This window comes from Falco cherrug, chromosome 2 (genome assembly GCF_023634085.1).
Source record: "Falco cherrug isolate bFalChe1 chromosome 2, bFalChe1.pri, whole genome shotgun sequence".
Taxonomy (NCBI): Eukaryota; Metazoa; Chordata; class Aves; order Falconiformes; family Falconidae; genus Falco; species Falco cherrug.
The window spans coordinates 3,538,710-3,682,480 of record NC_073698.1 but is presented as its reverse complement, the minus strand read 5'-3'; the positions used below and the strand labels follow the sequence as shown (position 1 = coordinate 3,682,480).

Below are 143,771 nucleotides of genomic sequence, written 5' to 3'. Positions count from 1 at the left end.
AAAGTCCTAGAACAGGCTTCCAGGGGCTGTGAAAACAGAGCTTGCTCAGATGACAAATGGGTTTAGCGGCGGTGGTGGCTGTGAGAACAGAGAGCTCTGCTTGGTGAGCCAGGAGGCTCATACCCTGTGCACCCATGTTTCTAGGGAGGTAGAGGTCCATAGACCCCAAAGAACGATCTTTCAACCAACGGATTGGTAGTGCTTGGACCATAGCAGCAAGGTAGAGCTGTAGGGCACCAGGAGACAATTCCCACCATGGGGAACGGTTCAGTCATCTTTCTTATAAGTTTGCAAGATCTCTCTGCTGCTTTAAAAATATGATTTATGCCTAATCTGGCTAGGTGTGGCCCAACTGCCTCATCTGTCCTTTCATACCTGCTCAGCCTGCCAGCCAGGTGAGATACTTGTCTTCTGGGAAGGAGACCAAGACCAGGGAAATCATCACACTGGACTGCTAAACTCCTGCTATGATAAACTGATTTTCTGTTCCATGTGACTTGGACCTGCAAAGTTAACCTGGAGGGTCATTTCAGAGTCTAGTGACAATGTTGGCACAGGTGTAAATGTTCCTGTGTCCTTACCTATTCCAGAATTACCAAGATTAGAGGGAAACATGATCTGAACTTTGACTTCAGCTGCTCCACATTTTGCTGGGGACTAGGCAAATGAAAGGTTTTGCTTCAAGCCCATCTCCTCTGTATGCCTCACTGCCCAAGTAGTCCCCCTTTAAACCAGCTTGATGTGATTGCCTGCATGACAAAGTCCCAGAAGCCAAGGAAATGGAAGCAGGAGCCCTAGATGCGTGTTGAGAAAGGTCTTTGATTTGCATCTTTTTGATGCCGCTGGCACCTCTCAGATGAACTTCTGTAAGGCTCTCCTTTCACCATAGCCCAGGGCACACGACTCACCATTGGAGGGGCAGCCAAGTGACCTTGCCAGATGCTTGGAGGAATGTCAGGCTGAAGTGTTCTCCCTTGTTCCCTCTTAAGGGGACTGAAGTGTTTTTGTGGTAACCACGAACCAATAGATAGGAAGGACAGGTTGGGAGCTGCTTTGTTCCCAGGTCCTCTGACTGTGCTGGGAGTCAGAGGCAGGAAATACCTCTGTGTGACACCATGAAGAAGCACCAAGCTGTCCAGTGACATCTCAGCCATCATCCTGCTGTGCTCACCACTGAGTGCACACACGCCCCAGGAACCTCGGCACATGGGTGGTGTGTAGCCCCAGGACAGGGGCTGGGGCATGGGAGGGAAAGTAGTCCTCGGCCCAGCTTGGTCGCCTCCCTTGGAAGTCTTCAGCGAACACAATTGAGTCTATGAAAACATGCTCTGCTAGAGATTCCCACTCATCTTTTCTCAGGAGGGAAACACCAGAAAAGAACCCAGATGACACTTTTCCATTATCAGGAAGAAAAAAATCTAACACTCTGGGCAAAAGCTGTAACAAAAGCTAACACCAGCATAAATACAAGAAGGATCCATTTGCCTTTCTCTAAGAAATATTGAGATGTATTTTGCAGAAGAGCCTATGCGTTTTAGGTGCCTGTATCACACAGAAGCTGATGGGATCTAGCCCTACAGCTCACTGGAGCAGTGCAGTTTGTTCTCCTGTGAAGACACCACAGGCAGATTATTCTCCTGACAGGCTGTTGGTTTATTATGACATTAACTCCATCCCTGCACCTCCCCCACCCCCAGCTTTTCATTGCAGCCAACAAATCCAAATTCCTCAGTGAAGTTTGGTCCAGGGTGCTATTTGCAAGAGGTAAAAAGGTGTCATAAATAATTTCCAGGAGTGTAGGGGATGGAAGATGAGTTGAACAGAAGCAGAAATGCTGTTGTAACACCAAATCTCAAGGTATCACTGTCCAATCCCTACAGTCACCATTCAAGCCACCCTTTCCTTTGCAGGACCTGAGTGAGATCATCTGAGCTGGACACCGATCTCAGCATCCTGCCTCATCTCCCCCAGCTCGGTGGGTTTGAATACCACCAGAGCTGTTGAGCAAGGAAGATTTGCCTCTGATTTATCCAGACTTCATACAGAATAGACATGAGAAGGATTCTGGTTTTTAGTGACTCTGTTGCCTTGTCTCTGTCTTTGATGTAACTCGATCTTAGTGTGCTTCTTTCGCCAGCGTCTGACCTAGAGGGCTACAAACCTGTTTCCAGAGTTTCCCCCCATTTATCCTGTGCAGTCTGGAGTGGTGAGTCCCTGGAAAAGCTATTGGAAAATAAACCTGCTCTGGTGCCTACTATAAAATTTGGTTCTGTCCAGATTAACTCTGAATTCTAGACATCCAAAACCAACACGAATCATTTAAAAACCATTTATCTGCACGGCGATGAAAGGACAAAATTCTTTGGCAAGGTTGGAGGCTCCCTTTCATATCTCGTATACTTTAACTACCACATTTACAATGCCTGTAGTACCTTATTTTTTACATTCTGTACTTGTTATTTTCCACTTCTTCTCCAGCAGCTATAGCACAGAAACCAACTCTTACCAGCGCAGTCACCAGAGAGGTGAGACATCAGTACTGATTTAGAGATCTGTGCTTTGAATGAATGAGCATTTCTTCGCCCCCCCCCCGCTACTACACACACTCACATGCTGGCTACACCTTCATTGCAGCTCTTATTCAGCCAGAGCTGGGTTTTACTAGGGAGCCACTGATCAGATATATACCTAATGCAATGCAATTGGCTTTTAAAAAAATATTGCTTTAATACTGGCTGGGCTGCTGTTACCACATAAGACATGAAACTAAAGGCAACCCCTGCACTGAAGAGCTTTCTCAGTTATAGACTGGCGGCTCTCTGAATGAAAGTCTTGTGATACAGAATAGTCTTTGCATTGAACACTAAGGATTCATATGTTTGTTTCTGGATGTTTGTTTCTTCTGGACCCTGAATAAAAGAAAAAGGAAATGCAGAGGAAATAGATGTTGAATGGGAGAGCTGAATAGCAGGAATGAAATTATTTTATCTCCAGATCATCCAATAAATGGAGCCAGAAATGACTAGGTATTTTATTTTTCATCACCTTTTCCAGAATTGTGTGTGCTAACAGGCAGCAGCCACCCACGTGTGAGCCAAGAAACTGTTGATCACAGGCCAGTGGATTACACTCTGATCAGTGTGCTGGAAATCCTCCTATCCAAGGTGTGAATAAAACATACAGGAAAACTTCTTCCAGGTTGGAGAACATCCCATTGCAAACCCCTCTCTCCCACTCTTCCAGGAGGAGAATAGTTAATCTATAATTTACATGCTCTCACGGCTTTTGCTGTTCAATTTCTAAGCCTCAGTTTCCCCACCTATAAAATTGGCTGTTTAGGGAACTTCTGTAGGGTTGTAGGGTTTTGGTGGACTTTGGGTAATGCACCTGAAAATTGCCGTCTCTTAGTGAAAGGAGTGGGAGCATCATTTTCAGGCATCAAACAGCAGAGGAGGGCAACAAAAGAAAACAAGTCATTTGAGTGGGAAACTAGTGAACAACATTAACTGGAGGGCTTCCCAGTGTGGATCCTCTAGTGGCTAATAAAGTTCTTGCTCTCACACAGCCAGCCAACTGTCCACTTGGGAGAGTCCTAATTTGGGTTTTTCCTCTGCACCCAGTGTTCTGGAGAGGAGATTCTGATTCTTGCGGAGATTTATCTTCATACTGAAATTTATAAGAAATCCTGACAGCACAGCTTTTGCTCAACCTGACCACATTAGGTATTTTGCAGTAGAGAACAAGATGTCCCTGCATAAATATTTCCCTCAGGAAATAAGATGATCAGAATCTGTGACCACAGAGAGTCAATTATTCCTCAAAGCTGTGTGCTTATTTTATTTGTGGATTTAAAAACAATCGCAAGAGTTTACAAGCTTCACACTAGTCTCTGCAGAACTGCCCAAGCCTACTGTCCCCAAACATAAGGTACAGGACAAAGCTGGAGGCCTTTAAAAATAAAGGGCCACTCCTGAAAACTTAATCCTGTGCCCAAGAACTGCATTTAGTGTCAAATACCACCGCTCTTCAATCTCTGTGCAAAAGGTTCTCCAAAGGAACCACACCTATGTCCCAAGAAGTAAATCAAGATAAATTGAGTTTTGATCCTTTTTTGGGCACGGCACTTGGCACTGAATCAAAGTCCTTGCAAACAAAGTCTCCTGGAAAGACAAGGAACCTGCCTGGGTGAGCAGAGTCCTGTCTGCTCCAAATTAGAGGGACCGCAGTTCAAAGCAGAGGCGAGATGGTTGCTGGTACTACAGCTGATTTTAACCATCTTGCTTGGCAGGAGCACGTTGTGGCTTGGTGAACCACACCAATCTCTTTAGACGTTGCATGCACCCTTGTGCAAATGGGAGCAAATGAGTTTGCTCACTGGTTTCCACATCTGTTGTGGGCTCACTCCAGATAGCAGGCAGAAAGTCGGCAACATGGCTCTAGCACAGAGTGCTGCCAGGTTCGACTCCTGGATCGATGTCTCCTGGGTGAAACACACTTTTTTTTCAGGTAGATCCACAGCACTCATGCATGGGGAGAAGCTGAGGTTGAAAGGGATCTCACAGGGGTAAAACAGCTGCCTGTCACAAGGGACATACAGGTAAAGCACTGGGAAGGGAGCACCATTCTTGCCTTCCAAATGCACCTGGGACATGAATCTGCTGCAGCAGCAAATGTCCTGGCTTGGTTCATCAGGTAGGAGAAGGGTGACAGGGAACAGCCTGCACCTGTCAGGATCACCTCCAGGTCCTTCCCTGCTCCTGCACCCTGGAGTAAAGCAGTAACGCCACTCACTGCTGCCAGCCCCAAAGGAGATGTTAACATTGACCCTGGAGAGGTGCACAGTGCATTTGTGGCTGCTTCCTGAAATGCGTGGGTTAAAAAATGCCAAATGCACTGGAAGATGGTTTTAGGTTTGTTTTTGATTGCTACAGGGTACTTCACAGAAATATATTGGGGTTTTTTTTTTATTAATTTTACTGGTACATCAAATAAAACTGCCTTAAAACACATCCCTCACAAGTTCTCAATGTGATGAGATGTCACATTGAAATTTCCAGTGTGGGTTTTTAGGACAGTTTTTAAGAATTAAAGGTAAACTTCCAAGAAAACTTATGTGTAAAAATAGTTCAGATAAACCTCAGAACATTTGACAAATATAGAATGACCAGGGCAGTAAAATGAATACATGTGAGTGAACATAAAGGGGGTTTATTTTCCTTAATTCCAGTTGAACAGCCCATTATGTCTTTTCCTGGAGCCTGCAGACTTGAAAACCAGTCGCAAGCTGAACTGAAGTGGTTGGGATATGTGATCTATAAACATTAGGGTAGCTGAAGCATGAAAGCAGACGATGTGAGGTTGGGTTTATGATACTGATGCTATCTCCTTTTCTTTCAGAATCGCCTGGAGTTATGGGATGGAGCCTGCTGGATTGTATAAATGTTACATAGTTTAGTGAGTGTATGAAAGAGAAGTCAGTCTCGAGAGCACATGGGCATCGGCTGCTGTTCCTCCTGAGTGCCTGGGACTGCAGATCTGTAAAATGCACAAAAAAGGGAGCTTTTTTTTTTTTTGAAAATTCCAGCCATTCAAATTATATTTGCCAGGTGTGGATTTAAAGCCCTAATTAAGCTCTCACTGTGGTCAATAGGAGCTTTATCACAGACTGCAGTGAAAGTCAGACCCTAACTCATCAGCTCCTTTTAACTAGGGACACGCAGACCGTTTTCCTATCACTGCTTTAGTGCTCAGCTGATGGTCCTCCAGATATCAAGGGATACACGATCCATCTACCCACAAAGAGCAGCAGCAAGTGCCATTATGGAGACCCCCAAGGAGCCTCCAGCTGGCGGAACCAGATGATGGTCCCATGTCAATCAGCAGGTCAGCAGAGTCATGCCAATTTCCAGCAGCTCTGGATCTGGCTCTGAAGGCAGCTGAACTTCTTTGTCTCCAGGTAATTGAGTGTTGTCACCATTCCTGAAGGCTCAGATCTGAATCTTATTCTGCTGAGTCCAGCCCAAGCGCTGAAGGCATCCTGTGACCCAGCATTTGCTGTTGTCTCCATCTGCACCGTCATTAAATTTCAATGGTGCCATTACAATATTGCTGGAGGGAATTGCTGCTGTCTTGGGCAGAGAAGATAAGTCAGACAGAGAGCTAAACAGGAGGCAAGCACTCAAGAAAATGATTGAGGGGTAAGCCTGTCATTGCATGGGCATGCACATGTGTGCGCTTTCTTAATTTGCTCTGAGAACCATGTCCAATCACTCCTCTATGGCCACCGTCCTTAAATGACCTTCTCCTTTCTCACAGCTTCGCCTCTGTGCTCCTCTCTTGTAATTGCTGATCCACACCTTGAGTCCAGCCTTACATGGGCTTTTCCATCACTGAGTCCAAGGCTACCCCTGCTGTCCTCCCTGTCTCTGAGACGTGTTGGCCTGGAGCCCTGTGAGAGTAATTTCCTCCATATCTTCCGCTGTTCATGCAGTGATCTCCCCCTCCCCATGTTCCAGGTCCTCCCACCTAATTCAACTCCCTTCTGCAAATTAAGCTTCCTCCAGAAGACCCAGCAACGCTAACCCCTCATCAGTTAAATGCCCTCTCTGTCCCAGCAACGTGCAAGTGTGGAAGGATAGATTAGAATCATGCTAAATGAATACCTGATGTGGGTTTCCCAGAGTGCCTCTTCTTGTAAAACCAGAGAACTTGGCTGCTGAACTCTTTGGGGCAGGATCTGTCTTGTATTTATATCCTGTAAATTTTCAAACCCATTGCTGGTGCTAACAAACAAATAGTAATGATTAATCGCTGGTCATTTTGGGCCTGATCCAGCTTTGATTACATCAGTGGGAACCTTTCCATTTGCTGTGTGGGAGTTGGATCAGACTCACAATCCACCCTCTCCTTAGCTCAGTGCCGTCCTCAAGTGGATTTTATCTTCTCTGGCTTAAGGTGTTTGCATTTGAGCAGCTTTCCCCTACTTTTGTGAAGGTAACATAAAAGTGGCATACCAAATCTGGAGATGTGCCTACCAGGGACCTCCAGAAACCAGTGTTTGGGATCTGAGGGATTGTCATATTTCATCTTTATCCACTCCAAGAATTTTGGCAATGTGGGGCTGGTGAAATGCTGTAGCCTATGAAGCAAAACCTCCCCATGACAAGGATGAAAAACTCAAAAAACTTAACACCAGCCTGGGTGATGCTCTCATAAGATGGCACTGCAGCTCGGAGAAGTTGGCAGAAGGCAAGATGCCAATAGGTCCTGTCAGTGTGGCTTTTCTACCCTCTAATCACATGAGGGTTGCCACTAAGGGAGCTGAGATGGAGCCCTGAGAAGGTGATTTGTTTTAAGTAGCATCAAAATTGCAACTCTTACCCTTTTATGTACAGCCGAAAACAAAGGAAAACCAACTCCAGGCACTAATGGCTCTTAGCTGATGCAGCTCAAGCAACTAAAAAATTACTAAATACATGGTCAGGTGGCAGGGTTTACATCCATGCCCCCTGAGCATGTCAGACCTTCTGCCATTTGGTTCAAGGAGAGCATCGTTGTTTCTTAAAAGGAAAATATAATAAGGAATCCAGCAGGCAACTGAAAAATAAATCATGGGTTTACGTGCATGGAGGAGATCCAGAACATCATCCAATCCTCTGAGGCACCTCTGTCCCTCTGGTAACACGGCAAAAGGGTTCCCTCTGTAACAAGATACACTCTCCATCACCACCCCAGCAATGAAGCAACATCTCACGTTCTGCCAGACACCTGGCCAACTCCTTCCACCTCTGACCCCTTGATGAACACCCCTATCTTCAGCGAGAAATGCTTTCTGAGATTTTCACATGGGGCAGAGCTATTCCTCATTGAGTATTAATCCTGCTGCTGCAGGAAATGCCTGTAAATTATATCCTTTCCTAAAAGGGATCAACTGCCTGGGAAAGCGCAGGCACAGCTCATGAGCAAGCCTCAAATGTTTATACGTAAGAGATAGTAGGTGAAATACTATCTCCACCAGTGTTAGGAAGGATCTATCTGAATATATTTGTATGCCTTGTGTTGTCATCTAAACACTCCTTTAGCATTAAAGAACTCAGCAGATCACCCATGTGAAGTAGGGTGCAAGGTATTATCATCGGCACGTGGAGAAGGAGCTGATGAATAGAGATTATACTGTCAAAAATATCTCTGCTTGTCCAGTTCACAGGTTCGCCCATGCCCAGAGGTTCTGGCCCCTCCACTGGAGTAGGTGTCCTAGGAGTAGCAGGTATTGCTGTTGTTAAACCAGCTTTGACAAGGGCTGCCTTCATCCCTGCACCATGAAGAGCGAATGCAGAGCACTGATGGTGCCAACTGCCAAACTTGGAAACATTTTTCTGATTGACACCTAAGCCTGGAGTGATAGAGGTACTCCCACCTTGGCTGTTTGGAGCACGAAGTCCAGTGTGCAAATCTGTAGGGCTCCAGGAACAGACATTCTCATGTGCCACAACTTCTGGGCCATGTCAGAAAGGCTTCCCAAAATAGATTTTGTTCCTGTTAAGAACGCCTCAAAGAATTTGTCAGTTCCTGCTTACCAAAATCATGTAAACAGCAAGGCTTAACCACATAAACAAACTGGTATCTTTTTTCATGAGTAGTCCTCTTAAGTGGTAGTACGGTAAACTTGCAATTTGGATTCCAGGGAGTCAGAAACCAGGAAAGCAGAGATAGCTCCCCGACATGAATGGGAGCAGCTCCCAGCCTTAATGGCAGAAATCTGACTGCCCTCTGTGTTGTTTCAGTGCCAGCAGTCTGCAAGCAGCACTGGGAAACACTGTGCTGCTTTACCTCCCGGGTTCAGCTTTGGCTTTCTGCAAAATCATAGAATCAGAGAAAAGTTTGTGTTGGAAGGGACCTCTTGGAGGTCATCCAGTCCAGCCCCCTCCTCAGAGCAAGTTTAATTAGACCTGGTTTCTCAGGGACTTGACCAGTCAGGTCTTGAAGACTTTGAGGAATGGTAATTCAGTTGGGAGCAACCTGTCTTCTAGATGAGTCCCCTCATGGGGAACATATTTGGATCTGTTCAGGCAGTTCAAGGAAAAGAAAAGAAGTTTTGTAGGCAGATGCGGTGTTACCTGGGCCTGAAACTCCTGGAGGTGTGTGTCACTGAGATCAGATCTAGTTCCAGCAGTGACTACACTGGTTCTCACCAAGACGAGAAAATGTTCCCCTTCCCCAGGTTTGTTAGCACATGCAGCTATGGCAGAAGGTTTTTAATGGCATTATAACCACATTTTGATGGTAAATTAATGAGATTCTAGATCCTCCCAGATTTGTATTGTTCCTTCAAGATTCCCAGACATACTGGAGCATGTTGGTTGGCAAGTCAGATGAGGGATAAGCTGTTTCTAGGATGCTCATTTCCCTTGGTTCTTCTCTGGTACCGTGAAACCATCCTGTGGTGCTTGCAGAATGATTGAACCAGCCACAGACCTGAAGGGTATCAATCAAACCTCTTCACTCAGCCTCAAGGTGAATTTTCATAGAGAAAGCAGAAACAGAGTTTATTAGGGCGTTTCTCCTATAAACACTTCACAGTTGTAGGCACTGAATAACCCTTTGCTGTTGCTCATCACCCTGAGCGATAAAGGGTATCACCGTATGGATTTCTTTCTCTCTCCTCTCTTCTGAAGACAAGAGCAATATATCCTAGCACTTTTTCTTGTCTTCTGAGCAACTGAAAAGCAGTTCTGCACCACAATGCATATTGAAAAAAGGAATCTCTTCATGTCATCCTTGTCCTCAGGAGAAATCAGTGTCATTAGCCCAGCAGCTGAGCTGGGTGTTTGGGAAGGAGATTAGGTCCGCAGAGAATGCCAGATGATATTTTACACTGAAATAAAGGAGTGCCAATGCATTTCCCTATGTATTTTCTTTTTGCTCTGAAACTGTGCAGTCCAGACCATGGAAAACATTTTTTGCTGCTTCTAACATCTGCCAGAGAGGCTGTTTGCACAGATTTTTCATTGCTTTGTTTTCATTTCCTCTGAAATGATACACGCTAAAGCTTCGGGATCAACCGCGTGTTTTGCTTGAGGCTCAACATGCTCATTAACTAATTGTGCTGGCATGGAGAACCTTGAAGATAACAAAAGGCAGCCTGGATCCTGTTTGGATGGAAACAGGAAATATTATCACACAGAAAGGGAATTTTCAGGACAGCCCTGCTCCTCTCCCCTCTGCATGGCTCGGTGTCAGAGCAGGCACTCAGAAATGATCGCTGTGCTCTTGCCAGGCTGTGATGTGTCTTTAGATCAGGCAAGCTCTTGGCAGCCTGCAATAGGCACAGGGGTTTGAATGTTGTCAATCACTGTGAAGAGGAGGAAGAGGGTCTGCAAACCAAGTCCCAGGATGAAAAAGAGAGGAAGGCAGGCGTGATTCAGAGGGAATAGGCTTTGTGGAGTTGGGAAGAGTTTGTGTCTCACTGCTTGTTTTCAACATAGCTGGTGCCTGCAGTGGGAACACAATCTTAGGGGTAGGGGAAGAAAAGGGTCTTCATGGAGGTGTGAAATCACTTGGCTTCTCACCATGTTTTGGTAAAAGACAGCAGCATCTGCCCCTTGTCAAACTGGGTCTTGCGTCATGCTGTTGGTCTGCTTGGATGATCAAGACCTGGCCAAAATCGCTAAGGAAACGAACTGATGGAAACTGTTCAGACTAGAGAAAATTGAGTTAGTTTTGATGGTCTGGCTTTCTTGCTTCCTTTCTCCATCAGACGCTCTCATCTCCCTTTCTCCATGGGATTGCTGTGCGGACCCTCTGCAGGCCATGAGAGCTAAGCAGAGAATGATTACTTCACTCTTGTGGCAGATTTTTTTATTCCAGAATTGGGTATTACTCCTTTGAAAGGAAACAAAAGTTTTAGAACTTTGCTCCAAAACCCAGGTCAGGAACCACACCCAGCTCTACCCTGGAGCCAGCGACTTTGTGCCAGCCCATCTTCAAGGCCTCAGAGCTGTTGGCTTGGGAAGCAGTAGGCAACCCTCAAAGTGAGGCAGTCCAGAGACCAGATCTGAAGCCTTTCTGAGGTGTGCATTCCCCAGAAGCCCACATGGCCCACAAGGTAGGAAACCTAGCAGGAAACCTAGCAGGAAACCAGGCTAAATCAGGAGAATTCCAGCCAAGCTGAATGTCTATCCACAAAATGCTTTGATTTCAGCAATTTCTAACCAGACTGGGATGTGCTGATATGCTCCAGCTCTCTCTATGCTGTGTCACAGTTTCCTTTGTTCATTGCAAATACACATACGCGCTCCTGGGATGCTGGGGACCCTCACAAAACTTTTGGGTTGGAAGAGATGAGAGAGAAGATGAGATGAACTTGGCTAAAGGGGGAATGCTGTATGTGATCTTGATGTCATCTTGTACTTTCCTTGCTGGACACACAGTCTCACTACTGAAAACACAAAGGTTTCCCCTCCCCTAGCCAATGGTCCAATGCAGAAGTTTCCTCCTCAGTGGTCTCCTTTAAACATACCCTCTGCACATCACCAGGCTGTGGCAGAAACCATCAGTTTACAAGGAAACACATGCTGAGATGAGTTTTTCCCAGGAAATTCAGGGCCACTACGTAGACCTTTACAGAAACTAAAAGTGCTGCAGGGAAAAAAACCCAAAGCAAACCTTGAAAATTAAAAAACTTCTCTCAAGCTTCTTCATCTGCAGGCAATGGACTTCACAATAGGACATTATCTGGGGCTGTCTGCTTGGAGAAACAAATTAAGGACTGTTTTGAAAGATCTGGAACCTGTTATTGAGGTGTAAGAAATTAAATCTTTGTAATCAGGACAAAAATAGAAAGAAATACCAGACATTAAACAAACCAAGTGCTTAAATCACCCTGTGAGAAAAATGTGAGTCCTAAGAGGGGCAGAAAGATTTCAGGGAAACTGAGGGTTGATTTTCAAATAATTCTGGAGAAAAAACAGGAACAGGCAAGAATGAACAAAGCTGAGTCTTAGCTGAAGATCTGCAAGAACTCGGGGTCAGATCTAGGGGAATCCAGGCTGATGGATGAGGGAGAAACCATGCCAGACAATGAGTCTGATGTAGTCTGATGTGCCAGACAGTGAGTTTTGTGTGTCTTCAAGGTGCATTTGGGAGAATGGTCATATGGATACCCCTCCCAGCAGCCAGGACAGCTCTTGCTCTAGTTTATAGCTACGTGTCCTGCTGCCAGTGCCAGTTTCTGGAGCTGGATGGTGAAACAGAGCTAATGTGGGTTCATCTGAGGGTATATCTGGACTTGGGCTTCTTTAGGCTTTAAACAGTGGGTGCACAACTGCACACAATGACAGTGGTGCCATCAGCTCCATCGGTGATGGTTCAGTCAGTCTGTGGTTCACTATAGGTAGGTCTTGTTGAGGCTGAGATGTAAAATACCTCATTACCAAGTGAACAAGGAACAAACTGCACAGATTCACAGCCTCTTTGGCTTGAACTGAACTTGAAGAGGAGCCAAAATATACCTCTGAAAATTCTTCATTTAATGCACAAGTGTTTCTAGAGTAAATGGATCTGTCTCTCAATTAGTCTCTCTCTTCAATTTTTGTTAACCAAGGATAAATGGAAACGAGATCTCAGACTCTGCAAGAACCCCTGTGCTCCTGATGCTACATCCCTAACACTGTTCTGGTGGACATCATCATTATTTCCATAGCAACCACCTGCAATGGCACAGCGGTTTATGACTTCAGAATGAGAATTAACATAGCAGAGAAAATCCCGAAGGAACCATTTTATTTTCTTGGTCCATAAAAGACCCAGTTTCAAGAAGAATAAGAAGAAAGGGCAACAGAAAATATAGCACAAATGCAGGCTAACTTTGAAAACAAATATCTTTTTTGTTCTGACAGGATATGAAATTCTTAATATCCTGCCTTGAAGTGTTTGTGGAGTATTGGTGATCACAAATGAATTACTAAGACCAGCCTGTGACACATAGGATGAAATGGGACCTCTTGGGTTAAAAAGTCCAGTTCCCTGCTATCATACTTAATCATATTACTTAAATCCATTCAGAAAATGATCAACTCCACCTGAAAACATACTCATTTCTCACACAGCACTTATTTCTCTGGAAAGTTGTTCTGGATCCTCCCACTTCTGAACATGAGAAATATTCTACTTTCTAATCTCACTTCATTTGTCAACAGGTTATGGCCATCTGTGCTTGTACCAAGGTTTCTTCTAGTTTCTCCTTGCCTGCTGCTTACTCTACTGATGTTTTTGTTTTTTTGAAGACTTATTGAAGCCAAATTTCTCACACTCTTCTTTCACAAGGTGCCTAGAATAAAATCAGCAAAGCAAGAAAGGCAATGTAACATAAAATTAAATCAGATTAATGATGTTCCATTGCTATTATTAAATGAATATCTGACCAAAACCTCCACATCTGAACAGTCTTGAATTTTAAGACAAATTGGATCTATCTCTGAATTCAATGCCTGGCCTTTCCTGCCTAAACCCCTCACATGTTGACAAAATCCGCGTGCCAAAACCCGAGAAATAATCAACAATGGGTTCCTGCAGGAAATGTGAAATACAGTGGGATTTGGGGAAAAGATTAACACTACAGTTCCACTAGCACTTTGTCTGAAGCCAACTCCACCATGAAAAATGTCTAACACTTTTCCAGCCCTGGCTGTAAGTTCCCACCCTCCATTCCCTCCTTGGACCAGCATGGACATTTTGTGCAGTGAATCAGTGTGGGAGACTGATCCAGGTCCAACCGGTGCAGATTAGCTGGGGAGAGAAGTAGGAGATGCTTCTGATATACTTACATACTCTAGGATGGGGTGAATCATATATTCTGAAGTGTCTATTTTCATTAACTAGGGATTGGTCCAAAGATGGTTCAAACATCTACTCTTTAGACCTCTCAGCTGGGGAGAGGGGCACTCTTCCACCTCTCTGGGTTCTTTTTGGGGTCCAGACGAAGTTGTTTCATGGTTTGCCTCCCAGCTGAAGTCACCTATTGAATGATCCCTGAGCCATGTAGAAGTCTGTTAATGCCACTTTCCATGATCTAAACAACACAAAATAAACAATGCCAAATATGTACTGAAATGAGCTATGGCAGAAGAGGCATAATTTAATAATGTGAAGCATGGGGAGCTCCTGTCAACTGTCTCCAACACCTCTGAAAATCAGGCACCATATGCCCCAAAAGTGAGGCACATCAACTCAGCTGTCATTTATGAATGCATTGGCCTACAGCCCAACATCTACGCACTTTGGATTGACCAATACAGCCAAAATCATGGAGCAAATCAGGGAATGGCATCATAAATGTATATTCATGGTATATTGCAACAGCAGAGAGAACAGATTAGTAAGAAACAAGAGAGCTTCACAAAGCAAGACAATACAGCCAGGAGCTGTCTAACAAACAGAGAGTGACGTGTAGTTATTAGAGTTGGAGTTCTTCCTTGGGCTAGTGAGATTTCTTACCATCTGGGAGAGCTTTGAAAGAGAGCAGGAAGAGGCTTGATGAATGTTACGTGGCGGAGTGTTGCATGAAAGAGCATTAGACATCATGTGCAAGCCAAACAAAAAAGAGAGCAGTCAAAAGAGAGACAGAGGGGAGCTAAAGGGAAGAGACTGTGTGGGAGATGAGGGGAAGAGGCCCAGCTTCAGCATGAAAGAGGTCCCTAAACCCATCGCCATCCACATCACTCTCCATGCGGGAGGCAAAGAGACCCTCACACTCCTTGCACTTCTGTGAAGACCACAGTGCTGCAAAGCATTGGGCTGCCACCACAAAACACCCATCTACCTCTCACCAATCCTCATTGTGTCCCCTCCAGTTTTCAGACAGGGATGTATCCATGGGGAAGGGTACACAAAGCCTGCTCTACTAGAAGGAGAGCTGCTGGTTTGGATCTACCATCATTTCAGCAGAGCAAGAGAAGGGCTTAGGGAAGTACATAGGATCACAGAATGGTTTGGGTTAGAAAGTACCTTCAAGACCACCCAGTCCCACCCCCCGCCAGGGGCAGGGCCCCCTCCCCCCAGCCCAGGCTGCTCCCAGCCCCGTCCAGCCTGGCCTTGAGCCCTGCCAGGGATGGGGCACCCACAGCTGCTCTGGGCAGCCTGGGCCAGCGCCTCGCCGCCCTCACGGGGAAGGGTTTCTTCCTCATGTCCAACCTAAATCTCCCCTCTCTCAGCTTCAAGCCATTCCCCCCTGTCCCACCACTCCCTGCCCTTGCCCAAAGCCCCTCCCCAGCTTTCCTGTCGGCCCCTCCAGGCACTGGCAGCTGCTCTAAGGTCTCCCCGCAGCCTTCTCCTCCCCAGGCTGCACAGCCCCAGCTCTCCCAGCCTGTCCCCACAGCAGAGGGGCTCCAGCCCTCTGACCAGCTCCGTGGCCTCCTCTGGGCCCGCTCCGACAGGTCCGTGTCCTTCTGATGCTGAGGACCCCCGAGCTGGACGCAGCGCTGTGGGGGGGTCTCAGCAGAGGGGAGCAGAGGGGCAGAGCCCCCTCCCCCGCCCTGCCGGCCACGCTGCTGGGGATGCAGCCCAGGGCACGGGTGGCTTTCTGGGTGTGAGCACACATTGCTGGGTCATGTTACCCTTTTCAGGAGTTTTTTGAGGGAGAGGTTCAAGTTATCACTGGCAAAATGGTTTCCTTGCTGAGACAGACTGCACAGCTGCCAGGAGCAGCTGCACATAAGGTTGTAAACACCACTGTGGGCACGGTTTGGCTGGCTGGTCTGTGTGGCCTGACTGCTGGGGGAGAAAGGAAGATTCATTTGCAAAGCTCAGCCTACTGTGAAATAACAGAAAAAAGCAATCCCTGATTTTTACCCTTATTTCATCCCTGTGAAGAGCTGCAATGTACTAACAGAGTAATTTTCACACCGTGTCTTGCAAGGGATTCCCAACTTTCTGCAAATGCCCTTAACTTGATGTTACCTTCTTCTGTCTTTCTCCCTCTGTGAGCATTTCCTTCCACTCATCCCTTTTCTCTCTGCTGCGGGATCCCTCACCATCCTCTGGGCTGTACACCTCCTTATCACTGTGCTGCCTAATCTGACAGGATCAGCACAGATCCCAAGCTGAGGAGTCTGCTGCTTTGGGATGCTGGTCCATGGCACAGTGAGCCCTGGGAGCTGCAGCTCTTCAACAGGATGGTTCTCAGTCTTTTTGGATCCTTGGGCCAAAACATGTCTTATGGGCTGTCAGGTAGCATGAACCACCAAATTCCAAACTGAAATAATTCTTCAGTGCAATTCTGCAGACCAGATATTATGGCCTTGTAAACCTGAGTTTGAGTGAGCTCACTGCTAAATCACCGTTCTGTGATTTCACCCTTGGATTCATCCCCTCAGCCACTTTTGTTGCTTTCTATGAAAGCTCTCCCCACTTCCTCAGAAGTATTTTGCATATTAGGCTCTGGCTATACTAGGGTGTCCTAGAGGTGCTGCAAATTACTCTGACATAACCAGGGATAGGTAGAATATGGAAATGCACACCTTAAAGCCTTTAAGGCTGTGATATTTGTTCCGTCACTATCACAGCTACAAAGCAAGTACTCTGGTTGGGTTGTATTTTGCCCTCCTGTTGTCCAGGTTTTGTCCCAATGCACCTAAGAAGACTGATGGGGGACCTGTAGGAATAGTTCCTTGGTGATGATGGGAGCTGGGTTGATGAGTCTGGTTCCTGGTGGGTCAGTGAGAGGGTGGATGTTAAAGACAACAGGCTGGCAAACCAGGCAACTGCTGCAAAACTGCATAGTGGGGTAAATATTTCAATATTTCCTTGTTTATAATTTTTGCTCTAGATGTTCTTTATTAAGTATTAACAGAAAGAGGCCTGCAGGCAACAGGGACTGTGGCCTGATCCAGTGCTGCAGATCTGAGCCTCTTAGATGATCTTCTTCAACAGCACCTTGTTTCCAGGGATGCGCGATGGGCTGTGTAATTTGTTAGCCCTCTGTGTGTACACCCATGCACAGAAGTGCATGCATGTGCCAATATAAAAAACTCACAGCTGTGAAAAGGATCTAGGCAGAACTCAGATCTCAGCATCCAAAACGAGAGTAACTCATGCCGCTGTTGAATTCTATCACAGGCTCTCGAAGCATTTTAAAAGTGATCATTAATATTTTCAATCCCTTCTAAAATGATAGCTTCAAAAAGGCTGTACCGAGTCCAGCCTACCTCTGTGTGACTTGATTAGAAAAAAACCACATTTTTCTCTCTCCTGCCAGATGCTTTCAAACCCTGTGCTTGTATATTGCTCTATCTGTTGGCCAGTCATGGACAGAAAGATTTTGCTCCAGTTTTGCACTGTGCAGTCCCAGATCTAATCCCCATGCCCTCCCTTCTGTGATTTATAAGAGCAGGCCAGCCCCATGACCTTCTCCTTTTAATGCTGCACCTGCACATCATGGCTAACAGCTTTAGGTGCTTTCCTGCAATAACTCATAAGATCTTTTTCCCAGGCAGCCACGCCTTTCCGTTAGCAGATATTTCCCCTTCTGGTCCTAGGCTTTCTGACTCATTTTTTGACTGTCCTCAGCCTTTCCCCAGATGCTGAAATGATCTAAGTCCTGCAGTAATAGACTGAGATGTGTTTGTGGTGTGCTCAGCTGCCCAGTGCAGCATCACACTTGGCTCCACTGCTTTCCTTCCCATTTAGTTGCAACATTGCTGTTATGGAAAATAATCCCACAGCTGAATTGCAATGTACATACCCCGGGAAACTCGACTGGCAGCTTCTTTCTCATCATCAGCAGTTTTGCTCTTCTTTAGCTTCTGGCCTCCTTTTGCCCAGATTTCTTTACATTAGGGCATTTTTGTGCCCCTGATCTGTGCTCAAGCCCCGAATTACATGCTCTTTAAATGACCTCAGAGAAGAAAGGAGATACGTATCTGTATCTGTATATGCCTATATATCTCAGGTATACCAAGGGCCCTGCATGGCTGTTGAATTATGCATCTGAGTTAAGAGTTTGGATTCACAATCTGCTACAATAGTGCACATCCCAGCACCTCCTTAACTGAAGCAGCCTATGACCCAGGGAGAATCTGGCCCTGAAATGCATGCCATGCTATTTCCAAGGTGGTCTTATTCCCAGGTGGATGCTCTGATTTTCTTTTATATCTGAAGGCTGGAGCAGTAGGGAGTCATTTGTACCTAAGTATCTCAGACCCAGGAAAGGGCCCTGGTGTGAAGAACAGCTTTATTTTATAACAGGAAAAAGAAAGAGAAGAGCTGAGCACAGTTCTCCACCAGCACCCATCCCAACTACACAGTATCTTCTTACCAAGATGGCCACTGAGGTAGGGGACCTTCAAAGAAAAGTGACTGTATGCAGCCACAACACCATTGGACACAGCCAGCCCCCCACATGCTCTTTTTGCTCTCTGGAGAGAAGCAAGTAGTATGGGATTTGGCCATGGGATTAAGTGTTCAGTAAAAAAACCCCAACAACCATTGCTTCTGCACCAAAAAAACCCAACAACCATTGCTTCATAGCCACTGTGTGACCTAGAGAATTAGGCAGCTGACTGCTGTCTCCCACAGCTTGCTATAACATCCTTTACCTTCTGGTGGAACCATGCTTCAGATCTGAGCTTTGCATACTTTCGTATGGAGTCAGACAGGTCTTGATCCCTCACTGGGGGAAATTCTGTAGAGATTGCCTTACACGACAGATATTAAAAGAGAGGCACCAGTTTACACTGGCAGAGGATTTATCTCACACTGGCTAACCTGAAGCAAGGTTGTAGAAGGCAAAAAGTTCAACATAAAGAAATAATAGTGATTAAAAACAGTTTTATAGCTAAAGCGTGTTTTTTCTCACCCAAGACAAATTGTGGAAGCACTATTCAAGACACCCAACATGCAATTAAAAGGGATCTAAAATAAGCGATGTATCTGCATTGCAATCTTTTATTATTGATAATAGACTTTATTTTTTATCCAAAGTAAATAATGCAGTGCTCATGTGTGACACAATTGTTGTATTTTTCTGCTTTGTGGTCATTGCAGTAAAAGATATTGTTTGAGAAAGGCAATTGGATGCCATAAATTCTGGATTTGTCATTTCTGAAATAAGATGTAGACATTAGGAAGCCCCAGCTGGCCTTCTGCGTGATGTAGGCTACTGATTTTCACCCAGGCATGTCATCCAGGTATGTTTCCATGGTCTGATCTTTAAGACACCGATTGGTGGCATGTCTGTGCTCTCTTTAGGTGGCTTGTACTGGTGGGAGTTATTCTCTCCTGTTGAGCTCTTTGAAGCACGCACTGCACCTTGAGCATAGCCCATTGGCATCAGAGGGTGTTTGGACGTTAGGAGGTGAAGTGTTGATAAAGCTCGCTGGCATATGAAAAAAGGCACACATACACACCATGAACTCCCCAAGTGACAACTATTGCTTCTCCCACCCTGAGTTTCATCTGAGGTTAAATCAGAAAGGGATTTCATTCAATGCTGGTTTGCTTATTCAAGCCCTCTGGCTTGTCTAATTCTTTCTCCAACAGATACTCACCAGACTTCATGACTTTCTGGAGAAGTCCTTCTCAAGTTGCTGCTGACCCCAAAAGCTCCACATCCCTGGGCACCAGCTCCATTTCCTCTTCTGAGAGACAGTTGAGCCCAAATCTTCCCCTGGATGCTTTTTAGCAGGTGTCACCCTAACTGGAAGCCGGAATCATTCAGACTGTGGTACCATAACTCCTTCACGGTCAGACTGGGCACTGCTGACTTACACCAAGCCAAGGCAGGTCAGAGACCATCCTGCAGACTCACGCTGCACCCTGGCTGGTCCCAGACCATGCTCTTCACGATGTGGATCACTTCAGATTGACGGTAGCAGCAGCAGCTGGCTCTTTTCTTTCTGAACCTCGAAAAGAAAGACAGCCCAGCATTTCACCATTAAACCTGCTTGGCATCAGGTCAGATTGACACTTGTGGTCAGAGTGTGCTAATGAAACCTCCCAAAACTCAGCTGTAGTGATCCCTTCATCACTCTCCTGTGGGCTGCACCACCTGTAGATCCAAAAAAATGAAATACAGCCCCACTCAAGCCCTAGGGTGAGGCAGCCCATGGGGTTTATTCCTCCTTTAGGTGTGATTCAGAACCCACTGAGGCTAGCCAGGGACTTTCCACCAAATCAGGCTCTCTGCCTGATTCACTATAAGCAATTCACTGCCCACAAGGATTGAGTAAACCAGTCCAAGGAAGCTGGATTCAGTTACTAGTTCTGCCACTTGCTGCTTAGTAGATTTCTGGCCTCTATTTCTCCTTTTAACTCTTGTCTCTTTAACGTGAAGAAGCATCTGGCTTATCCTTGTGGGACCAAAGCAACATCAGCCTCCACTGGGGTACTGAGATGCTGCTGCCCTGCAGATACATTCCAAAGCAACATACATATAACTCAGCTGTGGGAATCTCACAGTTCTCCTTGGTTGCTCACAGTGAAACAGCTTCACCACTTCATTCAGGAGGAGATAGGGTGGACATGCTGACCTGTAGCAAGTGACCATACAACCCGATATCTTCAATGGACATGAGAACAGTATGAATACATTTGACACTACCCTTGTGTACTCTCCCAGCCTCTGACTGTTTTCTGCATAGGGCATTTTTCGGCTCAAGTATGACTACTTAGGAATCTCCAAGGGATGTCTCTTCCAAGAATTCCTTCTCTCAAGCCCATAGTCATGCTGTGTCTATCACATCATCTGACGAGGAGTTCCATGGGTTAACAGCTCACTTCAAGGGCTTCTGCTGGTCTCCTGCTGTTCTCGGGTCCACTCACAGCTGCTGAAATTCACTGGTGAAGTTGCTGTGTCAGCCCATCCAGTGTTGTAGACTTTGCAAAAATCACCCCAGGTAAGCATCTCAGCCAAGTGAGCATGCTGCGTGGAGTTCAAACTTGGCGTATCTCAATATGCAACACCTGGGTCTTCAAACACTTCTATAAGCTGGTGCCACACTCTCCTTTCCCTGTAAAATGTCAGCCAGGTCCATGGCTGCAGCCTGGCTCTGGCTTGAGGCAATGTAGATCATAGCCTGGAAGCTGAAAAGCACCTCAGAATAAAAGGTTCTCAGATTGTCTGCCAGTGCCTCGTGCAATGAAATACAGTTCAGCTCATAAAAAGTCAAAGGTATGTCAGTGTGAAGAGAAAAAAAAAGGAGAAAAGTTGGAAAAGAGGTTTTGATAGCAGCCAGGAAAATGTAACTCCTTCTACTTAATCTTTCTTTTCTCCTTCTGAGCTTGAAGCTTTCTTCCAGTGGAGGAAAAAATGGGAAGAAGGGTTAAAACTGAGCGGGAGCCAGTAAGTGTTGGCTCTGTATCAAGGAATCATACACATCAAGTGCTGAAGTCCTTGCAACTCTTTAACACTCTTCCCCACATGCTATCTCCGAAATTCCATCACCTCTCCTCTCGCAGCAGCCAGGACAGCAGCTGCCTGCTGTGCCTAGCTGTCTCTCAGGTATGATCATGTTTGCTCCGGGCTACGCGGCTGCAGGAGATGGTAGTCATTTTGAGTTTCACGGCACTTCTCTCAGAACTGGGCAGGTTTCAAGGGACCCCAGACTTTGAAGGGTTACAGGGCAGGAGAGGTAAAGGTAAGGGAAAGATGAGTTTCCCAAGTGAACATAGTCAAACGATTGCTAGGAAGCTGGAACAGAAACGACCACAGCATGTCCTTCTGCCTTGCTCCTCAGAGCACCAGGCAAAGACTAGACACACTGAGTTGTTTCTGACCCCTGAAAGGGTCTCCCATGGAGTTTCCCAGACCAACACATCTCAGCATTGCCCTTCTCTTCCCTTGCCTTCCAAATCATGCTCAATGCCCAGCCCTTAGCAACATTCCATCAAGGGTGTCATTCCCTGCTCCCCCATCCACCACTCGAAGAACTCAGCTCAGCCTGCAAGGGGCCAGCAAAGAGTTTTTTCTTCCTTTCTGCCACCTGAAAGCAAGGCACAGCTGCTCGGCATGGGACCAGCAAGGCTTCTCCCAGCACTGCATCCCAATCGGTTGCTCATCCTCCCAGGGCCTCTGCCTGGCTCTGCTCCACTAATGTTCTCTGTGTCATACTGAAACAATCAGCCAGCACCAGTGTGTATGTCTATCGAGACCAGCGAGCACTGGGTCAAGAGTGCACCCTAGGCGAACATGGTGTAAATAACTGACTCCATCTGCTTCGGGTCAGAACAGCTCCAACTCATCAGAGGGAACCAAAGAGCCTCCACGGGCAGCGAAGGGGCTTTCTGCGTCCATCCAAGGAGCTGGCACTGGTAGAAGCCAAACAGGCTCTGAGTGTTTATGCTGTCAGGCTCCGAGGTATTCATCTTCATCCTGAAACACATTCCTCACAGAACACTTCTGTGCTTCAAACTGTATCATCGGGAGAGCTAAGGAAATAAAAATTGGGAGGATGGTGGGGACCCATCCTGCCCTGCACACAGCAGCAACCTCTCCCATGCCTGGGATGTCTCCCGAGAGGCAGCAGGACACTGCACAGCGCTGGTTTATTTTCATCCTGCCATGAGCATCTGAAATGAAAGATTATACCCCTGTCCACTGCCAGCTCTCTGCCATGTGGGGAAGGTGCAGGGAAGCAAAGTGTTTGTTGCAAATCCAAGCTGGAAATTTTCCTCCCTGGGTCCCCTCCAGGGGGCTCAAAATCTTGGAGAAATAATTGGTCAGCAGAGAAAGGGATGGTCAGCATTGCTGGTGTTCAGGACTTGTAGGTACCAGGTAGAGGCCTAAGCAGGACCATCCCCCGAGTGTCAGCTCCTCTCCCCTCCAAATACTAGGCACAAGAGATATCAGAGCTCTGACAGCCTTTTGGGAATGTGTGTCCACCTCCTCACCCTCAGTGGCTCCTCAGTTAATGGATCAAAATTTAGACCTCCAAGTGGACTTCTTCAACTTTGAAATCCAGGCTTGGTTTTGTCTGCTCAGTGTCTACACAAACATTTTCAATTTTGGCATTTTGGATGCCTCCACTCTTGGAGGTTTGTCCAAGTAGGGATTCCAGTAGAGCACTGCAACAATGCTGAGCTCAATCAACACATCATGCCCCTATGATTTGTCTCAAGTTAAGTCCCTTCCAAAATTCAGGTACCACAAAATAGAAGCAAATTCTACAAATTTGGCCACAGACACTGAATTTATTCTCATGCAGTACTGCCTTGGTCCCATGCACAGTATTTCTTTCAGCCCTCAGGCTAGCCAGACTCTATTCTCAGCATTTTCAACTCTTGTAATATGTTTGTTGCTTTCATTGTAGTCTCTGAGAACTATTACTTGCAACAGTGATGTTTACAGCTCCTTCTGCCCAGAACCACCCCATCATTTTAACTGCTGTCAGTGTGGCGAAGGAAACAAAATTTTGGTTATGCAAAGACACTAGTATGAAAAAATACAAGCGAAATCCCACACAGAATGCTGTTTGTTCTGGGCCCTCTTCACTTTTGCAGTATGGCTGGGGCCCTAGGGAGCTGATGGAACAGCCAGTGGACCTACAGCCCTATCAACTGCTGAACCAGAGGGGAATCATAAGCATCTCCCAGCTGTGATCATACATGGCATTCCTTTCCCTGAAAGATATTCCACTGCCTGGGAGAAGGAAAAGCACTTGCAAGCCTTGATGGTAACTTAAGCCCCTTGTTGGTCCTCCTCTCACAGAGAACTGAAGCTTGTGATTGCTTATTCTTTGTTGTTGGGTGGTTGCCTCCGTGGTCACCTAGCATTTTTCTGCACTGTGCCAAAATGCTTGAAACTTCTGGTTGTTGGAACTGGATTGGCTGCTCCAGGTGATAGAGAAGGCGCACAGAATGAACCCAAAATAAACTCCCAGGGCTAAATAAAGGGACTACTTCTTGCATATCCCTTGGTGTGTAACTCAGCAAAGGGGATTTGGTAGCAGTGATGGGAGCTGTAATTTACCATCTCAAACAGGGAGAGAAGAAACACGCCCTTCTGCGTGTGATGTCAAGAAACCTACACCAATTTAGTAGTAGCATATGGTCCAAACTTCTGGGGCAGCTTTGAGTCCTGGTCTTGAGTTGTCCCACACAGTAGAATGAAAAAACTGTGGAAGAGATGTCCAACCTGCTCTGCTGAGGAGAACAGATTAAAGCAGAACAAGATGAAATCTGAAGGCAGTTTTCTTTGCCTTCTTGTTCCTGTGGCTGCCCTTGCTTCCTTTGCTCGAAAGTTTCTCTGAAATTTGGAAGGCAACAAAACTGAGAACCTCACAAAACCACCTGGGTTTGAGGGTTTGAGAAGACACCAGATATCAGGAATTTTTTAGAAAAAATAAGGAGGCAATGGAGGCTATCCCGTGTGTGGGGATGAAGATTTAGGGAGTTAGTGTTTCCTTCTTGTGCCTCCAGGAGAGTGTGAGCCAGAGGGAGACGATGACACTGCTCTCTACTCACCTACCTGGGGTGCTGGCTGCTACCAGCTCCTGCAGAGGGGGATGGAAAAGAAACGATATAAGATGCGGACTTTGCTGGAGTTATAACTCTGGCAGCAATTACTTTTCTTGGAGCTGCTCATTCAGTCTACAGCCCAAATGCTGGCTGATTCAGCAGGAAAATTCCAATGAAACTCAGAGCCCTGACAGACCTTGTCTCTGATGGTGTGACAGGGCTGCATCAAGAGGGCACTTTTAATGGAAGGACTTGGAAAGATGCTCCAGCAGGTGCCACACCACCTCTTCTTTAGAGCTACAGGTTTCAATGTCTTTGGTCATGCATAAGGGACCCCATCAACGTCCGGGTGGCCAGCTCCGAGCCTGGTGCTGCAGGGTGGGGAAGCCAGGCTGAGGCACTGAGCTGACATATGGGATTATGAGGTGGGCAAAATAGAGGGCAGACAGGCCAAGTGTGTAAAGCTCGTACTTGGCATATGAGAACAGGGAGACACTGGGGAAGTGATAGCTGGTGGTGTCTCCTCCAGATCCACTTGCACAGCAAAAGATGTTTTCACAAGACTGAAGGAATCCAAGCTAAAACACAAGTCATACATCAGCTTCAGCAAGGTTGACTCTAGCTAGCTGGGTTAGCAATGACAGAAAAATCCCACGGTCAGAGATTTAGTCTGGGCTGCCATCAGTGGTGTTATCCCAAACCTCCCTATGGCTTTTAGATTTGGGGAGGGGTGCTTCCTTCCTTCCTTCCCCTTTTTGGTTCCACACTTTTCCCACTCAGACAAGGTCAGCAGGACCTGGTAGCGTTGTGCCTACAGGGCTGTAAGTGCAGCTTCCCAACTGTTTATGCTGCAGATGTCAGAGATTGACTGCTTTGCAGTGTGCACCATGATTTGTCTTGCACAAAGCTGAGGAGAGCTGGGATTTGTGTGTCCCTTGGGACCCAGGACTTGCATTTTGGTCTTGATGGAGCACTAACTGGGCAACATTCTGAGCAGGCCTATATATATATTATTGCCTGCTGAGCTTCTCCTCTTAAAAGTGCAAGCAAACCATAAGCCAAGTTTTCATCTTGTTTGCTCTCATGCCCAAAAAATAAGCAGGACAGTATGACCCATGGAGGTGGCAGCTCCTGAAACACATAAATCTCCACCTCATTTCAAACAATGTTTTTAGTGGGGTATTGCTTCTACTTCATGACTTTGCCACTATTTTGTCCCCTCCCACCTGCCAGCTATAATATATCTATATATCTATATATCTATATATATTTGATCTTTCTTATCCTGCTGCTGATCTCCTGAGACTCTGCAGCCTTTAAAGGTTTTTTGATGGAAATAAAGCACTGGGAGTTTGAGGGACGAGCCTACACCTGGTCTGCAAATAGCCCGAGTGGTGAGCATCACTGCCCCTCCCTTCTCTTCCCCTGGCCAGCTTCTCTTTATGCCTCTCTGCCAAAAGCCCACTGGAGATGAGATGTGTTAGCTACGGATGCTCTGATTCCTCCTGTGCACCCAGCCAGGCTGCGGGCTACCACCAGGATCCAAGCAGATGGACTTTATGTGGGAGCAGAGTGGGGGTGCCCACCTCATTTAACATGACTCACCCTGGCAAGGGGCTTCTCAACATCAGGGAGGTCCATAAGAGCCTGTTGGCTTTGGCCTGTGTTGAAAGAGCTATGCCTCACCACTTTTCTCCTGGTGTTTGGTTGAGAGATTGAGATTGTGCTTTTCTCATGCTCTAAGAGAAACAGCAGAAGATGATTTACCTCCTTAGACATTTTTTGATGCCAAGACAGTCCCTCTGTTTGCACTCTAGTTCCCTGCAGACATCATCTCCAGATGACTTAAAGTAGATCTCCCTTTTTCCCTGCTGCCCAGGGCCCACCATTCTCTTGGTGAGATGTAGAAGAGAAGTGGTGTCTTCTGCCCCTCTTGCATCCTCTCTGTATGAAGTTGTGAGCACAGCTGGAAATAATGCAGGCAAGCGGGTGAACTCACAAGACGTTTCCATGGAAGCTATGGCATTAAAACCCTCCAGCCTTTGATGGCGATACCATCCCCAAGCCCTCACAGCTTTGCTGGGAGTGTAATGAAATCGGAATGGAGTGGCAGCCTGTACATGGAGAAGGAATTTGAGACACTAAGCCAAGGGTGAATTAAGGTTAAATGGGTCCCAGATCTGCCCAAATATTGCCCCACCAGAAAGAAAACTTCCTGGCCTCCCAGGACTTTCTCTTTCCCCAGAAGAGAAGTGGAATCACCAAAACTGTACTGCGAGGAGCTTTTGATACATGAATGACAGGGTAAAATTATGGTCTTGCCTAGAGGGTTGGTTTAGATCATTTGATGGTCAGATTGTCCAGGTCTGCTCCACCTCCATGGCCCCCACTGCCTACAGGGGTAGTCTACATGGATGATCCCAAAAGGTGGTAAGGATGTGGCTGCCCATGCCTGGGGGAAGAAGATATGTTAAATTAGTGAATTAGTAGGTCATGCCCCAAAGGAAAATGCTGTTGGCTTTTTTTTCTTCTTTCTCTTCCTCTTTCAATCTGGTCCCTATACAGCCCGAGTTTACTCTCCAGGTAAAACCTACTATTGCTCGATGCTTTCACAGAGCATTTTCTCTTCTCCACCAGTGATTTCCAGTTGTCATTCCAGGATATGGGCTTCGTTCCTGGCAGCACTCTACCTGCAGGGTTATAGCTTTGGATGCCTTTGAGCAATGGAGCACACGGATGACCCACACCTGCAGGAAAAGGACAGGATAAAAGTCATGCCACTTGTCACCTGCAGACTTGTGATCCATACATCATAAAGCCCTGGGAAAGTTTGGATCAGGCTTCTTTGCATCTGTCAGCTGCCTCCATAATTGCCCATACCTACGGCTTCACTCTGAATAGCCTGGCGTGCTGGGGAAATCCTGAGCTGCATCTGAGCATCCTGGATCGGGCTCGAGTCACGCCGCAAATTCTGGTCATGCTTGGCAGCTTAGCCATTTGGTTACAGGCAGGTCATTAGTAAACTTTCTGGTGCACTGTGTTGTAACATAATCGCCCTCCCTTTCTTCTCTTATTTTGGGGGTAGAAGTAAGAGATTCCAGGGCTTTTCTTTTTTGCAGCCACAAAACTAATCTTCTATGTTAAAAAAAAAAGAAGAAAAAAAGACTCAGCGGCTCCTTCTGGGGGAAGGCTCAGAGTTGGTAATGACTTACAGAGCCATGAACCAGCAGAACAGAACAATAGGTCCCAGGCAGAGGAGTTTAAAACAAATGAAGTCCAGCCTACAATAGCCCAGGGGTTTGGAAATAAATGATAGAGTCAATCCAAGAAAGAGATCTCATGACTAAAAAGTAACATCTGATGCTGGCTGCATGAAGAGTTCCCAGGGAGAAAAAATTTGCCATCCTTGCAAAACTGGGAGCTCTGGTGGTTGCACCTCCCAGGATCCCATCCCTGGTCCAGGGTGGCCTGGAGTGAGGTTGTGTGCAGGGGGGCTCATGCTGCTCCCATGCCAGCTGCTGCAGTCCCCACAGCATCAGTCCCTGCATCCGTGGGGCTTTGCGAGTCACAGTGGTCCCTCAACCCCTGCAGATGGCTGAGCCACATTACCACCAAGAGGCATCACTGAAGCTGGCCTGTCCCTCTCATAGGTTTTAATATTTAGTCTTATGTCATGGCAGCATGTGGTTCTGTTTTCAGCTGTTTATTATGGTGTTGTGTGCTTTGTTATGAAAAGGAGCTGGGTCTAGAGCTGATGGATGTGGTCCCACAATGCAAGAGAAATCTTGCCATTTTATTTTAATTTTTTTAAAGAGAGATCTGATTACTTTCAAACTTCATTTTGACGTTATGCAATCTTCCCATTGGCATCATTAAAGACACAGCCTCAAGCAGCTTTTAGCTGTGTCTTAAACACAACTTTTTCTTGGGATAGCAAAGATGAGCTGGTTCCATGAGAAACCTCAACGACACACCAGCTCTAGTGATATTAAAGGGGGCAAATATCAATCATAAAGAACAAGAATCTCTTGCTCTTCACTAGTGCCTTCCACCTGGAGACAGCCTCATTACAAACAGATCCAAACCCCCAATGGAATTTGCAAAGCAGCCTTGTTCCCCTTTTAAAATGCAACAACAGAGGAGAGGGAAGTCAATATTGCTTGAATTTCTTGTGTCGTATAGCTGTGAGTGGCAAAGGTTGCACAGGCTGGGGCAGTGCATGGTCAAAGCCACAGAGCGTGCAGGAGGCCAGAGCACTGGTCCTTTGCATTTTCTTCATTCACTGCTCTGGTCTGTCTCAGTGTCTTTCATCCCATGAGGCTGTGTGTCCTCAGACCCCAAACTGCCACTGCAATACATGTATTTTTTGTTATCTTTGTTTGTCACAGTATTTCTGTCCCAGCGCAGAAGCAGCGTGAATAGCAGGGTGTGTTCAGCAGGGTCCTGCCCTCACTAGATGTGGCTTCACATCACACCCTGAGATTATCCAGAAGAGCGATGTTTCATCCACCAAAATAAAAGTAAAATTAATGACTCCCACTCACATTAATTTGTGAAAGAAATTCATGTGCACCCAAACCCTCTGAGAATGCTCTGTTTTCCATCTAGCTCCTCATCCAGTCATAACTGACTGCACTGCTTTATATGCCCTTGGATTCTGGCCCAGAAAATGTGTGGTTTCTTAAAATATATATGTATACACTACTTTAATACCAGCCAATACCTTCTGAAATGTAGGTGGCCAGCAAGGCATTGGCTGATCTTTTCCTATTACATATTTTAAAAATGAGTTGACATTCGTATATAAATTCTGCGTAAGCTTCATGGAGTTTTAGTAGGAATATTGAAAGGGAATGTCAACAACTGCTTAGCTGCTAATATGGGCTGGAGATAATAACTAAGGTAGCTGGGCAAATTGTATTTCCAGGAAATTTTGTCAGTCATGCAAAAATGGAACAGCTTAGGAAAAAAATAATCTTGATTTCTTTTCATGAAAGAAGTAGGTACTGTGAGGTCGAAAGGAAATTTGAAAATGGATGTAGAGGGTCCTAATTTACTTTAATATTTCCTGTGTAAAGTCTTAAAGTTAAAGATTGATTTTTCCAATAAACATTAAAAGCATAATGACCTGGAGGTATGATCACAGATCACGTACCAGATGGAGAACGATGGAAAAAGAGCTACTGCTGTTAGAATACATTTTGTCTTCTTTTTTTCTCAGGGAAACTTGCAGTAGTTTGAAGGAAAGGATCAGACTCTGAAGCATGCAGTAAGAAAGACTCCACTTACTAAGGTATAAATAAAGATGGAAGAATTTGGCCCAGAAACAAACTCTCTTAGCTAAGGAAAGCACATATATCAAATTTAATTGAAATTTCAAGGAGATTTCCAATACACAGATTGCATTTATAATTTGGTCCCAACATTGTAAATAGAGTAATCATAAAGTTATGGTCAAAATTTTTATTTTCCCAACCAAAGGAAGTGTAGTTTTCACTGAAATGAAAACTTTCAGAGTCCTGACTTCAGAAAAACACTGTGTTAAAACTGAGCAGGCCCATTCAGACGATGCCCAGGGTCCATGTGTCTGCACCTTCACAGAATGGAATGATTTGACCTTGGTTTTGCACCACTTTTTATGGTGCAAGAGCTGTTTTCATACAAGAAAACATTAAGGACTTGTAAAAAGTTGGATTTCAAATGAAACTGGGTGATTTTCTTGAACTCAGTCTTTTATGGTGGTTCAGGTTTTTTTTTTTTTTGATGCATTTTTTCTGTGTGTTTGCATGTTCAGATGTTGTGGGGTGGAAGCTACCAAAATCAAAGACTCCTTCCAGAGCAGAACAGCAAGTTCTCAGTCACTTCTAATTTCCACCATAAACACACTGATAAATGCATTGGAGAGAAAACCTGGTTTCTGGCTGCTTTCTTCCTTTAGGAGCAAGCAGCTTGGGATGAAGCAACAAAACCAAGGGCAGCAAATGGGCAGGCAGCTGGGGCAGAACCATCACTCAACAGATCAGAGACTTTGTATAAGTCAGCACTCTCTGGGTCACTACAGAGAACCAGGGATCAGTGTCTGTCCTTGATTTCAGTCTGTTAGCTGATAGTGTTTGCAGATACATCCCTGTTTCCGTGTTTATTTTGTGCTGGCTTCTGCCATAATGTGCCTTCCCTGCAGGAATGATTACTCGTGCTCCTGGGTGCATGTGGCAGGATGTGTTCTTGCATCTGCCGTCCTCTGAGCCCCCGATTCCACCCTCCCTCCTTACAGCTGCTGCCTGTGACTTTAACATCTTCTCTTTGGGGTTTGGAGAAGGATGTCTTGGTCCCCAGACTCATCCAGCTTGGTGAGGAGACCTGACCATTTCTGGTGAAGGCTGGCGCATCCACGCATTTGTGCTTGCTGCTCCTTCAACCACTTCATCAGCTGTGCCAAGGACACTGAGCCATCCCAGGGATGCCACATGTGTTGTCATCCCAACTGTGTCCTCTAGGCAAAAGGGACCCTTCGCCCAGGAAGTTTCATGGTCCATCTGACAGACGGCCCTCCCTAAAATAGCTGAGGTGCATGCAGAGAGGGCTGCAAAAGCACAAAGCACCTGTTCTCCTGCCTGTTGTGTTCATACTGCTCCTAGGACATCTCTCTACATCTCTTTTGTCTTTTGCTGGGATAAGTGCATAAAATAACATCTCAACCTCATCTCCTCACACCCCTTCCAACATGGAATAAAGATCAATGGCAGTTGTTGGACAACCAAAGAGTGTGAACCTCATCATGAGAGGGAAGGACACAGAGGGGAAAGCGGTGAAAATGTATATTGTTCCCAGTGAGCTTAGAGTACATTTAAAACGCAACAATGGAACCTGACTCCTTCTGGAAACCTCCAAAGCACTTAAAAATGGGAATCCGGTCTCTCACCCCCTCTCCGCCCCACATACTCTGAAGCGTATAACAATAGAAACTCTGTTCCTACGGGTTCCCCTACAAATGACCCCTGGAAAGCATCGACTGCTTCCTGTAGGCTCCTGCCATCATCCCTTCCCCAGTAATATCTGCATCTGCTTCCAGATCCGTAATCACATTTCCTTAATTGAGCTGTGAAGGAGGATTTACATGACTCCATTTAGATTTCGTCGCTTGCCAATAAGGAGATAGTTATTTCAAATTAGACATGAGGAACATGAGATTCTGATCTAAGGGAGAATCTAATATCTAATAATATGTGCCTGGCTATAGGTGATAATTTAAGATGAGTTTACGGAGCCCCTGTAATTACATTTTCTGTGTGTGCTTTGTTGTGGTTACCAGGTAACTGCAAGCTGATTACATGAATATTTATGCTTGGCAGGTTAGACACTGCTGATACACAGGATTAGCATCGTTTTTTCCCCCTTGTAATTCTTTGTGCTAATATCTGGGACTCATATCAGGATAAAGGCGCCTTACCAGCAAAAAAAAAAAATCCCATTAATGCCATGCTTCCTATCTAAGGCATCAATTTGATTTTTCCCTGAAGCACAGCACTTGCATTTTGAAATACCGATCGGTCTTTCCTTCCCCATCCAGAATAGTTTAAGTCAGGTTGGAAATCTCTGATCTTGCCTTTTGTAGAGGTTGTGCAACATGCCGCGTAGGATCATTTCTGCCAAACCTATAAAACTTGGTGTATGTGCATCTGTGTGTGTGCGTATGTATGGACATAGCAGTGGTTTAGCCAGCTTCTGTTGGGGAATATAAATACAAAAAGCTACAGACACAGGAGCAAGTCACTGAGGCAAGGGTGTGAAGTTGCAGTGTGTCATTCTGCCCACATCCATGCTCTTACCCTGTGGTAAGTGTGAGGTAATGGGAGGTGAAATCATGCCACTTAATTAGAGAGAGCAGAGCTGGCTCACGTTCGCCATGGTATGGGAGGGTGTGCACCGTGCTGTCCTGCAGACCAGCTTGTGCCCTCACTGAATCCATCACAACCACTCTGCAGGCCCCCAATCAACATCAATGTTGAGCCACATCCTTGGATAACTGCACGAATTTGTTACATGGACGTTTGGGGTGTCCAGCTGGTTTGTTCCTCACCCTGCATGTGCTAAAGGCACAGAAAGGACAGTTTGAAGAAGGGAGGTGTTGGGCAGCCCTTCAGCCTGGCTCCCACCGATCAAACGAGCATCAAGTGGCAGCTGAGATGTAGATCTTGAGACAAAGGACATGATAACCCAGGGCTGTCATATCCCTCCCATCTATTCTTATCAGGCAGTGAGACCCAAACCAGACATCCTGCCCCAGTGCTTGGGGTGTTTCCTCCACAGACCCCCTCTTTTGGGACCATGTGAGTCAGCCCTGCAGAAAAGACTGCCTGTAAAGCTACTCAACTGTTGTCCTACCCTATGCCTCCCAGGCCCATCACTACTCAGTATCTACTAACAGTCACAGCAGGCAGGAGAGGACAGGCTTTTTAGTAGGGCCTGTAGCGACAGGACAAGGGGAATGGTTTTAAACTAAAAGAGGGGAGGTTCAAGACTTCAGATATAAGGAAGAAATGTTTTACGCTGAGGGTGGTGAGGCACTGGCACAGGTTGCCCAGAGAGGCGGTAGATGCCCCATCCCTGGAAACATTAGAGGTCAGGTTGGATGGGGCTCTGAGCAAACTGATCTGGCTGAAGATGTCCCTGCCCATGGCAGGGGGACTGGACTAGATGACCTTTAAAGGCCATATCCAACCCAAACCACTCTACAATTCTATGGCTCTACAGAAGCAACCTACCTGCAAAAGTCCAGTTGATGATAAACTGGCCTTTTGCTTTTGCCCCCGATGGCTACATCTGTAAGGGTCGATGCAATAATGTATACGCCTAAAGAGCCCTAAAATGGAGCAGCTACTTCCAAACTGTCTACTGGGAAAGATCTTGGTTGCAGAAGAGCCCTTGCTTTCTGCAGACAAAGGAAAGTTGAAGAGAGCAATGATGAAAGGGGACCATCGGGCTGAGTGCTCGTGGTATAAATAGCTCATCCACCAGGTAATCTGGTCTCCTCTCTGCGGTAAGTGTTGCCCAAGTACTATGTGAGCTCAGTGAGCATTACTATTAGTCATACACCTAATTTTCTTCTCAGCACCCTTTTACTGAATCTGATCAAGCTCCCTTAAGTCAAGAACAACAACCCAATTGTGTTCCCAGGTTAGGAGACAGGGAACGGTGATCAAAACAAGCCTGGGCAGCAATTACCTTCAAATCTGACACTGTTGTGGCAGAACCTGTAAAGATATTACACAGGGCATCATGAACCTTCATGTTGTTATGATAACCCATGTTTAATTACTCCAAGCTTAGGCAGGGATTTGGTGGCCAGTGATTTCAGAAATGACTTTTATTTTGCTAACGTTTGTGAGCAGGCAGCTGTTTGCACATGAAAACAGTCTGCTTGCAAAACACAGATCTGCAAAACGAGCAACGGGGCTGAACGCTTGGGATCTGATTTATTTCTGAGGGCTCTGCATGGAGCCTTCATAGTGCAGAAACCTGCACCAAAGAAGGAGGACATTATTTGAAGGGAGTCTGCTTTTAAGTAGAAAAGAAATCATTTGATGAATGTTTTAGATACTGTTGATGTTCTCAAATTTAAGGCATGAAAAGAAACCATTTCCAGTAGCGAGGCTGTGAGCAGGAGCCATCTCTTTGATCTGTATCTGCACACAGTGGGGTGGGGTCCATGAATTACAAGTAAATGTAATGCACTGCCATTCTTAAATAAAAACACACTAGCTAATTAAATTGAGGCCCAATAATCAAGCGACTGGTCTGCAGGTTTGGAAATGTCGATCCTGCACAGCTCTGCAGCTTGGGGTATGTCACTTAACCTCTGTGTTTCCCAGTCCCCCTCCCTGTAGCCTCCCTGTCTACTATTGAAAAATGAAGTATGATTTAAACAGCACTGTATGAATATATTTTCCTTATCCTTCAGGATTTGGACTCTGACATTAATCAGACCTGCACGCCCTGACATAGCATATGGTTGGCCTCCACATGTCCTCAGTGAGCCAGGCTGCTGTCTAGGCTGGCTGCTCCTAGGGTCTCTGCTGGTCATCACAGAGTCAAAGGTTTGGAGACCTAAATGTTGGAGGATGTGGGTCAAGCAGGGAGTGTGGTCCCACGAGACCATGGGAAACGCTTAATCTCTCATTCTTCAACTCCCACACTGTGATGGGCCAGCCAGACCTCCAAACAGTGTCTTGACTTGGCTAGGATCTTTATATAAGAAATATTTGCACGACTGAGCATTAGCCTAACTCATCCTGGATATATCAGATTGACAGCACATGCATATCTGGCCATCTAATGGCCAACAGTCCTCTGGAAGCCATGGCTTTAGGTGGGCTGCTGAATGTCTGGAAATGCAGCAGATCATTTATAAAAGTGGTAGATCATCATTAAAAAAAACAGGAAGAGCAATAAAGAAGAGCAATATCTTGTTTATGAAATTAGCAAACTACCTCAGCAAGCAATAGAATATGAGATTATCCTCAAAGCAGTAAAACGACAGATTACCAGTGGGACAACACATGTCAAGTGAAACAGAGCAAGCAGTAGATCAGGTTAAAAGTAGTAGCTGGCCATGCAATTCATGAAAGGGGGTTGTCCAATGCTGGTTTTTGCTGTTGTAGTAGTACCAGCCTGGGTGGTAAAAGGTGAATACACACAAGAACTTACCCAGTTTCCTGGCATTGGAAATGCCTTTTTTCCCATGGAACAGTTTCCTTGTTGGATGGAGAACTAGAGTTTCACCATGGAAGTAGCTGCCCTCAAGCTTTTCTGGAAGGCAAAGCCAGGTTTCAATGCCAGCCCAAGAGGCATCTGTAACATGCTTTCAGTCAATGTTCAGATCATAGGTTTTCAGGGCTGGTATTTTTCTCTTGTTTCCAGCAGCATCTGGGAAGGCCAAGACACTAAGCTGATAAATAACTTTCAATAACACAAAGTCAGATCAGTTTGTAGGAGCCTTGGGGCCAACAAGGAGGACCTGACCCTCTTATTTAGTAGTCACAGCAAAAGAACGCCAGGCCTGGATTTGTCACCTCTGAACAAGATGTGACTTCCTTGGTTACGGCTGTAGCTGCTCCAGGATCTCTCTGTGGCCACTGGAGAAATCTTCAACAAGTGATTCAGAATTCACTGCAGATGTCTTTTCCCGTGGGTTAGGGAGAAGCTCCAGCGCAGCTACTATTCAAAATTAGGTACCTCATTCAGGTTGGATGCTCCTCTATGTCAGAGAAAACGGAGTGCCAATCTCCAACATGCTCCTTAGCCTTACTGGGGGCTTGGGGAAACTGCAATGTCAAATGCTCATTAGAAATAAATGTGATAGCGGTACCTCAGAAAAGTTCATTCCTCAGGAGTCTGGGATGACCTATTACAATTTCCCATGTTACATCTTGTCCCATCACTGAGTACCTCCGAGGACAGCCCATCTCTGTCTCCTCTGCAACATCCCAGCAGGGAGCTGCAGAGAGACAAACCCCCCTTTGCCTTTTCTCCCACTGCACCCACCCAGCTCTCAGCCTCTCCTTGCATGTCCTGAGCTCCAGCCCCAACCAGGATTTGCTTCTTCAGGTGCATTGCCTGCCAGCCCCAGGTGTCTGCAGGTTTGCATCACCCTCTTTCAGAAGAATCTGCCTCTGTGTCCAGGCAGCTGGGGATCTTGGCCACACAGTTCCCCTTGGGCCATCCAGTGGTGCTGATACCTGCTGTGCCACCAGCTCGTGTGACATCCAGGTGCTTGACATCCCCAGAGCTGAAGATGCAACCGTGGTGCTGGGCAGTACCTGGACAAAGTGTCCTTCGCACATTTGAGGTTCTCCTACCTGGTCACCACCCCACAACAGAGCTTTATGATCTGACCCCGTGGCCATTTCTACAAAACCTGCATCTTTCCTTTCCACATCCCACTCAAATCACAAGTGTGAAGACAACGCGCTCTGTAATTTTGAACTCTGAGACAGCAGCAGGGGCTATTCCAGGTTTCTTTTCTCCATCCAGTGGTGCAAAACCAGAGACACCCTGGGAGAGCCAATGGCTCCCCATGTAAATGAGACTGGGGTCTGGCATGCAGTGAAGGGACCTCGTCTGCATTATCCAGTTTCCTTGCACATAGCCTGATTTATTAATTTTTGGAGCAATCTGTGCGAGACTATACTCACTGAGCTAATTTTAAGTGGCTTTTTAAAGCAAACAAACACAGGATTTCAACTATTCCTCCTCTGCTGTCTCATCTCTAGCTGACAGCATGCTCCAACAGGAAAACAGGACCCCACAAGGACTGCGTTTCACCGCTGTGTATCAAAACAAACACACACACACACAAAAAGGGACCCGACCGCTAACCTCAAGCAGCTTTATTTATTACACACAGTGCTGTCTTTTTAAAGGGAACTGCCTGCCCTGCTGTGGCTGGCTCTTTCTTCCCCATCACAACATTTCATGAGCAAAACCAAGGACCTTCTGAGCAGCCAGGCTCAGCTTGGCTCGCATCCCCTGCACAAGGCGACTTTTGTTCTACGTGCAAGCGTGCTGGCTGCCAGCCCCACATGCTCACCGCAGAGCATCAGGCACCCCATGGCACCCCTTGGGGCATTGCTACAGGCTGCAGAAGTCCCCTTTGCCACGGAAATCTGAAGGCTGCTGAGAAGCCACCAAGAAGAATCACCATGGTCAGCCAGTACAGTTGACACAGGGGTCTCTAACCACCAGGTCTTGATGGAAAGCACCCAACAAAGCCCAAATGGTGCAAGCTGCTCCAAATTTGAGTTAGTAACAACTATCTTCAGTCCTAATAGCTTAGGGGCACATTGTGGAGGAGCATTGCTGTTGGCAGAGCCATACCTCTGCCACCAAGGACTTTGCAGCCATCTCCCACTGAGGACCGCAGCACAGCGAGACCCTCTGTGAGCCCAAGGATAGAGTTAGATGCTTGGGCAGTGAGCAGGCAGAGCATCCTCTGGAGGTCCATGAGATGGTTAGTTAGTGCAGCACAGGATCCATGTTAGGAAATGAAGCATTCACTGTTTCCCCATGTTAGGAGAAGACTGAAAAACAAAACAAAAAAGCCAGATTGTTGATTTATATCCTAAATACCAAATTATATGACCCAACAAGCCCCATTGCAATGGGGCTGCTTCTAGCACACAAGTGTAACACACGGGCAAGTCCTTGCAGAAGCAGAGCCTGACTTTATGGCACCAAATAGATGTCTAATTGATATCTGCCAGGATGTGTGCGTTTTCTTATAACAAAACTTAAAATCCCTTTTATCTGATTTGCTGCTGGCCCTGTGTGAATAGCAGCAGGTGCAGGCGGGTGGCAGCTCTGTTGGGCCCCGTGACAATGCAGGATTGTTTCCTGCAGCGTGCTGGGAAACAAGGGAAACAGTTCAGGGGAATTTGACATCTGCAAAATTTCATTTTCAGGAAAGTGATGCCTATTCCAGAACAGCTTCAGAAGCAGAGCCTTGGCAGATAAAAAAATCTATGTTGTTTTCCAATGTGAAACTGTATTAAACTAGCTCTCGGGGAACTGTCGTCCCTCCTTTTCCTCCTGAAATGAAAAGGAAAAACAGTTCTGGTCTTTTCCAATCCCATGCAAACATGATGTGGCCAGCAGGGCGGGGGAGGGGGTTCTACCCCTCTGCTCCCCTCTGCTGAGACCCCCCCACAGCGCTGCGTCCAGCTCGGGGGTCCTCAGCATCAGAAGGACACGGACCTGTTGGAGCGGGCCCGTCGGAGGCCACGGAGCTGGTCAGAGGGCTGGAGCCCCTCTGCTGTGGGGACAGGCTGGGAGAGCTGGGGCTGTGCAGCCTGGGGAGGAGAAGGCTGCGGGGAGACCTTAGAGCAGCTGCCAGTGCCTGGAGGGGCCGACAGGAAAGCTGGGGAGGGGCTTTGGGCAAGGGCAGGGAGTGGTGGGACAGGGGGGAATGGCTTGAAGCTGAGAGAGGGGAGATTTAGGTTGGACATGAGGAAGAAACCCTTCCCCGTGAGGGCGGCGAGGCGCTGGCCCAGGCTGCCCAGAGCAGCTGTGGGTGCCCCATCCCTGGCAGGGCTCAAGGCCAGGCTGGATGGGGCTGGGAGCAGCCTGGGCTGGGGGGAGGGGGCCCTGCCCGGGTCAGGGGGTTGGACTGGCTGGTCTTTAGCGTCCCTTCCAACCCAAACCACTCTGATTCGGTAATTTTACATGCAGGAGACGCAGACCTGCAGGTCGCTATCCGGCAACAGTGCCGGTGGGACTCCCCTGATAGGGTAATTCTAGGAAACCATTATGCAGGCGGCTCGTTGGTCTAGGGGTATGATTCTCGGTTTGGGTCCGAGAGGTCCCGGGTTCAAATCCCGGACGAGCCCTATTTCTACTTTTCTCCCTGTCTTCTTGTTCCCTTCCCACGCACGTTCTGGTGGTGGGTGGCTTTTCCTTTATGATGACGGGGTGGGCGCGTGTGTGACTCGTCCAAACAGGGTCGAGGTGCTAAAAAAAAACCACCCAAGACGCAAGCCTCCCCCACTGACTGTGTGCGCGGGCGTAAAAACAAGGGCTCGTCCGGGATTTGAACCCGGGACCTCTCGCACCCTAAGCGAGAATCATACCCCTAGACCAACGAGCCGACACGATAAACCGCTGCCCCGACTGTGTTGTACCAACAGCCTCCTGACGTCACGCCCCCGCGCCACTCCGCCGGCAGCACCGCTGTATTCCCCACGCGGCCAAGCGCTCCCCTCGCCCCTCCCCCTCCCCCGCTTTCCCCCCGTGCACCCGCCCGCACCCGGCAGCTACCTGAACCCCCTGCAGCCGCCCCTGCACTCCGCCTACAGCCACTCGATCCCGCTGCACTCCCCCCGCACCCACTGCTGCTGCTGGCACCCGCTTCTGCAGGCACTTGCTCCCCGTGCACCCACCCCTGCAACCACGTCACCCCTTTGCACGCGCCCCTGTAGGGATGAGCCCCTTGCACTCGCCCCCCCACCCCCCCGACTTGCTCCCCTGGTACCCACCTCTGCAGGCACCTTTTCCCCTGGCACCCAGCCCTGAGCCACTCGCTCCTGCAGTGGGCACTGCCTGTGCTGTTGCAGCGGGGGGGGGCGTGGGGGGGTGGGGGGGCAGCCCGGACACAAGGAGGCTCAGGGGGACCTTCTCAGTCCCTACAACTGCCTGGAAGGAGGCTGCAGGGATGGTGGTGGGAGGGTCGGTCGGTCTCTTTTCCCAGAAAACAAGTGACAGGACAAGAGGAAACGGCCTCAAGTTGCACCAGGGGAGGTTTAGATTGGAGATTGGGAAAAACTTCTTCCCCCAAAGGGTTGTGAAGCACTGGAACAGGCTGCCCAGGGACGTGGTGGAGCCACCATCCCTGGGAGTGTTTGAAAGACACATAGATACGGCACTGAGGGACATGGTCTACTGATGGACATGGCAGTGCTGCGTTAACGGTTGGACCTCGTGATCTCAAAGGTCTTTTCCAACCTAAATGATTCTGTAATTCTATGATTCCTTGGGCCCTGCTGACCACAGGCAGGTCATCCCCAAAAGGCAAATTTCAGTGCTCTGTTCCGAGTGGCCTTGAGCCTCTGGGGCCACCCAGAGCAATTGCAATTTCCCACGTTTTTTCAAGGTCTTTGCTTCATGGAAAGCATGCAAACTGGAATGGCACCGACTGCCTGTGCCAGACCCATAGCACAAGTTGTAGGGATGCATGGAAAATGAATGCTTGATATTGCCCCCTCCAGGGGAGTTTTGCCACACTGCGAAATATTTACAGCTTGCATATTAACCCTGGGTTTGAGTGTTTTATGACTGATGGCTAGAGGAGTAGGATGAAACCCCAGTAAATGCAAAATTGAAGCCCTTTAGACACTCACTGAAAATTTCAGCAGACCTGTAGGGTGCGAGCTGAAAGAGAGATTCATGCCAAGGCATTTTTTTTGGAGGCAGCAGTCTGGGTGAAGACGTGCATGGGTGCAATGAACGCATGCATGGTGTAATATAACATAAAATGACAGACTCATAGAGTGCTTTGGGTTGGAAGGGACCTTTAAAGGTCACCTAGTCCAACCCTCCTGCAATGAGCAGGCCCCCCTCCCCCCAGCCCAGGCTGCTCCCAGCCCCGTCCAGCCTGGCCTTGAGCCCTGCCAGGGATGGGGCACCCACAGCTGCTCTGGGCAGCCTGGGCCAGCGCCTCGCCGCCCTCACGGGGAAGGGTTTCTTCCTCATGTCCAACCTAAATCTCCCCTCTCTCAGCTTCAAGCCATTCCCCCCTGTCCCACCACTCCCTGCCCTTGCCCAAAGCCCCTCCCCAGCTTTCCTGTCGGCCCCTCCAGGCACTGGCAGCTGCTCTAAGGTCTCCCCGCAGCCTTCTCCTCCCCAGGCTGCACAGCCCCAGCTCTCCCAGCCTGTCCCCACAGCAGAGGGGCTCCAGCCCTCTGACCAGCTCCGTGGCCTCCGACGGGCCCGCTCCAACAGGTCCGTGTCCTTCTGATGCTGAGGACCCCCGAGCTGGACGCAGCGCTGTGGGGGGGTCTCAGCAGAGGGGAGCAGAGGGGCAGAGCCCCCTCCCCCGCCCTGCCGGCCACGCTGCTGGGGATGCAGCCCAGGGCACGGGTGGCTTTCTGGGTGTGAGCGCACATTGCCGGGTCATGTCCAGCTTTTCATCCACCAGCACCCCCACACCTCCTTGGCAGGGCTGCGCTCCATCCCATCCTCCCCCTGGCTGTACGGATAGCAGGGGTTGTCCACATGTTGCTGTGCCATGCACATTCACTCCTAATTTTGCAGAAAAGAGAGGAAACGTTACAGGGAGCACAGTGAGGCCTTCTCACTTCAGATAAATTAATTGTGCCCATACTGCCTGGGTAAACAGTGTCATGTAAATATTGATGCCTCATATGTGGTCTTGTAACTGGGGTGATACATATAGCCCTGACCCACAGAGAATGGCTTGTTTGATGCGATCAGTGTGATACAGTTTGGGGAAGATGGGAAGGATTCAGCCACATGAAAAAGAAGCTAAAAGCGACTTTGGGTTTGAGGTTGGTGACTCTTTTAAAAAAAAAAAAAAACAAAACAAAACACCACAACACAAAGCAAAACTAATCAGCAACTTAATGCCAGAAAAATTAAACCTCTAGCTCAGAAGCAATATTTTAAAACTCAAATACACTTCAAAGTCATCTGGGTATGGGGTTCCAGTGCAGCTCCCAGCATTTTGTCCTTTTCTCAAGCACAATCAAACCTTTGTGTTGTGTTTGGAGGGAAAAAAAGTGACAAACCATGCTGTTTGGAGAGTACTGGATTTCACTGTGCTCCTGTTTGTGGGGATGCTTTTCGAAGGGTACAAACTTGCCTGTGTCCTGTCTGTATGTGCATGCATGACAAAAGAGAAACACAATCAATTCGCACACTGATTTTAATAATTACCCTTTTTATAAACAGTCCTCTGAGGCTTTTATCTCTTGGAAGTGGAGGAGTTCCCTGGAGTGCATCAGCTGCCAGGGGAAGAGGCATTTCAACTGTCAGCAGCAGCCCACTTTGGGGAGGATGCGCCTCGTGTTTCTTGGGTACCAGCCCCTTCCCTCGCCCTACATCCATGTGTCTTTCCTGGCGAAAACCAACCGCTCCAGCATCCACTCTCATTTTGGGGTGAATCCAGGAGATTGAGTTATTATTGCAATGATCAGCTTCACTCCCCATTAAAAATCTCACTCCGTTTAGTAACTACCACTGGGCAAATGCTGTTATATCCCGTTGGCTGCTAGAACTGCTCTGTGCAAGCTCAGATGGATATGTACCTGGCAGCAGCGCAGAGTTATACCTTTCTTTACATAAACTAAAAGTCAATTTTCCCCTGGGGCAGAGGATTTTCCAGCACTTCAAATCACATCCGCCTTGTTTAGTCTCTCCTGCCTTTATCATTTGTTCAACAAAACATCCGTCTGTCCATCCCCACCGCACTGCTGTACACCTCGGCGGGTATCCAGTGAGCTGGGGGAAATAATCCCGCGGTGGCAACCCCTGTGAAATGAAGTCATGGGCTCTCTGGCCATGGGTCCCCCTTCCCCACCTCCCCCCAATAATACGTTTTGTGATGTGGATTTCTGTCGACAGAGCGAGACGCCCGGCTCTCTCCTCCTGATGAACATGTCCCGCGAGGACAATGATGGAGTTCCTGCGAAATTTTTACCACTGACCTTTTCTCCGCTGTGGAGCGGGAATGCGTCTCCCAGTGAAGGCTGGGGACAGTGGAGAGCATGTTATAATGCTGGAAAATGTGACTCGGTCTTTGTGGAATGCCATTCCTCCCCCCCCCCCCCCTTTCTTTCCCTTTCCTTCTCCCCCCCCCCCCCCTTTAGAAAAACGCAGTGCTGAAAACTTGAAAATTTAATGCAAAAAATTGCTGTCTGCTGCCCTCCTCCCCTTCCCAGCTCCGTCTGAACAAGCAGCCAAGCTGTTAAATGCTTTTACCTGCTGTGTCCAAGTCAAAAGTTAAATAATGTGTGAATGAATGTGGAAGGAAAACAAGAGGCAGAGAGGGAGCGCGGGAGAGAGCCCCTCTTACAACAAGATAATTGTTACATTATGAGAAACAAATAACACGCTGCTCCTCTCTGGGTCTGTGTCCGTGACATCTTGACAGGTACATCTGAAGTTAATTACGTGCCTTTCGCTGTGTTTTGCTCCACCGCTGGGGCTGGATCCTGCAAACACGTGCCCCAGAGCATCACACCCTGGCAGCCAACGCTTGCTTTTCAGAGGTCAGTGAGTTTGCAAGCGGGGTTGATTTGCTTTCCTGGGCCATCACTGCTGCAAAAATGCCATTGGCAAGAGGCTGGGATATCCCAACTGGCCGTGCATGGTGGGTTGCATGCTGGTGTCACGGGACCTGCCTTTCACCCATGCCCACAAAGAGAGGTTTATGGCTCCTGCTGACAGGAGAGGGCTATGTTATTCTTCCTAACTAAATAGTGCAGTTGCCACATCTTTTCTTCCTGGGGCTTGTTTGTGGCTCCCAGATGCTGGAAATGTTTTGCTGTCTAATCCAATGCATTCCTCTTTGCATAGAGATGCTGGTTTAACCCTGCATGTTTCCACTGTTGCTGAATCTCCTTCACCACATCTCAGGTCCAACACTCCCTTCTTCTGCAAACCCTCCACCAGATCACCCATCCCACCTTCATCCCCATGGGGGGTGTCCTGAGCATCTGAATTATTTTTAAGTGCTAGTACTTGCATCAATGTGACAAATGAAAGGGCTCTTGGTCCCTTCTGGACATGGATTCATCTCACTTGCATCAGCCACCAGATGTCTTTTGGTACCCTGAGCTGCCTCTGTGTTTGATGGAGAGTTTCTTGGAGAGCAGTTCATCTGTCTTCTTCCATGGCTGCATTTAGGAGAAGAGGTTGTTCAAAGTGTCCCCCTTTCTATGCTGACTATGAGAGAAGCTGGACATGACTACCTCAGATCGAGGGGACATGCTGATGAACATGTTTGGTCAGATGTTTCCTGCCCAATGCATAGAAATGTGTGATGCACTCACTAAAGACACTGATTTGGTCTCCTCTTTGTTTTAATATTGCTTTTATTGCGGTTCACTTTCAAAGAAATGAGGACTTTGATGAGTGGAGGGGTGATATGGGATTTCCTTCAAACTCTTCCCCCAGACATGCATTTGTCATGCTGGATCTGAATTTCTTACGGTGCAAAGAAAGGAGATTGTACATGCATGGTACAAAAGGGCGACGTCTCTTCTCCAGCCCATGTTCGGTGGGATGAGCCCAGGGTCACCAAGGCTGACCCAGCAAAATGGGTTTGTCTGCATTGCTGACCAGGAGGACATCAGAAGTTGAGCTTGAGACCTGATGGTCTACATGGCTCGCCCCCCTTGAGCTTACTCAAAAGTCCTTGTGGGGAAGGAGTGTGAGTCTGAACCTGTTTTGGCCCCTTCTGTCCCATGCATAGACCTATAGCACTATCCCAGCAGGCTTCACACCCTCAAGCATCAGTTTCATGCTAGAAAACAACCACTCCGGTGGTCTGCAGCACAGCCCGCATATTATTTCAGACAGATTAACTTGGCCAAAACACACAAAACTGTTGTTATGTCTTGGGGCTGGAGGGGCAACATGGGAGCTGGGGGAAAGCCGGCACTGTGTGCGGTGTAGGGGGGATGTGCTCCAGACAGGGGCAGCCCTGAGTGGTGTGGACACCCACTGGCCCATACACCTTGGCCTCTGGGCCAGGGACACTCGCTAGGCCTCTGTTATTTGGCAGCATAGACATGATTTACTAATCCCACTGCTAGGAGCTTCTGTGGCTCTTTGTATTGTCTTCATCCATACCCCAACATTAGCCACAGCTCCCTGGGTGAAGACATCTGGCTATGTCCACACCACCTGGCTACACAGAGTGCAAAAGTGCTGAAGATTTTCCATCCACAGTTCAAAGAGGCATTTTTTTGGACTATAGCCTGGTCCTGTGGACCTGCTCTTGGTCAGCGTGTGGTGGGTGCTCCCCTGGAGCGGGTCTTTGGTTTGGGTTTGTTAGGAACTGAAACATCAATGCAGATGCAGACCCTCCCCTTGGAGAAATGTGATGGTGAGGAAGACCATGAAAAGCTCTCCCCTCCCAAGTCCCACCCCAAGCTTCAACTCTGAAGTTCAAATAAAACTAGCAACTTGAAAGAAAACCTCATCCCAAAGCTTCCCAGGGGCAGCTTCACCCTTGCAGCCGTAGTGAGACCACAGGCTGTTTGCTCTTGCTCGGGGCAGCGTACCTTGCCCTACTCTTTCACCGATGCTCAGCAGAGTCTCACTTCCATTTCAGACACCAAATCCAGATGATCTTCATCTGCCCAGAGTTTTTCTTTTTATTTGCACCCCTCTAACAATGATGTTACTATTCCCCTGGCCATCTTCATCAACACAAATGAATGTCTTCTGTGTCTTTTTCTCGGAGGATGAATTTTGATGAGTCCCTTCAGCTATTACTTTGAGGTACATTATGGATTTGCTATGATCAGTGCTTTCTGACTTTCTAACTAGGTTGAAAATCTCCCACAAAGAAAATAATCTTTTGCGAGTAAATAAGCATTGCCACACACTCCACAACAAATTTACGATCTGGATACCCTCAAGACTTCTAAGTAAAGACCACATGTATTTTTTTTTCAAACATTTTATTTGGCAGGTGTTCCTGGAAGACCAGGGCTCAGCGGTGGGGTTGCAAACTGACTGAACAGCACCCGTAACTGTGCTTATGAGATGGCAAGCATTTTTAAGGCTCTTGGAGAAAACACCAAAGAAAATAGTTTGAAATTAAGTTGACGGTGCTTTCTCAAGATTTCTTTTCCCCCAGAGGCAAACTATATCACACAAGACTCTTGTCTTTCTATCGCTTACAGACAGAAAGGAAGGTAACTCATTTGATGTTCACTCCCCTGAGTAGACCTGCCTCTAGCCTACCATGTATTTTTAATATTAGTCCTAAAAACATTCCAGGTACAGTTCTAGATGTTGGAGGGATTTCAGAAATGCTTTTGTGCTGCATGCCAAAATGCTAAAAGCAGGGCTAGATTGTGTCATCAGTTTTCAATCAAGTCTCTCTGTGCCTCTTTTTCTAAGTTGCTAAAAAAGTTGCACATAAAATGGTGAGCAAAGACTTTCCATATAACTTAAAAAATGAGGTTCCTCATCGCAGCTGCTGTAGGTGGTTTTGGTTGTTCTGTGGAAGGACCTGGTCCTGTCTGGGTTCATATGGCAGTGGCAAGAAGAGGGGAATACTTTTGCTTGGCTTAGTTTGCACATTTGCTGTGTTTTGCACCAGATTTGATCATCATATTTTACAATTCCATCCCAGGCAGGAAATCTAGACTATGGATCAGTGGCTGCCCTAATTTTTATTGGCAAATCATGATCTTTATTGGTGGAATTATGAGCTAGCTGGACTTTACAGTCTTTGTGTAATGAAGCCAATATATTACTACTAGTGTGATGTTTTAAATGTAATGTAGCAAAGAACAAAGGTAGCTTTCTTCTTGCTTTCCTTCTCTTTCTCTTTCTCTTTCTTTCTTTCTTTCTTTCTTTCTTTCTTTCTTTCTTTCTTTCTTTCCTTCTTTCTCTCTTTCTTTCTTTTTTTACTTCTTTCCTTTTCTCTTGTTCTTTTCTCTTCCTTTCTTCCTTCCTTCCTTCTTTCCTTCCTTCCTTTCTTCCTTCCTTCCTTCTTTCCTTCCTTCCTTCCTTCCTTCCTTCCTTCCTTCCTTCCTTCCTTCCTTCCTTCCTTCCTTCCTTCTTTCCTTCCTTCCTTCCTTCTTTCCTTCCTTCCTTCCATCTGTCCGTCCGTCCATCCTCCCATCCTTCTGTCCTTCCATCCTTCAAATCATTTAGGTTGGAAAAGACCCTTAAGATCATGAAGTCCAACCATTACCTTAACCATACCAAGTCCACCACTAAGCCATGTCCCTTCTGCATTGACAATAGGTCAGTCACTCCAACATGGACACAGTCACCTTGACAAAAGAGCTCGGTATTAGAAGAAAAAAAGAACCAATACTGTCATGTTGAAGTGTTTTTTTCTGGTGCAGCTGCGGTGAGAACTGCATCTCTACCCAGCTTAGTCCCACTGATCTGTGAGATGGAGGTCTAAGTTCAGAGATCACAGATGCAAAAGTAACTCCGGATTTTCTGTTGCATTTTACAAAGCAGAGATCCACATTTCCAAAAACATGCTGTAGACCTAGTGGTTATGCTAGTCTGAAATGGAAAAAGCTCCCAATTGCCCTTTGGAGCATCCTCTCTCCCTCTACTGACTATGGAAAAGCCAGAGGATCTCAGACAATTACTATAGCTCCTTGAAATTAGCTGGCGTGAATAACTGCCCTCCCTCCACCTCCCCTCAGGCTTTGCCCTGGAGAGTGGAATGAGGATGGGAAGGTCAAGGAAAGGAATAGGGACATGGGGTGAAATCATGGGCTTGGCAACACCCTCCAGTCACTGCTGGAGCAGGGAATGCAGTCCCAGAATCTCCATTTCTAAACCAGGATCAAACCCACTAATTCGCTCAGCAGTGATAAGCTTCAGCAGGACTTCGTGTTTCACTTCCAAAAAGTTAAAAAAAAACAAACCAAACTCAACCCTTTTTATGATTCTTTTTGGTGTTGGTTTTTTTTTTCAGGATGGGAGTGATCACAGTGGTGATACAAAGAATGAGAAGGATCAGACCCCCGGTGCTGCTGGAGGTGGTGCTGGAGCCAGAGGAGCACATCTGGCTTTTCAGCTCCTGGGATGGGTTGGCAGCACGAGCAGCAAAAAAAAAAGCACCATGTTTTATTTGTAAACCATGCAAAGTCAGAGTGGTGTCACCGCAGCAGAATAAGCACTGAGTCCCACAATACCAGTTTTACGGTCTCCATCCAGACCAAAGCCTTGCTTTAATATTGCTTGCACATAATCTTCAGTTTGTAACATTTACCTAATTCCTTATTGTTAAAAACCCCAGAGGAAGAATAGGCTAGTCCTAACCTCTCCTGGACCGCAGCTCTGAGCTATTAATCTGTCATGTCAGCATATTTTATTAATACTGTTTTCCTGCGGATGATAGGTGGAATACATCATAAGTCACTTACCATCTGCTGTGTAAGTGCGTTGTAAAGTATCTTTCTTCCATAGATTATTGCTTTGATAGATTAGGGGTTTGTACAGCCATGATACCTCATCCCATCAATTTTAAGCTCCCAGGAGAGCCTTCATGGCTGAAGTATCTGATCAATGCAAAAGTCTTTAACAGCATCTCACTGTGCCCCCGCAGGCTAGGAAAGTGCTATTACACCCGCTTTCCAGATGAGGACACAGCGTCCCGGTTTTGTGCTGCATTGCTTTAATTAAGAGCCTTTTCTCCTTCTCATCCATCCCTAGGCAATAGGGAGAGATAAAGAGGTCTAGAGGGGAACATCCTTTTCTCCAGACTGCATCGGGGAAGCTTTCTTAGAGGTGCCTTGTAGCATCCCAGACACCGAGACATCTGCTCTGCTCTTTTGGAGCTTGAGCACATCTACACCACCAGCTTTTATGGGCAGAGCTGCATCAGCGCAATGGGTGACATACAGACCATCCCAGAGCAGCAGCGTCCGTAGGAGCAAAGCTCAGCCAATGCTGTCAGAATCCACCTCACGCTGATTTAGTTGCATTTAAACCTGCATGCTTAAGTATAAAGAATGGAGTTAAAAAAAACAGAGAGAGGCACCGCAACAGAAAAGGTCTATTTCCAGCCTAGAGAATGTATCTAAAGAAGGTGGGCTGAACTGGAAGTGTGCTTGCTCCATCCCACCATAACTGCAAAATAGTGTCACTCCCTTTCGTTGCGCTTTTTTTGCCCCCACAGTTACAGAGATGGGGAATCCGTGGGCAGCTGATACATCAGCGGTTCCCATTCTTTCCCCCGTGATGCAATGTGTCCTGCTGGTGGCTACTGCCCCCCACCCTTGTCCATGACGTAGCTGTGTCAGTGCTGTGCTCAGCTTTATTGAGTCCTTGCCTTGGTTCCTCCTTGAAGAGATGCCTGAAGAGCTGTCTGAGCTGGTGGTAGTCCTGAGACACTGAACGGATGAGTTTGGCCCCAGGAACCAGTGGTTTCTGGTGTGCTGGACCTGCTGTCAGACTTGAAAACCACATGAACTGAAGTGGTGCTTTTGGGAAAATGCAGTCTTTCTGGAGGAGGGCTTGTTTTCCAAGAGCTGATCAAAGGCCTGATTCAGCAAGATATAGAGCAAGGGGGACAAGGTGCTTTTGAGTGACATACATCTGGTAAAAGTTAAGGATTGTGGGGTTTTGTATGAAAGTATGCATTAAATGCAGTAAGAAATTCGGTGTGAAGAGCTCAGGAATAGATCAAATACGAGATACCCATGAGGATGGGGAATAAAGATGTCAGTCAAAGGAATACGGCATATCAGCCTGTAGTCCAAGAGATGCCGAAGAGACCGTGGCAGTTGGGATGGGGCATTGCCCAGCTGCATTTTCCCTGCATCCTGGTCTCCAGATACCCTAAACCAAAGTACACCACCCCTCCTTGCTGCCCCTAAGGACTCGTCTCCCACACTTCAAGCATGCTCAGCACTGCAAAGCCTTCATCTACCTGAAAGCCCTTCAGCATGCTCAGGGTTAAATCAGATTTGGTATCCAACCAAGACCTGGCAGCTGAATTTCAGCCCAGCATGAGTTTTTACGATCAAATTATAGACCCCAGAAAAAGAAAAAAAATGCCAAAAAAAAATCCAGTCCGAGGTTTATAATGGAAATCATGACAGAGCCGTGATTGTAGTAGCAGGAACAGCATCACTGTAACACAGTCGTAAACTGGTACTGTCCTGCAGGGTATTATAAAAAGGAAAAAAAGGCATCTGAAGTGCACTTGGTACCCCCAAAAGGTCTAAGGAGGTGGGTGCCACAACGGGGATGGGGAAAGGGCTACTTGCCAAGATGAACTTTAAAGATTAAATCTCTCCCCTGGTGCAAAATGGCATCCACAGCGTCTCCGTGGCCCCATGTTGAGGGAGGCGAGGTGCTGAACCGGCCCCTTTGCAGGGCTCACACCAGCTCTTTGCACCCCTGAGATGGGGAAAATTAAACGTGTCCATTTCCAGGATGGACCGCTGTCTACATGCAGGTAAACTCAAACTTTATTGGGCTAAGCAATGTTGGATTACAGTGGTTTTTCATAATGTGGGTCTAACAAGGTGGAGGTGCAGCCTTTTCCAACATTTAAGTACAAAAAGAAGTAATAAAGCTTCTGGATCTCATCTTTATTATTATCTGGCCATAAAGGGAGGCAAAGCATTTGTGAGCTGCTTGCAAATCCCAGCTTCTGAACTCCTGCTCTAGATCCTGGGTTTGCAACAGTTTTGGTCCATCCTTTCCAGGACCTCTTAAAAAGATGGAGCAGAAATGATGTTTGGCTCCAGCAGAAAGTGAAAGCCGAGAATGATACAATAAAGGAACAATGGTCACATTTTATTGCCTTACTCACCCATGGTTTCTTGAGTATGACTTATGGAAGCTTTGATTTACACTGGTGCAAGCTTTATCTGCTGCTGTCTTGGCCAGCTCATTCTTAATACCGAGACCTATGGGCCTCTGCTGACTTTCTTAGTTAAATAAATTAAAGAAAATATAAACGTTAATGGAAGCCACTTTATTTATGGCTAGATTGGAGCACTGTCTCTTACACCATGGGTCCAATCCAAAACCCATTAATCCAAAGCCTACTGACATCCCTGCATCAGGCCCTGTCTTTGGGCTTTTACTTCTCACTACGGAAGGGGCAGTTAAAAAATAATTTTAAATAAGATTACATTATCCCACGAAAGCCATTCTGCACAAAACTTTCAACCCTTGGCACCTCTGGGGAGGCAAAGCATTCAGGATATTTTAGTGGCTGTTGTTTGAAGGCTAAAGATACTCCTTCCACAGCAATGCCTCCCCTCCTTTTCCTCTCCATGCCAACCATCCCACCCTCTAAATATCTCTGCGTGAAACATTTTGCAATGCATCATGTGCTGTTTGTGGCCAAACACATTTTTGGCTTTTCTCTGATACAGAACCTCCTTCCAGCTCTTCAGACACTTTCTCAGATTGTTCCTTGCCAAACCTTTAATTCTTTGGCCTGGTCAGATGGGAGAGAGATTTCTGCTGCTTTCATGATCATCATCATCATCATCATTATTATCATTATTATTCTTCTATTGCTATTGTTTATTCAGAGATGCTTTCTGCCACATGTACTTGGATAACTGCTGGCTTGCCATTCCAGTGTCTGCCATAATGCATTCTGGTATTCTCCTTCGCCTTGCCCCCTCTATTTCACCTTCTCCAGTTCAAAAAAATCCCACCAAATAGCCCCAAACCACAACAAAAGCAAGAAAACAAAATAACACCCCAACAACAAAAGCACGCTTGCGTGCTCTTTTTGTGCTGAAGACCAGAAGAAAGGAGCAGCACAAAATGTTAAAAAAGTGGAAAAATATAGGAGTTGTCCCACAGAGTACTTGGATGAGTCAGTAATTGAAGCTGTTGTGTTTTCACATGGAAGTAGCAAGTTCTGGGTGTTTTTTGTAGCATAAAGTCTTACTGTTATCACAGCTGTGGGAGGGATAAAAGGAGCAGCGAGGAGGAGGATCAGCTCCTCAGTGAATATGAATTATTATACTTTATTGAGGCTGCAGCTTTTCATGTCTGATCGTGTTCTGTTGATATTAATAGAGCTTTTCCACTGAGTCAAGTGGGGACTGGATTCAGCAGCTGAAAGGCAAGAAGAGAGCATTTGGTTAGACCTCCACAGTGGAGAGGGATGGGGAATCTACCCAAAATGGTTACAGCATCAACCTTCCAACCTCTGCGTGAGCATAAGTGCATCCTTTGGGATGGCATCCAGACTTGGTGGGTTTATAGACAGCATGGTCCTTCCCTACCGGGTCTGTTAAAGCACATGCACACCCAGACATGGTATCCCTGGCTCTGCAGGATTAGAAAGCTGCCAATCTAACAGATCGAGATAATTCAGGGAGGCCTGATGCCTTTGTATCCATGTTCAAAAATAAAGAATAGTATTTATATTGCAGCAGTGGTGTTTGGGGGCCCTGGCTTGCTTTGCTCCAGGCAACTTGTGCGCACGTAGTAAGAGCGATTTTGTACCTAGGACAGTCCACTGTCCCCAGGAGGAGGATGGGAGAGGAGACAAGAGCAGTGAACCTGCACACAAGCAAGTGGGGAACTGGGGAAATCCAAAATTAACCCATCCATTTCTCTCTGACATCTGTCATCCCAAACATTACAAAGACGACATGCCAATGCTGACTCTCAGTACCACCCTCCACACCACCACATGCCTCCAGCAGCTAAGCTTGTGGCGTCTTGGTGAACTTCATGGGTCGTTGAAGGGGGTTTACCAAGCTGGCGCACCATGCTCCTATAGCCCAGCCTACAGGCCACATCTGGGGACTGCTTGCAGTTTGGTTGCACGGTTTCTTACTGAATTAGGATAACAACCCTCAGTTCCAGGGAAAATGGAGTGTTAGGCAGGTGGGCTGGGGTGGGATGTCCCAGAAGCAGCACTATAATCCCACCTAGGTCATGTCAGCATGGCCACCCTCTGCCAGGCACAGACTCTAGAAGCATCCAGAATTCTCCTTAGACCCATCTCACAGTGCTTGGTGATGAGCAAGGATGGAGATGGGGTCAGAAGAGGGGATTTTGCATGGTGTCTTCAGACTTTTGTGGCTGCTCTGCATGCAGCTCAGCATGGGAAAAGTCTGCTGGTATTTTGCCTTCCTCCTTCACACATGTCAGCACTGGTAGGCTGCAGGGATGTGGCCAGGTAAGGCGGCTCAGACAAGGCCACATTTCTCCTCCCCATTACCTCACCTTTATGAACTCCCTATAATCACCCTGCCAAGCCCTTGACTTTTTGAGCAAAGTGACAAATGGCTTTCAAATCTGCCTTGCATTTTGCTGAGGAGAGAAGGAACTTCATTAACATTTACCCTGCCAATTTTCTCAATTAAAATAGCTTGGTGAACTCTGTAGACTCCATGCAGTTAAGTGAATAAGTGATACGTAACAGCCTATGTTTTTCGAGAGCAGGATAGTGTCTGAGCGATAGCGCAGCAACGCTACAAAGAGGCAAAGGAAAAAGCGCCTCTCTGTGTTTTTATGCCATCCTTTAATTAACCTGTGGAATGGCTCTGGAATAAAATTCAAGTAACTCAGTGCCTAAGTCAGACCCTGAATCCATACTACATCCTCAAAAGTGCTATACCTTGCTCAGCACGTATTTCACAAAATTTTTATGATGGACATACTCCATCATGGAAGAGGAACCAAAGCCTGTAATCAGGTGTTTGTAGGTACACAGAAAGCCTAACTGAACTGTCAAGGTGGAAACAGAGAGAAATCCCATCAGGGTCAGAGAGAAATCACTCAGGAAAAAAAAAATCTCCGCTGACAACAAAAAGGACTAATCTCCAACAATTTCCTGGCAGTTTTACATAAAAACAACCAAACCTGGGTGTTCCTGGGAAAGGATGAAGGGTTTTCATAGGAACCCCTTGAAGACCATTCTTTAATAAAACCAAAGGGAAGGGAAGATAACTCAAGCTGGTTGTCTTAAAAATATCTTAAGGATATCTTAAAGGATGCCTAAGAAAATCAGAGACCAGGTTTTTGGAAGCTGGGCTCCCGGCAGAGCAAGCAGATGAGCAGCTCTGGGTCACCATAGCTGTGATCCAGCCAGGCAGGTTTTTAGGAGAAACTAGCACCCTAATTTAGAGAAGAGCCATGTATTAGCGGGATATAAATGGGGTGTGGATGCTTGAAAATTAGATCCCACCTGAGCTGTCCAGAGGAGCTTCAAATTTACATCTCCAAGAGAGGTAAGGGGTGAGCGACACAGATCATAGAATCATAGAATTATAGAATCATCTAGGTTGGAAAAGACCTTTAAGAACATCAAGTCCATCTGTAATATTTTTTTGTAAAAATATAAAAACCTGGTGTTAACTATCGTTTATGATTACATAGAGCAGAGTGTGTCTGGGAGAGGTTTTCCGTGTCCAAATGGTTCCAGGCTGAGTTTCAAAGCATGGTACCTTGTCTGATACCTTGCCAGCTCTTGTCAAATTAGGTCAGAAGGCGATTATTGCCATTAATCTCCTTGCTGTCCCAAATCTCCATCAAAAAGCTCCTTTTTCTCACAGTTGCAAATAGAAATACATGGCTAAGCTGAGGCATTGTGGGTTCCTTTGGGATACTTCCCCCAGCCTGGGGGCTGTACAATCTCCACTCAAAGCTGTGGATTGCAACTAACCAAGGTGACCCATGTCCCATCTCGGGTTTGCTTTGTTTTGCCTTGTCTGAAAATGTTTCTTCAGCAGAGCAATTCGTGTCTAAATCTTCAGACATGTTCAGCCCCTTTGGTCACAGCTGGGTTTGCAGAGGTTCTCAGCTCCCCCTTAGGCAACAGAAATCCTGATTTTGCAGGATGTTCACACAAACAGCATTCAAATATCTGCCCAGGAGCTGTGGCAGCAGGATAATAGAATCACAGAACCACAGAAGGGTTTGGGCTGGAAGGGACCTTCAAGACCACCCAGTCCCACCCCCTGCCCCGGGCAGGGCCCCCTCCCCCCAGCCCAGGCTGCTCCCAGCCCCGTCCAGCCTGGCCTTGAGCCCTGCCAGGGATGGGGCACCCACAGCTGCTCTGGGCAGCCTGGGCCAGCGCCTCGCCACCCTCATAGGAAGGATTTCTTTCTATTATCTAATCTAAATCTCCCTTCTTTTATCTTAAAACCACTCCCCCTTGTCTTATCGATACATGCCTTTGCAGGGCTGTCTTGAGCCCTGCAAAAAGTCTACCTTCTTTTCTGCAAGCCAGTCTTGTCTGAAAACCTCTCCAAAAGCCCTTTGGATAACCTGGCCCTCATGCTGCCGCGCACGAGATGTTCCCAAGACCCACTGAGTCAGAGCAAAACCTGGCACAGCTTTCTCCTCGTCCCTGCTTCCCATCACAGAGTCTGAATGAATGTCGGGATCAGGGACTAGATTAAAAATGGGCAGAAATAAGGATGTCTAACAAATGTCTTGCTCACAGATGAGGTGTTTTTACTCTCAGCCAGCATTTACAAAGTTGGGACCATAATGGCAGACACTCCGCTGAACATTTTACAGTATTCCTCCTATTCCAAAAAGACTATTCAGGCGCTTTATCCCTTCCAGTTGGTTTCCATCTCTCCACTCTTGCAAATCACTGTTATCAGTTGGCCTCCTCTGTGAGGAGGACTCCAGCTTCAACACCGCAGCAAAGGAGGGGTTACTGGACTTCTTTGTAGGGAAGAGAAAGCACTACCCCACCCTGTAGGGATCATTCAGCTTTGGAGAGAGGAGCTGACAGCTGTTTTTTATTAGGATGGAGGCCTTTAAAAAGCAGTGTTGGAGTAGGGGTGGGACCTTTGGTCCGGAAAGGAAGCATGTTCTGCTCAGTCCCAGGGCTGGAAGGTTGGGCTTGCATGGTGTTCAGCCAAATGGCATAAGAGTCAAGAAGCTCTGCTTTGTTTTCCTTCTGGCTGGTGAGGGGAGCTGGACTGGTGCAGTGGGACAAGAGTTGGCCACTGCTGTGGCTGGGACTGGGCATGGACTGGGCACTCCTACAGCATAGGTGATGAGTGATGATATTAAAGACAAGGTGAAGGAGACAAACACCACTGAAACTCAGGGAAAATAAACTGTTGGCTACAGCTCTGAATCCTGCTCCTTTGCAGGCATATAAACAGGTTGTTAGTGCACAAAAATCCCTGCTACTTAAGGGCAGGGTAGGGGGAGAAGAGAGGGATAGTAAAGCAGAGCTGTGAGGCTTCGGGCTTGCATTTCACCCTGGAAAATGCTATAATCTTCTGCAAAATGTCTGGTGGGGGAGAGATCTCAGGTTGCTGTGATCTTCCTGCTTTACAGGGGTGGCCTTGCATGCCAGAGGAAGGACAGAGTGGCCTCATCCCCTTTTAAAGCTCTCTATCCCATAGGTACAAAGGAGTTTGTATATAGCCTTTGTAGGATCTAGTCTCCATCACCAGGGTTTGGGCACTACAAGGAGACCCATAAAGTCTTCACTTCCCTCTGACTGCATCTTCTTGGGACAAACCCCTCATTTCTGTCATTTGCCTTACAGCTGCTGAGACATAACTGAGCTGCATCCCCTCCGTGCAGGTGGTGGTGTAGCTGTGGGCTGTGACAGATGCTCACACATTGCTCCTATGCACCCCAGTCGTTGCTCCGTGCCTGCCAAAGTGTATTCTTGTTTTAACCCGCTGTCTGGCTTCAGAGCAACCTCCTGTTAAAAAAAAAATAATCCATGCATCAGAAGCTATTTTCCTCTTCCTAGAGATGTAGCATTTCTCCCTGGATGCTGTATGGACAAGGAAGGGCCATATCCCATCTTGTACCAGTATATTTACCCCTCAGGGGTACCAATGCTTGCTATGAGGCAGTCCGGAAAAAACACTCAAGTATAATGCACCATTCTTGATGTCATTTGGAGGAACCTCAGTTACTGAGTCATTACTTTGATATATGCTCCTGCTCTTCAGCATTTTGCAAAAGATTTTAGCATCAAACCATCTTTGTTTGTTCTTCCTGCCAGAAGAAAAAGCATGTGGCTGAACACTCAAAACTTTTACAATAATGATTTTGGTTATTTTTTTTTTTATTAGGTGGAGAAGCCTTAAAAAAAAAGTCCCTATCAATGCTTGAAATTAAAACTTAAGAGACCCAGTGGAAAACTTACACCTCCTTCAACTAGTATCTACATAGGGTAAAAGGCACAAACCTGGTCACTGACCTATAATTTATTATTAATTGGCATTGCTCACCAAAAAAACACTCACCAAAGTCTGGGCAGGGGTTGGGGGACCTAAAAGAGATGTTTCCCAGTGCAGAGTGTGGATGTGGTCACCCTGTTTTGGGCAATGGAGCTTAGGTTTCCATGCCAGTTGTGCATCGGGCCAGTAAATAGCCACTAGCCTGAAGTTATTTATATTTATAGCTGGAGCCTGTGTCTGAAGATGGACAGAAAACCTGTTGAAAATGGAGGAATGGCATCCTGTCACGGGGCATGCAGTCAGGTGCCTGGCACCTTCCAGACGCTGGTCCACGTTATATAATTTAAAAAAAACCTCCAGGACATTTATCAATGGCTCCTTTGACTGTCACATGCAGAACACACGCTAACGCCGGGTGAAGTGCTACCCTAACCCCCCTGCGGGTGAGATGGCTTTCGTGGCTCATTCATAGCACATCTTGAAACTCACTGATAAAACTGTAATACCATACCCCACAGCACACATAACTATGTCATATTAATAAATATTTGCAGAGTGCCACATCTTGGCACAGCCCTTTAGAGGTTTTTTTAAATAAAGGAGCATGCCCCCGCTGCTCCGGGAGAGCTTACACTCAGGTCCTGGGTCTGCCTATGTGTCATGCTATCCTAAGTCATCTGTGGAGGGTCTTCCCCTCTTGCGGGGAGATGGAAGAAGAGAGGGTAAGGAGACACATGCATAAAAATGAATGATAAACGATACTACCGAAGGCAGCAGGGGTGGGCTCAGGGCATTAGTAATGCACTATTCCTTTTTTGCATCTATATAGTTGATAGAAATCCAGGTGAGCTCCTCAGCACCTGGATGGCATCCCTCTCCCAGTGTAAGGGTTATGGTGCATGTAGCATCAATCTGGTGAGGTCTGCAACAGAATTAGGACTTTTGCAAGGGGCTGCAGGACACATTCCTTCTTGCTTCTGAGTTACATGTGAGGCCAGGGACAGATGTAGCTTTGGTCTGGGTGGCAGGAGTCTCACCTGTGCTGCTTTGGAAGTCTGATGTCTCAGCTCTGTAGGCACTCCTGGTAAATCCTGCAAGGACTTGCTGGCAGATTCGGGAAGGTTTCAAGTTTTGGAGGTTACTGCATCTGCTGCAACAGATGACAACAAAGACTCATTTTCCAGCCCAGTATCTTTCTGACATACTAAAAAAAATTTTTATACCTCCCCAAATATATTTCTAAAAATTGACAAGAAGATGATTTTCCCAACATTTCTGTAAGTCTAGTAATTAGGTCAATTAGCAAATGCAATCCAGACAATATCATCCAAATGCCTCCACTTCTAATAATGGGTGGATACATCCATACCCTACATAAAGCCCGTGTCTTTGCAGGCTGTGAAAACAAAGAGGGTTGTTTGCTCAACAACCACTTGTTTCCCCTGGGGCTTATATGCTTTTGGACAGCCCCAGCTCTGGTTTATTTATTGTCACACTGGTGTGGCCGGTTCTTTTTTACGAAAACCCCATGGAAAATGGTGAATCAATTTGTCTTCTGCCGATGAAAATGGTAACAGCTTTGACCCACAGAAGCAGCAGGAAAGATAATGATTGCTAAACTTTTAGATTTAGGCCCCTGGTTCAGCACTCAGGCCCTGTGAAATAAAACCCCACGTGCACACCAAGGCAGCTCCCCACTTCCCAGGTGTCCATAAAGCATCCACGCTGTGCCACCAGACCCACACCCTGCTGTGTGCATGAGGAGCCGGAGACAAAGACCCGCAACGTTTCTGCAAGGAATACCCCCGATTCATCAAAGCACTTAGAGCCCAATGTGTCACACAGAGATTAGGAGGATTTAAACATGTGCTGAAATATTTCGGCATATCAGGGCTGGGGGTGGAGGCTGCTTGTCTGTGCATGAAATTGTCTCAGATTAAAGGTTTGGGCTGGTTTTAAAGTTCCTGAAGCTCTTCCTGAGTAACTTCCTATATGCGTGTGGTTAGTCCAGAGCATGTTTACCCTATATCCTTTATGTATACATCCTTTCTCACTAGCCTTCTGGTTTCTTACTCTTTATCCCACCTTTTGACTTCTATCTCCTATGCCCTTGTGTCCTGATGAACACCGTGGACAAGCAGCTCTCATGAACGCCACAAGGAGTAGATACTTGTGCTCCCAGTGCCATTTTTTTGTAATGATTCCCCGGCACGTTGTCCCCTCGCAAGAAACCTTAAAAAACTGTTAGGGCTCAAGACAACCACGCAGACTGGAACCTTCTTTCCTTCTTTCCATAGCCCTCCTCCCCACCATCATTTCTGGCCATTCAAGTCTCAGCACCGATATTTAGACCGTGAAGGTCTGGTGATAGGACTTGCCTTGCTGTGTGGTGTTTGCACAGCTCCGAGCACAGCAGGTGCCTACTGCAAAATCAGGAGTATATAACTACTGCTACTTACTGCTGCTGCTCCTATTGATTAATAACAACTTCGTTTTCCCAACAGCCCTTTAAAGATTAAGATAATTTGGAAAAAGGCTGTTTATACAGAAATCAGGGTGTTTGCACAGCAAGCCGGACTGCAATAGATATTCCAGGCTATTTCCCCATGTAAATAAGTCCTCCTTGGAGAACTCTGACAAAACCTCCTCCTCATAGGTACGTGTTTCTGGGGGGCAGTGGGGTGGGAGGGGGGCTGGGGAAATGGGTCTTGAGAAGTTTGAGCACTTATGGGCAACTGTCACACAAAGAAAAATGGACATACTGTGCAAAGCTGCTGGCAAAACTGGGTCTTAAACAAGTAATATAGCAGCCTTGGGAATTTGGGATTGTGTATACAGGGTTCTTTGCAGTTCACTTAGGAAAGCCCATTAGCGACTTGTGTATATGAACGCAATCTTTCCGGCACAGAGACACGTACATAAAAATATTATCCTATATAATAGCTGTTCCGAAAATAGACCTTTAGGAAATTTGTTCTGAGTCTCTTGGTCCTGAGACTAAAGCATTTATTCTCTTCTTTCCTTTCACCTGAAACCCATAATTAAACTGCATGATTGAAATGACACTGGTACTTTTGTAACCAGCATCCAGTTGTTCACAGCCCACAGCTGACACAGACGTCTTAAATTCAGACTCATGAGGCTTGAGGTTGAGAAGCCAGTGGTGTTTTCTTTCTCAAGGGTTTTTTTCTTAACTCTTCTATTTCTTTATCTCTTTTTCTCTTTTTCGTTTTTCTCTTTTTGTTATTTCTTTTTCTTTTTTCCTGTTTCTTTCTTCTTTTCACCTTTTTCTTTTCTGTTTTACTTTTTTGCTCTTCCTTTTTTCCTGTTTCTTTTTTACTTTTTTCTTTTCTCTTTTTTTTTTCTTTTTGCTCCTTTTCTTTTTCCTTTTTCTTTTTTTCCTGTTTCTTTCATCATTTTTTCCTTTTTCTTTTCCCTTTCCCTTTTTCTCCCTTTCTTTATTCCTTTTCTTTTTTCTTTCTTTTTATTTCCTTTTTCTCTTTTTCTTTTTCTCCTTTTCTTTTTTCCTTTTCCTTTCTCTTTGTTTTCCTTTTCTTTTTTCCTTTTTTTTTTCCTTTTTCTCCTTTTATTTTTCTCCATTCCCCCCCCCCCATTTTTTCCTTTTCTTTTTCCTTTTCTCCTTTTCCCTTTTCTCTTTTTTCTTTTTCCTTTTCCTTTTCGCGCCTTTTCTTTTTTCCTTTTCCTTTTCTCCTTTCCTTTTTCTACCACGCAATCGCCAATCCTCCACCCCCGATACTGGCGTGAAAGCGAAAATCAGATCCCAACATCTGAACTTTCCACCGATAGAAGTAAAAGACAGGTCAAAGAGAGGAAAAAAAAAACCAACCCGGACTAAGCTTGGGCAGCCCGAGGGCTGCCAGCGGGACGCGGTGAGGCAGGACCCAGGAGCGCGGGCAGCGGTCCCCCAGCCCCGCGGGAGGAGCAGCCCACCTGCCAGCCCCGGGCAGCAGCAGCAGCGCTGTGCCTTACGGGGGAAGGGGCCGCGCACCCCCGGGCTCAGCACCCTCCGCCGGGGCAGCCCTTTAAAAGTTTCCGGTGAAAACACGGAAAACACGAACCGGCGATTTTTCCTGCTAATCATTAACCGCTCATTAGAATAACGCCCCTCACCACGGCGGCACCGGCTCCAGGTCCCGGCCGTCCCGGGGGGTCGACGCCGGGTCCCCCCCCCGGCAGCGCCGGCCGCCCCCGCGGAGCCGTGCGGGGGGCGCTGCCGGGGCGGGGGGCGCCTCCCCGTGCGCGGAGCCCCGCGGAGCCCCGGCCCTGCCCGCGGGGGGATCCGCGGGGCGCGGAACGCTCCTCGCCGGGCCCTTTGTTATGCTAATCCGGGCTGACATCACGCCGCATATCAAAGCCGAGGGGGCCGCATATAAGGCGGCTCCGCGGGCCGCCCCGCCAGAGCAGCCCCGGCCCCCCGCGCAGCCCCGCCGCGCCCGCGCAGCCCGGGCGGAGGTAAGCGGCGGGCGGGGGGTGGGTGTGTGAGCCGCTGCCCGGAGCTCTGGGAGGGGACGATGCCCCGGCCGGAGCCCTCCGAAACGCCGAAGGTGTGGGGGTGGCTGAGAGCAGGGGGTCTGCGGGGAGAGGGGGAGAGCAGGCGGGAGGCTGGGAGTCTGCAAGGGGAGAGCCGGGGGGGATGCAGGGAGAGGGGAGGCTGCAGGGGAGAGGGAAGAGCCGGGGGGGATGCAGGGAGAGGGGAGGCTGCAGGGGAGAGGGAAGAGCCGGGGGGGGATGCAGGGAGAGGGGAGGCTGCAGGGGAGAGGGAAGAGCCGGGGGGGATGCAGGGAGAGGGGAGGCTGCAGGGGAGAGGGAAGAGCCGGGGGGGATGCAGAGAGAGGGGAGGCTGCAAGGGGAGAGCCGGGGGGATGCAGAGAGAGGGGAGGCTGCAAGGGGAGAGCCGGGGGGATGCAGGGAGAGGGGAGGCTGCAAGGGGAGAGCCGGGGGGATGCAGGGAGAGGGGAGGCTGCAAGGGGAGAGCCGGGGGGATGCAGGGAGAGGGGAGGCTGCAAGGGGAGAGCCGGGGGGATGCAGGGAGAGGGGAGGCTGCAAGGGGAGAGCCGGGGGGATGCAGGGAGAGGGGAGGCTGCAAGGGGAGAGCCGGGGGGATGCAGGGAGAGGGGAGGCTGCAAGGGGAGAGCCGGGGGGATGCAGGGAGAGGGGAGGCTGCAAGGGGAGAGCCGGGGGGATGCAGGGAGAGGGGAGGCTGCAAGGGGAGAGCCGGGGGGATGCAGGGAGAGGGGAGGCTGCAAGGGGAGAGCCGGGGGGATGCAGGGAGAGGGGAGGCTGCAAGGGGAGAGCCGGGGGGATGCAGGGAGAGGGGAGGCTGCAAGGGGAGAGCCGGGGGGATGCAGGGTGGTGGAAGATACGGTGCGTGCAGGGAGGAGAATTGGAGGCTGCATTAGCGACCTGAGGCCCGGTGGGGTGCAGAAGAGAGGGGGAACCCAAGGGCTGCAAGGGAGAAGAAGACCTGGAGGGTGTAGAGAGACCAGAGACCCATGTGCTGCAGGGGAGAGGGGAGACCCAAGAGCTGCAAGGGATACTGGACGCCCCGAGAGCTGAAGTGAGAGGGGAGGCCCGGGGGCTTAAAGGGAGGGGGAGATGCAGAAGGGTGTAGGGCAAGGGATACTGGACGCCCCGAGAGCTGAAGTGAGAGGGGAGGCCCGGGGGCTTAAAGGGAGGGGGAGATGCAGAAGGGTGTAGGGCAAGGGATACTGGACGCCCCGAGAGCTGAAGTGAGAGGGGAGGCCCCGGGGGCTTAAAGGGAGGGGGAGATGCAGAAGGGTGTAGGGTATAGCCTAAGATCCGGGGTCTGCAAGGAAGAGGGAAGATTCAGGGCTGCAAGTGTAAAGGGAGATGCAGGGGGCTGCAGTGGAGAGGGGAGACCAGGAGACCGTGGGGTAGCAGGGACACCCAGGGGTTACAGTGGTGGAGGGAGATGCAGAGGGCTGCAAAGGAGAGGGGAGACCTGAGGGCTGGAATCGGCTTCCCTCACACCCCCACCCCACCCGCCCCCCGCCTCCATTCCTTGCCCCTGCTTCCCATCCTTACTGCAGGTCATCTGGGGATGCGCTACCCCTAAACCAGGCTCCGGTGCTCCCGGGGAGAGCTGCAGGCTGGCGGCGGGGGCAGGTGGATACCTCTCCTTCTTGGGTGGGAAAGTTGCAAAAATGTGAGATGGATACTCACATGTTTTTATGTACTTCATATTGCGCTATGCCTGGGACCGGGCTCTCAGAGGTGTCAGATAGGAGCGTTTTCTGTCTGCAAGAGTGGGGCTGCTGCACAGAGGCTCGGGGTGAAGAGAAAAAAGCCTTGAGCTCAAAACAGCTCCGTTTTTTTAGGAGTCCGCAGGCCACTTGCTGCTGGTTTGATCAGTGACCCAGAGCTCTCCAGAGCTGTAAACATCACGTCTGCCCCAAAGAGTCTCCCTCCCTCCCCTCCCCTTGCAAATTCCTCTTGCAAACGTAACCTGTGCTGGGCTAAGTGGAAAAAGGCATTATTACCTCCCCAAATAACAGGGGTGCGATTGCAGGCCAAGCTTGCAGCTCTTGGGGGGTGGGGGGGGAGCGTTAGATCACTTCTATTCATCCCTGGGGGCTGGGAAAAAAAACAAACTGTGACTTTTTCAAGGCAAGGGGCAAAGCAGAAGATGATGTTGGCTCATCAGGGTTAGCGAGAGGGGTTTAAACCATCTGAGGCATTTTACACCCAAGTCTTGTGTTGTTCAGCAGTTCACGGGAGGAGATAAGGGGTCTGAAATATCTAAACAGACACTAAAAGTCACGGGCAGGATTAGGGATTGAAGGTTTCCAGTGTGCTTGTGCTGGGGTGGGAAGAAAAGAGCTTCCAAAGATGAAAAGATACAGAAATATCCTGAAACAAGAAGTATGCCTGGATGCTCGTGGGAGCACTGCCTTCAAGGACACATCAAACCCCAACCCGTGTGGGCATTAAAGCAAAACAACCCATGGCGATGAAATCCTGCCTCCCTTGTAGTCAGCCAGAGTTTTGTCTCGGACTTCAAGGGAGCCGGGAACTCGCCCCTAGAGTGTTATTTAAAATCCTTTGTAATAACAGCACTTCTCTGGTAACCCTTTACACCAGGCACTGGGGTTGGGATAGCCAAAAAGCAGCCTAAATGGAAAAATACACTGCAGATGGCAGAGAAAACACTCAGAAATTTTCCTTCCCCCCTCTCCAACCCAGTTGCTCCTCAAATGAGGGTATCGAGGCAGAAAGCTGCAGCTGGGTTATATCCAGAGCTGGGGGTCAGGTGGGACATGTTTTTCCCAGGGTAAGGGGTTCCCCGAAGTGATGCTGACTGCTCCAGTCGTTCCCGGTCCCATCCCAAACCACTTTGAGGGGGAGACCGGGGGTGGGGGTGGGGGGGGTGGGGGTGGGGAGAGACCGGGGGGGGGTGTGGCAAGGGGGGGGATGCGTGGTCACAGCTTGGGGATGCCAGCGTGCCATATGATGGGCTGTGAGAATCCAGAGGTGCAATGTGGTGGGCAGGTTTTCCAGTTTATTTTATTATTGGCTTTCTCGTGGGGTGGGAAACCACCGCAAAGACCACAAAGAGCAGCCTGGAGCGGTGTCTGAAGTGAATAACTGAAGGGAAACCCATTTACTGCTATTAATACCACTGCTAAAATAAGCAAGCTGTGCCCTGGAGACAAAGAGGACCCCTCTAAGAATTTAAGTCCTGCACCTGGTTTGTTTATCTGTTTGGACTGAAGAAGGGGAAAACAACAAAAGAAAAAAAAAAGGGGGGGGGGGGGGGAGGGGGAAATCTTTGAGAGCTTTTTGTCTCCTCCTGGCTGCTCTCCAGAGACAGAAATGTGATTTTATGTTTACGAAGTTGCAGCCCTTTCCTTGAGCTCCAGGTGCCCGAGGACTTGGAAGAAGTGAGAGGCAGAGTTAATGAGGTGAGAAGGAAAGCAGAAGGGAAAGAGCAAAACACATTTGTTGTAACAGATCAGACCGAAACATCTGCAGGGCACGGGCACCTGCGTTAAGTTGGGAAATGCACTTTTTATAATTTGTCTTCTCTGCAGGAAAAAAAAAAGGGGGGGGGGGGATAAAAAAAAAAATCTGGAGAGAAGGAAGGGAGAGATGAATAGCTGAAGATTTGGGCTCGTCTAAAGATATTTTTTTCCCCTTCTTCCCGAGCAGTTACACAAACCTTTTGGAGAGGGGGGGTAAAAAAGTGAAGCAGCGAATGAAGTCTTGCCATGTGCAGGGTTAAATGGAAACACACAATCAGACCATAACTCAGGGTGTAATTCAAGCCATACGGTTTGTCTGTCTGTTGACTCGAAAGGTTGTATCAAGGCTTGGCGAGGGAGGAGACTGAGAGGGAATAATCCAAACTTTTTCGTGATTCATAAACCACTCCTTTGCAATTTGGATAATAGATCTCTCTCTCACAACGACTCGCTAAACTTCAGAGTTAACTGTAGCTTGTGCTCTTTCTCTCTTTCCTTTCAGGTTGTTCATCTCTGAGGACGAGCAACACCCAAACTGAAGGGAAATACATTGTGCAGAAAATTAAGAAAACTCCTTTTTTTTTCTTTGGAGAAGCTGATTTCCTTCAGCAAGTGGGGGACGGTGGAGAAAATGAAGCTGAGTCCGCAATTCTTCTTAGCTGGTTTTCTGTCTTTGATTCTGCAGACGGGACTTTGCTATGGGATAAAATGGATGTAAGTACCTGGCTATCTCTCTGCATTTTTAAAGTCTGTGTAGGCATTGCTGGTTTCGTACCCGTTTTTGCAACTGCTGTTTGAGGCACACTGTAAAGCCGTTTAAAGAGCAGTGAGCGCTGTATTTCTCCAGGCATTCATTGATTTCAAGTGTGTGTGCTAGGGGCTTGTGCTAACAATACGTCTCCATCTTCTCGTCAAAAAATGCATGATTTAAGCTTGCTTTTTCTTCTCATTGATACCAAAGGAAAGGCACACACTTCAACGCTCACATGAGCCACTTAATGCAGTTTCTAGCGTTAGCCCCTGCCACTCTGGGAAACTCTTCCACTGGGACCACTGGTCGTGCTGCATAGGAACTGAGAGCAGGAGGCAGGCAGCTAAGATAATGCCACCAATCTCCAACCACAGGGGATGCTTGACAGATAACATGTTTTTTTTTGTGGACCTTTTAACCTTTGGGTTTTGTGAAGGGTGTTAAAAATGGAGGGGGGGGGGGCAGGAAGTGGGGGAAGGAGGATGAAGAAATATCAAGGAACGTGGTCAAGTCTGGATCGAGTTTCCTCAGAGGTAATGTCACTGCAAACAAAGTGAAAACATCACTATCATTTCTTTGCTTAAGCAAGCAATCAATTAGTTGCTTACGGCAAAATAAACAAACCCCTTCAACACCCATCTGGTTTCATGTCCTCGATGAGTGATCTGTCATTTCTACTCTTGTTTGAAGTTGTGTGCAAAATAAATACGGGGTTGTGGGCTTAGCTTCAAATGAGCATCTTCTGTAAAAGAAAAGACACAATGAAATGCAATGCCATTCTGTTATGTAGGGTATAGTCGAGGTGAGGATCTGCAGGTTAGGAGGGGAAACTGGGACAAGAGGTTCCTGTTTTGTGCCTCCTTCTGCACAGCATCTGTGCTACATCTCATTCCCATTCCACTGTCCCAACAGTTGTCATTTGAGTCTCTCCCCATGCCGCCTTTTATAAAGAGTCTCTTAAATCTGGATATCTGCAAATTAAGATGTCTTGTTGGAGCCAGTGTTTTCACTGCTCTTACATGCAGCTGAGGGGAGAGAGGACCTTCCAGATGGCGATTTGTCCTCTCCAAAGAGAGACATCCAACACAAATGTCCTCTTGGAGATGCCATGCAGGGAGCTGGTTGAAACCACACATCCACCTTTTATATGGATAAAAAGAAGCAGGGTGAATCCTTCCACAGGGTGTTTAAATGCACGTGGCCAGGTAGGAGGAATAGTCACTTACTTTAGGGCATCTTTCATTTGCTGTCTCCGTACTCTAAGGACCACCTTGGAATTAGAGGAGAGTCAGGATCTGACTTGCTCTTCACTGTCTTGGCTTTATACCTTGTAGCAGTCACCTCTGCTAAATTAGATAGCCCAGCTATTTCTTTCTGCCAGCTTCCTTGAGTATTTAGGCTCTCAGATCTGCATACATCCAGAATCTTGCACAGGGCAGGCATCTTCTCCTGGCAGGGCATTTAGCAACATGCCCATGGGCTGGCAGAGCCTGGACTCGCTTGTAACCTTTATTTCTATGCAGCACAGAAATAAAGCTGTTTTGTGGCACCCTGATTCATCAGGCACTTATGTACAGACCCATAACTGAGCAGAGGGGCTCGCTCATGTGCTTGGCTTTAGGCTCTTGCTTAAGCAAGGTGCTAAATCCCAAGCAAAGGGCTTGGGTTCTTCCAAAGGGCAGGGTGAGATGAGCTTCAGAGGGAACCTGATAGCATGGTGACAAGCCATAGACATAAAAGAAGGCTGGAAGGCAGGGCAAGATCCCTAATAGCTTTGTTGGTAAAAGCAGCCTTTCGGCTGGTAAGTGGTTAAGCTGGGAGAGTTGCTTTTGGGGATGGGGTAGGGGGATAAGAAGCTGGAGGAAAGAAGGTGCAGTTGCTGCTCCTCCCCTTCCCAGCAGACATATCCCTTCTATCGAAAAGCAATTGGGAAGATGAAAGCTGGGATTAAAATGGCATTTGAAGCATGAGCTGCATCCAGATGCGCTGCTGGGGCTCCCCTCACACCTGTTTAAAACCTGGTGGAGACCTGCACTCCCTGTCCCGGGGCACTTCACCACTGGGATGCTGCCAGCTGGGATTTCATAAAATTATGGGGTTTTTTTATTTTCATTTGCTGTTTCTCCTCCCTTTCCCAGCACTGTTTTTCTATGGAAAAATGGGCCAGTTTTCCCCCCTTCCGCATCACCTCTCTTCCCTGCTGCAGCAGTGCTGCGCTGCCATCCTTGGGGCTAGGGGAGCATCCTTGGAAGTCTCGTAGGTAAATTCTTGGTGGACAGAGACTGATGCTACCAAATACCGAGTAAATACCTCAGAGCTGCAATCCCAGCCCTGGACTCACATGCTGGGTGCAGTACAACCAAACCCTGCCCCTTCCCACTTGTGCTTATAGGTGGAGGGGCAGAGGAGGAGAAAAGACAGGATGAAGAGGGAGGAAAGTGCTATGAGATGTTTTCAGTCATGGGCTTGTCTCAGCAGCCTGCCTGCTGTGTCGTTGTTGGCATGGTGCCAGAGACAAACTTCAAAGAGGATTTGGGAAGGGAGGGGGAAGATAAGGAGGTGGCTTTTGCCAGCCTGGGGAAGAGGGAGTGACTGATACGAAAGGCGATAGGAAATTCAATTTTGATTCAGTGTGTGATGTAATTGTGGGGGGAGGGGGAAAAGAAAAACACACTTTCCAGCCGCTTAGGACTTCCCTGTAACACAAATATCCCTTGTAAATTAGCAAAAGTGGGGAGAACGTAAAAGGGAGCTATTTGTTTTATTTTATTTGGCTTATTTTTACGAGTTCTGTGGTCCAGATCCCCAGCTGCTATAAATCAGCACAGTGCCCTTCCCTGCCATGGAGGCGCGCACCGCTGAGCAATCAGCACAGTGCATGGATGGTCAGCATCTCGTAAACCAGCTCTTGCTGCTGGAGAAGCTTCATATTTTGGCCTCTTCTATCCAAGTTCCAGGGAGCTGCTCAGGTGAAAAGTCAGGGTACAAACAGATCTTTGCAGGATCAGAGCTGTCATGGAAAGGCAACCTTTCCATTCAATGCACATGAGATCCTGAGTCTTATTTTTGCATGCAGGTTTTTGGGAAACACTTTCCCATCCTCTTTTGGAGTTTTTTGCATCGCTTTGTGGTCCTCAGTGCTTGTTTTTCATCACAGAGGCTGGGGAGGTGAGGCAGCTGTCAGTTTCAGTGGGAGATGCCTTAGGGCCAGTGCATGCAGGAACTCTATTGCCTTATCTATCTCTTGCACATCCTTTAGCTTTCCCAGGAGGGCTTGGGTTTGGCCAAGCAGGTTGCTGAAGCAACTTGTTTCTGTAGAGCCGAATAACAGATGAACACTAGAGGGAGTTGTGGCCAGATGTGCGTGCTGCAGAGGTCTGCAGATGTTGGGATGTCCAGGCAGAGTGGCTTTTGAGGCACTTCTGCCTCCCTGGGGGTTGGCATCTCCTCTGCCCACAGGCCAAGACACAGATTGGGCTGTCCTTCTGTATTGGGGCTGGAGCGCACCCGCAGTGGGTTTGCAGAGGACACGAGCTGGGGGCAGTGTGACCTGCTGGGGGGCAGGGGGCTCTGCAGGGGGTCTGGGCAGGCCGGGCCGAGGGGCCGAGGCCAGTTGTATGAGGCCCAACAGGGCTGAGTGCCGGGCCCTGCCCGTGGGTCACACCAGCCCCCCACAGCGCTGCGGGCTGGGGGCAGGGGGCTGGGAACTGCCCGGCGGGGAAGGGCCTGGGGGGGCTGGTCGGCAGCCGGCTGGGCATGAGCCCCCGTGTGCCCAGGTGGCCACGGCGGCCAGCAGCGCCCTGGCCGGTGTCAGCAGCAGCGTGGCCAGCAGGGCCAGGCAGTGCCCGTCCCCCTGTGCCGGGCCCTGGTGCGGCCGCCCCTCGAGCCCTGGGCTCAGCGTTGGGCCCCTCACCCCCAGACAGACCCGGAGGGGCTGGAGCGTGTCCAGAGCCGGGCAGGGGCTGGGGAAGGGGCTGGGGCACAGCTCGGGGGGGGGGCGGGGGGAGCTGGGGGGGCTCAGCCTGGGGAAAAGGGGGCTCAGGGGGGCCCTTCTGGCTCCCTACAGCTGCCTGGCAGGGGGTTGTAGTGAGGTGGGGTCAGTCTCTTCTCCCAAGGAACCAGTGACAGGATGAGAGGAAACAGGCTCAAGTTGCACCAGGGGAGGTTTAAATTCGATATTGGGAAGAATGTCTTCCCTGAAAGGGTTGTGAAGCACTGGAACAGGCTGCCCAGGGATGTTGTGGAGTCACTATCACTGGAGGTGTTTAAAAGATGTGGAAATGTGGCATTTTAGGACATGGTTTAGTGGTGGACTTGGCAGTGCTGGGTTAACTGTTTGACTTGATCTCAGAGGTCTTTTCCAACTTAAACGATTCTATGATTCTGTTGTCACCTTCAATGCAAGAGTGTTTGTAAAGAAGCCAAATGCAGCAAGTGGGCTTTTTTGCATGGCTTGCAGGAGCAACCCATGACAGCGAGTGGTGATATTAGGAATCCCATCATTTTTAGGTGGATCTTGGTCACTTTGGGGAGTCCCTGCCTATGCCTGTTGTGGTAGCCTGGACATGCCCCATGCCCTCTGGAGCCATCGCTAGCTGAGTGCCTTTCCCAGCTAGGATAGGAGGTCATCCTTGCTGCACAGTTCCCCTGGTTAAATCACAACCCTTCAGGAGCGAAAGGGTGCATAGCCATGCGTTTTGATGAACCCAGGGATGTCCCCCAGCTCACCATCCTGGAGCAGCACCACAGCCTTCCTGCAGCCAACAGAAAATGGAAGAAAATGGAAAGATTTTGTGTTTCCCAGCAGCGCCTGCTTCTCTGCTTTAACCGGGGCGGGGGGAGCTAGGACACTGGGGCACGGACGCCTGCGAGGAGACCGTCTGCCTGGCAAGGGGGCTGCTAGATGAGCTGCTGTGAAAGGACTGCAGGATGGGGACGGCAGGAGGGGAGCAGGCTGGGGTGAGGAAGGAGGGGGGACAACAGCTTTGAAGTTTGCTCTTCGCTCCGTAGGCAGCTTGGGAAAACTTGACAAAGCTCCATGGCCTTCCTCGGTGCTCAGTGAGCCAACTTGCCGCTGGCATCGACTTCAGTCGAGCTTGGGCTGGAAGTCAATGGCCTTGTGCCCACTACTGCCAGCGCTGGATTTGGCACCGTATCTGAAAGCAGCTCTTATTTTAGGCTTTTACTTCAGGGTTGGTCCCTCCTCCCCCCGCCTCCTCTCTATTTCGTTTTGGGGTTGTGGCGTTTTTGGTTTGGGTTTTGTTTTGGTTTGGTTTTTGGGTTTTTTTTTTTGCTATATAAATCCCGCTTCTCTGTTTGAAAAGGCTTTGCAGAACCAGTGGAAGCATTTACCAGGGGATGTGGTAGCTTTCCCAGAGCTTGTGGTCCCCAGACCAGGACTAATGCAGGGCATGGTGGCAGGGACATGGGCTGCCTCTGACTACCAGGAGCTTAGAGAAGGTTATTGTAACAGTCCTGCAAGCCTTTTCCAGTTGAAAACCTGAGAAAATGAGGCTCCTACAGATTAAAAACCTTCAGTGAGATCAAATGCAAAAAACCACCCTGTCTATGCCTCTCTTTATTGAAGTTTATCACACATTTTGACCTCCACAGCCATGCAAGTTTGTCTAGATCTTTTTGTTTCACTCAAATCCCTGCAAGATTAAAGGGTTTAAGAACAGGCATAAAAAAGAGAGTGTCTTCGCAGAAAGTAACGTGGGAAATTTGGAGCAGAAGTTCATGGTTTCACCAGTAGTCCCTCTGTGAGACCTTCCTCTGTCACATCACACAAGGGAGCATGGGGAGATGCCCTCCAGCGAGAGCCCATATCAGAAAAAGATGAGATCCTTCCACCTTTTAAGGGTGTTTTAAAGGGCACCAGTGCTTCACTGCTCGATTCAAGCAGTTTTTCTCCCTTTGGCTTGACCAGGAGCAGTGTCTTACTCACAGCCATCCTTGTAAGCCAAATAATGTATGGCTTTCACTGATACCTGCTCGGACCTGAAGGTACTTCTCCCAAGCTGCTGCTCCTCCTATGAATAGTCTTCTCATGGAGCCCAGATCTGCAGGATCATACCTCTCAAAGGCCCATACCTCTCAAAGGACCCAACACTGCAGAGCATTCATGTTTTCAAATGAATTTATTAACTGCCTGAGATAATTAAAAGAGTAAACGAAAGTCATAATCCATCCATGCATCACATTTCCTCTCTAATTACGTTTATGGTTTGCTGTCAGTATCCATAACTTCAATCAAAAGTGCTGATATGCTATATATAAAGCAGGAGATGTTTGGTTTGGAGCCTGTTTATTTAAAGGGATGGGTCAAATATGTATATTTAAAAAAAACCCAAAACAACCGCCCCTCAGTTGTCCTCAGCTTTCTGGAGAATGAAGGATGGGGCAGGAGAGTCAAGGGAGGGGAGCATGACGTTAGCAGGAGGAAACAGTGAAAAGCAGCATTTATAGGGTGTTAGCAGGTAAAATCCCCATGTGCTTCTTCTCAGATGAAGGGTATGAGTCCCAGGAAAGATGCTTATCAGAGACTTTTTTTTCCCAATTTAAGAACTAAAAGCTGTTCTTCTAACTACGCCCTCGAGGGCTGCTTTATTCTGGCTGGCTGTGCCCCTTTGGCTCTGGTTTCCCTCCCAGTGCTGGTGGTCAGTGGAGACTGGGTGGAGGTAGGATAGCGACCTGCCACTGAACCCTGCCATGGACAATGCTCTTCTGGGGGAAGGTGATCTCCTTTCCTCTGCCCCACAAATGGACTTTGTTCCCCAACAATGTCCTTTGGAGGTGGTGGGCATCCCTCTCTGGTACTGCCAGAATTTGGGGAGCAGGGAGGGTTGGTGCCTTTCCACAGGGAGGGTTTAAAGCGACAAGGGGTGGAGAAGGCATTTCTGAATGCAGGGTAGACTAAGCAAACCTGGGCTGTCAGGGCATGGGCTAGATGACCTAATAGGCCTCTCACATTCCTGATCTGTGATTTATAAATGCACTTTTTGGTCTCGGCAAGTGACTCCAGTAACTGTGAGTTTTCTTTTCCATCTCCATTACCCTTTACTTTTTCCTCCCGGTGCTTGGAGATGTTTCCAATTATAGGTTCTCACAAGCAAAGGCATGAAGTTCAGGCCTGGGAGATGTTCAGAAAACACCTTCCTGAGTCTCGCATTTTTATTCTTGGTGGGTTCCCTGGAGCTCGGCTCAGTTGGTGGGAAACAGCCATTGCTGTCATTTACTGCGTTCTCCCCAACGGGGCTGCGATCTTTCCTCTCTTGACCATCTGGCAGATATTTCTCCCTGTTCCATGAAGCAAATTTCTTTTTTGTTGCATTGTAAATCTGCTTCTCTAATGGTGATCATTTCAGGCCATCTGTAATAACATGATCTTGTTGTATCACATCCCCTTTTTTCACAATGGGGATGAATTTCAGTCTGAATTCAACTCTCATCCCAACTTGTAGGTGCTTATTTCTGCTGTTCCTGACTTGTCTGTAATGGTGAGATGCAGGTGCCTCAGTGGAGGCTTCCAGGTCCTTTAAAGATCCTGAAGACCTCTATACAGGATTAGAAAATGTGGTACAGGACCTAGGAAGTCTCTGCATCCTTCTGGAGGGCCAGGTGAAACATCCCAAGACCTCTGAAGTGTCCTTTGGCACCTCTGATTAGAAAATTGAGGTGGTGCCCCATAGTACAGCAACTCTCAGAGACCTGGAATGTTCCTCATTTGCCCAAAGTCCAGGCCGTGAAGCTCTCTTATTTTGTGTGCCTCACGCTGCCTGCTTATTTTGCTGCTGGGACATACTGTGCCGGAGTATTTATCATTTCTGCTCTATTAGTGACGAGCTGCATTGGCCTTTTGCCTGATTTGCATTTCAGCCCATTCCTGAGAGTTGCTGATAGGCTTTCTGGGATAAGTTTTCACAGGTTTCTGGTGCCAAGTACTAGGGGTTGGACACATCTCACCCAGCTCTGTGTCTATGCAGTCCAGATGTCTGCATCTGAGCTTGGTGCCTGAGTTCCCTCTATAGACAGTGCAGAAAATGAGCACTTCTAGGGTGTGATGTTTTCCTACTGTAGATCTCAAAAGTACATCAGGCTAATTACTCCCTAGACATGGCTTTTTCTTTCCATGGGCTGAAGAAGGCCCCTGAAGGACTACCATAAGACCCACACTGTAGAGGTTTGCAGTCAGGTGACATTCACACTGTCCAGGCTCATGCCTCTACTTTCAAGGACATGATGTATCTGAGATACCTTAGCACCAACAGTATCACCCACAGGTTTTGTCTCCACCAGCTCAGGTCCAGCACTGGTTCCCATCTGAGGCAGGATGAGCTGCCTTCTGGAGCTGCCCCTCTCAAGACAAGGAGCAGTGCATGAGCAACAGCATGCAAGGGACTGAGATGAACTACAGGGCAGAATTCTGATATTTAAATACTCCACTTTTTCCTTTCCCTTGAAATTCACTGGCCAAAACTTCTATTCGCGGTATATTTAATGGACCTCTTTAAATATATGTATGATGTATATATTTACATGACTAGCAGAGTGGTGGTTTCCCTTCCAAGTTTACCACTGATTATCTAGTGCCAGAAATGCCAAACTCTAACCACCTGGGAATTTGTCAGTGCAGACCTACTCAGCCCCAGCAAGGATCGTAGCTCTTCCCTGCTGGAAGAGCAGTTGGGGTTAGCAGTTATGCACAGCCCAGAGAGAACTCCAACATACACAGCAGCTGGTTCAAGCCAACCTTGAGGGAGCTGGTGGAACATAGATGTGTTTTCCTGAAAACCAGAGATCAGAGCTAAGACCTCTGATCTTGGTTAGGGCTCAATTTTAGCTCCATTTCCATCTCATTTAACTTCTGAAGGATATGGATGTTACAGTAATAAAGTGAAATGCACCCCGAAATGTGTCTGCTAATAAGCCAAACTAACCAAGATGGCTTAGGATGAAACTGAAAGGCAACACATTTAACAAGGAGAGAAGGAAATATGTGTTAAGGCAGTTGTGTTGCCAGGATCAGATGCCAGTTACTGATGCAGCCAGCTAGAAAGTTGTTTTATGGGAATGAATAACATTTATGACTACCCTAAGCAGGTCATAAAGATACAGAGAGAGTTACACACCAGGCTTCTGCTGATCGCTGTGAGTGCTTAGGGAAGAAAAGCACAGCCCTGTATGATGCATGGCAGCGTTTTTTGCCTTTTTACCTGGAAACATCGGCAATTGCATGCTAGAAGAACCAGTGGGGTCTTTGGGGTGTTGTTGGTTTCTCCCGTGGTAACATAGGTGCTGGTGCTGGTGGATCGCCTCTCAGTTTTGGTCATGGTACTCTCCCTGAATGTACTGTCATCGTGCTTCTGCACTACATTTTTTGAGATTAGAGAAATGGACTTATCTACGTGCAACAGTGATGGAATTGGTGGAGGCCCTTGGCCTTAACTGTAAGGGAAAGCATCTGTCTTGCAAACTTGGTGGCTTTTCCCTAGGCTATGCAGGGGATTTTCTCCATAATTAATTACATGACATTTAGCATAATCCTTAGAGAGTGTGTGAGACAGATGCTGAATGCAAAACACTGATAACACCAACTTCACTTCCCCCCCCCCCCCCCCCCCCCCGAATACCACAGTCTTGGAAGATCCAGCTTTCTGTTATCGTGGAACTGATGGGTCATTTTTTACTCTGTTGGGAGGTCCATCCTTTTCATTCTTCAGAAAAAAATCTTTCCATAAGGATTTACACATTCAGTCAACTTGGCATATGCCCCAGGAGCTTTGTGCTCCCCTAGACGATGGAGAGAAATGCACGCTTTTGGAGGGTGTTTCTTCCCACCTACTTTAAACACCTACTTCAGATGAGATAAATCACTCTTCATAGTTGCCCATCCTTCTCACCAGCTAAAACTAAGCACCTATTTACAGGTAGATAAAGTTAAGTCAGATGAACACAGGCCAAAGCATTCACTGGTTTGGAGGTAGTGGAGAATTTAATAGTGACCTGAAGATTAACTTTTTTGCAGGTTTTAATGCCTTTTTGCATGTGCTTGTCTCCTCAGAGCTCTGTCCAAGACTCCTTCAGCTTTGGCCCTGAATCAAACCCAGCACTGCAAGCAGCTTGAAGGCTTGGTGGTTTCCCAGGTGCAGCTGTGCCGCAGCAACCTGGAGCTAATGCAGACCATCATCCAGGCGGCACGGGAAGTGATAAAGACCTGCCGTAAAACTTTCTCAGACATGCGGTGGAACTGCTCTTCCATTGAGCTGGCTCCTAACTACCTGCTGGACTTAGAGAGAGGTAAACTGCACTGCTGGCTTGGCCGGGGACATGAGTGAGTAGAGTCAGCCAGTGTGTGTATGCGTGCTGGGGTTGGGAAGGGTCTTGCTACCAGGGGCGACATGGAGAGCTTGCATAGCCTAGTTGTCCTATTTTCTAAGACCATGTTCATTGTTACGGTGCCACTCATGCCCAGGAGCTCTCAAGGCCAAGACCTAGTCTCCCTCAGCTCTTACAAAGCATGCCACCAGCCTGGTCTGCTCATCTCATGGTTAGGAGGACTCATGCTGCATTTGCTGACAGCCATGGAGCTGTTGTTCAGGGCATGCAGGCTTGTCAAGCAGCACACGTTACACGTGAGGCTGCAGTCAGCTTTCATGGGCCAGAGCATCCTTGCATGCTCTTGCTGCAGGTCTTTGGCCTTCCACCACCTCCCCCAGCTCCATGCATGCTGCTCCATGACCTGCCAGCAAGCTACATTCAGCACAGGGGGAAAGGGCAGTAGGAGAGTCCGTGGCAGGGGCTTCTTCATGTGCTCCAAGAGCAGATTATACCACAGTGCACAAGCTGCATAAGTCCATGTGCCTTCTTACCCTGCTGGGATGTTGCCTCATGCTGAAGAGCTCAACTAGGAGGTGTGCCTCCAGCTGGTGATGCCATAGGAGGTCTCAGCTGCAGTGAGTTGGTGTGTTTGCTGCTCTGTTGGGCACAGATTGTGTAGGTCTCTTTTGGAGGAACATTTGGCTGTCCCAGGAGGCTGAGCTGGAGTTCTTGTTTCTTCCAGGCACAAGGGAGTCAGCATTTGTGTATGCCCTTTCTGCTGCTGCCATCAGCCATACCATTGCCAGAGCCTGCACCACCGGGGACCTCCCTGGCTGTTCCTGTGGTCCCATCCCAGGTGAGACACCTGGACCTGGGTATCGATGGGGAGGATGTGCAGACAACCTCAACTATGGTCTTATCATGGGGTCCAAATTTTCAGATGCTCCCATGAAGATGAAAAAATCAGGATCACAAGCCAATAAACTGATGCATCTGCACAACAGTGAAGTAGGGAGACAGGTAACAAAACCACGAGAGTTATTGTAATTGTACAATCATCTGTAGTGGTCGGTTGCTCTGTAAGGTTCAGTGCCTCTATCAGCTAGCGAAAGGCCAGATTGCTCTGAACTCCTTTGGCCTGCTGAAGACTGTGGCTTTGTAACTCACTCTGGGAATCAGGAGGTCCTGAATGCTATTATCAGCCCTGTATAACCGTGGGTGGGAAGTTCATTGCCACCCTTTCCACAGCCAAGGATGGCTCTGGCTTGCTTACCCCAGGAGGTGTGGTAGGGATGGTTCCCGTTGTGCTCTGCCAAGGGCGTTGCACAGGCGAATTGCTGTGTAAGCGTGGAGGATCATCATCTGCCAGATGCATCCAGCAGCAGCTGCCTCCCAGCCATTGCTGCAGCCAGGAGGGCTGATTTTTCCTTTTCAAACTGCTTCGCTAGTGATTATTCCCATATCTGGCAGAAGCCGCTTTTAACAGCTTGCATCCAGTGGAGGGATAATGCTTACCATGTGCAGTGCTTGGTGTGCACCGAGGTGCAAATCCCTATCGCAGCCCTCCATGCAGCTGGAGAAGTGGGTGGAGGACTGTAAAGCTGACCCCTGCACCCATCTCTGGGGCTGCAGCAGCTCTCTAGGCTGGTCCTACTACACAGCTTGGTCCTTCCAGGCTGCCTGTGCTTGGGCACTGGAGCAGAAAAAACATGGAGCACGTTGGGCTCATTTGCAGCTTACTGTGTAGCTACAGGCTGAACTCCCCTTTGCAGAGCACAACCATGCCGAACTTGCCTCCCCTGGGCTTTTTTCTCTACCATTCCCACTCTATCTGGATTTCTTTTATTTTCATAATGTCTTGAGGTTTTTTTTTCATTGCAATGGGCCTATTTTGGTTTGGGACATTGCATTGCCATGGCTGGTGCATTCAGCCCTGCCTGGCAGCATCCTACCATGTCCCACAGAAATGAGACTAGTGCAGAATCAAAGTAAAAGGCTCCTTTAGCCCCATGGCCAGCAGAAAGGCAGGGTGAGGGCACCCTGAATTCATCAGAGCCTTGACATCTCTGTTACCCAAAGCCCCAAAGCTGCTGGAGGCAGAAATGGATGTTAAATACTTATTTAGGGATTGCTTTGATTTTCAGCTCTTTAGGTATTTAGAGGGTGGAAATGCAGCCCTATATTGTTATCTGACCAAAATTCAAAATACTCTTCTGTCTGCTGGCTGCAGAGGTGCCTTGGTAAAAGTAGCCCTGGGCTGATAGTGATCACCGAGGTGCTCTGGGATCTCATTCCCTTCGCACAGTAGCTACTTTAGAGTTACTGTGCAGAAATCAGAGCAGCAGTCCTTTTCTGTAGCAGTCCCTGCTAAGAAAGTGCCTTCTTTAGCAAGCTTGTGGGACGTTCAGAGGTAAGAGAAGGGCATTTCCTAACTCCTGCATTCCTTTTTGCAGGTCTTGAAAGCCTCTCTTGAAATGAAATGTAAGTGCCATGGAGTTTCTGGGTCATGCTCTATCAAGACCTGTTGGAAAGGCCTTCAAGAGCTGCGAGACATTGCATTGGACCTCAAAAACAAGTATTTATCAGCCACCAAGGTCGTTCACCGGCCCATGGGCACACGCAAATACCTCGTGCCAAAGGATATTGATATCAGGCCGGTTAAAGAGACAGAGCTGATATACCTGCAGAGCTCACCCGATTTCTGCATGAAGAATGAAAAAGTGGGGTCACACGGGACCCAGGACAGGTGAGGGTTTCTTCAGCAGGTGCTGACTGCACTCTGAGTCCCAAAGAGGGAGGGGCAGAGGGGAACGTGTGAATAAGAGGCAAATAACTGGGCTGGTAGCACATGCGTGCAGGTAAAGGACATCTCTAACATACGGTATGGTCTACAGATGCCTAAGCCTGCTAGTGGTGGCTGTGGCCAAGACAGGGCTGCAGCCACCTTTTGCATTATACAGGCAGGTACAAGATACCTTTTGACATTTCCCAGGCAGCTCACCTCCACGGGAGCTTGTAATGATCAAGCAGCTGCTTTATGCTGTGTTGAGTCTCTCCAAGTCATTTCTTGCAGTCACTGCTGATGTGATGGGTTATTACTCTACTGCGAGGCTCCTCTAAGTAGCCAAGTGTCAACCCAATTAGGACCAGTGCTCCTAAGCAGTCCTGAAAAATCTCTGGAAACTACGAAGGTGATTTTTTAAGATTTCTTTTCCACTGCATTTTAAAAATCCAGGTTTGTTTGTATTGCTTATGGCTCTGCAGAGGAATTTCATCATGTCATCGATATTAGTGATTTAAAGTCATCATACCCAGCCTCCACTGGGCATGGTGCTGTCCCCTTTCACAGGCAGCAGACATGCCTGTCTCTTCCCATCATCTGTTTAATTCCCTCCAAGAGAAACCAATTCCACGTTTCAGCAGTCTGAGCATCTCTAGGTGGGCAGCAGACCCTTTGACAGCCAAATAGCTGTGTATTTCCAGAATTTTGCAGAATTTCCAGAATTTTTGTTAGGTGGCTGCAATGGCTGGATTTCAAGCTGTCTCATTACTTGCTGCCTGCTGGTTTGGCTTTCTTCAGATTGTTCTCATAATTCTTTGCTCTTTGTGTTACTTTGTGGTGGAGACTCAGACAGTCAAGTTGCAAGGAGCATGCACCTACCCTTTTGTAGGTTGGCTTCATTTTAACTCTTGTTGGTCGTAGTGGTATTTGGATCGCTTAGGTTCAATGGAGAGAAGGTTTTGCTCTAGTGGAAATGAAGTAAATGACGGAAATGCATAAAAGGTATTCCCTGGATCCCTTTGATTCATATGAAGTTTGGTGGGGGGACTTCAGAAGCTATCCTTTGGCAATGGCCATTTCATCTGGAACTGCAACTCTGTATACAGTACATCAGCATTTAACTGGTGGAGCTGATCAGGAAATGACGACAGTTGAGTAAGACAAGTGTGTTCTTTTTGTCCTCTGATGTTTTGTGGTAGTTACAGTTTTGTATCATCCAAAACCATTGGCTGGACTGCTCTGCAGCAGCACTTACCTGGCAGCTTTGTGGTGGGAACACCAGGCTGACGTTCATCACCAGCCCAGTGGTGGAGCAGTAATTAGCAAGTGAAGATGTTTATGAGTCACCAAGGACTGTAGGGAAAAAGCATGTGTTGTAACTGGTTTCTGAAGGAAAATGTGATATGAGTGGAAGCAATGTTTCTGTGGATTTGTATGGATTTTGACAAATGTGTGTCTTGAAAAAGACCTCTTTGTTGTACCACTCAGTTTTGCAATGAAAAAAATTGTGGAAGCTATTTGGAAATTAGTTTTATAGGAATTGTGTGAAATCACAGGTTGTGTCAAAAATAAACTGAATCTGTTACAGATTTGCTAAGTAAAACATTTTCCACAAACTGAAATCCTTTCAATGGGGAGGGAGACATGACTTCTTCTTCATCTAATTTCATTTTACAGCAGATTTTGCCTTTTTATCCCAGCTAGGGATGAAAAATATGTCAAAGTCTTGAATTTGTTTATTTATTTTTTTTTCTTCCAAGGCTAGGAAAATATGTATCGCAGGCATCCATTTATCCCAAGCTGGGCGACAGCAGTGATTGTGAGCAAGCCAGGCAAGGGTCTGTGGGAAGTGAGATTGAGTGAGGATTTAGAGGACCAAGATATTAAGGCAGGAGGGGATGACTTTCAAAAGAAATCTGTCAAGAAATAACTCATTCTTGGATGTGCAGCACGGTGATGGCCATGGGAGGGGAGGAGGGTGAGATAGTCCTGTGTTGAGCTGTAAGATTCTCTCAGGCCAAGTCTTAAAGTGATGTGTAGCTACACTCATGTTCATTGCAATCCATCTGCAGGCTCTTGAGAAGCTGCCTGGTGTCTCAAAATTGGCATGTGCAACACAAGCCATAGCATCCCCCTTTCTGCATTAAATTAGTAGAGGAAATAAGTGTAAAATGCACACAAAGTGTTTGCAGATCAGTCCGTTCTTCCTGGGGGCAGTGGCAAAGAGGAGGGATCTTCCCCAATTTCCTCCTCCCATGGTTGCCTGTCTCCCTTCGAAATTTTTCTCTCACGAAGAGGACATCTAAATGTATTTTAAACACGGTGGCTCTGTTCCAGCCAGCCGCAGGGCTGCAGAGATAGCACCTAATGACAGGGATGAGGGAGAAGGAACACAAAAGGGATGCTGTTACAGAGGGCAGGGAAAAATGAGGTTCGTACTTACTCCACAAAGACATAAAAACACTTGCATGGGAATAGCCCAAACAGGTTTTTATTTTATAAGTCAAATCTGCAGGTATCTTAACATTTTTTTTCTCGGGGTAGGGCCCACTATTTCCGACTAGGCTAAGTTTTAAGGTCTTTTATGGCAAATATGATCAAAGAGGGATTTTTAGTGGTGGACCCTCAGTTTGTTTTCTTTCTTCTTCCACCATCTGCATATTCCCTCTTTGGCCTTTTTCTGGCCATGAGCATGGGTGCAGGGCTCAGCCCATGGGGTATTACAGTGCAGACCCCTATCAGCACAGTCCAGGAGACTTCAGTCTGGGCATCTCCAGCAGCTTTCCAGCCCCACTTTCTGCCTCCGGAGGGAAGGAGACCCCATTAACAGCCCCTTTTCCTGTTACTGAATTTAAAAATTCAGATTGCTGCATTTTTGTTACAAAAAATGAGTAGTCTTGCATCATATGGAGAAAAAGGCCTTTCCCCCCGCCCTCTCCCCCAGGTCTGATTCTTGCTCAGAGCACGCTGGAAGCAGGACAGAGGGTGATGGCTAAGTTGCAAGACCTTGGACATACTGGGTTTCAGCATATGCTGTAGGGAACAATCCTGCATCGGCAGGTGGGTGGAAGGGATAATCTAATTGGTGGCTTCCATCTCTCCAATTATCCCTCGCGTTATGTGGACTTATTGTTTCTTTTTCAGGCAGGAAATTGAATTACCTTGTAGTGGAACTGTGTGAAAATCCATGCAGAAAATGTGCACCCGCTTACTCAGAAGCTTTTCAGAGCTCTTTGCTGAAAGGATTTCAAAGCCTTCTTCGGAACAAGCCTGAAATGTTTTCTAAGACACCTTGGCCTTTCCTGGTTTGTTGAAATTAGAAATGGTTTGGAAATCTGCATGCCTCCAAGCACTTGGGGTGTATCCAGATTTCAAAGTCAGGGAGCTGAACCCAAACCTGAGATTCAAAGCCTCTTTGAAGTGCTCAAAATCTGATCAAGGAGCTGAGTTTTGCAGCTGGTGTCCAAGGCTTCTGCAAACTGGCTGGCTGCAGCCGCAGCCCTCATCGACTCCAGCCAAACTCCATGTGCTGATATGCCACCATCACGCTTTCATAGCCAATAAAAAATGGTCTGGAGAAAAATCTAAAGAAGCTGATCTGTGGAGCAGCAAGCAGATCGTACAACTTTCTATACAAGAAGTTAACCACTGGGAAAAAATTTACATGTTCCCGTTCTAGAGCTGTCATGGGCAAAAGCACCCTATATCTCATTTTTTAACAAGGTAGTTCAGTTTCTCCTGCCTGAAAAATTTCTTATCAACTTTGAGTAAATGATAAATAATAGCAGATTATAAAATTGAGATCTCTTGTGAGAAAAGAAGCAAAAGTATTAACCTTCTTTATCAGCAGGGTGCAATGTATCATATTTCAAAGGCTGTTTAAGGTCCCTTAAGGAATCCGAGGAAAGGGATATTCTGCCATGCGTGCAAAAGCCTCCAGCCCCTGAAGCCTTGCAGAGATAACTGAGCTGTTTATTATGATCTTTCCCAGAGCAGCCTTGGGACCAAGTGAATGCTGCTCCCTCCCTGCTGAAGATGGGAAGGAGCTCTCTTAACACTGCAGAAATGGGGCTGCAGTGTTGCACCGGAGCTAAGCTGGGCTGCTCAGCCACAGCCCCTGAGCAGACTCACTTTGGCACCGAATGGGGACATTCTTCGATGGTTGCTCCTTCCCAAGCATTCGTTCTTTTCTGCAACATAAAATATTAGTCTTAATTGTCTCCCAAGGTGTCTTAGGCTGGTGTGTTTTCTTGGATAAGCACATGCATGAAATCAGGTGAGCATGCCACTGTTGCTTGGTGGTGACTGCAAAAACTTAGACACAAGCACAGAATGGTTTGGGTTGGAAGGGACCTTAAATATCATCTTGTTCCACCCCCCTGCCATGGGCAGGGACACCTGCCACTAGATGAGGCTGCTTACAGCCCCGTCCAACCTGGCCTTGAACACTTCCAAGGACGAGGCATCCACAGCTTAATAGCTGGTGGTCACCTCTTTGGCATCTTGGTGGTCCCAATAGCAGGGCTGATTAAGTGCTGCAGAGAAAGGGTGTAGTGGTTCTCAGTGTTCAGTGGCAGCCCTTGATACCACTTGTTTCCTGTCACCCTGAAAATATGCTTGTCATTGCGTGATTATGTGGACAACAAAATTTCTTAGCAGAAGCGCTCGTGTTTAGGTAGGGAGGAGTGGTACTTACGGGTAGACAACAACGTTTGGTGCTTGGTTTTTGTTCAGCCTCTTTTAGTTTCCATCACTCAGTGAGGGCACGAGAAGCGACATGATGAACTTTGGCTTTGAGTAGGTTATTGTGTGTATGATGATTTAGTAATTTTTGGAGCTGTTATCAGGTGTGCCACCTTTTTTTCATGGGATCCAACGAATGATGAACAACAAATAGCAAATAGTTCTTCTGTGAGTGTCCCAGAATGGGACTGGTGGAAAGTCAGAAAAATGGTAGCTTTCTGTTCCTCTCACCTGCCATGCTATTTCTACTTTGCCAGGGCAATGTGCTCATAGCTGGTGCCCATTTTGGTAGCTGGGCAAGCTGTGCTTCTTTGGACTTTTTCTCAGTTAACCCCTGGGGAAGTTTGAATCCTTCCCACATTGAGAGACCTGGATTTGACCGTAAAGTTTCCTGAACAGATTTGTGAATAATAAATTTATTGGTGGAAAGAGTAATTTCACACAGTAGAATTGCAGTGGGTAGTGACTTCAGGGGATAAAAACCTGCAGCCAGCCCTCCTAAGTGCCTTTAGTCCCTCTGCATCAAAACAGTGTTGGAGCTAGGGAGTATCAGGGCTGGGAATGACTTTCCACAGAGCCTGATCTTTTTAGGAGCAAAACTCCACGGAGACCACCTAGACTGTTATTGAAGATACTTGTCTACTCTGGCCTTCAAAACAGTTTCCCTAAACAACCTGTTCCAGGGTTTTACTATTCTCAAAGTTACGTTTTTCTTAATCTAAAATCAAACTAATAATTTCTTGTCCTCCTTCCTCATTTCTTCTCTCTCCTTTTTGCAATAATCTTTTATAGATGGGAAGACACCTCTTCTTACAAACTTCTCTGAATCAGTTCCTTCATAATTCTCTACTTTCTGAACTGCTCATCTGACTCTCTGGGGAACATTCCCACATTAATCTGGATTTTTCTCGAAGTGTGTTGCTTACTTTGCATTTTAATCCACTCTCCAAAATGCTCTCAGCTCCTTTGCCCCAGTGTTATCCCAAATTTTTAAGCTTCCTCTCTACTCCTCCTGAATGAAAATACAGGCTGGTTCCAGGATCTCCCTTGACATCTCCTTGCTGACATGTACTATTGATAACTCTCCTTCGTACAGTTGTTCAGTGTCAGCCTCTAGACGTTCCTTGTGGATGAGAAAGCAATTTAAAAGCAGTTAAGATTCTGCCCTCAAAATCTTATATGAAGCTATGCACTTTGATGTATTTTTAGCAATGTCCACTGTGTTACATACCCCCTGGGGGCTTTGAATTATTTTTCTCTTTCTTTTATATACTGCTGTATGACTTGACATTACTGGAGCAAGGGGCACTAAAGAAATGAATAGAAATTTGATTTAAAAGAGAAAAATTAAATTATTTCTTTTCACAGCAGTCCTGTCTTCTGGGACTTGTGGCTGCTGGAGTTCATGGGGGCAGCTGCTTTCCCTGAGGTCAGAAAGGGATGAGACAAATGCATGGCCAAGATGCCCACGAGGGGTTACTGAGATGTCTAGGCAGGAACATACCTTCTGTTATACCTAATGCAACAGCTCAGGTGCTGGTGGTGTATGAGGAAAAGGACTACAGAAAGTGTCCAGATTTGTGTTTTCCTCCCTGAACAGCATCTCCCACAGTCATTGGGAGATGTACTGGGCCAGGCAGGCAGCTGCTGTGACCCAGAATGTCTTTTCTTATGCGCTCATAGCATCTTCCACTTATCAATAGGAGTGATGGAGTGAGGTCCCAATGGACATCTGGCCCATCCCTGTCATCATGTGTCATTTCTGTAGGTGACACGGTGCAGAGTGGGCCTCAGTTTGGTTCTTGGATGCTAGGTGGGCAATCAAAATGATCATCTGCTGATGGGACAGAGGTGAACTAAGATCCACAGTGAAATTAAGCGTGACATCTCGCTATAGCTTTCAAAATTAAAATCCCCTAGGAAGTAACTGTGAGCTTAACCTCTACATCTGGGGGAAGACTCTTAGAAGTGCTGGGATGTCCTTCACCATCTCTGCTGAGGAGCCACCCCCATGATGAGGCTGTGTGATGTACCACAGTGTTTCAGCAAATGAGAGCTGGAAAAGGGAGATTTTGGACAGGGATATTGAGTGGGATTTGACCAGTCAGCAGGGTTGGCCTCCTCCCTTCTTGCATAAAGAAGGAAAAAGTGCTGTGACAATGTGAAAGCCTGTTCCTGAGCCAGGACCTTGGCTGGGATTACCACTGAAGCATCATTTTTCACCCGTCTTCCAAGTGCTTCTAGAGGTTACGGTGTTGTGTTAAGATGCAATCGCCTGCCTTCGTATTTTCTCTCTGAGGCTCAGGAGGAGGGCATTTCTCTGAGTTGCTGGAATCGTGCTGGACCAGGCCCAAAACAAATGAGATTGAACTTAACCCATCAGCGGGGAGCCTGGTGAGATTGCATCCATGGGCTCTGAAAGCAGATGCTCAGGGCAGCTTCTGTGGGTAAACAAGTCTTTGGGCTCCTTTGTCTTCACCCACTTGCTTTTTATATGAATAGATACAGCTGAGAAACTACCTCTGTTTCAGCTTGTTTAAAGAGAAAAAAAAGATAATTAATCCAAACCTATGCTTTAAAACAGAAATCAGAATCTCTGGTTAGTGGCCTTCTCAGGAAAGTTTTCTAGAAGCCCATTTAGGTTCAGGATGGGGTCAAAAGCTTTGTTTTAGCTATTCAACCCCTCCATTCAGAATGCCCCTGTTCCTTTATCTAAAACTGAGGGGAGCTTGGGGACTTACTTTTAATATGATTTCATTTTATTCCTTTATTTCAGGCTGAGTGGGACAGGGACAGCTATGGAAATATATATCTCCTAGCAGATCCACTTTTGTTTTGCAGGCCACAGGAGTGGGTACAAGGAAAGGGAGATTCCCAGGTCTCAATACAGCAGGCAGAAGAGTTTTGCTCTCTGTTTGAATGGGGCAAATTTGACTGTCGGGTGCTTTGTACGTTTGGGGAGTGAATGTCATCAATGGTGAACTGGAGTCAGAGTGGACCCCTATTCATTTGCTTGGCCATTTTAATGAGCTGTCAGCACAAGGTGGCACGGATGCACTGCACATCCATCACCATGCTTCTGCAAACTCCCCATCCTCCCTAGGTGAACCTCCGGGCAACAACCTTTACATCCACTGGTAAAGCTGAGTAAGGCTGTCAAATACCCTCCCCTCTTCTAATGTCAACACGCCTATATTTGAACCTTTGCTCCAAATATTTAATGCATTTACTAATACATTTATGAGGAGTCATTCGGAGGTTTCCTGGCGGAGGGGCCCCGGCTCACAGGGGCAGTAACAACGCCTTTGGTTCAGCGTTAGGCAAACACGCTCAGTGTGGCTGCAGACTTCAGCTTTGGTAGGGGCTTTCAAACGTTTGTAAATATTTACACACACTCCTGAATGAGGGGGAGCGGGGGGGGGGGCCTTTAAACACTGAACCTGGAGAGGAATGCGAGTCAGAAATAACAAACAGGAGGCCCGCCTGAGTCAGAAAAAAATAAAGGAAGAACAAGAACAAAATCTCAACACCTCATTAATCCAGTAACTTCTCCTAAAACATTACCTCATGAGGAATTCCTATAAATCTCATGGATTTGTTTTCATCTATTAATGGAGTGCTCAGCTCAAGGGTCCGACTCATGCTCCTCTCTCCTTTCCCTGTCCCAAACCAGCCTTAGAGTGTTTCTGTCCAAAATAGCCATGCAGAATAAGATTTAGGAGAGATATCAGCAATTGCCCCACTCTCCAAACCACCTTTCTTACAGTAGCTTCAAGACTCCATCAAGTTCACAGCCCCACACTGTTGGATGCATAATGAGATCTGTTATCCTACAGTGCTAGTGTCTAGCCAAGCATCTGACCAAACATCTGTACAGCCCCTGGAGAAACAGCATCTCTAGGGCATGACTCATCTCATCCAAAAGTCAATGTTTGTCGTGCTCTCATGTCCAGTGACCCAGCTTGGAGTATTTTAGGAGAATGAGATTGCTGTTTTTTGAGAATGGCTGTGGATCCGTGATCAATGGATCAATGAGACAGATTCCCCAATTCATGAGTTACTTCTGAAAACCTCAAGGCAGCCACTTGCAAGTGGACAAAGCAAGGGATCCCAAGACAATGGACAACTTATCCTGACAAGTCTGGCTTTAATTAGCAGAAAAGCAGAAGCAAAACAAGCAATGGCAGTCTGTGTGATATTTGGCGACTTATCATCCTACACTGTGCTCCTGCCGTGCTGCCTGCTCCTGGGTCAGGACTCGGGGTGTTACAGGGCCATCTCCCCGGCTGCTCATGCCCTGCTGGGTGACACTCGGGCGCAGGAAAAGTGCAGTCCGGCCCTACTAGCATCGGTCATGATTTCCCTGATAGGGTCAGGGCTGGACAGTGGCTGTAACAGTCTGCTCTGCACTTTCCCAGCCCAGGATCATTGGCATGGAGCCTGTGCAAATACTTTGTGGCTGCAGGGTTCCTTCTCCATCCTTTTCAGGTTAGGTAGCATTGGACAAACACCGGTGTTTGTTCTTTAGGGTATCATCTTCTTCCACCTCCTTTCAGACAGCTTTGGAGCCTGTCTAGGAACACAGATTGCTAGGGACTATGAATTTTGGTGGAGTTATCATGACAGCTTTGCTTCTCTTCCTGTACAGCAACTTGGTCCTGCCTGCCCTTCCTCACAGGCAGCATGAATGACGCTGAGCCTGAACTGAGAGTTAGAACAGGAATTCAATGTTATTTTGACTGTCACAGCAGGTGATGAAAGTGCAGTCCTGGGCATCAGAGCAGGTGATGCGAGCGCAGCCCTGGGGCTCTCCCTGCCTCCCTTGGAGGTGCAGAGGGCTGCTTGGTGGGGTGCTCACCCTTGCCATGTGCTTGCTGCAGCTGATATGCAACCGCACAGGCTTCACTCAGCACCTTGCTGAGCTGTCAGGCCCCAGCACCACCACAAGGCGGGTTTGGAAAGCCTTGCAGGGATCTGCATTTGCTCACTGCATTTTCTTTCTTTCAGGCAATGCAACAAGACCTCCAACGGGAGCGACAGCTGTGACTTGATGTGCTGTGGCAGAGGCTACAACCCCTACATGGACAAAGTAGTGGAGCGATGCCACTGCAAGTACCACTGGTGCTGCTACGTGACCTGTAAAAAGTGCGAGAGGACTGTTGAGAGATATGTGTGCAAATGAAAACCCTCCTCTCTCCACCCGGGAGCTGAGACGCCAGTGGCACCCTAGCACTATTCAGAGAAGAGAAAACTTTCCCTGACTAGAAGTCATTTATCTTGTAAAGACATGGACTGGAAGAAAGATGGTAGGAGGGAAAAAAAGCAATCACACCAGTAAAAATAAGATCCTTAAAAAACCCCACCAACAACCCACAAATGTTTCCCCACGAATAAAATGCTCTCTGAGAAGACAAAAACTCATTTGGGATGGTATCTTCTTCCAAAATATTTCCTATAGTTGCCAATGACGTCCAGCCATCAAGTGCCTTAGTATTTTGAGAAACAAAAGTAGAAACTTTTCCCTGGGAAGAAAAGCAACTCTTGTTTGAAAATAACTAAGGCTCACACCTGCCCATGCCTTCTAGCACAGGTACTGAGTCTGCAATAAAAGACTTTCCCAGAAGGAAAAATGCTACAACTTTCCAGCAATAACTGCCTTGGTTGCCAAAGACTTAATTTTTGGCAGGGAAGCATCTACTTCGGATGGTAAAGGTGGAAAGATTTCAGGTCAATCACCTGAAATGAACAACTCATTTTAACCTTTCTTTTATGCAGGTCTGCGACTTTGAAGTTACTGCTGCAGTAAAAGCTGTCCTTGATTTGTCCAGGCTCGATGGGGTTTCAAATTCAGCTGTGCAAAATGTCCCCTGAGATCCTGAAGGCAGTGAGAACAGGGTACCCTGAGGAGGACTTTATGGGGTCAATGAGATAGTAGTGGAGCCGTTAGGATAAAATAACAAAGTGAAGTCGAAATCCAGTAGGAAAGTATAAAAAACCCAAACAGCTCCTGCTCTCTTTCTCTCTTGCTGTTTGGGGGTGATGCCCTTAGTCACCAGTGTTCTACCACATTGGGCCATCGAGTCCTTAGGGAAATATGCCGCTGCCTCTTTTACCCCGGTAAAACCGTTGATGCAGCCCCAAGCAACTGCAGAGAGCGGCGCAGGTCCAGTCCCGGCTGCAGGGAGTGCAGCCATGCAGGGCAGCAGCTATTCCCAGCAGAAGGGAATGGGAATGTGTCAGTCCTTCACGTGGCCCTGCCCTGACTCAGCAGAGAACCACTATCTGTGGCTGTACATACTTTCTCTTGTATGCGGACGTACAGAAATATTTATATCTCAAGCTTTCATCTACTCTACTTCCTACATAAATATATCTATATATTATAAACAAGCATTAACAATATTATGAAATAAATGCTGAAGTTACTGGTGCAACAGCAAAATGTTAGATTATTATGTTTCACTCTCCTACTTGGAAAGCAACCCTGGTTTTCTTCCCAAGGACGGGAGGAGAGCATGGCTCGAGGCACTCGCTGGCGTGGGATAGATAAGTTCCTTTATTCCCTGTCTCCCCAGTCTCTTCATTTTGAGCATAATTAGCCAAGATACAGTCAAGACAACGAAACAGAGCACTTGGAGAAAGGAAGAGTTACCATTCTTGTTTTGCTTTTTATATCAGTGATCACTCTCATCGGTAAAATATCCCAGTGCCCCCAAGGAGCTTAATGACAAACGTGACTAATACCTCTCATGGGTGGTTTGCTCCCCGCTCCTGCATGTGGAGAGAAGTTGCTGTGCAAGGGAGTTTTTAGCTTAGGTTACATTCCATTCCTTTTTTCTTTTGCCTTGGGCATCCAGCTCAATGTCCCCGCTATTGGAGAAAGATGTCTGCACCAGGAGCAGAAGGCAGCAGAGCCTGTGAGGTCCTTCAGATCATTTTTGGGCACCCCATTCCCCAAGCAAAGTGCTGTAAGCAGCCAGAAGATCACTCCTGCACAAATGTAGGGGGACAGCAGCACTTTCCTAGGGGGAAATACATCCACATATGCGGAAGACCGCAGTCTTCCTCCAAATCCCTTTTTTTCCCCACCCAGCTGCTCTTTAGGAGGCAACTGCCTCTGCCATGTCTCTGAGCAGTCCTGAGGAGCTGGAGGAGAAAAGTGTCATGGGCTTTAGAGCAAAATTAGAGAAGTTTTGTTCTCCTCAGCTACTTGCTTTGCTGTAATGGGTTTGGTCTCCTTACCTTTTTCCCTCCCCTAGCCACAAGCATGCAAAAAGAGGCCTTTGGTAGTTTGTCAGTGGTTTGCGTTATTGTCACCCCATAAAAGCTGGTGGACTAAAACGTCTCCGCAGTGCAGTGTGATGAGTGGTGGGTGTCTTTAGGCTGACATGCAGACAGGCTGGTGGCACAAATCCCATTGCTCTCCAAAGCCAGAATTTGGCTTCGTTTGATATGTAAAGAAGTGCTCTACGTTCATTCTTTTAAGGATTTTTATTTCCAGTTTCTGATGAAGCCCACAAGGCAGGGATGTTCTGACTGAAGAAAAATGTGAACATTTCAATGCTATTCTGTAATGACTCTTTTTCTTGCTCCCTTGCTGATGTCTTGAGTCTTTCTGCTTGGCGAAAAAATAGTGAGATAGAAGAAATGCTCTATATGCACATTGTTTTCAGCTGCATTTCACTCCTCCAGTGTCAGACCTGTGTTCCTCAGCTGGTTTTCTCATGTCAGAAGAAACCATAACTTTGTAGAGCATGAAAAGATGTGAGTAAGCCCACCAGGCATCTGCAGGTCCATCAGGTGCGAAATGACCCCTCAGCAGACCTTTAGCCATGGTGGTACCTCACGCTTTGTGCCTGCCTCTGCCCACAGTTGTCTGTTACTGAAGATGCTGAACTGAAATGGCTGCAGTGTTGGGAGGTTTGCAGTTTGGGGTGTCCAGGCTCAAAATCTCTGCTGACTTCTCTAGATAATCCTCCACGGGCTTCATTTTAATTTTGTTTCTTTGAGCTAAGAGCCTGTGTGGCCCCAGCCCATGTCCTAGGCTGTTGGTCTGTGAATTAACAGTTACACCACTTTTACCGTAACTCCAAAGTTTCCGGGACCTTTTCTTCTCTGGAGCAGCTGCAGCCTGTGTTAGCAATGTGCCCAGGGTGGTTGCCATATGATGAGAATCATGCACAGGACAAGGTCCAGTAAACTGCAGCTTCCCTTGTTACACAGCCCTGCTTCATTCAGCTAATTAGTGTCATCTCCCTCCTGATGCTCTGGCATTCTCTCATTTTTCAGAAAATGGCTTTCTATGAGTGGGAGACAGCACTTTCCTTTTTCTTTCCCTTTTAATGCAAACTAAGAATAAAAAGAAAGTCTATAACACGGGACCATACCGGTGGAACATCTCATGGTGCATCTTGCTCTTTGCACCTGGCTCTGATGCTTTCCTCCTAGCATCAGCAGCAAGAGGTCAGAAGAGAGAAGTCCTTGCTCTCAGCTGCACTTCTTGGTGCAACAGGACTCCAAAATGTAGTTGCCAAATTATTTTGTGCGCATGTGTGGTCTGAAAGTTATTTGGGAAATGTTTGTTACAAACCAGTTTTGCAAGGAGAGTATATCCCTAATGGCAGGGCAAGACCTTAATGTACCAGTCTCCTTCCCTCTCCTAGCCCCTCAGCAACCAGTTTTCAAGGCTTTGCTCTGAAACACTGAGGTCTTTCAGCTTCTGAATGAAATGGCTTTAATTACTGTGAATGTCTCTGTCAGGTGATGCTACAGTTCCCTCTCTTATGTCATGCCCTACCAGATCCTAACAGCTGGTATAATTTGGCCCAGCTCCATGTCCTACTACACAGCTCTGTTGATTTACACTAGCTGGGAAAATACAGCTGATATATTCCCATAAATACTATTATTTCAAAATATTACACTATTACCCCTGAAGGAAAAGGGCACACTCTTGAGAAGTATTATGCCAGTGGCTTTGTAGTATTTATTAATTTGAAAAAATATCTGCGATTTAATAAAACAGTTTGGACTGAACGCTATTTGCAAAGCTGAGGGTTTAGACCTTGTGTTCATCCAGCTGGCTTTATATTTTTTGAATGAATTCCCTCCATCCTCACCCCCTTCCAGTTTTATATCATTTAGGTTTCTCCCCAAGGTAGGCAAATTACATTTATTATAGAAAACTCCCATCTGGCTGTTTTAGTCTGCAAAACACAAAGCACCTGAATCATGCTAAAGCAGGCAGCCCACGAGTGTTTCATGTGCAGCTACAAAAGCCCTTGTGGAGGGGAAGCAGGGCAGGGAAAGGTAGCAAAAATCTGAATACAATTAACAGTGTCTTTGTCAGGAAAGTGATAAAAGCATCCCTGAGGGGCCATCCCTTTTCCTGCTAGAAAACAGATCCCTGTAGACAACCATTAGCATCCTCCATGTGAGCTAGGCTTGTGCTGCCCAGCTCCGGGCTACCTGTGTGGGGAAGATGCTGAGAAAAGGCTCTGGAGGTACTGGGGAGCAAGAGGAAAATTCAGTCCTGGGATCGCTTGTCCTTAATACCCTCACTCCATCACCAAGTATTTGCTTCTCTGCATCAGGCAGAGGGTGGCGAAACACCGTGGCTTTGCTCCCAAGAGCTGGACACAGCCAGCACAGGCATGACTTTGTCCTCTACACATGGGAGATGGAGCAGAAAACAAGATTTGGGAGAGGGGGAGAAAGAAAAGGAAACTTAAAATCCACCTGAGATTAATGACTTTAACATGTACAACATGTTTTGTTTTGTTTTGTTTTCCCCTCAGGACCAGTTTCATCAGTCAGAGTTTGATTAAATATCTCAGCAGAGCCATGGTTTATTCATCTAAAGCAAAAGTTACCCCCTGTTCAGGGAAGCAGCATTAGCTTTGTTTTCTAATTGTAAAAGCAACAGTAATAATAAAAATAATGACAATAGCATGCACTGTGGATCGTCTTTATTTGCTTTTAGTTGGGAGTAAGTGGACTGTACTTTCTCTGTTTTGTAAAGATAAAATCAGTTATTTTAAAGATCTTTTCTGGGCTGTGTGAAGGTTTCTTTTCTCTTTTAAGTGGAATTTTCCCACAACCGCATGGTCTCAAAATTTCTCATAAGAAAAAAAGGCAGAAAAGGGTGTCATGTAATTGTCCGATTTCAGGAGCTGGGACCTGAAGGGATGCGCTGCAAAGGCTGCAGAGCTTATGAGAAAGCCACTGGATCCGTAACGCTGCACTGGGGCTCTTGTGCTGCCATCCGTGCAGGGATGAGCTTCAGACCTAAAAATTGCCACGGGTTAAGTTACTTTGGGAATCCGCCCTGTTGTACGACACAGTGACAACTCAAATAGCTCAGGATAGCCGGCACGCTTAGGGCTAAACATGTGTGTAAGTGTTTTTCTGGATCAGGGCCAAAGTGCTAGAATTGGATCCTTTAAATGCCAGTTATCGATAGCTCAGATCTCTCTAAGTGGCAACTGCTGACAAACACGGGCTTTTTAGAATGGAGACGTGTGTTTCTCTCAGATTTTCTAATGCCAGGTCCCAAATTCACTCAGTCCGGGATCAGGTCTGCAGCATTGCTCAGTGATGATGAATGATGAACCCAGGCTGGAGCAAAGGTGGGACTGTAACATAAAGCCAGGTAAAGCTGGGCGCTCACAACCCCGTTTTTGTCTGAAGCTCTAGGGATGTGTGACAGCTCAACGTCAACACCCTTGAGGATTGGCTGCTTTCTCAAAGTCATACTGAATATTAGAGGAGAGATTTTAAGTCCATCGTTCTAGGAGGCTTCCTTCCTTCCCTGTTATTTCACATCCTAAATTTCAATCAATTTAGGTGTATCCTAAAATAGGTTGGGATTTAGGATGAGATGCTATAATCTGGGTCATTATGAAAGTCATTGATAGCAGCAACTTCATCACCAAAGAAAACAAACCGATGGGCATATCTCACATCAAGTGCCCTCCAGGTCCAGGAGGTTGCTTGTGCAAAGGAGGATCCAGAACTTTCCCTGCTGCATGCAGACACTGAAAACACGCACCACCTGCCGCTGCTTTCCACTCCGCTACCTGCTCAATACGCAATTAATTTTACAAAGTGCTGCACATGTTTACCAGGGCCTGACTCGGGCAGGAAAACTGTTTTCTTTTCTGAACTCCTGCTTTGTCCAGGGCTGCTCTCCTCATCTGGCTTGGACAGATTAAAATACCACCTCGGTGCTCACCTCTGCAGGTGCTTCCTTCCTTGCTGCAGGCAGCGCGTGAGCTGCGGGGGGTGTGAGCTGGAAGTATCTTTGCATTTGGGGAAAGTTTGAAACGATGGCTAGCAACTCCCTGTATATCCACGCTGGAGGAGCAGCCCTCGGCGTGACAGAAAAGCATCAGGCTGACAGTTGCAAAGAATTGGCTGATTTAAGGCAGCCGAAACTCCCCAGCTCACCCTGAGCCCTGCTGATAACTCTTCCTCCTCTGGACACAGGGCTCCTCTCATCAGTCTGCAGTGAAGCATCTGGTACCATCTGAAGCTTTGCACAGGACTTCAGAGTGACCTTGGCCCCAGGGGAGTCACCTGTTCCTGGAAGAGGAACATCAAGGGAATAGACAAATGCATTTCAGATAGTATTGACATTTAAGCAACGGAATTGCATCCCTGCATCTGGTGATGCAAGGACTCGAGGACACTTTCTTCTTTCCACAACGCTGGTCCAAAGGGCTCTTCCAGGTCCACTTTGACCAACAAACTGAGTGGCCCTCGAAAATGAGCTCTGCAAAGCCATCGGGATGATTCTGCCTCATAATTGCCCTTGACACACAGAGGCCAGGTCGGACCTCCAGGTCTGGTCCTTACAGCCCCAAATCACCAAGAGGGGCTTCTGAGTTAAACAGGACCTTAGGGAAAAGTCCCAAGTTGTTGAATGGATTCCCCCAGGAGGAATTCACCTCCTCTGACATTGTACAGGTTGTGGAACAAGCAGTCCTCAGCTCCCTGTGCTGTCAATAAAAATATTTCTAGAGTGCTGGAAGCATGGCATGCCTCCAAAGAGGGGATCAGAAGATGAACTGTGACCATTGGGCCTTTTCATGTGTGGCCCTTTTCATGTAGACATCCACAGCGCAGATGTCAGAAGCCAGGTGAGATTTATCCTTAGCCTGATGCTTGTTGTAGAGGTCCTTCTGTTTTGAAGTTTGGTCTTGTTATAAAGCAAGCTAATTAATTGTTAAGCATAGCTGGACTATTAGCATGAGAGCGTGATCCTATATAACTCCTATAGCCAAAATCTTTACAGCTGGCATCTATTATTTTACATAAAATGCTTAAAGACACTTCCAAATAAAACAATGGAACTGAATGGATGAAACCAAGCATTGTAATCATGTAAATGTAGCTGGTTAGATTTACTTTTTCCTTTTCTCTCCATTAGAGGGAACATTTACATTTTGGGATTTGCACATAATTCGAAAGAAACTAAAAAGTTACTTTTTGTGGAGTTTATAAAGAAAAACAAACCATTTGAACGCACTGTCCATTTTGTGGTTCAAATCAAATGTCAGACTCGAGGCCCCTGAACTTGACTCGTATTTTTAATCGCTGTGGTACAAAGGAACGTTTTTTCCCAACCATTAAAGAGGCTATTCTAGATAATACAGTGTAAACAAAGAAACTTCAAAGAACAAAATGAATACTATACAGTAACTGCGTTTTACATGAACACTGAATTGCTGGTAAAGGATTTCTCCTTGCAAAATATTTTCTGTTACTCTGTGTAGTCTGGTTAATAGCCTAAGTGCCCTGGCTTACCTTTAGGAGTCTTAGATAAGCTAAGAGATCTTCCTGCACAGAAATACACTGATCGTCCTTTCAACATCATCCTTTTTCTCCACAAAATGATTTTGGCCAGTCTAACAAGATTGACCTTCTTTCTTGTGGCTGATATCCTGCTGGTACTTTTGAACACTTCTCTCAATGATGTGTGTACTGCATGAAATACACAAGAATAAAGGAATCGTGGAGAATGAACTGAAATACTCCAAAGCAAAAAATAAAATAATAATTAAAAAAATCAGCACTTGGGGAAGATGCTCCCAAGTGCCTTTTAGGCACCTAAATTCAATAGTGAGAACTGAGTGCCTCAGTGACTAATATATTATCGTACATTTTGTCCTTTTTTAGTTGAGATCAATTGTTCCTTCCCAGCTTTACAACTAATGTGGGTATATAAATAGGGTATATAGAAAGGAATCAGGTCTGGGAATTCACTAACCTTTTCATTAAATAAAATTCCCACCTTCTTTTAGCACAACCAAATGCAACTCCATGGACCTCACAACCCATCCAAGTTTTCCTTCTGCACCATATCCCACATATTTTCAGGTGTTCTCATGCAGAGAGACACCCCAGGTGCTCATGCAGCTTCAGGTGACAGTGATGGAGACACCTACATCTGAGCTAACCCAGCACCACCTTCATGATGGATGGGTGCGAGGAAGGGATGAACTGGCTGTGCTCCCTCTGTTATTCTACTTTTTAGCCTAGTCTGGGGTAGGAACATATGATTTGTGTTTTACCTGGTTTGCCTCTGAGATCTGGCCAGCCTCACCTAGTTCTGGATTATAATTGAATCCAGGACAGGTTCTGCTGGGTTTCATGCTAAGGGACTTTTCACCACTCTAGCTGAGGCTAGGTAATGGAGTTATGTTATGTTAGAAATCCGGTGGAGGTGGGTTTATATTTATCATCACCCTGTAACTAGGACTGACACAAAAAAGATTAAAGCAATAAACCCAAAATAGAACATCTTCTTGCAGGGTTGTTTTTTTTTTTTAAAAAAAAAAAAAAAAAGGGTCCAAAGTTTTCAACTAGGATTTGTCTTGACAGGATAAAATACATTTTCAGACTCAGCTTCTTAATGGGCTACATCTGCTTAATGTAATTTTGCATTTGAACTGTGTGTCTTGTCAGATGCAAGCACAGTCAGAGCTGCACTCAGTGGTACTCACTTTCCCTGGAATCAGATAAACTCAGCCCAATAAATTAGTTTTACTGCTCTCGGTATCACCCTGTTATCATTGTGAGTGATTTAGTCTGGGCTTCCCAAACTTTCCCAATGAAAGGAATTGAGCTCCCAAAATAAATAAAAATTATGTCTTTCTTTCTCTTTCCTTTCCCTTCCTTTTCTTTTTCTGTCTTCTGCTCTCTTTTGGTCTTTCTCCCTTTCTCTTGCTTTCTTTCTGACTGACTTTCTCGCTTTCTCTCTCTTTCCATCGATGGGCTATATAAAGTAATTCACAGTTACACTTCTTAAAAGTATAGGTTTTACTCAAAGAGAAGCAATTTAATTAGGCAATTGTGACCTGGTTCTCAGCTGGTGTAAATCAGCAGCAGTGATTTATACCAGCTGAACATATGAATTCTGGTGTTTGGTAGCAGGTTTTAGAGGGCTTGCCTTGTAAAGTGCATTGGACTGTGTATTATATTAGCTACAAGAACATTTTGTAAAAATACAGTTGTGTTTTATGCCATCTTTTTTTCATATCCTTTATATTCCCACATTGTTTGCATGATTAAACAAGAGGAAAGATGGACTTGTCGTTGCAAGGCAGACCAGGAGTTGGGTGATAATGGTTTAAGCTCCCTCTTACATCATGGCCAAGTCATTTGAAGCTGAGGTGCTGAATATCCCATATGAGGTATTGACAGTTTGCAAGCCCCGCTGGAGCCCACGGTGCTTTACAGAGATCTAAGGGGCCTCCAGAGGCAACTGGAGCTGTGATGGATACAGCCCACAGTTTGGATACTCAGGCGGGAAGAAAGTGGGAATAGGTGTCCACCCACCATGGTGATGGATGGGAAAGACAGTGCAGTGTGAGGGCAAACAGGAAGTAGCATTTGGGTTTTGGGGGGGGATTTCTTTCATTTTCTCAGGAAGACTGATGGATCTGTTCCTGGAGCAAATGAATTCAACGAGTGACAATCAATATCTGGACCTCTGATTAAGGGCATCTGAAAATGTCGTGAACATCTGCTCCTCTCGCGGGGTTAGCTAGGTCTGGCAGAGGGTTAGAAAAGGAATTAACATTTGGGAGTGGTGATATCCTAAATCTCCGAGCAAACTTGGCTGGAGTTTGTCTATCAGAACTGAGAGTTGTAGGAGAGGTGGCAAGTTCTACTGAGCTGGAGGGACTGTGATTTAGACCCTCATTTGCTAAAGATATAAGACTTTTGCAACATTCTTCTTCTGCCTTCTTCAACGCCTCTGTGTCCATCCTCTGTCCTTTCAGATGCCTTCTGCACTCAGTGGCCAGTTCCAGCAAACTTTATCAGGGGGCTGAGGTTTCAAAAGCATCAAAGGTAGATGCTATCCCATCTGCCTAGATGTGCTAGTTCCGTCATTGAGCTAGTTTGTCCTGGACTCCCTCTATAAGCAGTGATTAGAAATTGGCGTCAGGGGCATGTTTCATCCTTGTGTAAAATAGTTCAGCACTTCTCTGATTAAGGTAGCACACTGCCATGGTATTTCAGCATTAGTCTACTAAATGTTCAATTATACTTGGGATACTTAGAAGAAAACTGTAGTCTTTGTAGAGCTAGGTAAATTAATTTAGTAATAATAATCCCAGAACTCTTGGAGCTGAGTTCCTGTCTAAATTGCCTTTGAAACATGTTAAATCTATTGGCATAATAAGTTGAAGAAAGGTATTTCTCTACGAAACACCGATTTGTTTTCCTGCTCTCCTTTATGCTCGGTTATAACCAGGATTTCATAAGAGTGTGCTTGAGAGTGGAAAACTCTATTATCCTTTAAATATGGTGTCCCAGCTACAGCTGAACTTTCTGTTTGGCCTTTGACCAAGCTGCTGGGCTTAAATCCGAGCTCTGAGCTACCAGATGGACCACATTATTCTCACTTGCAGAAACCCCATCAGACAAACTGTTTTGACCAGAACAGGTCTGCTGCTCATGGAAGATGCAAAATTCTAATGGAATGTTGTGTTCCTGCCGTGGGTGCCACATTCCTTCTGGTACCCATCCCAGCTTGCATCATAATATGTTTTTTAAAATTCCCTGGATCACGGGAATGAGGAAGGTCTAGTGGAGTCACAGCTCTGCTAGCTGATGGGGCAAGGCCAGATGGACATGCCTAAATGAGGACCACTGGCACCTCAGCATCACAGCAGCCTGAAGTACTTCACAGGGGAATGTCTCAGCCCAGCCAACAGGCACTGCCAAAGAGAGAGACGTGTTGGAAATCACACTTCTTTCTTGGACTCAAACGCCTGTGTACAGCCCCAACATACCTGCATCTTTGGCTGTGTTTGACTAGTAAATAAACCCGGCTGGAATCTGTTCACTGGCTGCCCATGGCAAGTGGCACAGCAGAACTTGCAACCAGATGGTTTTTATTGCCCAAACAAATGACTTCACCCCTACCAAGCTTTGTCAATGATCCTTGCCCTTTGCAAGTATGACCATGCCTGGATGTTGTCTGGACTCACTAGCTGGTGTGAGCCTCAGACATAATGGGGAGAAAGCTAAGATTTAAGCAGTCTGGATGATCATGGAACAGAGTTGGAGACATTGCTCCAGCTCTAGCTGGCTCTTTAATACAGACATTACCTTGGAAGCTTAAAACATTTCATAACCCTTTGGTTTCCCTTTCCTGAAATCATACATTCTCCCCTTGATCACCTGTCACCTCTTCATATCCTAGCAGACAGTCCTGCAGTTCACCTCTCTGTTGGCTGAAGAGCTAACTCCCGTTGTGAACCTGGCTCCCAACAGCTTAGTTTGGTGTTCCTTAGTCCTTCTACAAGAGAAGGTTCTGAAAGAGATCTCCCTTCATCCCTCCTGGATGTTACCAGGACATTCTCTCATTTTCATGTAGCTATCACCCTCATAACACTGAAGGATGCATAACAGAGGCATAAGGGGGATATCCTGCTACAGCTGTAGCCGGTAGTCAAGCAACACACAGGCTGTAGATCTCTGTTTTTATCCCTCCTGAGAAATAAGCCCTTGCAGCTTTTTGACTGTGAGAAGCAGGGGGTCACTGTGATGTCCATCCAGGCTTCCCTTACTGGGGATAACAAAAGTAGGACAGCATCACATTTGCTTATTTTTCTTGTCCCAATATATACCAGGAGATTTCATACCCAAAGGAGAGAGAGCTTAGACAGTGGTCCTGGGCCACGACATGGCGAAGGGCCAGGAGAAAGGCAAAGAACTTTTTTTCATGTAAAAAGCACCAATGTCTCAACCAAAAGACATGGACCACATCATCCTCACTGGTGATACCAGGTCAGATTTTGATTTAGTTATTCACCTTCTTGCTTAATAAATTGAAGGCTGAGGGAGGAGACTGAGAAAGAAGTGGTAGATCCTTTACTGGTCCTCCTGAGCTTTTTCTCCATGGCCCTTTGCAGACAGGCAGAGAAGATGGGGGTGATGGCAAGCCCTGAACCCCCCATAGTAGGCTGGGAACAAAATTCAGTGCTTTGCCTGCATGTAGCTGGAAAGGCTGCCCGGTCAAATGTTCTTCTGGAGTAAACCACACCTGTATCACCCTGGGGAGTAGTAACAGAGCACACAAGATTCCTTTCCTTCCACATCTCTTAATGCAACAAAAGAATAAGACAGCTATCCTGGAAGGGCTAGCAGCAAACTGCTCTTTTCCCCATCTCTCAGGAAACCTCTGTACCTCTGTTATACTTCTTCCCCATTCATGAGATCCTTTCATATGCTGCTCGGGAACAGAAGCACACGAGGACCAGAGATTGAACCCAAAATGCTTCAGGAGCAGGTAGCTTCCCCGTCTCCTCAGCTCAGCGGACTTTGGGCACTGGAGGTTCAAGAACAAACTCCTGAGAGGTTCATTGCATGGGGTTCATCTGGCCACAGAGGTCTGTGCTTCAACTGGAGGTCTTAGCACCATCCCTGAGACGACGGAGGCATGTTCAGGTATCACAATGTGAGGTCTTCAGGGGAAGCAGAGGCCTCCCTGTCTTGAGAAACTGGGCAGGGGGCTGGTGAATCAGTTTAACAAGACTTTCACGGCACCACCAAACCTCAGCAGTGTCCAACACCCTCCATTCTTGGTGCATGGATAGGAGGGTGGGGAGCTGAGCTCCACAAGCATCTGGGGAAATAAAAAAAAAATGGGGTTTTTTGGCTTCATGTCAAGATGGAAAACAGATGGAATCCTTGTACTGTGTCTTTCTTCTTCCCTGGCGAGCAGATGTTGTAACCTTTTCTAGAGTGGGCTGGAGAAACATGCCTCGTTCTCCAAGAGCTGGCCAGGCTCCCCACCAGGAGAAGGAAGATTAAGAGATACAGACCTCTTCTTAGCCCACTTGACAGCCTGAAGCCTGACTGGCCTGCAAAGAGAGTGCAAAAGGGTGTGCATGGGGGCACTGACACCCACTGCATCATTGCTTTGCATCCGTGGGAAAGGATCTGCAAAGAGAATCATGAGTGTTGGTTGGCTCAAGGTGGAGTTCCTTGCACAGCCTGTGTGGGTCTTTTTAAGCATGTGTAATCAATTGTGACCTGGCTGTAGAAGTGAGTGGGAACTCTGGGTCCTTTCTGTGCACAAAAAAGCAGGTAGTAGGTTTAAGGGTGGGCTGGAAGGCAGAGGGTTGGGAACCATGAAGAAAAGAAAGTGTAACAATCAAGGAAAAGAAGGGAATGAAGTCACTGATTGCTTCTCAAGGCTGTATTTTAAAATGTCACCTGATGGGTTTTCAAGCCAGAAAGGTTTCAGGTCCAGTGGGTTTCCAGTAATGATGGTAAAATAAGGAGGAGCATTGAAAGGAATTTGTAAACTTTGTATTTCTTTCCCAGTTTTTTAAAGTTTCATGAAAAGGACTTTTGTCCTTCCTGGCTTGGAATCAAACTTGGGAGTAAAAACCTGTCTATGTTCACCAAGAGAAAAGGCTTTTTCTCAGCAAGATTTCCAATACATGGATTAGTGACATTGAAGGCTTTTTTTTCTTTTTTTTTTTTAGGAAGAAACGTTTCGCTGTATCTATGTTTTGCAAAACTTCATGTTGTACTCACTGGTCAGTGTGGAAACAGCCTTTCTGTAGGCAAAGTCCTCAGAGCCCCAGGTTTCCACCTCGAGGAAGGGATTGAGACATTTGCAAGGAAAATCCAATGCTGCCACCTCGATCATTTGAAGATAGCATTGCAAAGTGCATGGCCATCTTCCAATTGATCTGTGCTCCATCAGCTGGAGCAGTGCAACCACAGACCAAGGGCTTTTCTTGGTCTGCCTTTCTCCAGCCACAGCTAGTGCCAGAGCAACCCACAAAGATGTGCAGTAGTGAGTTTTGGAGCCCCCACTAAACCATATCATTATGCCATACCAATGCACTTTATGTGACACCATAGAGCGGAGACAACTAGAAAACAAGAGGATGAGTCAGTAGGCACCTCAGCTCGTAGATAAGTAGGGAGAACCCAGACCCTACTAGCTCTGCAAAAAACACTGTTACTGTCTGAACCTAAACCACTTATTAAATGTCATAATCAAGCCTGTGGTTTCTGCAAAGGTTTCTTTTTCAAGAGAAGGAAATATGACTTCATCATGCTAGCAAGTATCAGAGAAAGAATCATGGACCAGGGTCCATGGGATATTCAGGAATCCAAAACATGCAGAGCCAAGGACAGGATTGCTGGAACGGAGAAAATCGCGTAACTCTAGCCTGGCAGGTTGATCCAACACTAGTCCTGGAGACTCACCTGCAAACCAAGCTGAGCACCACCAGCTTATGCAGACCCCAAACCAGAGGGAATTGGCTTGTATGTGCTTAGTGTGGAACAGCTTGGAAGGGATTTGGTGAATCCAACTTAATTTCCATGTGTCTTCTGATGAAATCTGTATTGAAGTCATTATGATAGTGCAGGCTTTTCCAGATGTGACAGTAAATGTCTGCAGGCACACTTTTTAACAGTCTGCAGGGTTAGGAAGACATTTTATGATCTAGGTGGACGAGGCTGTTTAATGTCTGAGTAAAAAAAAATTAATAGCAAAGAGCTGCCTAACAAGCCTTTTTCTCAGTGATTGCTAGCCAGGCTAATGTATATTTGGTCATAAACCAGCTGGGACATTTGGGATGTATTAGCTAACTTTTGCATAGCATATGCAGGAAGATGCTGAGAAGATATAACTGGTATGTTACGGTGTTGTAAAAAACTATTGAGGTACATGGTACAAAATTTGAGTTTGACAAGATGAGGTGTCCACTGTTGTGGACATGGTTCATGTGAGAGGCATAGATTTTTGGTGTGACCTTTTCTTAAGATATTTCATCTGTATTTCCCTTTTTTCCCCCCTTGTCTGCAAAATAAGGTTTTTACTTTCCTGTCCTCTTGAGGATCATTCAGATATGGCAGTAATGAGAGGCAGACACTTACCTCCAAGGAAGCGGGCCCACTTTATTTTAGTGGCAGGAGACCAGTGGCTGCTTTCTCATTGGAGAGTGCTGACTTTGCTACTCTCATGTGAAACTACACTTTTTAATAATAGCCTTGTTTAGTAATGGTGTTGTCTGTTGGAATGGCCTATGGAAAGGGCAACTAGAAGATGCGGTGGTCTTCCCTTCTGGAGTGCCCTTGTACTTGAAGGTGGATGGTGCTGCTGCTGTTGTGTTCAATGAAGGAGAGCTGGGCAACCGTCTAATCTCAGTTTGCATTATAGAATATAATCTGAAGTCCTTTAGCAGGCCCCATAGGACTGTCATTGCTGCTTCTAAGCCATGGAGGAGCTGGTTTAAAGATCCCTGAAATATTTTGTGGGATCTCAGGGTATATCTTTACTGCTAAGTAAGAGAGCTCCATGGTGCAAGCTCTGGTCTTGGAGCATCAGTTGTCCATGCTGCTTCACCATTAGCTCACTCCCAAACCCTGCTCTAAGGCAGAGGAGAGCCAAGGTGTTTGGACACAAGCCATGCTGTGACACTTGGCCTCAGGGCCAGCAAATCAGCCCCGGACAGCTTTATTTAGTAGAGTAGGTGTTGCTGATGAGACTGCAGCACTTTTGGCTCCCTCTTCCCTGCACAGTCCTTCAATACCGTCCCGGCAAGCTTTGCACCTTCAAACACCCCCACAAGTCTTTATGCCACATCTCAGAGCTCGTAACACCTACCCTTGGTTTCTTGCTATAAAAACATTACTCTGGCAGGCTGCAGCACAGCCCACTTAATATTTCAGACACTTTGAACTGAACCCCCCATCTGTCCTCCAATAATTACTGTGAACTGGGGCCATGGGGCATCACACAGGACCCAGAGGAGGCTGAAGGCCAAATGCCATGTGCTGCGGACCAGTCCGTCTGCTGGCAACCCCAAGCTGTGTGTGGCGATACAAACCAGGCTGCACAACTGGACTTCAAGGCTAGATGGGAGTACAGCCCTCTGCTTTAGCACTACAGAAGAAATCATTGTGGATTTAGGGGAACCATGCCCTTAGAAGGCAAAAAATACTTTTGCTGGTGCAGACATTGGAAATAGTTTGTGAGATATAAGTTCATCTGACTGACTTCCCAGCTCATTTTCATGTGATGAAAATTGTGGCTCAGAGAAATCTTCCTTTGGTAAGACATGTGACAACACTCAAAACCCAGCAAGTTTCCATAAATATCCCTGGTTAAGTTCCTAGCATGACAGAGTTGTTTAATAGGGTTATCAAACGCAAGGTAAGCCGTGACAGCCAAATATGAGGTCATTCACATCAACTCAGCTTACCATGCAGAAGTGTCCAGCTTCTGCTTGCCTTGTATGGGGAACGTGCACTGGGATAGTTACCACAACTCAGCCAACATGTGGCGATGCCATATGGGCTACCATGACTGGGTTGTGTGTTTGAACCCTGGCATCCAGCTGTTCACAGATGATGGGTTGCGTCTCCACAAAGGCGTGGCAGATGTGGACTGCTCTTTCAGAGAGAAACCCCAGCTTGCCTTTAATCCAGAGTGCATGGGTTTGACATTCCAGGCATATCTTAACATTGCTGCAGATATTACAGCAAACCTCTAGGCCCCCATGCAATGTGAGCACGGATGGGTTGTTATATATACAAAAGGATCTTGTGCCAAAATGCTTGTGGTCTAAATCTGATAGCCTGGATGTGGTCTACAGACATATGAGTGACTTGACTTCATAGGCAAAGGTAGGCAGGTAGGTGCCTTAGGCAATGACTTGGTATAAAATCATGGACACAGTATGGACTGTTTGCTTAAGAAGCAAATGACTGAAAGTTCACTACTGAAAAAGCCAACCTGGCTTTGACCTGAGGAATTTGCATCTCTTGACACAATGACCTTTGCTGTTGGCCTAGAAGAGCCAGCCTGTGGAGGTCTGAAAGCCAACAACTCATCTCCCAGCCAGACAACTTCATGAGCTTTTTCCTTCAGCCCTGAGAGTACAAGGGCACTGCTGTCCCATTTCTGTGGGTGCTGGGACAAAATCCCTCAAACCTTGTATTTGGCCCACCCCAAAGAAGATAGCTGTTCCCATATTTTGTCTTCCAGCATCACTGTGTGAAGTTGCTCTGGAGATCCCAAGTCAAACAAGACAGGCAGTTCATCTGCAAGAGTGGAAGCGGTGTGCCTCGGTCAAGCTCGATACGTCTTCAGAGATAATGTGGAAGAGAAGCCATCTCTCTTGCAGGGAGCATGGAGGAAGAAGCAGCTCCTTCAGCGCCCACCTCTCTGCTGACACGGAGATCACAGAGGGTAACTGTGGCTTTTATAAGATGGACATGTCTACTTACTGACTCCAGGCAGTGAGGAGATGGCAGACTTTCACTGCTATCAAACAAGGGTGGATTTGAACGAGCATCCAAAACATACCCCAGCAGACTTACAAGCCCCTGAATGTCTCCCTTCTGTGCAGTGCTTGGCTCTTGGAGGCCATGGGTGTTACCACTATAATAAACATTCATGTTGCCTCTCTATCTGCCAGGTATGTTGCACTTTAGAAATGCCACGTGTATTCTCAGCTTTTAGGAATTTCCCAAATCCTACCCATTCAAAACAGACCCCACAGCTGCTTCCCTTCCAAAAATCCAGATGCATCTTCTATTGTGCCTTTACAGTGAGTATCAGATTTTCTTCCAGTTTAGTAGAGCTGCAGCTTATACAATCTTGACCTCTGAAGCATGCAGAGAAAGAAGAAAATAGCAGGGCACAATGTCTTCTTTAGCTATTATTCCACCAGGGCCAGCCAAGCTACTGAAAGGGAAATCCCTGCAGAAATTAAGGAAATTCAGATATTTCTTTCATTCTAAGAGGCATTCCCGACAGAGCCAGGGCTTGTTTCCAAAGACATGGCTGCATTCCAGACTGAGAGAAACTGTATTATGCAAATATTGACCAGTGTTGAAGGAAACAGCAATAAAAAATTGTCAAAGGTGACAAAAGCTATTCAGCTTGGGCTGTAATATCTGAAGCCAAAATTTGGGAGCATTGTTTCACTGATGAGATGGCTTTTGCAAGTAGAAGGTAGCAGCGGATGGTCTGTGTTCCTTCCTTTTTTTCTTTCTATTTTTTTCTTTTTTTTTCTTTTCTTCTTACTTGGTTTTAATTGGGGAAATTTTAGTCCTGGAAACGATGACGGAAACACTAACGAATGCACAGAATCTTGTTATTGTCCAGGACTCAGTCTCACAATGATCCAAACAATGATCCAACACGTAGACCAAAACTAATAAAGACCTACCTGGCAGGAAGACGAAGAGGAACATTATGCGTTATGGACTGGCCCCAGGAATGAGAGTGCTGTGTGGAAGAATATTGGAAAAAGATGGGAACTCCACCTCCAGTGAAGCTGATGGAAAAGTCCAAAGGAGGCCCAGGAATGATGGGGCAGGAACTCAGTAATGATATACAAGTTGTAAGGTTTAAGGCAAAAGTCAGGGGTCACACAGATGAGGGTTTAAGTTACACGTTGGTGAGGGAGAGCCAAGAAATCTGAATATTTGCAGCTTATGTGCAGAGGGGCTGGAGAAGACATGAGGATACAGCACAACTGCACAGGCTGTGTAGGTGTGAGTCAGGGCAACATCTTGCCCTTAAAATGACTTCACCTGCCTCCACAGCAGAGCTGAATTAAATCTTCACAAGCTGGGGAGAGACAATTTTAAAAGTCATCTCTGTAGAGAACCTGGTCCTTACAAATTAATGATAAAAGAATGACTACATTTGACCATACGTACGCAGATAGCATCCTACTCAGCTGTAGCCAGAAACAAATGTTTGGAAAAGTATTTTAAAAACCAAGTAATGACACCTCTTTCCTTTGCAATACCCTCCTAATTTCTGGCATGAGTGAGTCTAGGGAACAGTTTTATTGTATTCAAATGCAAATATACCAGACCCACATTTCATCCTTAGGAACTCCTGTGGAAGCTGAAGGAGAATTTGGCTCTGAGCTAAGGGCTACTTTAACTGATACTCTTTTCTGCTACTTATCTACTTCTGTTAGAACTGCCAACTCTAGGCCATGCTCACCTCAGCAGTATATAGGCACTTCCCAATAGCTCTGTAAGATACCTTCATTTATTCAGAAAAGATGTCTTCCTTTTCCCTTCAAGCTCCCCTCATCATATATATTTTTAGCATCACAGACAGTGTGGAAAATAGAGTTTATACCCCATCCCTGAGCTGGCATATGAATCAGAAGCCAAGGATGGGCATTGCTTTTAAATTGTCATCTGCATTCCCTCAATACCTCCTCTTCAATACGTGACCATGGTGAATAAACTGTCCTCTTGCATTGCCCACTTGTTCCACTGATTATAGACACAGTATAGTTGGTGCTGCACCAAATGCTAATTTGTCATGACGATTAGAAAATTACTCCAAAAGTTCACAGAGGGCACAAGCTTTCCATGACCCCCCGACTTCCTGTGTGTGCATGGGATCAAGCGCTTGTTCAACCACATGATGCCACCTTGATCCACATACAATATCACTCTTTGGGTTTGACATCTGGGAGTGGTTTCAGTGCAAAATGTTAATTTGGACCTTTGGGATTGTCACAGGTCCTTCAAAAGCAGCCTGGTGTTCATGGCTGAGACTCACAAAATGTATGTTGTGGTTTAACCCCAGCTGGCAACTAAGCCCCACACAGCTGCTTGCTCACCCCTGCCTCCCGGTGGGATGGGGGAGAGAATCGGAAGGGTAAAAGTTAGAAAACTCGTGAATTGAGATATAGACAGTTTAACGGGTAAAGCAAAAGCCGCATGTGCAAGCAAATCAAACAAGGAATTTATTCACCACTTCCTATCAGCAGGCAGGCGTTCAGCCGTCCCAGGAAAGCCAGGCTCCATCACGCATGATGTTGGCTCGTGGAAGACAAACACCATCACTCCAGATGTCATAGAATCATCGAATGGGTTGGGTTGGAAGGGACCTTTAAAGGTCATCTAGTCCAACCCCCCTGCCATGGGTGGGAACACGTTCCACTACACCAGGTTGCTAACAGCCCCATCCAGCCTGGCCTTGAACGTTTCCATGGATGGGGCAGCTACTACCTCTCTGGGCAACCTGTGCCAGTGTCTTACCACCCTCAGCATAAAACATTTCTTCTTTACAGCTAGTCTGACTCTGTCCTTTTTTAGTTTAAAACCATTACCCCTTGTTTTATCACAAGAGACCCAACTAAAAAATTGTCCCCATCTTTCTTATAAGCCCCCTTCATGTACTGGGAACTGCTCTAAGGTCTCCCCAGAGCCTTCTCTTCTCCAGGCTGAACAATCCCAGCTCTCTCAGCCTGTTCTCATAGGAGAGGTGCTCCAGCCCTCTGATTATTTTTGTGGGCTTCCTAAATCCCGCCTCCTTCCTTCTTCCCCCAGTTTATATGCTGAGCATGGTGCCCTATGGTACAGAATATCCCTTGGGTCAGTTGGGGTCGGCTGTCCTGGCTGTGTCCCGTCCCAACTCCTTGTGACCCTTGGCCTGCTCGCTGTGGGGTGGGGTGAGGAGCAGCAAAGACCTTGACTCTGTGTAAGCACTGCTCAGTAATAATGAAAACATCCCTGTGTTATCAACACTGTTTTCAGCACAAATGCAAAACAGAGCCCTGTACTAGCTGCTATGAAGAAGATGAATCTGTTCCAGCCAAAGCCAGTACAATGTGGCACCTTATATGCTGTTACTGCCCAAAATCCCTATGAAGATGTGAACCAGGAGTTTACTCCTGGAAAATCCTGGTCTAAGGCTGTGCTGCTGCTATATGTTCAATTTGCTTACTAAGGAAAGTGTAACTCTGAGCTGGTGCTGGTCACTGTGTCTCTGCACAAGCAAGTTCTGTTACCTGCAGAACTGGTTACCTCATGGTTCAGGAAAATGGGGAGAAAAGGTCTAACACTGAGTCTCTGCAAATGCAGTGAAAGGAAATAGATGCTGGTGCTTCTTTAGCAACTTTCAACGTTTCTCAGTGCTGCATGTTCAGAGCTGGCAAGGGGACACAGCATGCCAGCTCATCTCCCCGCGGCTCTCTCTCCCCTTCCCCGTCCTATTTATTTAGGTGTAGGAGGCTGGTCTGGCTCTGAGGAGCACTCTGTCTAACCTGGTGTGGTCTCAGAAGAAAGAGATGGGCAAAATATTTTACTTTACATTTGATGGGAGGCAAGGGGGGGGGGGGGGGGAGGGGCATGGGTGGTATCAATCTGCAAGTACACCCCCAGGAAGATGGGATTTAGAGGGGAAAAGGTAGAGGTATAGGGTTTTCTTCTTGCTACGTACCGGGGACAAAGTGGTCCAGGGAGCTTTAACAGTAAGAATAACACACATACACACACACACAAAAAGATGCAGAGGAGTCTAGACTTGTTAAAGCCTTTTTCTTGCTGTCTTTGTCTGGCAGAGCCTGAGTTTTAAAATACCAATGCCTTTTCTTGTCACTCTCAGCTTTAATTTATTATTTTTTAAAATCAATAAATATCCCTCCACTCCTCCATCTGGAGGATTCCTCCTTCATCCCACCACTGCCAAGCTGATCAGAGCCACCTATGCAATGCCATTTGATCCAGAACATATTTCAATCTTGGCCCGTTCTCAGCCTCATAAATTCCTGACATGATTCGGGAGGCATTTCTGTTGGAAATAGCTCTCCGCTCCGCTGTTGTATTTATAGAGATTGCCGCTGCCTCTGATCTGAGGCCAAACGTTAGGAATAATTGCAGCAGGAAGCAGGACAGAGCTCGACATATTGTTTGTCTGGATTGTTTTAATTTCAAGATCATGGAAGTACCCCCACTTACTGATGTTCAGAGAGGGAAAAAAAAAAGGAGAAAAGAAAATAAAAGCATTGTTCAGGAATTTTCTATTTTAATTTTTTTTTCTTTTTATTGCTTTTGTTAGAGGCAAAGAGGGAATCATTACGCTTGCTGCTGAGGACAGGGAGGTGAATTAGATGTTGGTGACTTATTAATTCAGGAATCCTGTCCCTGCAGATTAGACTAGAGGTTCCCACTTTTTTATTTTCTGCTTGTTGAAACAAAGCCAGGAAATGCACATGGCTCTGCGTACGCATATGTGTGTCTGTGTGTGCATGATGGGAGGGAGGGGGTTGCAGAGCTGTAGGTGGGCCCCCAGGAACCTTGTCCATCTGCAGCTTCAGCCCTGGCCAGCACAGCCACACCACCATGCCAGTCGGGGCTGAAGCTGCACACGGACAAGGTGCTAACTCTGGCAATTTGGAAAAGGCCACATATCCAGGCAGGCAATGGCCCATACTCAAGGTGTGAAGTCCTTGGCCATGAGGCTCAGAGCTGAGTAGGAAAGATGCAGGATGTGGATGCCAGGAGCCTTCAGACACACTGTGTCTGAACTGGGGTAGCTGTGTTTGGAAGTGAGAGACACATGCACATGCTGGGAGCCTGAGCTGAAGCCCATTGAAGTAGACAGAAAAACATTTTTCACTTCAGTAGGTTTTGGAAACCACTGGAGGTGCAGCTGGAGGGGGAGGATAGGGAAATGGACAGAGCAAAGGCTACCCAGTGTAGGGATACCAGGCAGTCTGTGAGGTAGAATCATGGGGCTCCTGGTGCTCAGAAACCCCATTATTAACATCTCCCACCCCTGTGTGACCATCGGCAAAATCGCCGGGTTGTCTGGGGCATCACTGAAACAGAGAGTGAGCAGATGAAGTGGGACCTCATTGCAGAAAGGCACTATCATTGTCTTCTCCTCCCACTGCTGTGCTTTCTGGGTACTGTTACTCTGATACAACAGGGATTTAGCCTTGCCCCAATCTTACTGCCTTTAGAAGAGAGTCCTTAAAGACTTGCTTAAGTACTCATTGTTTTGGTAAAACCCTTAGAGTCTTCCTTAGGTACATGTCAAAATAGGTTCCTGAGTAGGAATCCTGAATTTGCACTGTTGCATCTTGAGAGAGAAACCCGACTGTGATTTCACTGCTGGGTAGTAGCTCTGGGAAAAGAGGAGAACACAGCCAAATCCTGGGCTGTGTTGGTTCAAGCCTACCCGTTTTGCTGGTTATCGAAAGCTCTCTTAATTGAGCATAGATATGGGGTAAGAGCTGCTGTAAGTTCAGAGGAGAAAACCATCCACACTTCCAGCAAGAGCTACAATCACATTAGCTTAACACAAGGGAACAATAAAGGGCTCTACTCAGAATAAAAAACAGCAAGAGCCAACAGCTGGGAGCTGAAGCCAAAAAAACCTTGGTTACGAGCAAGTGAGCCTTGTAAATTGAAGGGGGAGTTTGACAGCCTGGGGCGATCTATCAAGGAATGCTTAAAGGGCTGGCCAATTGTTAGGGTGCCTTCAGGAAAAGACACTTTAAACAAATCCAGGTCACTGGGCTCAGTCCAGTTGCAAGGCGAAAGCATCTGTTCTTGTGCTGTGCAGGAGATCGTATTAGGGGTTCGATGGTTTCTGCCACCCTCAGCATGTCCGAACAGAGGAATGCCAGGAAGCACTTGTGCACTGCAAAAACCAGTAGAGAAAATGCAAATTAATCCATCTCACATCACTTCTTGGATTGTCAGTGATATTGTGCAGTTTCAACCTGTCAAATAGTTCAGAGGCAGTTTTGAAAAGTATTGCAGTGGTGGAAAAGAGATGATAAGGAAGAAACTGTGCTGCGTGTCCAGCTGGATAGAGGCAGAAAGCAACTGCCCCATCGGGCTGCCCACGTGAAAGTACCTTTGGTACCTCCATTACATTTCTAACAGCAGCACCCAGCACTGCCATTGCCTCAGATGCTGAGCCTACTGCCTCAATAAAAAAACGCCAGCAACTGAAGGAAGATGGAAAATAAATGTATTTTAAGGTCCTGGAACAAAATGCGGGCAGAACTGAAACAGGTCTTGCTGTATTCAGGCTCAATCATTCTTTCCTGAGTTCCTGCATCTTCTCAGAGGTAGGACAGAGAGGCTAAGCCAGTGCAGCCTTTCCTACATTTTTATATGCGGGAAAACTCATAGACATGCAGTAAAAGCGCAGATGAAAGGGTGGAAAAAAGGATGGATTAACTCTGTTTTTCATCCAGGGAGCTGAGGCAGCAAAATCTATAAAGGAAGGCTATAGCAAAATGGGGAATTAAGCAATTATTTTGAGTCTAACCACACCTCTGCCTTTCCAGTAGCACCTTCGCATGGAGCTGACCACCTCAACCCATAACTGTGGCTGGCAGTTACGTTACCCTGGAGTTTTCCCCACAGTTAAGTCACAGTAACCTCTCTTTGGGAAAAGAAGTAGCCCTGAAAAAATTAACAAGCTCAGCATTGCCTTGAATCTTTTAAGCAACTCCTGACGTGCTTTGGTCTCCCTCAAAGTCTGATGCTAGTAAAAAATATTCCTTTTATTTGAAAAAGGGATAATAGAAAAGGGGAGAACATAAAATAGACGGAGAGGAAGACTGGGACAGATGCCAGAGGATCTGATGCTAATCAGGTCCAGATAATGTCCAAGTCCAATATCGCCTTCCCTGGGGATGGTGCCCCAGGACACAGTGCCAGGAGGATGTCAGTGCTAAGACTCCAGTGCTTGCCTGCACCACTGGGAAAAGGGAATCTGCAAATATTTAGTCTGCCAGAAAGACTATTCCAATTAGCGAATGTCAGATCAAGGCCTGAATGATTCTGAAACATGTAAGGGTTTGGATAGGGCTTATCCAAGTCACACAAGGGTTGTCACTTACTTAAAACTATTAGTATCTGACAAGCGCGTACATCTCCAGGCACTTAAACCAGAAACTGCTTAATTTACACTAACAGTTGTGGGATGGATCCCATTTAGCGTGAATTCCTGTGTCCCCAGAAAGCTGGCTGATTTCATAGCTTCTCATCCCCTGGAAATTTGCTTATTCATAAATAAAACCCACCATCATTATCTGAAATGAAGGAAAGAGCCTTTGTCACAGAAGACAAGGTGTCATCACTCAGCTGTGTTACTGCTAGCTTCAGTCTGACCGTTGGTCCTAATATGGATATGGTTAATTCTTACACCAACAGTCGCGGACAAGTGAGGACTTTTTTGGAAATGAAGGGAGAGGGACCTCAGAGCCCCATGTGAACATTCAAGTGAAGAGAGTCATGTCAGCAGATGCAGCAATGCCAGTATTGGGCTGGTTGTGGGAAGGGTGCTGTTCACAGCCACCTTCATTTTTCCACACCACAGTTATTTTTTTTTTCTTCAAATAAGGGCAGGAAAATCTTGCCGGTCAAGACAACGAAGAACAAAGAGACTGAGAGCAACTGACAGGATGGAATTTAAGGCTCAGCATTAAGAGCAGACACTGGTTTAATCCCTCTCCCAGCTCCAAAAACAGTCAGGATGTCCTTAGCATGGTGATGCCTGCCCATCCCCTCCCAGAAAGGCACCAACACCCCGATAGCAAGTCCAGATTTCTCTACCAAAAGGTCTAGGCTCCTTCTCTGATTTGGGTAGTGACTGAGGGTGCAGAAGATGCATTTTCAGCTCCCCCTGAGCCCTCCTGTGCAGCTGAGTTGGTCACAAGGGTCAGTGTACACTTCTCCCAACTCTTGTTGTCTCTGGACTCGGTGTCTGGCCAACAGTGATCATCCAGGCTACATCTGAAAGGGTAAGAAAAGCAAGCCAGGTTTGATATTATATTATGACTCACATCCACACCTTTAAAATCCCCCTTTTCTGCCCCCAAACTGTGCATGGTGAGTAGTCCCTGGCCAGTTCTCAGGCAATGTTGCCAAAACTACCAAAGGAGTATGCTAAGACTCAGCCAACTGCTACAGGTGAGCCCATGTACCGGGGCTGTTGACTGTGTAGATCCCAAAAGCTTCTAGAGACAGAGGAGAGAGGAGGCACCCTCCCTCCACCTCAATAGGATGGGATGGGATGGGATATTCAGGAGATGAAGGCTGGTGGGAGGAACCGAGCTTGGGATGTGCCCTGGACTGTCACAGGATCCTACTCTGGATGCTTCAGGGGGGCTAACTGTAGGTGAGATGAACCCCTGCCACCCTTACCTCCTGCCACAGGTCCTTCATCTGGAAGGATAAGGGATAAAAAGAGATGAGGCAGATCAAACCTGCCAATGCTCACAGAGGTGCAAATTTTGCCATCTAAAAACAGTGGGGACTGGATCCATGTTCCAGAGAACTTACTTGATCCCACCTCTGATACTGAATGCCTTGTGAGATCAGCACTTGCTCTTACTTTTATTGTCCCAGAAGAGGAACTGAGATGATTTGCTTTGGCCAAGGTCACCCTTAAAGGGAGTGTCAGGGTGGGATGCTGAGCCTGGGCCTTTGAAATACCAGGCTGGTCCTCACACCATCCTAGGTGCAGGAGAGCAGTGGGGAGATGGAAGCAATCCTCTTCTTGTTAGTGATGTTCTGTCCAGACTACAGACAAGCTTAGTGAGGTGCAGTGCCTGCCAAGTTTTCTTTCCAGTGACTGCCATTTCAGGCAGCTCCTAGCTACGCTTTTTAAATATAAAAGTTTTAAAGAAGCTTACGGCAAATGCCTCCTATGAAATAGGCTTTTTATAGCTGAGACTGGAACAAAATGCTCCAAAGGTGACAGGAGAAACAGTTCAAACAGGACCAGACCAGGGTATAGTTTCAGGACCAGACCTGACTGTACATATCTCCAGGGTACAGCTCCATAGGCAGCAATGCAACTTCCCTGCTTTGGATCAGCTGGGATTATGGACCTCTGCAGGTGGCCACAGCCAGCTTCTCCCAGCTAAGAGCTCCCTAGAGGTATTCTTTTAAACATCAACAGGGGCTAAAATGGACCACAAAGGAGTAACTTAATTTCTGCCTGTGTCTGTGTGGTGTGTAAGGCAAAGCTGGGTGTATGAGCGTTCCTCATGTTCTCTTAGAGTGACCCTCTGTCTTTGGAAACCATGGAATTATACACTAAAGCCCACCAGTTTTAGAACAAAACAGAACTCAATGGACTATTTGTGGCAGATGATGTTTCAAAATATTGCGCTGAATAGAGCTGCCCAAAGTGAATGTTGAATCGTTACATATGGTTGTCATTTTGGATGATTTGGGGACTCTTAGATGCACAGGGCTGGCAGAGACAGTCCCTTTTGCAAGCGCAAGGAATGCCCAAAAGTATCACAAGAAACTTGTTATACAAAGTCCAGCTAGACAAAACCAACAAGGGAAGTAGGACAACTGGAGGACCAAAATTGGTGAAAAAACAACAGGTAAGAAACAGTTTCAATCCTTGTTCCACTGAAGTCAAACCAGATTTTGCAGCTATCTGCTGTATGACGAGGGCTTCATCTGTGTTTCTGGCCTCGGGCATATCTTGCCTGTCTGAAGCAAGAAAATAGTTTTCAGAAGACTGCTTTTAGGTGCAGCATTGCTAAATAATGTGGATTTAGTTGAATGAGATGGGTTGGACCAAACTGGAGTGACAAAAATGCTGCTGATATAGTGTACATCACGTTTCAGAGCTCAAAGCTTCCACTTCGCACCTTGTGAAAATCAAAGCATCTCAAATGAGTGTGCAAAATTGTAACTCATGGTTTTGCAACCATTTGCTTCTTTGCTTTCCTGGTAGAGTATACACAGTCCTACAGAGGAGGATTTTCTAAGCACAATGTTTATTAATGAAGCCTGTCCCAGCTGTGCAGTCCCCATGCAGAGTAACAGCAGGAGTTTCTTCAGGTCTCCTCACCATGTAGGGTTTTGGTGTTTGTGAAAATGAGACATCCTGAAGGGAAACTTTAATCTGAATTTCTCAACAGGTGAGCCCCAAATGTGTTTTACATTCCATTACTACCAAACACACACAGCCAGACCTGATGGATTTGATACCCTTTCTGGTCCATCAGTCTGACAGATTGGAGAGGAAAGGGATTCCTTTTCAATGCCATGCGAGCTTTCAGTGTCTTACAGATGATCACTTTCCTGGTGCACCCCATACTCTGACTGAATAACGAAATAATGTTTAGATATAAAGACTGTGATTGACAGTCAGGCAGACAGATGCATTTTCTAGTAACAAAAGCCAGACAGATAGTTTGACTATGTTTCTACACCAACCTCCAAAAAACTGCACTTGGTGTAAGGAAACTCAGAGAAGGAATCTGTCGAATCTCCTCAATCTTAAAACATTAGCAAGAAATTACTCCCAGCCCATACACTTTTCCTCTGCTTTTGTATCATAACCCTCTTCTCTTACCCTCCAGCAAATCTGCCCTAGCAGATGACAGAGTTCAAGCATAAACAAGGAGTTTCAATTATCAGACCTGGACCCTTCCTTTCCCGTTGCAGTCTTCCCCTATTGACCATTTCCCACAATTAGGGGTCCCTCTATTCCCAAAACTGCTTTAAGTATAAGCATGCTATCGTGTTACCTTCCCCTGGGCAGATGCTATCTTTGTCCCCTTTTCCATGTGGGTTTCTTTGTTTGTTTTTCCTTTTCTTTTTTTGAAGAGGAAAATTAAAAATACAAATAGGTAACAGTAATAAATCTCTTTCCACATTTTACATTCTACCATGCTCCCTTTAATATCCCGGTTTATGTTATGCATTGTTTAGCACTGTTTCACAGCAACACTTTTTAGAGGAAGATTGGACAAATACTTAATGTTTTTGAAGAATTACAAGACTAAATGTTGAGAGAGGTTTCTCCAGCTTATCTTAGCCTATGGCTTAAAGCTACAGAATGCATAGGTAGTGTAGGGCCCATAGCTGGCCTAGAGGGTGAGAAAAGGCAGATGTAAGGTCTAGCAGTGGGCTGGACCAGAGATCTCACCCCCTGATGCAAAGACCTTGACTATTTTCAAACTCTTATGTATGTCTTGCAGTGAACTGGGGCTGACCTTTGTTTTTAGAACAGGAAACTCTCCAGAATCTATTTCTTCTGGGGGTATGTGATATTTTGCATATATTTCTGTATCTGCTGCTAGCTCATGGCCCGTGTTCCTTCTGTGTCCCTCCGGTCAAGTCTCAGCAGATCTGTAATCTCTTACATCTGCATCTGTAGCTCGTATGTGCAACGGGCAAATATACTTGTGGCTTCAAAGAACTGCTTTCTCTTACACGCCCTTTACTTCTCAGTATATGGAGCTCTCTTCCACATATTTTGTTCCAAAAAAATAGTCTGGTCCTGTAAAAGACCCCCAAAAGGTGTTCTACAAGATGCCCAGCTTGCGAGAAAGGTAAGTTCTGCTCTTTGGCTGTCTTCCTTCTCATGTATTATTTTCCACTCCTCTTGGTTCTTTCATGCTGTGCAAGTATTTGGACTTTGGTGCTTGAATCGGAGCGTCATGCTGGTCTTCAATGAAAGCATTTCTCCCTTACAGAATGACTCACCAGGCACTGTCTTTGCTTCCTTCAGTACAATCATAGCAAATAAAACTGATGGTTCAGCTTTGCTGTTTGGTCATGGTCAGAGGGCGACATGCTGGGACAGGATTTCTCTTCCTGGGTAAGTCATGCAAAGTTACTGCAAGTCAAACAAGGTGCCTGTTGGCCTGTTGAAATGCTTCTTTGCTTTATTGCATTTCATCTGACAGTTCATCTTCCTCCCCTCAGTCTGAACACTTGTCTGCAACGATGAGGTAGTTCGTGTGGTTTGTAATGAAAAGGTCCTTTCCTAGTTTGTTCCAAAATCTGCTGGGGATTCTGTATATTTTCATTGTCTCTGTTTGTTGCTTGGCCAGCATTTCCTTGCCTGTGTAACATCTGCTCACCAGATCTCAGATATCCTTGATCACATTTGGCCGGTATGAGGCACCTCTAGCTTTCTGGTGTGTTCTTGAGAGTGCATCTGTTCCCAACAATCTGGGTGCTGTGTTTCAGCTACATTTCTGTCTGAGACATCTATCCCATGCGACTAGCTCATCTCTGTACTTCCACCTAGTAGCACCACTCTGTCTTCTTTCCCATGGCTATTTGTGGATCCTGTTGTTATCTGGGAAACTTCATGTCTGCTCTGCACTTTCACATAGGTGGGAATTCACTTTTCCTATGCTCACAGTTCTTGGTAGAGTTCTTGTGGGAGCATGGGGTTGACAGTTTAGGAAGTCTGGACAACTAGGGATGGCTGTGAAGAATTGCTCTCCTCTTTACCCAAGAATTCACTAAAGCAGCCTTGCCTCCTGCCTCCTTCCCTCCTGAGCTCCATTATCTTCCTGCCTTTGACTTCTACCCTATCATTCCATTTAGGACTTCCACCTCTTCCAGTCACTTAGTGCCCACCTCCACCTCCTCTGCTTCACCTCCACTCCTCCTCTAGCCTCCTAATGTGTAGATATTCACATCTGTAGATTTTAGACCTCATTGTACCCAGCTTCAGATAGCCACCTGAGGTCAGGAGCATCCCTGACCAGCTGCAACCAATGTAGACAATTTCAGAGGGCATTTCAGCCCACTTCTAGAAGAGCCTCTTTCTTTCCACTAACCCTAAAGGGAAGTCTCCAGGGCATGCACTCCTGTGTGCTTTGCTTCAGTGCTTAACATCACCCAGAACAAATCCAGTCTATATGCTGCAGTGCATGTCAGATAGCCCAGACCTTGAGTCAGTGCTCAGGGTAACTTCTATCCAGTGTCTCTGGGGCACTGTCCCCAGCTTCTTCTATCTGTATTTTGGAAACCCCCTTCTTTCCAAATTTTACATGCTGGGGAGCAATAACAAAATGTTCACAGGCCAGAGGAAAACCTGAAAGTTGGTAAGTCTGCTAACCCTTTTCATTTAGACTCCCACATCTTTCATTGCTATTACAAATTCTGTGTAATTTGGCAGTAGTCTGACCTATTGTTTATCCAGATTTTTGACCTCTGTCACAAATCCTTCATACATGACATTTTCTGTGGGCTGACAGTAATTTTGGAGTAGAATTCACATTTATTTGTGTCCTCTGGTGAGTTGTGGATGCATCCAGATGAGGGTTGAGCATGTGACAGCCACTGCCTACTACAGCGAGTAGGGCAGCAGCTTGTATAAAGCTTTATTTTTTAACCATTGCAATGCCAGGGCAAAAAGCATCAAGCTTCTAAGCAGGGTTTGGTGGGGGTCAGGGTTGTAATTCAGTGCCAGGGATGCGATTTCTCTCTGACTTTTGTTCCTTTTTCCAGTAGTCTCCACTTTGGATTTCCTAGATTTGCTCTTTGGACCATGGTCTAATGTAAGTAAAAAACCAGTAACCCCAAACACAGATACAGTCCTATTTTATTCCTTGTGCCTCAAACACAGACCCAGCTCATGAAACACTCCCCCCAAGCAGAGCTGTCTGCATACCCAGATGTTGTCGGAGCATCAGTGTGCTGCAATGGCCCCACAGGGGAAAACACATGCCATAACCTTCCAGAAGTGAATTTTCCTTGTCTGGCCTTCCTGCATCCTGACATCAATTCTCCCCTACACACAGCAGGGATTGCAGTGGTTCCTGAGTGCTGGGAGTGTGTTGGAGAGGTTGGAAATACCCTGCCAGAGATTTCCCAGGGAGCAGACCTGGGTTCTGCTTGGAAAGCCAATCTATAGATTGGCGTGTAGCTCTTTGGAGGTGATGAAAGAAAGCAATTGCACCCCTCTGTCTAGCTCTCTACCAAAAAGGAGAGGTCATGAGATTGAGTGGGTTGCTGAACTGGACTCCAGAGACCTCAGTTTACTGCTTGATCTAAGGCAGAAACAAAAGATGAGAGCACAGAAATCTCTTCCTCCTTTTTTAAGCCCCTCTACCCCCCACCCCCCCCCACCACCCCCCCACCCCCACCCCCACCCCCCCGATCTTTTCCATTTACAGATTATCTCTCACTATGTGTATGCGAAGTGCACAAGGGGCCCATGCTCTCCACTTCCAACCAAACACTGCTTAAGTACAAAGGAAATAAGAGGAACCATTACCTGCTGCCTGGGGCTGCGTTTGCGTGCCTCATCACCTTCAAAGGTCTGATCGACAGCTTGCATTGGGGTTGAATCTCTGTCTCCTTCTTTGCAATGCTTCTCTTTATGGGATCATACTTTATTGCTTTCTTTCCAAGTGTTTCATTACAAAACCTATTAATGAACCACTAGGGGTAGCCAAATGTGCTTGGTTGCATGCAGGACCTTGAGAAGGATTATGGAGCAAACGCACTGCAAACAGCCTCAGCTTGCTTGCAAACAAGGCAGCCTCCTGCCCCAACAGATGAGCCCTCAGACAGAGACCTCCCTGAAGTTTCCCCTTCCCTTGGGGAAACCTGGAAGGACATGAAATGCTTCAGAGCGGAGAACTTGGTGCAGTCACCTGACCCCATACAGGCTCAGCACACATCCAGCAAGATAAACAAATGATGCTTGCCACATGGCTGTCACACATCTCAGCACTAAAGCCACCAGTCTCCCACTGGGGCTATGAAACATGCACTGGAGAATACAGGGAACAAGAAACCTCTCCCCTAGGCTAAAGTGAAAATGCTGGGAGAATGAACTGCAGAAAGGACTGATGTAGCCATCTCTCATGAAAGCTTGCCCTCTTGTGAGATGCTAACTTAGGAGGAAGAGACAAAATTTTATCTAGGTCTTCATCTCCCATCTTCACCTTGCTTCAGGCTCTCCTCCCACTGCTGTGTACGTACAGCCATTAACTTCTGTTAACAACAGTGTGCAGTAAGGAAACAGCACTACTATAACATTGATGGAGAAAGTACATGAACTTAACGATTTCCCAAGGTCACAAAGGGGGCCTGTCCTTTGGGCAAAAGCTGTACCAAAGTCTTCCTGCATCCCGCTTCAGTGCCCCTGTGGGCTTCTTCTTCCCACGTTTCACTGCATGGACAAAACCTGAGAGAGTTAAATAAAGCAAGCATGACCCTGTTCTGCTGGAAAATCAGATGAAAGGCAAGTGTCTACGATGATTTGGATCTCAGTGGACTTGCATTTGCTTGCTATTAAGCTGGAGCTAGCTTGCAAGATATCTTCAGAATGCCTCAGCTGGGGTTGTAGGTTTTGCACAGGGGATGTGCTGAGCTACTTCAACATGAGTTTGGCTAATGCAGTCTGGGATTGGAAGCTTTTATGCGATTACATGGGTAAAACACAATCTCCTGCTAGAAACTGAGAGCTAAACATTGCCCCAGATACAGCTGTGCTGCCGCTTCCCTGCTGTTTCAGCTAGGTCTGCAGGAACCCATGCTTGTAGATTGGTAGGATGAGAAATTAGTCTGCTCATTTTGTTGGGATCTGAAAAGTTATGAGGGAACAAGTCCTCAGTACAGGAAAGACATGGACCTGTTGGAGCGGGCCCAGAGGAGGCCAAGGAGATGGTCAGAGGGCTGGAGCCCCTCTGCTGTGGGGACAGGCTGGGAGAGCTGGGGCTGTGCAGCCTGGGGAGGAGAAGGCTGCGGGGAGACCTTAGAGCAGCTCCCAGTGCCTGGAGGGGCCGACAGGAAAGCTGGGGAGGGGCTTTTTGCAAAGTCATGTAGTGATAGGACAAGGGGTAATATTTTTCAACTAAAAGTGGTTAGATCTAGACTAGCTATAAAGAAGAAATGTTTTATGTTGAGAGTGGTGATACACTGGCACAGGATGCCCAGAGAGGTGGTAGATGCCTCATCCCTGGGTACATTCAAGGTCAGGTTGGGCAGGACTCTTATATAGTTGAAGATGTCCCTGCCCATGGCAGGGGAGTTGGACTAGATACCCTTTAAGTTCCCTTCCAACCCCAAACCATTCCATGATTCCATGATTCTAAGTCCTGCACCAGAAAATATTCAACCAAGGCTCTTGAACGAAGTATCTACCAAAACTATGCAGCCCCCTATAAGAACCAGCTTCCAAAACAGCAGTTTGATGGTCTGATAATGCTGTCTCTAGTTACTTAAGATATTTTGAAAATTGAAGGCCAGGGCTTTTTCAGATGCAATCAGACTTTGAGAAGTAATATTTAAAATAATTGTTAGAAGACCCAAGGGAGCAAACTGGCACAACTTCCCTTCAGAAGCGATCCCAGGTCTAGTAGAGTTCTTGGTGTATGTTTTTGAAAAAAGGGGAGGGTTATGACTGATAATGACAGAGTAGAATTTAATTAAACTTTGATTAAGTTAATCATTGACACTCTTAAGGACATGATACAGTCATGTTAAGAGAGTGATAGCTCTGTTAAGGAATGGACCCATGTAAGAAACAGAAAACTAGAATTAGGAAAGGAAGATCAATTTTTGACCCGCTGGTGAAGTTCCTTAGGGCTGATATTGAGTGATAAATGATCTGGAAAAGAATGAAGTGGCAAGCAATACATGGTAGATGATTGTCAAATACTTCTGGGGCTCCCGTAGAGGAGAATGGGAACTCTACAAGAAACTTCCAGAGGTCTTTCTAGGGTCAGTGTATTAATACAACCTGGATATAGCCTAAAATTAAATAAATTTGCTTTCTTTAAAAGCAAATTTATCCATTTCCAGATTCTGTAAGTGCCTGAAGAACTATCTGTCCTACTCACTTAAAAACAAGACTTTGACACTGAAAACATGAGATTCTGCAATACAATACATGTCATAAACGTTTCATTTAAGCTTTTGGATTTGAGCCATTATGGTTGGTGTTCTGAATTTTTTTCTTAGCAGCCATGAAGACAATAAGCTTTGGAAAAATATGACTTGATGCTATCAGAATTACATATCTCTGGGAAAGAAGCAGCAGCTTCTGTGGAAGTCACTGCTGAACATGGCCATGGTTGTTTCACTGCGTTGCTTTAGAGGCACAGCACAAGGTGCATTGAACAGCTTAATGTGAGACCATGAACAGAACACATACTTTGCACTTGGACGTGTATATTTCCTGCAGAAACACATGCTGCTGATCAGCCCAGCAACAGAACAACCCCCCTTGATTTAGGTGACTGATGGTAACAAGAGTAGTACAGCTTGCCTTCCTGAATCCTCGTCACTTACCTCTTGACACGACACCTTTGTCTGTTCTCAGCCCCTGGATATGTGAGATGTGGTTTGCATCCAGGTCTAAATCTGAACTGCTCCAAAGTGTGTGAGAGTTCAGATTTCAGTCTGTGCCTGTCTCAAATGTGAACCCTTTTTAATAAAGCAGAAATCTGCAGATGCACCCTAACAGCTGAAAACCATCAGTAAGGGTAGCGCCATTTCAGCTCTTTCAGAGGAACCTCTGCACCCCCCCGTACTTTCCACCTCCCCAGTCTCCATCTTGCCATTTCTTATCCCGTGTAACTAGATCATTGCTTTGTTATCTTGCTCGTGCCCTTCACCTGACACAGCCCATTCCCCTTTCCAATAAAGGTGGAAGTGCAGAGTATGTGCTGTGTGCACTAACTCTGTTTCCAACCCATCCCATGCTGGGGGCCCCATGCAAACCACGCTATCAATCTGGCGGTCTCTGATGATGGAGCCCACATGGGAACCTTAGATAATGGATTACAGTGGAGGACACGTATTTTTAAATGTGTTTAAGATGTCTGGCAGTTTCTTAAGAAGCACAAGAGGCCGGGGGGGGGGGGGGGGGGGGGGGGGGGCGGGGAGGAGAACAAAAGCAATTTAAGGGGCAAGAAACGAGAAACGTACCCCAAATCAGTGAGAGCTTTTTGGAAAGGGAACAAGAAAAGCCCTTTGTCATGCTGCACTGCTTCACCCATACCAGCACAGGAGGTAAATGGTGAAAGCATCGTTAAAGCAGAACTCCCATAGCTGAGGGCAAGGAGGCAAACAGGTAATATGGTAAACATTGCACGTGGTTTAAATTATCATTGGTAATAAAACTATTCATCATCAGCCTCCATGCTGAAGGCTGAGATAGCTATTGCTCCCGAGGACTGAGTGACTGAAAGAATGAATCATTTGCTGCTCGCTTGCTCTCTTATTTTTGTTGACCTCCATGGCCCTGGCTCAAGGTCTTGCTGCAGAATGACAGGTCAGCTTCTCTGAGCTCAGTATCCAAAAATTATAGCCTAGGATTCAAAGGTAATCGTCATCACTGGTGTGTCTTTCTGCTCACTGAGACATGGCCTCCTCTGGCATGAGGACTGAAATATCTCTCCGCCTCAAAGACTCAGCACTTGAGCTGAGAGGGATGGAGATGTCCTATGAGTGATCCTCCCAAGGGATGGTGGTGATGGCAAGCCCCAATCAGACCCCAGAAGGTTGGTATATTGTTGATGTTTCTTCAGTTGACCCTATTAAAATTCTGCTTTTTATGGTGTCTTTGTGTATCATGTGCAACATCAGGGCTGTAGTGCCTAGGAACAATACAAGCTTCTTTCCTGCTTACCTTTGGAGTTGGACACAGACATCTTCTGCACATCCCTGCATGGTCTCCCAGAAGCCCAGAAAACAGGGCAGAGTCTGTGCTGTCCTCTGCTTAAGTTCATAACTCAACAACCATCCATTTAAACCAGCACCATCAGAAGCAGATAGGAAGAGTCTTCCACACTGACCCCCAGAACAGTGGATATTGGCATCCCTCCCCAGTGGTGTCTAGCTCCTTGCCTCCCTGACATTCCTTCCATCGCTTGATTTCCAAGGAAAAACTCCCCACCCATAAATCTGCAGATTCACTCTCCTTTCCAGCTTGGCAAACCCATGTCTCTGTCCATGTAGCTCCACTCAAAGCAAAATCCCTCTTATGCAACATGCAGCACACACACGGCTCTCCCCAGCCACCAACCCAACGTTGGGTCGGGAGGGTTGCTGTAACCTTGGTGTATGTGCTCTGTCGAGGCTGAGGTGGGGGAATAAGATACTTCCCCTACCTGGCCTGGGTGGTTGTAGAAACCGTTGCAGGTTTCTTGCTTCATGCTGTGCTTTCTTTTGGTGTTACTGAGCTGTTTGAATAAAAACAATAGCAGGCTGCTCTTCCAGACACGTTCTTTCTGCAGCCAGCAATGCTTTTTGGTGTCCCCTTACCTCCTTGTCCACAGAAGAGGGACACATCCTCAGCCATGTCACAGGAAGGAAGGTGAAAGATGTGGTATTTGGTTGCACCATGTGAGGCTTTGTGTGTTGTATAGCAGAAATATTGGGGAAAACCAGCTAAAAAGAGGTGCAGTTCTACAGGTATCAGTGTCTTTAAGCCATTTTTACACACTGAGTTTTGTATTACAGGATATTTTATTGCAGATGAGGACACCATACAGCAGAACTGCTTTTCACACAACTTTTTTTTTTTTTTTTAAATAGCTTCATTTAGTTATTTCTCTACATCGGTTTTACATCACTGCATCTTTGCCAGATCTGAACATGGTTAAGCCAGCAATGAACACAAACTCTCAACTGCTCAGAGAGTCACAGCCCTTTTAGCCCTTTTGAGGTCAAAATTGTCCGTTTCCCCAGGCTGAGAATGTGGCCTAAGGCCATTACAGGGGTGTGACCCTGGGATGAGGGAGGTTGGAAAAAGGCTTGTTGTCTTCCAGGGGGTTACTCTGATGCACAGCTCAGGTAGAGTAGCAGCGGGCTCGGACCCACAGCACCACCTGGATTTCTGCAGGACTATGGTCACTTTGAATCTGGAAGGGGATGTGCATAGATAGCCAACACCAGGAGCACCATGCTGTGAAGTGCAAGGTGACCTTGCAATGCTGTGTATTAATAGAGTCAAGCTCTGGCTTCATGTGGATGCAAGAGCACATGGACCACATCATGTTGCTGGAGAAAGAGAAGGACAGCAGGAGAGCAGCACCAAACTGCTCTACCCATACCTGCATGGAAATCTCTTCTGTGCTTATCGCTTCAGCACTTGAGCAGACAGGGAAATTAAAGAGAAGATGATGGCCATAAAGACACCCATATGTACAGCGTGGTGGCTGGTCTTTGCGCAGCTCATTAGCTCCACCATAAAACCCCTCGCTGTTCTGCCAGAGCCAGTGGGTCCCAGATTTACAGATGTCAATGCATAGCTTCCATTTCAGTGCTTAATTTACTATTGAAATAGCAAATTTCAACAAGGAGTTAGACACAGAAATGCCTCATTTGGATTTGGGCATACAAGTATGGCCAATAAATATCTGAAATGTCCCATCCCTCGTGGAGAGTCTGCTCACACTTAGACTCTCCGAGCTCTCCGTAACGCTACTGTCTGCAACAGCAGGGTCTGGGTATCAGGGCAAGGAGTGCGATCCATAAATCCGCTCTTTGATGAGATACAGAGAGGTTATTGGGCCCTGCTTGATGATTTGTTGATTTGTTATTATTTAACATACATTTTCAATCCTGTTGCAAAGTCCACACATTTGCAGTAAATTTTATCTAGTGACTGAAAGACAAGCAGAGGGGATAGCTGATCTTCTATCTGTAGCTGTGGAGTTTGTGATGGTTTGTGTTTTGCTCATGCTGCCTGCTTTGAAATCAGTGTGGACTGAAGCTCCATCAGGCTCATTTGGATGTAACAAGGTTGCAACAGGGTTACAATAGGGAGTGTTTTTCACTTGAATAAATGCCACTGAAGCAATGACCTTGGCTTCCAGGGAGGACTGCCACTGTATTAGCAGTGTTACCTTTTGGAGCAGATAAAAAGCTGATCTCTTATTCTCTGAGGTTTCACAGAGTCTATGCCCTTTTTCTGACTTGCAGTGCCCCAAACATCCTGGGGAAACTCCAGCTCCAGTAGGTACAGCGAACACGAAGAGATAATAGAAAATAGCTGTGGCAGCTGAAGATGCTCCCACCCCCAGCCTTTCCTTTCCACCTTCTCATCATACATACCCCCAAGCCATGCCACTGCAACGCCAAACCTCTTTTATCCTGCCCTAAGTGTGCAAGGATGCTCTTGCCCAGGAAGCGTCTCTGCTTTATGAAGAGTGTTTCACCGGAGCCATTTGACTCTTGCAGCTGTAGTTTTGTAATAGCTTAGGTCTGAAATCGCTCCACTAGCTATAAAAAGTTAATCCTGGATTTATCCTGGTGTCCTCGCAGAGGCTACACTGAAACCCGAGAACCTAGGGGCACCTCAGAGAGCAGGGGTGCAGGAGTGGGCACAAGACTTGCCCTGTAATACCAAAGTGTGACCCCTGCGCATCCTCATCTCTCTCATCTCTTTCCCACATTCTCACCTCCGTGGACAGGGTGCATGGACCAGGCAGGAGCCCAGGCAGATGGGGGACCAGAAGCCCATCTCACCTCTTTAACTTGGTCTTCAGCAGGATCCCAAGAAATGTGTTACTTTCCCTCTTGTTACCCAGCTTCCCAAACAACTTTGAAACGTGTGTCTTGAAAAAAGGTTTCGAGCTTAAATTTTCCTTAAGCCACTTGGGTTCCCCCATCACCTCCAGCTGCATTCCTGAGATTTAATTATTCTCCTCTCTCCTTCCTTTTGTATCGTGTGTGTTTTGCCAGAGGGTAAGGCAATGGTAGCTTATCACCAGATGATGTTACCTTTTGACTTTCTCTGTTGAGGCCTTAGGAAAGAGCTCCCCTCCCATGGCCAGCCATGACCTTTCTTGTCCCATATGGGATATGGCTGCCAATCCAACACTAGGACACAAACACACCAGATGTTGTTACGACTGAAAGACATTCTGCTCCAAAGCCCCTTTTTATTACTATTATGATTATGCTAGAAATTCCTGCAATTTATGGGTTGGAGCCTAACAGGTCAGCCCACTCCCCAACTTTAGCCTCATCTCCTCTGAAGCTTTACTTTGTTAAAAAATCAGGGCTACATTTGCAGGAGGAGAAAACAAAAGAACTAACGAGCAAACTGTTGGCTAGTAGAATGACAAGTCTGCAAGTGTTTCTCTTAGAGTCAACAGCAGAAGTCCTATAAACTCCAGTGGAGAAGACTGTCTCTGAAGAAATGGATATTCCTGGAAACAAAACCCTACTGAATTTATATGGTATCCTCTTAAGTCTGTGTCCCAACTCCCTGCTTTTCAGAGATGCCCATTGCTGTTCTAGCTCCACTTTTGATGCACCCCAGTAACCTACTTGCCAGACCTGGAGGTGTGTTTCTTCACACCCTCAGCACCACCCTTCTTCTCCCCACCTCCTCAATGAGTTTGCAACTAGTCCATTATCCCATGTGCCTCCTAGGAAGAAGCCCTCACTTTTGAATGAGAAGGTAAGGTTTCCATTGGTGTAACAATACTGCTTTCCCTTAATAAGGAGTCAGAATTTCAATATTGCTATGTGTGGCCTTTGCTATACCATGAAGCAGTATTATGTAGGTTCAGATTAGTTGGGGTAATGAAAGTTTTCTTTTTCTACTTTTTATTGCACTGAACAGCATCCCATCAGGAGTCTCAGGGACCCAGGGAACAAGGGAAGGGAGAGCAGAAGAGCAGGAGATCCTTGGAGATCAATTAGTAAACCTCTGTCTTACATGTGGAAAGCCCTGGAGGACACTCTCCTACTGCATGTTTCAAAAAAGAAAAAGTAGTTCCACGGAGTTCAGAATAGTTGGAAAGACACTTTAGGTAATGTCAGAGATGGGCAGAACACGAGAGCTCCAGAAATCCTCTGTCTTTCTGGGAAAAACACTTGTAAACAGCCAGTCTAGACCAAGGTGTGCCTTTCGTTGCTGATGAATCCCAGCCCAGCAGCCAAGTCTCCTTCCCCACTATCACCTCTTTGACTTCCATAGCCCTGCTCTTTCTTGTAGTCATTTAGTCAAGCCAGGTATTCCAGCAAAAACCGCTCATCAGAAATGCAACATAAAGTGGAAGTGACCCCTGACACTAGCTTAAAATTAGACTAGATGAGCCTACAACCAGGAAAGTGTTCCCCCAGCCCCCTTTAAAATGAAAAACATTTGGTTGCTATTACCGGTGATTATGATAAGCTATGTTAAAATATGAAGTGGGGGAATTTATCTTTATTTCCTGGGATAGCATTGATGAAAAATATGCTGCTCCATCTTGATTTTCAATCATTCGAATGAACTCTGTCATACATTTATCTTTATTTGGCTTGATGTGTGTAACTGATCTGGGGAGGGAGAGAGGGCAGGGAGAGGGAGGATAGGATTGGCGATTTAATCTGATGCAGATAAGTTTATTAGCTGCCCCCAGATCTGTTCCTGACTGAACATAACGAACAAGGCTGCGTGTCGGATATCTCATCATACTCCTTTGGGGAGAAGGCACAGCCTCTGTCGCAGTGTAACCTTCAGCAAATGGTTTACATAAGTTTTCATTACGATTAAGGTTTCTCTCTCTAACCATTTTCTGCCAGAGCCTGGGGGCTGGGTTGGTCTTTTTGTCCACTGGGGCTTTTCCTCCTCAGAATGAAAGCAAAGACTTGGACAAGAAACAAGGTCAAAGCTAGCATCTCTCCCTGCCTCCCCCTTTCCTGTAGGTGAGATTCAAACAATATCTGCCAGATTTCTTGCACCTAAAGCAGGGTTAGGAGACTTTAGATTTTGGCAAGATGAGATGAGAGAGAGGTAGGGCAAAGTTTTTGCAAAGTTCTTTGAAACACAAGTTTGTCGCTGAATTGCAGTGCCACTGCTTGATGCTGCAGCAGGAACCCAGGGAAGACCTGGCAGAGGTTACCTATGGAAAATATAAACCAACTTTCTCAGAATAGCCCCAAAGCAGAGGTAGAATGTTCACTGTGCTAGGCTGCCCATGAAATCAGTAGCTTTCCTATTGGCTTCCATGGGGATGGACTACAAAGGGTTGATTTGTGTATATATATATATATATATTTTTTTTTTTTTCTGATTCAGAATTGCTCTTTTTAAGCATTTAGGGGTGAGCATTTTTCAGGTGGTGAAAACTGTGGAAAGTTGTGCTGTCATCCTGAGGGCTACATTTACTCTCTCCAACTAAGAACTCGACCGAGAGCTTTGGGGGCTTTGTGGCTGAAAAACCCGGAATCATCAGAATATTACATCTCTGAGCAATTAGCACTCATTGAGCTGTCCTGAAAAACATATATTTCTAATACCTCTTGTTGTCTAAGTTGTAGAGCTGAGCTGAAATGAGGCTGTTTCTCCTGGAGCTAAGCATGACCTAGTAGAAGAACAGACCAGTTCAGCATTTTTCCCTCCTTTCTGTTTCAGACACAACTGAAGTGCATTACAAATTGTAAATCACTGTGCTAGTTTTGGCTGGGATAGAGTTAATTTTTTTCACAGTAGCTGGTAGTGGGGCTGTGTTTTGGACTCGTGCTGGAAACTGTAGAAATTATAGGGATGTCTTCGTTATTGCTAGGCAGTGCTCACACAGAGTCAAGACCTTTGCTGATCCTCACTCCACCCCACCAGTGAGTAGGCGGGGGGGCACAAGGAGCTGCGAGGGGACACAGCCGGGATAGCTGACCCCAGGTGACCAAAGGGATATTCCATACCATAAGGTGTCATGATCAGCATATAAAGCTGGGGGAAGAAGGAAGGAGGTGTTGTTCAGAGTGGTGGTGTTTGTCTTCCCAAGTCCCCCTTACACATGATGGAGCCCTACTGTCCTGGTGATGGCTGAGCACCTGCCTGCCCATGGGGAGTGGTGAATGAATCCCTTGTTTTGCTTTGCTTGCACGTGTAGCATTTGCTTTATCCATTAAACTGTCCTTATCTCAACCCAGAAGCTTTCTCACTTTTACCCTTCTAATTGTCTCCCCCATCCCACTATGGGGGAGCGAGTGGTTGCGTGGGGCTGAGTTGCTGGCTGGGGTTAAACCATAACAATCACCCAGACAGTTCCTTGCCTTCACCTGAGTATATCCTGTCAGTCACACTGCTCAAGAAATCCACTTGATTTTCTTTTGTGTTTTTTCCCCTTTAAAAGAAAAAAAAAAAAAAAACCCCACCACTCGCTCATGCGGAACAGCTCAATTTAACAGATGTTTGTTCATTTACCACAAAGTCCTGGTTACAAGATGGGGTAACTTGTCTGGTTCTTGAACAAAAGCAACTATATTACCTCGATGCAAAACCCTGCCCAGTCTTGGAAAGAGGAAACATTAGAAATAACAACAGGTGAGACCTGACAGAAAAGACGTAATGGCTCATTTCGCAGAATGTGTCCAAAACCATTTATTGCCCGTCTCTCTCAGCAGAGAGGAAACTTCAGGAATGATTTCTCTCACTTGCTCTCTTGGTTTGTATTTTTATACGAGGCATTTTTATTTCCACTGTTGGATATTTGCCCCGTTTGTGCCGGTGCTGTGCAGGAGCTTTTCTTCTCTGGGGTGTGCATCATCCTATGTCTCTGCAGATCCCTGCTCCCGTGCAAAGAGGAAGGAACAGCAGGACGACTTCCATAGACAAATCTCAAAGTACTGCAGGAAGGAAGCCATCTCCATTAAAGAAGGAGGTGTTGATGCAGGAAGAGATGAATTTGAAGTCACACCAAGGCTGAGCACCTAAGCTGCACAGCCTTTGGGGAGACTTTTTAGTAGGGCCTCTAGTGACAGAACAAAGGGGAATGGTTTAAAACTAAAAAAGGATACATCCAGACTAGATATAAAGAAGAAAGTTTTTATGCTGAGAGTGGTGAGACACTGGCACGTATCACCCAGAGAGGTGGTAGATGTCCCATCCCTGGAAATATTCAGGGCCAGGTTGGATGGGGCTCTGAGCAGCCTGATCTAGTGGGAGGTGCCCCTGCCTGTGGCAGGGGAGCTGGACTAGATGACCTTTAAAGGTGTCTTCCAAGCCAAACCCTTACTGTGATTCTATGATCCAAATTTAGGAAGATGAAGAGACCTCCCAACCGCAATGTGAAGTACCAGGCTCTAAATCACAAATTCCCCTTAACCCAAATCACCTGCAGTTGGGTCTAAACTTAGCCAGCAAATGCAACATCAGATGGTTTCCATGAGGTTGTGCACAGGCAGCAGAGATGCTTTCAGCCCCTGCTGCACCGATAGCGGAATTCTGATGGCAATGAATGTTCCTGCAGTGAAGACAAATGTGCCTGATGCAGATTAGGCATGAGAGGCCTGAAAAGCAGCTGCCTGCTCGGTATCAAGAGTGCTGCTCTGGTTAGTGTTAAATGTCCACCTTCTGCAGAAAGTGCCTGCAAGCAGAAAGGCTCCTCTGGGGAGGGATTTAGCAGGTTTAGGTTTCACAAGGCAGAGCCCAGACACTCTCTGGAGCGTGAGCCCCCAGGGAGGAGAAGCAGAGGCTGGGGGGGATAAGGGAGAGCACTAATGCACAGCAGTCTTGCAGTGGCCACTCCGATGAAGTTATCATCATCTTTTGCAGTGGCAAACCCACAGCAGATGGATTAACCTGCTACATATGTACTTTAGCTGTTTATTTTTTCTCCCTGCCTGCACTTAGAGATACACATATGCACATTTGCCCACCTCCTCTAAAAATAACTAAAGCCCACCAAACTCAGAACATAGTTTCCCTCATTTCTCTTTAAGTTGCCGATAGATTCAGTGCCTTGGCTGCAGTCTTCAGAGATTTCAGTCTTGCAGCCTGCCTTCTCAGCCCAGCTCTCCCTGCTAATTTCATTGCAATATTTTTATGTTGTAGTTTTGGTTTTGTTTTGTTTCTCCTCCTATTTATCAGAGCGTTTTTAAAAGGTTGCATGCATCCCAAGCACTTATCAGCAGAAACAGCTTCCAGGAGACCTAACCACAGGGATGTGATCCATGCACACAAACTGAGAATTAGATCAGGGTGTCATGGGCTGGGAAGATATCACCTCTGGAGATAAATATTCAGCGCTTGCTTTGAAGCCCAGCGGCCAGAGCTGAAACCCTGTTGCAGGTAGGACAATGGCAAGATGTTTCTCCTCCCCGTGACAAACTGCTGGTGGTGGAGGGCTGGAAAAGTACCTTTCTGCACCTATTAGCCATGCTTGGGACCTTGCTTCAGGGTGGGCAGGGCTTGGTGGCCCCATCTCGCAGAGCATGTGAGACAAGGTGGAGGAAATCTCCCAGTGCCTCCTCTTGACACGGTCCATCCACCACAGCACTGCCATGTGCAGTGGAAAAGAGACAACCTGAGAGGTCCAGCCCAACACCTACCATCTGGCTGGATCTCAGGAGCCCATGACTATGTCAAGTATTTCAACCTCTGTAAAGTAAGAGTGCTGCAGGGCTCGTGCCCAGCTAAGGCACCAGGCTGTTTATTTAAAATTAAGGGATTGGTGATTTGGCATCTCCTGCCGTGGGTTTGCAGACTACCCTGGCCATAGCTCTCCCTCTTACCCTTCTGGAGTTAAACTGTTTCCAAATGGGTTCTCACCAAGCCTGGCCCCACTGAAGCACTTCACAGCTTCCATTTCCAGCCATAGACAAGATTGCACATTTTGGTTCAAATTCTTGCTTCCACTCAGGCTTGATAAGGTTTCAGTATAAATAAGGGCCTCAAATCCCTTATTCCTCTGTGTGATTTTTCTGCATGGAAGTGGATTACCAGAACTAGCGAGCAGCGCCGTTGTATCTCCTATAGATTTCAGTGAAGGTTGCAAAGCCATCAGAAGTGTCACCAGATGCAACAACTGGAAGCAGAAACGAGATAAATACAGAGGGATGATAAGACATGTTTCTCTTTTCACAAGAAGCATAAAGAACCCTTTGGGTGGCTTATCTAAAGTTGTACTGAGTCCTTTATCATGTGAAGTCACTAAATCAAGATCAAATGCCTTTCCAAAAATAAGTGCTAACCAGGTGTCTGCTGTGATCCCTAGTAGGCATCTAATTTTTGACTATGTAGATGTAGCTAGGTGAAAAGATCAAGCCAATATGTAAATATGAATTTAAAAAGGACTAAATCCCTACAGTTGTGATCTTTTGGTAGAAATCACAAAACTCCCTGTTGTTTTGGTGTTTTATTTAGAGGGAATTTGAGGATGAGGAAGAAAATTTGGCTGTACATTTCTACACTATCCTTTCTTCAAATACTTTTTCTTTGTAATTCTTGGAGTATAATGAACTCCAGAGCAAGAACCTGTAATTCGGCTGCCAACTCAGGGTGCACACCAAAGGCCATTACACTACTGGTTGCTCTGAGGGAGGAGGATGGACATGGACACCTCTTCCAACAGGCATGGATCTGCAAGAACTGCATAGAGCCACAGACAGGTCTTCCTCCCAAAGCCAGAGGGGGAATGTCACCCAGGAGTCTGGCTGTGGCCCAGGAACTGCTGCATGGAAAAGTTGTATTGGCCAGAGAGGACTTTGGTTTAGAGTATTATGGGAGGTTTGAATCTGGCTCTGAGATGGCCGTGGCAGCCTGTAACTGCAACAAGTAGCTCAGTGTACTTGCAGTTCCTAAAAAACGAGCAATTGAAAAGTTTAAGTCTGGGTATGGCAGTACTGAGCAAACTTGTGGAATAAGACAATTCAAGGTTTTTGCTGCAGGTAGCAGATGGTTGTTACCCAAATGCACACCCACCACGGCACCTGCTGCATCTGCTTTTGAGACTAGACACTGAGAGGACAACAGACAGACAGACAAACTCATCACACACTGCACAGAGTAGTGAAAATCAGTGTGATTTGTGGCACGTAGGCAATGGCAACACAGACGTTCCTACTCCTTGCTCATTCTTCACTTACAAGCAAGCCCTTTTCTGAGCATTGAAAGAATGACACCCCTCCCCTTTACCAATTAGCTGTTTGGTGGGTCTGCACAGTGTTTCATACAGCAGGCAGAGGATGGAGCCTGCTTTTGAAAGCCCTGTTAAAACAAGGATGCTTGAATAAGGGGCTAGAAAAGATGTTACATAGAGATGGAGCTGGCACAAAAAATGTCTGAGTTAAGTAAAGCAGGATACCTTCATTTTCCCATCCATATATTTGAGCTTTTTGGTAGTTAATTTCTTTTGGCTGGTGGTGTCCCATGGCCCTCTCCACTTATCTTCAAACCTGGAGATCACCACAGTGGTTAGCCATCCCCTAAAAGATCTCTTCTGATTGCACAAACAGCACAGCCAAGCCCTCACCCAACCATCTCAGCCTCACTTGAAGGTCAGAAGACCAAAAAGAAAGCTAAGGGACCTCTTGAAGACTTTCCAAGCTTTTATCTGAATCATAAAATCGTAGAATCATAGAATCATTTAGGTTGGAAAAGACCTTTAAGATCATCAAGTCCAACTGTTAACCCAGGACGGCCATCACTAAACCATGTCCCTAAGCACCACATCTGACTTGACTTGGCTTCATGTGAAGTTGGTGGAGGTGCCCAGCTCTCCTGAAGGACAAACATTTGCCTGATATACTTACACCATGTGGAATTGGGAAAGGTTTTAATACCGAAACACCTGTAAAATTACACCATGAAGCAGCATAGCAAACATCTAAGCCAGCATCGAAAACAGAACATGCTTTGACCATGGAACATCCCTCATCTTCTAAATAAAACCAATGCATGCACCACCCCCTTCCACCAAAAAATCATCTGAAATCTTGGCATGACTTTCCAGGCAAGTCCGGTACTCAAGGCAGAGCCAATCCTTTGGATGGCTTTTATCTTGGCAGCACTGAGCTGCAGTAATGGGCAGCTACAATGACGGCTTGTGTGGTGCTGCCAGCAGCAGGGCCGGGTGCCCGAGCCCTCTCCAGGGGAACAGGGATGTGTTTGTACAGTCACTGATCCTGGGAGGCACTGGGCAGCCTGGAAACGGTAGAGGCTGGTTCTCTTCTCCTTGGGTCACTGCACAGGAGGATGAATAGAAAATATTGTTTGTCTGCTGCTTTGGTATTGTTCTCAAACATGGCTCAAGCAGGGGGAAGGGGGGAGAAGGGAGGGAGAAGCACACAAGCCTGAGATTTTCAGGTCTGAGGTTTCTACACCTTCTCCCTGGAGGATTTGTGGATTGGGTGACTGGTGGATTCCTCTGGAAGAAATAAAAGGAAAAAGAGGGGATACTGGAGGGCTGAGTCTTGTAAGTCTGTTCTATGTGATGCAGATGGGATGAGGAGAGGCTCCATGGTACTCAGTCCCTTCCAAAGCATCTTCTCCATAAGCAGGACTGATACAGACAGACACCTGTACCTGGGACTGTCCAACACTGACACAAAACAAGAGGCAGGTCCAGAGTCCCTACAAACAGGTAAGACAGATGCAAAGAGCAGATGAGGAACAGAGGCACTGAGAGAGACCTATACGTCGCAAACTGGGGATAGGGCCAGATTTCCTGTGTTTTCCAACTGTGCCCCAAGATGCAACCAACATTTTAGAGCACTTGGAGGACAGTAATGAGCCACCTTAATGAACACAGAATCATGGATTTATAGAATCGTTGAGGGTGGAAAAGAACTTTAAGATAATCAAGTCCAAACATTAACCAAGCACTGCCAAGTTCACCACTAAACCACATCCCTAAGCACTACATCTACACGTCTTTTAGATACCCCCAGGGATGGTGATTCCATTGCTTCCCTGGGAAACCTGTTCTAATGCTTGATCGCCCTTTCAGGGAAGAAATTTTTCCTGATATCCAATCTCAGCCTCCTCTGGCAGAACTTGAGGCTCTTTCCTCTTGTCCTTCCTCTTGTTCCTTGGGAGAAGAGACTGACCCCCACCTCACTACAACTCCCTTTCAGGTAGTTGTAGAGAGCAGTATGGTGCCCCCTGAGCTTCCTCATGTGGTATGTGCACAGAAGAGCTCCATCCCTTCATGAGCGACCTCAGCTGAGGGCCCGTCAATCTCTGCCTTATCCCAAATGTGCCCCTAACAGACAAATTTTCCCAGCTCAACGCACCCAGCCCCAGGGGTTGTGTTGAGAGAGACACAAAGCCACTACAGGCAGCAGAAAACTGATTTCTTTTCAGGGTCGCAAACCTATGGATGTACAAAGCACTGATACAACCACTTAGTGAGGAAGGCTTAGCTGGACAACTATCTCGTGTGGCTAATTAACACATTACAGCCCTGACCCCACAAGTGCCTTGAAAACTTGACTGCAGTTAATTCTTTACCAGGTCCAATCATTAATGCCATTATTTGTCTTTCCTGGAGTGTGTGAACTGAACTGACTGACCTTGCATGGAATACAGGGGTTTTAATAGAAAAATCTGCTCAATATTAGCACATTTTTCAAGCTCAGCACAGGCCTTGACAAGATTATTTTTAACAGATGACACATGGCTATTTGAAAAGAAGATAAATGGGGTTTTGACTGCACAAACCAAAGCAGAAACATCTCATTGGGGTTGATGCAGGGAACAAAAGAAACGGCTTCTTGTGAAAAGCAAACTGGAAAGTTAGCTGACATGCTTTCATTTAGGCACTACTGTCACCCATGTGCAAGTCCTAATCCTGGCATTGGGGAGCCATGTGGAAGTCTGGATTCGGCTAATGAGTCAGTTCTTCCCTTGCAATGAGCTAGGTGGACTTTCCTCTGGTGTATGGGCTGAGAAACCAGCTCTTGGTAAAGATGTTACACATCAACTTCTGGGAGAAAAGGCAAGAAACTTTAAATGAGAATTGCAAATCAAAGCACTAAAAATAAAGGTGCAGTTGTGCAGAAGTCATTCAAATGAGACATCTCACCACTTCTGAGACACATTGTGGAACATCATGCAGAAACATCCAAGCATCAGCATTACCTTGGCACCATTTGTGCCGAACCTGGGTCAGACACTGACATATGATGCTCCCCAGAACTAAGGCTTTGCATCACACAACACAGACCTGAGCTCTCTGCAACCGTGGCCCAGGCAAGCCTTGATCCACAAAAGAAAACCAGGGCCCATGCCTAAATAAGAATCAACAGTATAATGAAAATATAATGCTTTCTGCACAGTTTGCAATTTGCCTGATAGCAGCAGCAGCTGGCTAGGTCCATAGTGGTTGTGAACTGTAGACACCAGCTGAGAATATGACCTTGTGAATTAAAAAAAAGGGTAAAAAAAATGACGTTGGCAAAGCCACTTAATGTTCACAAGCTGAGGGACGGGTTTTGTGAAAGCTTCACACCAAGAAATCAGCCTGAGGCATAGGAAATGTCAAGTTGAATTGCTGAAGTGTGGCAAAGTCACATGCAACTTAAAAGAGGTTTGTAATGGAAAGGCAGAACAAACTACATGCAGTGTGCTATGCTTCATTGCTAAGGAACAGTCTGAGAGTCCTCTGAGTTTGGGCTCAAGTGCTCCAGGGCTATGGGGAGCTGTAATGTAAAGAAGGGCAGCAGTCTGGCTCCTCATCTTGCAGTGCTGCTTGTGTGATAGATGGAGCAGTGCTAAGAGGGAAAAGGTGATGGATTTTCCCAGCCTGCCCAGTAAATCCACCCTTGCACTTACCAGCAACTTTTCAGAGATGTGCAAATTCCTCAAGGCCCCAAAGCTGGGCTATCACTCCTGCGAGGGAAGGCGCTTTTGGATTTCCTTGTATTGCCCCTATCTTGGCCTACCTTCCTTCCAGATGAGATTTAAAACCAGAAACGCAAAGCTCTGTGAAGCTACCAACATGATCAGACAGCTGGAGTGCAAGACCTACAAGGAAAGCTTGAGGGAGCTGGGCTTCTTTAAGGGGGGATCTAAAAGCAGCCTCCAGCTACCTGAGGAATAAAGATGGGTAAATCCAAATAATTTTCTGTAGTGGCAAATACAACAGGCAGTAGATGGTGCTGTTTTCATGATTGTATGGATTAGAGACCTCCAGAGATCCCTTTCTATCAACACTTCTCGACTGCATGAATAATAATGGTCTGATTTCATTTCGTTTTGAAAGTTAAGTGAACTTTTACTGAACATGCCTGATAATTACCATGTCAAATTAGAAGCGGTTTCTCAGCAGACCTTGTTTCTCTATATTTCCCCCACTATTTGTTTCTTTAGTTGATTTGATTGAAGTACTTTAACTGCTAATTGCCAGCATCTAGTCCTAAAGAGGTAAATTACCACTGATTAACAGTAAGTCAGTGCAATCATCTGAGCAAGCCAAGAGGGAAGGCAAGTACTTCTGTATCCTTGAGAACCAAAGGCAAGGAGGTCATGGTCTGGCAGGGTATTTTCAAGTGGAGGAGATCTGAGACCCAAATGGTAACCTATAGGCATTCAGATTCAGGAGGACCCAAGTGACGGAAAGTCTTCCTAAGCCCTATGGGCTACATTCTCGGTGGTGAAGAGTAGGTGAGATGGTCTGAGATGTCCCCTGTCCCAGCCCCCAATGGAAGTACATCAGGCCAGTGCTTTTGGCTGTGTGACTTTCACCCAGCAGAAACGTGACCAACACAAGTCAAGGACTGGGCAAAAATGGTTCCAGTTGGGCATTAACAATCTGGGACTAACACAGGATGTTTAATGGGACTTCACCAGCTGGACGTGGTGTAGGGATGGACTGTGAAGCCCTGAGGTACCACATTACAGAGCCACAGAGGTAGCCATTTCTACTCCTAGCTGACTCCTGCACAACATCCCAGGTGAAGATCTCAGCACAGCTTGAAAATGGTGCTTTGCAAATGTCTGGCATGGGACCTCATGCTGCAACAGCAGATAAAAGAGCTGAATTTCTTTTTGTTATTATCCCCACACACCAGCCACAATAAATTATTCCAGTGGAGTGATTTGGTTTTCATGTAGCTTCCCTGCAGCTGTTCAGCTTGGCTGATGGGCCCAACCCCTCCTGTGATGTTTTGTCAGATTTCCACCCAGATGGCAAACCTCTTCTCTTAGGAAACCTGCAAAAACAAAAAATGAGGTCGCCTTTTATTCTGCACTTCTTTTGTACTTCTTAATGTGTAAAAAGGCCATGCCCGGGTCAAAGACCTGTTGCAAAACCTGCTGGGCTGGAGGCAAAAAAAAAATATAAAAAAAATATGGAAAGTGCAGACTTAATAAAATAGAAATGGAACAATATTTCAAAATTTCCTGAAAATGTTATCAAACTATTTCCAATTCAAGCCTAACATTTATGCCTTTGATGTGCAAAAGTGACAGGCAAGGCAATTTTGGATACTATACTGAGGCACAGAAGAATTACTGTAAATAACTGCCTAGCCCACCCCACCATGGAGAGCCAGGGCAAACACCTAGCCCTTCCCTTTTCTTCCTCTCAACTGCTTCTTATATTCCATTGCATCCCTGCCAATCATACAGGAATGATGAATCTGAAGCAGCAGGCACATAAATTCTGAGACTGGCCTAGAAATCATGAGAATTACTGTACTCTGGATTCTTTTCCATTGACTCCTTGGTTTTGGCACATTTAGGCACACTCAGGACATATATTCTAGCTTTTTCAACATTCATGAGAGCTAAAATAAACTCTTCTTTTTTCTCGCCCCCCCCTCCCCCCCCCCCCCCCCCCCCAGGGAAGGAGGAATGAAAGCCCAGATATTCAGATCCTGGAACTGGGACTTTAAGAAAAATCATAAACATCATGACCCACACAATGAAGTCATGATAGCTGGCAACTGTCTGGACTTCATGTTTCAAAAGTCATTGTTCTGCTCTCATTAACTTATGCTATCCAGTGTGTCTTCATTGGAAGGGAAAGAGGGCAAGGGAAGCTAAATATGAGGGTCCTTTCCCCCACCATAAATATCCTGTTGGTGTGTTCCCAGTCAGACAGTTTTACTAGTGGTTCCTTCTTCTGCCTTGGTGTGAGGTGTTGGAGGGCACTGGATCAGTGTTGTTTGGAAGAAAGTAGTTCAGTTGTAGCTCACGTTCCTGCTCAGGTGTGATGGGTGATACTGGATTGCAGCACCCAATTTGCTCATACTCCTCCAGGTCTCTTGATACTCTGCACCTTTCTGTGGCAGGATGTTGTCCTTGGTTTGGAAGAAGAATGAATACCACTGGGCTCTGGCCTGAACTGCATCATCTGGTTTAAATAAAACAATGTTCCAAAAAAGCACAAGTCATGTTCCCATGATAGAGCACGGTGAGATTTACATCAGATGATGAGAGGATTCTGCAACACCAAAGGCCCAGAGCCACTCAATATTAACTCACCTTCACTTCCATAAGTGCATCTGACTTCAGTGGAAATCAAGAGCTGAAATACCTTCCTGGAGATGGGCCAAAATGGCTATTTTATCACAATTCCCTCTTGCTTGTCCCTGTAGAACTATAGGATTGCTGGTGGGTGGAGAGGGAGACAACGCACTTTCTTGTCACTGATGAAAAAGGAAATTATTTTAACGGGCATAGAGAAAAAGAAAAGTCTTTTCTCCCTGTGGTAACAATAAAAAGTTCTCAGGCATTTCCTCATTGATACTGCAGCATCAAGCAAACATCGGTGGGGCTCCGTGGGTTCATAATCCAACAGCATTTGGCGTCATGCAGGTTCTGTGGATCTCTTCCAGGTTTTTGTTACCACAGAGTCAGTTCCCCAACCCAGCTTCAAGGATGGCGATTAAGGAAACTATTTCCTAAAAGAGAATACATCTTTTACACCTTTTTTGCTTTAACTTAGCAAATAACTAATTCTCCCACCTGGTTCTTGCGCATTGCTGATCATACATGCCTTTTACCAGCTGGTACATAAGTAGCTGATCAATGTACATTCTCGTTACTTAAACTAATGTTTCTTTATGCAATGAGGGTCCCTAATATGTTGCATGTGGTTTCCATTTGGGGCTTTTTGGGATCTTTTCCAGGAAGTTTCAGGTCATTACCTCAAACCTTCCTCAGCTGAAAAAGGATTGAGGTAATAACCCACAATATCCTGGAGGAGGGAGGGAAAAAAAAGAAAGAAAAAGAGAGAAAGAAAAATTTCTATAATGCCTTGAAGACAAGAGAATGAAAATTGCATGCAGGGTAGATAGAAGGAATGTGGCCTTTGGCCTTCGAGCAAAGGTGTCATAAAATGTGCTGTATTGAAGCAATATGTCAAAATGCAAGATCTTGGGCAGGGAAAGCAAACTGCACAAACCCGAAACCGCTGGGACTGCCGCAGAGTGATGGGCCTGATCCCTAAGCCCCGATTGACTTTCACCTTGCAGAGCTGAATGTTAATTAGTTAAGAGGTTTCATTGGAATAATGGCTGGCATTTTAGGATGAAAGAGAAACAGAAAGTGCTGTGTGGTAAGAAACCCCTTAAACAGCTTCCGGCGTAATGGGGGTGGCTCAATAAGATCATAAGGAATCGCTACCAAAGGAAGGTCAGTTTTAAGTTTAAATAGTCTAAATGTTTCTCCATCTCCGCCGACACTACACCTCATGCTGCTAGTCACTCCTTTTTCCTCTCCCTATCTGAAAACTGCCTTGGCTATAGAAATTGCCATTTATGTCCACTGTGCTTTCTGGTTGGGAGCCAGCTGTCTACCGACTAAGCTAACTGACCCCAGGCTTCAGCCAAAACTGTTCAACACCTACAGCCCTTTTCAAGGAGGGGAATCAACTGCTTCCAGGGCCTCAGGAGGGAGGTGGGGTGGAGTGTGTGTATTTATAGCCCTGACACAGGCAAATGACTTCAAAAGTGGGCTTGTCCAAAGTATTGAACTCTGACTGCTCCTTCTACTTTCTCTTGGAGTTAGAGGTGCTCAATGGTTTTAATGACCAACAGTGGGTGCCTCAGATGCTCTGGGTATTTTGTGAAGCTTTAACCAAAAAAAAAAAAAAAAAAAATCTGCGAGGCTTTTTCAAGTGAGATCTGAAATGATCTATTTGATATGGTAGAGAACAAGCTCTCCCTGAATGGAAAACTCTTGGTGGTGTTCCAGGTGGAAAAGGCCATATCAAAGAAGCTTTGGAAGTGGCTTAAACTACTGATTCTGCCAAATGATGGATGAAGCTATTTTCTTTTTTTAACTTGGTTTCTTGTTGCTAGCCTAATGGAGTGAAAATGGTTCCCTTTGCTTCAAAGGATGGGCTCAGCTAGCTGGATGTTGAGGGACATGACAAGAGTTGCTAAGTCTTCCCCAATCCATGCACAGTTGCCATCCTCAAAGTATTCATTAAATCAACATCATGCCAAGAGGTAGAGGAGGGGACTGACTTTTACCCCTAAAGTCTCAGGTTTCCAAAATGTCAAGGTGACTCTGTGTATCTACACCAGAAGACTTTCTGGGGACCTGGTTTTCAGAAAGTGTTGAATAGCCCATTTTAGAAGCAGGTTTCTCACTCCCTGCC

At 46.6% G+C, this 143,771-nt stretch overlaps 1 protein-coding gene and 2 non-coding genes across 3 annotated transcripts; 2 read left to right on the top strand and 1 right to left on the bottom strand.

Annotated features, from left to right (window-relative positions):
• Positions 1-38,759: 38,759 nt before the first annotated feature.
• On the top strand, positions 38,760-38,831 carry TRNAP-UGG (transfer RNA proline (anticodon UGG)). Its single transcript has one exon. It is a non-coding gene; the product is annotated as a tRNA-Pro (tRNA).
• A 185-nt stretch (positions 38,832-39,016) lies between these two features.
• Positions 39,017-39,088, bottom strand: TRNAP-AGG (transfer RNA proline (anticodon AGG)). The gene has a single exon. It is a non-coding gene; the product is annotated as a tRNA-Pro (tRNA).
• A 22,144-nt stretch (positions 39,089-61,232) lies between these two features.
• Positions 61,233-89,823, top strand: WNT11 (Wnt family member 11). The gene is made up of 6 exons (XM_055702541.1): positions 61,233-61,301; positions 65,334-65,545; positions 75,646-75,881; positions 76,645-76,922; positions 78,356-78,648; positions 88,435-89,823. The coding sequence occupies exons 2-6, from the start codon at positions 65,463-65,465 to the stop codon at positions 88,607-88,609; spliced, it is 1,065 nt and encodes a 354-aa protein (XP_055558516.1). The 5' UTR covers positions 61,233-61,301; positions 65,334-65,462; the 3' UTR covers positions 88,610-89,823.
• The last annotated feature ends 53,948 nt before the right edge of the window (positions 89,824-143,771 follow it).

Bases quoted from the DNA above. Each gene is read 5' to 3' on its own strand.
- WNT11 (XM_055702541.1), top strand. From the start codon at position 65,463: ATGAAGCTGAGTCCGCAATTCTTCTTAGCTGGTTTTCTGTCTTTGATT. The intron at 75,882-76,644 runs GTAAACTGCACT...TGTTTCTTCCAG, and splicing joins CCTGCTGGACTTAGAGAGAG to GCACAAGGGAGTCAGCATTT. The intron at 78,649-88,434 runs GTGAGGGTTTCT...TCTTTCTTTCAG, and splicing joins TCACACGGGACCCAGGACAG to GCAATGCAACAAGACCTCCA.